This window comes from Tasmannia lanceolata, unplaced genomic scaffold, assembly GCF_043159265.1.
Source record: "Tasmannia lanceolata isolate RefF3 unplaced genomic scaffold, GAP_Taslan_0.1 ptg000003l, whole genome shotgun sequence".
NCBI lineage: Eukaryota > Viridiplantae > Streptophyta > Magnoliopsida > Canellales > Winteraceae > Tasmannia > Tasmannia lanceolata.
The window spans coordinates 14,054,358-14,198,191 of NW_027518680.1; the positions used below are offsets into that span (position 1 = coordinate 14,054,358).

The 143,834-nt window shown below is 38.6% G+C and overlaps 9 protein-coding genes across 15 annotated transcripts in view; 7 read left to right on the forward strand and 2 right to left on the reverse strand.

Moving 5' to 3' along the window:
* Positions 1 to 8,685: 8,685 nt before the first annotated feature.
* On the forward strand, positions 8,686 to 13,508 carry LOC143852003 (bifunctional pinoresinol-lariciresinol reductase 2-like). Of its 3 annotated transcripts, none has more exons than XM_077361528.1 (6): positions 8,686 to 8,967; positions 9,397 to 9,619; positions 12,014 to 12,151; positions 12,359 to 12,599; positions 12,938 to 13,141; positions 13,222 to 13,508. In XM_077361528.1, the coding sequence occupies exons 2-6, from the start codon at positions 9,434 to 9,436 to the stop codon at positions 13,383 to 13,385; spliced, it is 933 nt and encodes a 310-aa protein (XP_077217643.1). In that variant the 5' UTR covers positions 8,686 to 8,967; positions 9,397 to 9,433; the 3' UTR covers positions 13,386 to 13,508. The 3 variants fall into 3 exon arrangements, with proteins under 3 accessions (XP_077217643.1, XP_077217638.1, XP_077217634.1); XM_077361523.1 differs by having other exon boundaries at positions 8,686 to 8,957; XM_077361519.1 differs by having other exon boundaries at positions 8,687 to 8,957; positions 9,205 to 9,619.
* A 2,889-nt stretch (positions 13,509 to 16,397) lies between these two features.
* On the reverse strand, positions 16,398 to 27,832 carry LOC143852026 (uncharacterized). The gene is made up of 3 exons (XM_077361536.1): positions 27,468 to 27,832; positions 25,344 to 27,373; positions 16,398 to 16,740 (listed from the first exon to the last, which is right to left on the reverse strand). Exons 1-3 carry the CDS (start codon positions 27,541 to 27,543, stop codon positions 16,651 to 16,653), a joined length of 2,196 nt encoding a protein of 731 aa, XP_077217651.1. The 5' UTR covers positions 27,544 to 27,832; the 3' UTR covers positions 16,398 to 16,650.
* A 3,320-nt stretch (positions 27,833 to 31,152) lies between these two features.
* On the forward strand, positions 31,153 to 38,783 carry LOC143852032 (Pectin lyase-like superfamily protein). Its single transcript, XM_077361546.1, has 5 exons — positions 31,153 to 31,594; positions 32,387 to 32,576; positions 33,132 to 33,338; positions 35,126 to 35,361; positions 37,545 to 38,783. The coding sequence occupies exons 1-5, from the start codon at positions 31,239 to 31,241 to the stop codon at positions 37,690 to 37,692; spliced, it is 1,137 nt and encodes a 378-aa protein (XP_077217661.1). The 5' UTR covers positions 31,153 to 31,238; the 3' UTR covers positions 37,693 to 38,783.
* Positions 38,784 to 46,963: 8,180 nt separating this feature from the next.
* On the reverse strand, positions 46,964 to 49,878 carry LOC143861419 (protein IQ-domain 26-like). Of its 2 annotated transcripts, XM_077372349.1 has the most exons (4): positions 49,721 to 49,878; positions 48,988 to 49,453; positions 48,101 to 48,307; positions 46,964 to 47,786 (listed from the first exon to the last, which is right to left on the reverse strand). In XM_077372349.1, exons 2-4 carry the CDS (start codon positions 49,369 to 49,371, stop codon positions 47,175 to 47,177), a joined length of 1,203 nt encoding a protein of 400 aa, XP_077228464.1. In that variant the 5' UTR covers positions 49,372 to 49,453; positions 49,721 to 49,878; the 3' UTR covers positions 46,964 to 47,174. The 2 variants fall into 2 exon arrangements, with proteins under 2 accessions (XP_077228464.1, XP_077228462.1); XM_077372347.1 differs by lacking the exon at positions 49,721 to 49,878 and having other exon boundaries at positions 48,988 to 49,700.
* A 7,344-nt stretch (positions 49,879 to 57,222) lies between these two features.
* Positions 57,223 to 88,439, forward strand: LOC143852044 (nuclear poly(A) polymerase 4-like). 4 transcript variants are annotated; one of them, XR_013236646.1, is made up of 13 exons: positions 57,224 to 57,894; positions 57,997 to 58,074; positions 76,161 to 76,268; positions 81,519 to 81,581; positions 81,682 to 81,843; positions 84,060 to 84,173; positions 84,263 to 84,325; positions 84,400 to 84,729; positions 84,811 to 84,975; positions 85,280 to 86,128; positions 87,383 to 87,462; positions 87,760 to 87,878; positions 88,044 to 88,439. XR_013236646.1 is itself a non-coding variant. In XM_077361559.1 (12 exons), exons 1-12 carry the CDS (start codon positions 57,769 to 57,771, stop codon positions 87,782 to 87,784), a joined length of 2,163 nt encoding a protein of 720 aa, XP_077217674.1. In that variant the 5' UTR covers positions 57,224 to 57,768; the 3' UTR covers positions 87,785 to 88,439. The 4 variants fall into 4 exon arrangements, 2 of the variants coding, with proteins under 2 accessions (XP_077217667.1, XP_077217674.1); XR_013236639.1 differs by having other exon boundaries at positions 57,223 to 57,894; positions 87,383 to 87,878; XM_077361559.1 differs by having other exon boundaries at positions 87,760 to 88,439.
* Positions 88,440 to 96,590: 8,151 nt separating this feature from the next.
* On the forward strand, positions 96,591 to 97,070 carry LOC143865794 (F-box/kelch-repeat protein At3g61590-like). Its single transcript, XM_077375900.1, has one exon. The coding sequence runs from the start codon at positions 96,591 to 96,593 to the stop codon at positions 97,068 to 97,070; it is 480 nt and encodes a 159-aa protein (XP_077232015.1).
* A 15,585-nt stretch (positions 97,071 to 112,655) lies between these two features.
* On the forward strand, positions 112,656 to 113,888 carry LOC143865803 (F-box/kelch-repeat protein At5g15710-like). The gene has a single exon (XM_077375910.1). It carries the CDS (start codon positions 112,656 to 112,658, stop codon positions 113,886 to 113,888), a length of 1,233 nt encoding a protein of 410 aa, XP_077232025.1.
* Positions 113,889 to 129,961: 16,073 nt separating this feature from the next.
* Positions 129,962 to 131,221, forward strand: LOC143865810 (protein UNUSUAL FLORAL ORGANS-like). Its single transcript, XM_077375915.1, has one exon. It carries the CDS (start codon positions 129,962 to 129,964, stop codon positions 131,219 to 131,221), a length of 1,260 nt encoding a protein of 419 aa, XP_077232030.1.
* Positions 131,222 to 138,243: 7,022 nt separating this feature from the next.
* The window catches only part of LOC143852105 (hexokinase-1-like), a 21,524-nt gene continuing 15,933 nt past the window's right edge, over positions 138,244 to 143,834 (forward strand). The window contains exons 1-5 of the mRNA XM_077361563.1: positions 138,244 to 139,045; positions 140,648 to 140,798; positions 140,877 to 141,059; positions 143,443 to 143,517; positions 143,749 to 143,834. The exon at positions 143,749 to 143,834 is cut by the window's right edge and continues 70 nt beyond it. Coding sequence (XP_077217678.1) covers positions 138,774 to 139,045; positions 140,648 to 140,798; positions 140,877 to 141,059; positions 143,443 to 143,517; positions 143,749 to 143,834 — 767 coding nt within the window. The 5' untranslated portion in view covers positions 138,244 to 138,773. The remainder of the gene's footprint in view (positions 139,046 to 140,647; positions 140,799 to 140,876; positions 141,060 to 143,442; positions 143,518 to 143,748) is intronic.

Genomic DNA, 143,834 nt, shown 5'->3' on the forward strand with positions numbered 1-143,834 from the left:
ACTTCAGGTGCCGGAATTCCGCCCCCTCAAAACCAGAAACCGCTTCGTCTTACTCTCCCTGGTTTTCTATAGCTTCGTCAAATCAGGCAGGAAATTCCTCTGCTGCTGGAAAAGACTTTGTCCCGCCACTTGGAAAAGACATATCCCCTTCATTAAATGCCTCTGTCACTGATCTTGCTTTTGCTAGATTGAGTGAGAAGGCCTCTTCAGCATGCTCAAAGGATAATTAAGGAGCATTAAAAGCTCTCTATTTTACTCGTTTTTAGATGGCAGCCCCTATTTTCCCACGTTTCATTAAATGCCCACCACTTTTGTCAACATCAAGAAAAGATTGAAGCTTTAGAGGGGTGTCTATATCAAAAACAACTTTCTATTATTAGCATAGCCAAATAGTAAGAATAGTTGCTTTGATATCGACACTCCTCAAAAGCCTCTCTTTTCTTACCCCTACTTATTAAAGAGATGAGTGCCCATATCAAAACAAAAGGAAAATGAAAATGGAAAAATGACAACTTTCTATTATGAACATCAAGAGTCTCTCTCTCTCTCTCTCTCTCTCTCTCTCTCTCTCTCTCTCTCTCTCTCTCTCTCTCTCTCTCTCTCTCTCTCTCCTGTTACCAGAATTGTGAATAAAGGGACGTCTTTCCCTTTCATCAAGCTTGAGGGGATTCTCTAGCTTCCTTTGAGACAAAGGAACCTTCAGACAATTATTTGAGGTAGTTATTCCTTAGATTTCAATCTTTACAAGAGAAGATCACAAAAACACTTAATTAGTTCCTCCTCGTTTTATATTCTCCCTTATCTAGGCAAGTTTAAAGGTAACTAGTATTAAGGTCAGTTTATATATATATATATATATATATATATATATATATATATAGAGAGAGAGAGAGAGAGAGAACATTTCCTACACACTTGTGTAGGTAAGTTACCTACACACTAGCTTAAAATACAGTGGGGGCCCACATTATTTGGGTGATCCAAACAATTCATTTGAATGATCCTCACATAGATAGGGTGTCCACAAAAAATCAGATCCATAGGATCATCCTAACCATTCAAACTATGGAGGCAAAAAATGGACTAATTTGTGAAGGTTTATACACGTCCATTTCACCTCCACAAATCGTAGGGTTGGGATGATCCTATGGATCTGATTTTTTGTGGACACCCTATCTATGTGAGGACCATTCAAATGAATTGTTTGGATCACCCAAACAATGTGGGCCCCACTGTATTTTAAGCTAGTGTGTAGGTAACTTACCTACACAAGTGTGTAGGAAATGTTCTCTCATATATATATATATATATATATATATATATATATATATACTAGTAAAAAAAACCCGTGCGATGCATGGGCCTACAAAGAAATGTACGGACCACATCATAGGTTGATCCAAACCGTCCATGTGATGGAACACAACATAAATAGGTTGTGCCCCAAAAATCATTTGCATAGGCTGATCCCAGCCCTCCAATCTATAGAGGTTTCCATAATATGTTGTTCCTCTTAAATCGGATAGTTAAGATCACCATATGGATTTTTATTAAAAAGGCATAAAGGAGGAGGGTAAGATTGAAATTATGTGGCTTTAATGGGTGCCTTTGTTAAAAAGTATAAATAAGGGGGTAGGATTGAAAATATGTGGGTTGAATGGGTGCCTTTGTTAAATAAAGTAAAAAAAAGTGACGTATAATTCTCATAGAATTTTCCAATAATTAAAAAAATCCTTTCCTTTTCTCTTCTGCTATATAGTATACTAGTAAGACCCGACGTGCGATGCACGATAAGGCAAAAAAAAGGAATATGATACAAAAAAAAATAGTTAAAAATATGTAGAACAACAAGCAAAAAAGTATGCATAACCACTTACCAAGTAATGGAAAAAAATGCAAAAGAAACAGTTTTCTAGGCCGATAAAGAACTGTACGGACCACAGTATAGGTTGATCCAAACCGTCGGTGTGATGGAACACAACATCAATCGGTTGTGCCCGTGAAATCATTTACATAGGCTGATCCTAGCCCTCCAATCGATGCACAGGCCAACAAAGAACTGTACGGACCACATTATAGGTTGATCCAAACCGTCCATGTGATGGAACACAACATCAATCGGTTGTGCCAGTAAAATCATTTCCATAGGCTGATCCTAGCCCTCCAATCGATAGAGGTTTCCATAATTGTTGTTCCTCTTCAGGAGCCTGGAATCCGTCAATATTTTGCAATGTTTCCATAATTGTTGTTCCATAATTGTTGTTCATCTTCATATGTCTATACCTCTTCTTGGTAGTTTGTTCCGTAATTGTCATATACAGGCACCCTGTGTCGGTACTTTTGTATTAAATGACAAAGAAATTGACGAATTTACCCTCAAATAATTTCTCACAGATATAGATGTTAGATAGCAGCAAAGGGGTTAATGGTAAAAGAGTAATGGTGACATGTAAAGGTGATCAGGATTTGAGGGCAGAGGGGGTATTTGAAACTTAGAGGCGTGGGAATGTGAGGGCATATGAGGCATTTCTGTATTTTGGCTGAGGTGTAAATTTGACAAAAATTTGAGAAAATTCAAAAAACCCTCGGCTTTTCCTCCCAGCTTATTATATATATATATATATATATATATATATATATATATATATATAGAGGAAAATGATTATGAGCTTGAAGCTCATATAGCTTATATGAGCTTGAGGGCCCAAACACATGTGGGCCCACATTGTTAGGATGATCCAAACCATTCATTTGAAAGGCCCTTACATAGATAGGGTGTGTACAAAAAATCGGCTCCATAGGATCATCCTAACCCATCCAAAAGTGGAGGGAAAAATGGACAGACACTGTTTGCCACAAATCTGTTCATTTTTCCCTCCACTTTTGGAGGGGTTAGGATGATCCAATGGAGCCGATTTTTGGTACACACCCTATCTATGATGGGGCCTTGCAAATGAATGGTTTGGATCACCACAAACAATGTGGGACCCATGTCTTTGGGTCCTCAAGCTCATATAAGCTATATGAGCTTCAAGCTCACAATCATTTTCCTTATATATATATATATATATATATATATATATATATATAGAGAGAGAGAGAGAGAAAGAGAACATTTCCTACACACTTGTGTAAGTAAGTTACCTACACACTAGCTTAAAATACAGTGGGGCCCACATTGTTTGGGTGATCCAAACAATTCATTTGAATGGTCCTCACATAGATAGGGTGTCCACAAAAAATCAGATCCATAGGATCATCCCAACATTACGATTTGTGGAGGTAAAATGGACGTGTATAAACCTTCACAAATTAGTCTATTTTTTGCCTCCATAGTTTGAATGGTTAGGATGATCCTATGGATCTGATTTTTTGTGGACACCCTATCTATGTGATGATCATTCAAATGAATGGTTTGGATCACCCAAACAATGTGGGCCTCCACTGTATTTTAAGCTAGTGTGTAGGGAAGTGATTGTGAGCGGCCCCTCATATAAGCTTATATGAGTTGTCCGCTAAAAACATGGTGGGCCCACATTTTTGGGGTGATCCGAGCCGGTCATTTGATAGGCCCTGACGTAGATAAGGGGTGCCCAAAAAATCAGCTCCATAGAATCATCTCAACCCTTCGTACTGTTGAGGTGAAAGAGGGGGGAAATGGACGGGTAAGTGGGCAAATTTATACCCGCCCATTTTCCCCTCTTTCACCTCCACAGTTTGAAGGGTTGGGATGATCCTATGTAGCTGATTTTTTGGGCACCCTCTATCTAAGTCAGGGCCTATGAAATGACCGGTTTGGATCACCCCAAAAATGTGGACCCACCATGTTTTTAGCGATCACCTCATATAAGCTTATATGAGGGACCGCTCACAATCACTTTCCACACACACACACACACACACACACACATATATATATATATATATATATATATATATATATATATATATATATATATATATATACATATATATATATATATATATGTATATATGTATATATATATATGTATATATGTATATATACATATATACATATATATATATATATGTATATATGTATATATACATATATACATATATATATATACATATATACATATATATATATATATATATACATACATATATATATAGAGGAAAGTGAAGCTACACCACCGGTGTAGCTAACTTAGCTACACCACCGGTGTAGCTAACTTAGCTACACCACCCGCTTAAAATACAATGTGCCCACATTGTTTTGGTGATCCAAACCATTCATTTGATTGGCCCTCACATAGATAGGGTGTCCACCAAAAATCAGCTCCATAGAATCATCCTAACCCTTCAAACTATGGAGGCAAAAATGGACAAATTTGTGAAGGTTTTTACACGTTCATTTTTGCCTCCACAAATCGTAGGGTTGGGATGATGCTATGGAGCTGATTTTTGGTGGACACCCTATCTATGTGAGGGCCAATCAAATGAATTCTTTGGATCACCAAAACAATGTGGGCCAATTGTATTTTAAGCGGGCGGTGTAGCTAAGTTAGCTACACCGGTGGTGTAGCTTCACTTTCCTCATATATATACATACATATATATATATACATACATATATATATGAGAAAACGGTTCCTACACATATGTGTAGAGAGTTCTCTACACACTAGCTTAAAATACAGTGGGGGCCCACATTGTTTGGGTGATCCAACCCATCCATTTTAAAGGCCCTCACATAGATAGGGTGTCTATAAAAAATCAGATCCATAGGATAATCCCAACCCTACGATTTGTGGAGGTAAAATGGATGTCTTTAAACCTTTACAAATTAGTCCATTTTTAGCCTCCACAGTTCGAATGGTTAGGATGATCTTATGGATCTGATTTTTTGTGGACATCCTATCTATGTGAGAGCCTTAAAAATGAATGGTTTGGATCACCCAAATAATGTGGGCCCCACTGTATTTTAAGCTTGTGTGTAGATAACTTATCTAAACATGTGTAGGAACCGTTTTCTCATATATACACATATGAGAGAACGGTTCCTACACACATGTGCAGATAAGTTACCTACACACTAGCTTAAAATACAATGGGGGCCACATTATTTGGGTGATCCAAACCATTCATTTTTAAGGTCCTCACATAGATAGGGTGTCCACAAAAAATCAGATCCATAGGATCATCCTAACCATTGGAACTGTGGAGGCAAAAATTGGACTAATTTGTGAAGGTTTAAAGACATCCATTTTACCTCCATAAATCGTAGGGTTAGGATGATCCTATGGATCTGATTTTTTGTAGACACCCTATCTATGTGAGGGCCTTTAAAATGGATGGCTTGGATCATCCAAACAATGTGGGCCCCCACTGTATTTTAAGCTAGTGTGTAGAGAACTCTCTACACATATGTGTAGGAACCGTTCTCTCTCTCTCTCTCTCTCTCTCTCTCTCTATATATATATATATATATATATATATATATATATGAGAAAAGTGACACTATGCGGCCGTGTAAATAAGCTATCTACTCCTCCCTCTTTTATTAAGGCAGAGAGGTAATTGACCGTCGGATGGAGGTGTTTTCAGCCGTTTGATCAAAACAAACGTCACATTGAAAAACAACATTTCAGAAACCCTCGACTTTTCTGGAAAAAAGAGGCGAGACAAGCTCTCTCACGAAGATAAGCTCACCCAGCTTCTTTTTCTTCCTCTCGCTAGCGTACCAGGTACCATTACTTCCCCTCTTTCATTTTTTTTTCTTGTTTTTTTTGTGACTATCCCAATTTGGATCAAATTTCCGGCTCTTCATCTCAAGTATTGGACTCCCATAGGATTGGGAAAGCTTGCCAGCATAGTGGGCAAGCCTCTATACATGGACACTCCAACAGCTGAGTCCTCAAGGCTCAATTTTGCAAGAATCTGTGTTGAAGTCTCCGCAGATAAGCCTCTTCCTGATGTAGTTCATATCATCCAGACCCCCACTGGGGAAGAAACTCTAGTTGTAGAATACAACTGGAAGCCTAAACCATGCAACTTCTGCAAAGACTAGTCATTCTACTGAAAGATGTCATTTAAACAGGCCCTCCCAATTGACAGCCACTCAGAAATCAAAGCAAATGTGGGTGCATAAGGTTGATACCGATGTTCCGGATGCAGTTGCAGATTTGAACTTGAACCAAGGAAAAACTTCTCATCTAAATTCTACCCCAGCAATTCAATCTTGCAAGATGCCCAATTTTGTTAGCAGAGATTCTGCAAAAGGAAAAGCCATGGATTCTCCTCACATTAATGTCCATTCCAACAGGTTCTCTGCTCTTACCAGTTTGGATCCAAACTCTTCAACTCCTAATGATAAGCCCCTTCCTCTCCCCCCTCCAGACCCTCCTCATCATCAGGATCCTGATCCGGGGAATTGGCAGCTGGTCCACAAAAAGAAGACTAAGGTCCCCTCTCTGCTGCTCCTTGCCTCTCCCTCATGTAGGCTTCCTTTCTCTGCAAGGAGAGATTAGGGTTTTCTTCTTCTGGTGGCTGGTTCCTATTTTTTTGGGATGTTTTTTAGTTTTTGTTTTGTTTTTTGTTGTTAGCTCTTTGGTTGCTTGTGTGGAGGTGCTGCCCTCTCTTTGTTTTTGAGTTTGGTTGGCCTCTCTTTGGCCCTAGCCTTTGTTGGTTTCCCCCCTCTGCATATAGAGGGCTTGCTTCTTTCAATCTTCATGTTTTTCTTTCTTTTTTATCTAATACATCTGTTAGGGGTCCTGCCTAACCCCAGCTTACCTATCAAAAAAAAAAAAAAAAACATACTGTGTAACCCCATTCAGTTCTAGGATGATGATTTCTTATTTGAGTCCATGCACTTTTAGATGTAAATTCTCCACTGGCTATGGGCATCCATATGGGGTAATTCTCCACCTTATCATTAAATAAGCCATCAGGAAGAATTCTTCTTTCCTCACCTAACGTAGGCTTATTTATGATTGGGTTCCAGTTATCCCCTGAGTAAATTTGGTAGAGGGTTTTGACGCTAGCCATAGAAGAATCAGAGCATGATCTAGAGATCAGAGAGCAAAGAGTCCCATTTAGGTTCCAGGGTTGGTTCCATACATCCACTTCTTGCACTAAACCCACATTATAGCATATAAATTTGCTTGCACAATCTCTCATCTTCATGATACTTCTCACACCCCATGAAGGCCTCGATGGAGGTTTCACTGTCCACAGGTTTCTATCCTTTATATACCTTTTATGGAACCACTGATTCCATAGGGGGTGTTGGGTTAGTCATGCGCAACTTCGGTGCACTACGTAGGACTTGGAGAATATCCCCTTAGTCGGAGAAGACTTTTCCCCTCCACTTTCAAGTGTAGCGCTAGTCGGGAGGGAGGGATTTTCACGTAAAAAGTCTCCTAAATTCCAGTCGCTTTACAAAAAAGGCGAGATGCAAATTCCGTCGAAAAGGGTGGAACTTGAGAAAGCTAGTGCCTCTGCTAGTGTGACATGTGAGTGTAACTAAAGAGGGCCTCACGTTAAAAAGGGATTTGCTAGGGTCCATTTCAAATTAGGCATGACACTCGTTATCAGAGTGTTCCTAGGATTCCTACAGTAAGGCATGGCTTCATTGTAATGCAATGAGAGCCACTCACTACAGCACAGTGGATCTTAGGGGTGTTCATTATTCGGTGGTAACCGAACAAACCGACCGAACTGAATTATTTTTCGGTTTCGGTTATTTATTATTTCGGTTTCAATTTCGAGATGATATGTTCTTCGGTTATCGGTTCCGGTTTCGGTTCAGAGCAAAGTATTTTTCGGTCTAACCGATTAACAGAATTGTAATTATTTTTGTGTTCTTCAAAAATCGCTTTTCAGTCTTATTTTCCTTCTTACTCCCCTTCTAAATACCAAATACCAAACCCCCTTTTCAAAAAAATCGCTTTTCAGTTTTCGTATTCTTTTGTATAACCCCTCATTTTGTTGCTTTTGACAGGCTGTTTTAATTTCTGAACTAACAAAGACACAAGTAAGGGTGTCAATTTTGGCTCGTGCTCGGAAGCTCGCTCAAAAAAAGCTCGGCTTGAGCTCGGCTCGAATCCTTAACGAGCCGAGCCTGATTTAGGCCAAGCTCGGCTCGACTCGGCCTATTCAGGCTCGTAAAGAATTTAATATATTTAAATATATATATATATATTATATATTAATATATACACTAAAAGGGTTGTCCATGGAGTGAAAGGGGGAGGCAAAATATGTCACTTCATTTTTGGAACCCCATTTGTTACTTGGACCACCCCAATAGTGTAAAAAAAGTAGTCAAATTACACTAGATAGGGCTGTCCAGGGAAGATGAGGGGTGTGAACTTAATATAACCCGAGCTCGGTAAGGCTCGCGAGCCGAGCCGAGCTTTTGAGCTTAATGAGAAAAGCCGAGCCTGGCCGAGCCTGGCCAAGCTCGGCTCGGCTCGTTTACACCCCTAGACACAAGTCACACAAGGACAGCCCCCATGATTAGAAATTTATAATAATAAAATACTAAAAGACAACCCACGATTAGAAGTTTATAACAAAATACTAAAAGACAACCCATGATTAGAAGTTTATAATAAAATACTAAAAGACAACCCACGATTAGAAGTTTATAATAAAATACTAAAAAATAACCCTGACAAAGACACAAGTCACACAAAGGCTATTTTAACTTTCTCTCTCTCTCTCTCTCTCTCTCTCTCTCAGCCAACTGCAAACCTAGGGTTTCTTTCTTCATTTCTTGATTCTCACTTGACGGTGACGCCATCCAGCGAGTCACTGACGCGGCGATGAGTCTACTACTCTCTCGAGTCTCTCACTGACTCACTCTCTCTCTCTCACAGACACACGGCACAGGCCGATGCAGCCAATGAGTCTTATTCTCTCGAGTTAAATTTTTTGGGGGGCTTTGCAAGTTCCAACTCCGGCTCTCCAACTCCAGCCAAAACTCATAGGTGATTTATGGTTTGTGATTTTAGCCTTTTAGTTTTAGGGTTTGTATGCCTTTTTGGGTTTTGGATGTGGATTGATATTTAGGGTTTTGGTTTTGATGAGTGGTGTGCACTGATTCAGTTACAACCAAACTAACCGATTAACCGAACTAAAAATTCGGTTTCGGTTTGGTTCGGTTATAAACAATTTCGGTTCGGTTTCTATTACCAGATTTAGCTAACCGAATTTAATTCGGTTAATAATTTTCAGGTAATTCGGTTCGGTTATAACCGAATGAACACCCCTAATTGAGTGGATCTCACCTTTTATCATAGTTGGAATGAGAATAGGGGTGTTGTGACTAATTTGAAGGATGCCTCTTTAACTGTTTTGTGTATAAATAGCCATAACATGATGTTCTTTCTCCATGGAATGAGATAATAATAGGAGTTTTTTGGTTAGTGAATGATTAAGAGGATTTCCTGAAAAAAAGTGAGAGATGGATGGGAAGAAGGATAGGGTTTTGATCATAGGAGCAACTGGCTACTTAGGAAAAAGAATGGTGAAAGCAAGCATTGCCCTTGGCCACCCGACGTTCATCCTTTACAGGCCGGAGATCGTTTCCGATGTCGGAAAAGTACAAATGCTCATTGGATTCAAGATGCAGGGGGCTATTCTTCTTCAAGTAAGTAAATTATTTCTACTTCTTCATGAAATATATTTTGATCTTCTTACACTGTCTCCTCTATTTTATTTATGTTAATGATACCCATATGTAAGAAAAATGTTACACCTATACCTTCATTACTTGCCATCAAAATTTCTTTATTAGATCTCACTAGCCACTTTTTAAAAGTGTATTTTTCATGTGGGGTAATAAAAAAATTGGAAACTTATTTTCATGGAAAATGAGGACATGTTCTTCAAAGCTTCTCATCGACTGGGCCAAACATGTAGAAGAGAATTGGTTGGAGCGACTCCGCTTGGTTCTGATAATTCATTGCAAATTATCGCAAAATGCTGCTGGGGATTCAGATTTTTACAGAAATGGGCTGAAGAGGTCGAATGAGTGTGAATTTATCCTCACTGCTATGATTTTGATCCTATTTCTACTAAACATGTTTCCCTTTATTTTCTCATCTTAAAATGTACCAAAATACTGAACTGGGAGTTGTTGACTTGTTGGTGAGCTATTTCCTAACAACCACTTTACTAGGCCTTAAATGTACCATGTGGAGGTGGTGAGGTCTGTTGATGTGATTGTCGACAACATATCTGGCCCATTGCTGTTGATTATGATCAGCTTGATCGGATCCTCTTGACACATTGTCCATGCAGCCATGCAGGCAATGGGTCCCATAACATGACATGCCAACAACTACTAGATATCAAGTATATGGGTCCCATCACCTACAACCTGAATTTTTCAAGCTAAAATCTGGATTTTGCATCTTAGGATTGTAAAATCCAAGTTTAGCTTATAAAATCAAGGTTTTAGCTTATAAAATCTAAGTTTTAGCTTGCAAAATCCAGGATTATAAAATTCGTGTATCTAAACGGTTACTTAATTTCAAAAAACGGCTGTCAAAGTCAAAACCAAACAGGGCCTAGATTTTCAAAGTAGAGATAAGGTATTTGGGCCCTAGAAATCTTTGTCAAGAATGCTGAAAGACGTGCTCGGCCGACACAAGCCAAATTCAAAACTCTCCTTCACCAACCTTTTATAAAGGTGCACGCCTGAGCAGCTCACAAAAATATTGTGGGACTCAAAGTGCTCTAAAAGTTAGGGCCGTAGTATGATACTAACCATTTGATTTGTAGAGTTTTTCTATATGATCATTTTTTTTATGGCTAGGAACATAACAGAGAAGATAGGAGAAAATAGAAGAAAATGATCTATGTAGACGAACCCAACTAGTGTTAGGATTAGACTTAGTCAATTTGAACCGGGTAGATTTTTTCACCTTCTCCATGAAAATTTTCTAAAGGATTCATTAGCGACCCCAACTAGTTTGGGACAAAGGATTATTGAGTTGAGTTGGGTTGAGTTGAGTTGATCATTCTTTAAGAAAAAATAAAATAAAAAATTGGGCCACAAATCTGAGAGGCTACGAGCATCTTATGGCCTAAAATTAAAGAAACCAGAAATAAATGGCTTAGATCGTCTATTCATGTGGGCCCACTGTACATGTTTGGTTTTGTGACATACACTTGGCTTATTTGGGTTTTGAGTATTATCCAAGCAAAACCCATTTCCTAAATTTCTTATCCAAGCACCCTAACCCCTCTTAATCATAATGGGTTTGGTCTCACCTTTGAATGATCCAAACCGTCTATTTAATAGGTCTTGCTTTAGATCTCCTATGTCCAAAATATCGGACAAACAATCAAATCCTCACTAAAAACATGTAACTTCTGTTATGCTTGTGGGATCAGCATGATTTTCGGCCGGGTCACAGGAGATGCAAAGCAAAGGATATCAAATGCACGGTTGGAATTAATCAAATGTGAAATTCTTGGATAAGCTATTCCAAGGATTGGCTATCCTTCTTGGACCATTCCTCTCTAACCCAAACCCGGCCTATACCAAACTGGAAATTGTGTTGTTCGCCTTGGAGATAGAAAGCCTTGGATAAGCACACATAGATAGGTCTATCTTAAAATTTTATCCAAGAACACATTAAAGGTCAATGTGAAAAGAGGATGAAAGTCAAGACTATCCAAGGATAAAATAAACCCAGGCCTGCTATTCCCATTATAGCCGAATATGAATGATCTTTGGGGCAATGAATCCCAAAACAAAACCCATGGATATGTAGCCTGAGAACAATGTTGGTTTCCAAATTTTATCTTGTTTTAAAAGATAATATCCACTAAGTTAAGGGTATTTTGATGAGAAATCTCAACTTTGGTCCAATTCAAGCGACAATTTATGTGCCATACGGAACCCATCACTGATCTGATAAGTGATAAGGTGAATATCCGTTCCATTCAATACTGCCATGCATAATGAGTATAAGGACCTCAAAATAACCTCTTTCTCAACTTTGGCCATATTCTCATTTTTTCCAACTGGCAGGGTTCATTTGATGACCAGGAGAGCCTGGTTTCTGCACTGAAGCAAGTGGATGTGGTCGTCTCAGTAGTTGCAGGGAACAATACTCTCCTCGAACAACTCAAGCTTGTTGAAGCCATGAAACAAGTCACAACCATCAAGGTTTGTTTTTATCATAGCATAAGCCCATCCCACAAGAGATTGATTAAACCAAAAACACAAAAAAAGAAACAAATTAGGATTATCGATTAAACCAAATGAAATAATAAAGTAGTAAAAAAAATTTTACCCAAATTATGGTTTTATTAAGAAATAGAATCTACTTAGGAGAGAACTTTTCACACTAATGATCGCCGCGGTAACATATAGCGTTTCCTTCCATCGGAATTTGGGATGGACGCGGATCGAATGGGGCATGCCATCCCCCCTGGAGATATGGTGTTCATTAATAAGCGGATCATTCGGCGTGCCATCGAGAAGGCAAACATTCCCTACACATATGTGTCCGCCAATTGTTGCGCTGGGATCTTTCTCTCCGGACTCGCACAACTGGAGAACTTCATGCCACGTACCGACCATGTCAAAATCTACGGCAATGGCGATAAAAAATGTAAGTTATGCACTGTGAAATAACCAGTTACTCCAAAAGCTAAAGCTTTTAGAGTTGATTTTATTTAATCATTTATACATTAAACACCCCCCCTCACGTGTGGCCCCTTTTTTGGGTTGGCTACACGTGGCTTTTTAATATCAAGGAGTTGTTCGGTTTTGAACTCAGGACCTGCCGTGAGACAATAGCTCTGATACCATGTGAAATAACCAATTACTCCAAAAGCTGAACCTGTTAGAGTTGGTTTTATTTAATAATTTAAACTTCAACAGTAACTCACGACACTTGCCTTAATTGCCAATTATCTCTAATTAATCACTTTTTTGCTAATGTTGTAGGTGTATGGGTCGACGAGGATGACATGGCAATGTACACAATGATGACCGTCGATGATCCTCGAACCTTGAACAAGATCCTTTATCTCCGTCCACCTAGCAACATATTAACCCAGATGGAGGTGGTGCAAATATGGGAGAAACTCATTGGAAAGGAGTTGAAGAAGATTTTTCTTACACAGGAAGAATGGCTTGCTAGCATGGATGGTAATTAAGAATTCTTGCTTGGATCCTTCAACTGAACTTAAGGAGATGAGGGAAGTTTAAATTTGCTTGTTTGGATGCAGATTTGACACCCTATATCCAAGTGGCACTCACTCATTTGTACCAGATCTTCTACAATGGTGACCTGGAATTCGAAGCCGAGGGTCCACACGGCGTAGATAGCAATGATCTTTATCCTGATTTCAAGTATGTGACAGCCGAAGAATTTCTTAAGCGTTACTTATAACCCCAACTATTGTAATCACAATCATAAGATTAAGGGAATAACCCCTCTATCTGATCTTAAATCAGTTAAAATACAGTAGATTTGAATGGTGGTTATAGTAATAATTTGGTGGTTTTTTGTGTTCGCACGGTAAGGCCCAAACAGTCACCAGCTTGTTGAAGTTATGGACATGTTTTCATTACTAATGCTTTATCTTGTGATAGTTAAAACAATGAAAAATTTAGCAGTAAAATAATAAATTGCACATTCATATGATACCCTAAAAATTGTGTAACAGTTTGTGATTCATTTGTGGGATGGAGTAGTCCAAAGCTGTTAAGACAATCTTTAGATGCAAGAAATCTTGATAAATTCACATAGCTATAATAACTAAGGAAAAATATTAGGTTAGAAAGAAAATGGAAACTCCATCAATGTTAAGAAATTCTTGTACTTTCTTAAATAAAAGTGAGTTTTGAGTTTTCATCTTACATTGAAGTTTTAGAATCACCTTATTTAAATAGATAGAAATACTAGTCAATGAAGAAGAACTAAATCTATTGTGAAAAATCAAGTGTGGGAGTTAGTAGATAAACCTAAAGATTGAAAGGGTGTGACTATAAGTGAATATTTAAAAGAAAACTCAATTCAAATAGATCAATAGGGAAATACAAAACAAGATTAGTAGAAAAATGATTTAGATAAAAAGAAGGCATTGATTATGTTAAAACGGGTATCCTTCTCTAGCCAAGTTCACATTCATGAGGATGATTATGTTAATAGTTGCATACCTTGATTTGGAGTTTTACCTAATTAATACTAAAATGACATTCCTAAATGAAAATTAAACATAGTAAAAAGAGCTATAAAATTGAGGGATAAGAAGATAAAGTCTATAAAATAAAGAATATAAAGAGCTATATGATCTAACCTATAGTTTGAAATTTAGTTTTATATGCTTCACACAGGGGTGATAAAATTTAGGGGCAGACCAAAAACAACTTGGGTAGAAACAATGAGGAAAGACTTGATGGTTAGGAACACAACAGAGAACTTGATCTTAGATAGGAGAGAATTGAAGAAAATGATCCATTAGACGAACACAAGTAGTGTTAGGATTAGACTTAGTCAATTTGAGCCGGATAGATCATTTCACCTTCTTCATGTAAATTTTCTAAAGGATTAATTAGCTGACCACAGCTAGTTTGGGACAAAGGCTTAGTTGAGTTGAATTGGGTATGTTTCTCCAGCCAAGTTCACATTTCATGGAATATTAGTTTATCAAGTGATGGGAGAGGGACAAGTAAGGTGGGAAAGGAAGAGAATTGGGAGGGCATGACTGAGAGAAGGGTGAGAAGTGGCTGAAAATTGTGAATAGAGCTTTTGAATAGAGCTTTTGTTCTCAAGCTACACTTGGTAAGCTAATATTCCATGAAAAAAAATTGAATGAGAAGAGCAGGTGTTGATTCTAGAAAACAGGGAAAAAAAAACTTTTCTTTTTTCCCCAACCCCATTGTATCTTTTCCTCACCGCCTTCTGAAGTCCCTCTTACCAGACCTATCTAATCCTCTGCCACCTTGAGTAAACAAATTTTCCTTGTCCTACACTTTTTACCCAAAAAAAAAAAAAGATAACTTGATCCAACCTAATTCAATTTTTACTTAGCCTGACTTCAATTCATGATAATATCCCTCTAAATTAGCTATAATCATATCGTTTCCGTCTAAATCGTGGAAAGAAAAAAAATCAAGAAAAAAATTTCCATTAGAAATATCTTTCTTGCAATCCAAACAAGGCCTAAAAAGGTATAGACAATTATTCCTAAGCACAGAGGCTTTGTTATCAAAGCTTGAAAATCATAGCAAGTAATCCTTACTGTAAGCTTTGGACATCGTGCTTCAATGGGATTGCCATAGTTTATACTTTAGAGTCCGTTTGGACACATGACATTTGCACCAAATAGTGCATGGAAATGGAAAATGTTTTTCAACTTACATCCCATCTTACAAAGTTCCAAGAGGGCTGCTAGCAAAATGGGATTTCATGTGGGAAATAAAGATGAAATCCCATGTTGAGACACATGCGCAAGAAGAAATGGAAGTAAGCTTGAATCCTCACCAAATGAAAAGAAACATTGTATGGTTAATGGCTTCCAAAGAGGCCTTAATGTCTCATCTGCAAATAAGATTAAATTAAAATAATCTTATTAGTAAATGAAGGACCAGTTTTGGTGACATCCAAAGAGGCAGCCCTCCTTAACGTATGAAAATTAAACTTCAACTGTAGACCATACAGTTTACATATTGGATTGCATCAAAATTTCAAGTGATCCTAGATCTCCCCATCAAGTTCATGTGATATGGAGAAACTAAGTATGGTTATTGAACTACCCGATTATGAATAGAAATTTGGAAGAAGATTGTATCTTATATATGTCCCGATTAAACATCTAAGTTGATCTTATTAATGTAAATTCTGGGCTATTTGATGGTCAGGAACTGCAGGCAAGAGGGACAATTGTAGTAGGCTAATTAGACAGTCTTAAAAATATACACTGAAACCATAATTAGACAGCTTTTGGGTGGGCTACTGATTGGGTGGTTAGAAACATCCAAGTGGTTTAGTGAAATGGCTCTGGAGTTATGGGACCCATCCAAGTCACTGTTACAGAGGATGACTTTATTACTGTTTCATTATTTTCACAATGGAGGTCTCCTCCCCCCTCATGGGCTTTTGTTAGCTCATTGATTGAGCATATATGTTTGGGAAAAAGTTGTGCTTATTTCTATGGCTCTAAAAACATCAAGTTTCTTTTAATATAGCAATAACAAACAACAATAATAGCAATGCTTATGAGAACAACAATGATAATGGACAATGGCAATCAAATCAGTGAAAGATGGTGAGAAAGATTAAAGAATAACATGAGAATGTCTTGCGGCTGATGTGAGAAAGGTTAGGATTATATGTAAAAAATATAATCAAAATAGCATGCATGCATTGTTTTTCATGGAGATAAAAGGAATAAAAGGATAAAAGGCAAAAAAAAATCTCCTTTTTCCATAAGAACAATTCATACAGATCTTTTCACACAAGAAGAATTCATATTGATGAATCAGCTGCTCAATTCTACTGTTAGGCAATGCCATGGAAAAACATCAAAACCTGGGGTTAATATGAAACAACAGGAGGCTGTTTCCAATTGTTCTAGGCACAAAAAAGATTAATTGGAATGATTTTTTTATGTAACCTAGGGTGAACATCAAAACATATGACCCAATAAAATTCATGGAGACATGACCCGACTGCGGATTCGGCTTGAGCGTCTTACAGGAGTTGTGACAACCTTGGTCACCTCCATCCCATCCCCATCCTCCTGTTTCATATGAACACACATAAAAAAAGTTCAGAAAGTATGTATACATTATTAATTAACTTGAATAAGGGAAAGGAAAGCTTAATTTCCCAGTGATCTAGGTGTTAAAAGTTTCAACAGTTGGGGCATATGTTCGGCTACACTAAGTTTTTTTTACAAACAACTCTTCACCTTTGGTGACTTGTTCTGCCCACGAGCTCAATTTTCTTGAGGGTTTTCCTCCAAATGGGCAAACCAATCATTGAAAAGTAAAAAGTTAAGGAATATCCTTAGAGATACCCAAAAAGAATGAATCACATAAAACAAAAGGAAGCCTCATTCGTCAATTCTTTCACTAACGGACACATGCTTGAACACAACTCATTGTTTGTAAATATGTATGTACGAGTATGCACTATAGTTGAAAACATATTATTGTAGTGTTAGAAGTGAAGATTTAGACAAGCAAAAGCAAAGACGAGAAACAAATGAAACAATGAACAAACGAAGCATTTAAGACCCGTTTGTTTGTCATCTTCAATTAAAAGTACATTGATCTATGCACACAAATTTAGTTTGATCTGGATCTAAGTGTTGGCCAGATAAGCTTCTTATACTAAGAGACCTGGGGTAGCTATGAACCCCATAGACCATCCCCCAGGGAGAAGTAGCTATGAACCTATAGGACCATCCCCATAGGTTGTTTGTCATCTTCAATTAAAAGTACATTGATGTATGCACACAAATTTAGGTTGGCCAGATAAGCTTCTTATACTAAGAGGGGTAGCTATGAGCCCTATATGCCATCCCCATGGTGTGGGGGTGAAGGGAGGAGTAGCTATGAGCCCTATATACCATCCCCATGGTGTGGGGGTGAAGGGAGGAGTAGCTATGAGCCCTATATACCATCCCCATGGTGTGGGGGTGAAGGGAGGAGTAGCTATGAGCCCTATATACCATCCCCATGGTGTGGGGGTGAAGGGAGGAGTAGCTATGAACCCTGTATACCATTCTCCATAGGGTGTGGGGGTGAAGGGAGGAGTAGCGATGAACCCTGTATACCGTCCCCACAGGGTGTGGGGGTGAAGGGAGGAGTAGCTATGAACCCTGTATACCGTCCCCACAGGGTGAAGGGAGGAGTAGCGATGAACCCTGTATACCGTCCCCACAGGGTGTGGGGGTGAAGGGAGGAGTAGCTATGAACCCTGTATACCGTCCCCACAGGGTGTGGGGGTGAAGGGAGGAGTAGCTATGAACCCTATATACCGTCCCCACAGGGTGTGGGGGTGAAGGGAGGAGTAGCTATGAACCCTGTATACCGTCCCCATAGGGTGTGGGGGTGAAGGGAGGAGTAGCTATGAACATTGTATACCATCCCCATAGGGTGGAGGGTGAAGGGAAGGCCCCAGTTGGTAGGAAAAAAACCCGCATCCCATAGGGTGGTGAAGGTAGAGTGTTGGCTAGGTAAGCATCATGTAGTGAGAGGAATAGCTATGAACCCTATAGATCATTCCCCATGGGGGTTATGAAGTAGATATGAACCTTATAGACCATCCCCATGGGGGTTATGAAGTAGATATGAACCTTATAGACCATCCCCATGGGGGTTATGAAGTAGCTATGAACCTTATAGACCATCCCCATGGGGGTAGTGAAGTAGCTATGAACCTTATAGACCATCCCCATGGGGTGGGGGCGAGGGGTGGAGTGAAGGGAGTAACTATATGTACCAATTCCCCATGGGATTGTGAAGGGAGTGCCCCCCAATTGGTTGAAAGAAGAAACCCACATCCTGGGTTATGCTGCATTTGGAAGAAGAAATAGAAAAGGAATAAATATAGTGATAGATTTAGGGCGATGGTGGGGCCATGATGTCTTGATCCCCCCCCCCCCATAAAAAAAAAACACACACACACATTTCCCTCTTTAAAGGAGTACATCTCCTTTAAAGGGTTCAATTTGTACCATTCATAGCAAAGTGGATCAAGGCATTGTGAACTCACCATTTGTACAAAGGATACATGGACATATAATACCAATGCTGTTAACGTAAAAAGAAAAACGACTTCAGGGAAAAAGTTAAGTAATTTTTTTTTTTGGAACGTGCATAAATTTCAGATTGATGATACATAATGGAAGTATGATTTCTATCACGAACCAACCGACAATAATAGATGTAAAATGTGCATGTATTAATGCACTTATCTACTTTTTTATTCATGTATTAATGCACTTATCTACTTTTTTATTCATGTATGCTGACATTCGTGCAATTGTTCATGTGCATATGTATATTGAGATCATGGGAAAATCCTAATTAACCAACCATACACATATTTTCTAGTAAGGTATGAACCATTCATATATCATCATTGCCTCGGTTGTCCCATTTATAGGTGCCCTTAGACAACCTGACTTGAACATCGGGTACACTTGAAGTAGTCTACACACCATCAATTGAACACTTCATCCAACTCCAACGTGCTTTACGACACATTAATCATCTACCGAGTTATTTGAAGCAGCCACTTCTTCCATTACCATGTTTGAGGATGCTTGTTTGTGGGTTTGAAATGATCAGTGAATATAATTTCCCTTGAAGAATCAGATGTTTTCCCTTGTGTATTTCTTCATCCCCATCATCCATATTGGCAACTTTGTCCAAACCTATGTTACCGGTTCATTAGTGGCAAGCTCTAGTCCTCACCCTTCACCACTTGCAGTCTAATTGTGTGAGCTCTACTCCTCCAATGGATGTTCCAAAAACCTTGCCCGACTCCTCGAATGGATGTTCCAAAAACCTTGCCCGCGACTCCATGTTTTGTTGATTTTTTGCTCAATAGCAACCAATATTAGTGGTCTCACAATCCAAGCCTACTCCGACGAAAAATTGATTTAAGACTTCATTGGAACTTTCAGTCTAGGTCTTCGAGGTCAGAACCATCCATATCGTCATTCCTATTGTTGCCTCTTATAATTGTTTTCTTTAACAAGTTTACTTGAAGAACATCTAGTACATTTGAAGAAGGTCTACAACCTAATATGGCTGAACCAAGATAGGTTGTCTCTGCACATTTCCTCATCCACTTTTAGTATTATTGGTTGTCTCTGGTCTACAAAATTAATCGAAGATCATATCGCTCAATTTATCGAATCTTGGTAATTTTAGTTGTGCAAAAGGCTTCAACCAAGAATCAAATGAAGACTTCACTGGAACTTTTAGTCTTATTGTTAAAAGCCATAACCATCGAAGATCATATGGCTCAATTTAACACTTCAATGGTCATTTTCGTTGTGCAAAAGGCTTCGACCAAGAATCAAATTAAGACTTCACTGGAATTTTCAGTCCTGTTGTCAAAGGGCAGAACCCTCCATATCATCATTGCCATTGTTGCCTCTTCTAATTGGTTTTTTTGACAAGTTTACTTGAACAACATCTAGTACACTTGAAGAGGAAGTCTACAAACCTAATATGGCTCAATTAAATGAATATCCTAATGCTCAATCAAGATCATATGGCTTAAGAAAATGGTATCCTCGGTGCATTTCTTCATCCACATCTAGTACTATTGGTTGACTCCGGTCTACAAAATTAGATGAAGATCATATGGCTCAATTTAACACTTCAATGGTCATATTAGTTGTGCAAAAGGCTTCGACCAATAATCGATTTAAGATTTCCCCTAAATTTTTAGTCTTATTGTTAAAGGCTAGAGCCATCAAAGATCGTATGGCTCAATTTAACACTTCAAATGGTCATTTTAGTTGTGCAAAAGGCTTCGACGAAGAATCGATTTGAAACTTCACTGTAACTTTCAGTCTTGTTGTTAAAGGGCAGAACCATCCATATAGTCATATTGCCATTGTTGCCTCTTCTAATTGGTTTCTTTGACAAGTTTACTTGAAGAACATCTAGTACACTTGAAGAAGAAGTCTACAACCTAATATGGCTCAATTAATGAAGATCCATGGCTCGACCAAGATCATATGGCTTAATAAGATGTTATCCCCTGTGCATTTCTTCATCCACTTCTAATATTATTGGTTGTCTCTGGTCTACAAGATTAAATGAAGATCATATGGCTCAATTTAACACTTTAATGGTCATTTTAATTGTTCAAAAGTCTTCGACCAAGAATCGATTTAAGATTTCACTGTAACTTTCAGTCTTGTTGTTAAAGGCCAGAACCATCCATATTAACATTACCATTGTTTCCTCTTCTAATTGGTTTCATCGACAAGTATGCTTGAGGAATATCTAATATATTTGAAGAAGTCTGAAACCTAATAGTCACAAATATCTCCATTTTTTTCAGAAATATCACAAAAAACGACATTTAAAAAAAAAATGGAGAAATGATATCACAAATAGCTCCCCATATCAAATGATATTATGATTGTTTTTCTTAATGTTGCAAACATGTTGCAGTTTTTTCAAAGCTTTCTATTTTCCTAGGCCAGAACCATCTATAGATTTAGAACCAAGGTTGCCAGAGCGGGAATCGAAATGATAATCGGAAGTGGGAATCGAAGGCGGGACTCCCGGGATGGGTCGGAAGCGGGAATCGTGAAGTCGTCGGGGAGTCATTGGAAGTAGCCGAGGAGTTGGGAATCGCCAGGGAATCTCGGGGGAATCGTCGGGGAATCACGTCTCACATAATATTAAACCGCGGTTCCCAAAAGTGGGAATCACGTTTCCCATAGAGTGGGAATCGCGTTTCCCATGATTCTTGAATCGGGATTCCTAATTTTGGAGAATCGAGAAGATTCTCGATACGGAATCGCGAACTGGGGAATCGAGATTCCCAATCCACATAACAATTCCTGCTTCCTTGTTTATAACCATTTCCTCTGAAAACACGATTTTCTCTTGGTTATCGACAATGATGAACACATGGAAGGAAAACAGATTTTGACTTTAAAGAAAGGATGTATACCATGATGCTTGATGGAATCAAGAGTGCAAAAAAGAAAGGAAAAAATGAGGGAAAGAGATGGAAGAGAAGAGAAATATTTGTGGGTGAAAGCGCAACGAAGGAAGTGAGCTCCTTCGCTATAGATTAATACAACATTACAAATTATAAAAATGCCCATTAGTTAGGGTAGACAATGAAATAAAGGAAAAGCCTAACTAAATATACATGAAGACAATACAATACATTACAACATGTTGAAACTTTTAGTATGGCCACACTATTAAGGCTAGAACCATCCATATCATAATTGTTGTTGTTGCCTCTCCCAATTGGTTGCTTCGGCAACTTGAATTGAAGAACTAGCACATTTAAAGAATTCTATATACATCAACAACCTGGTTTCATGGACTTGTCTTTTCCATTGCATGCACGTCGCCTTGCACCCTATGCCTGATTTGAATGATATAGTGCCTTGAAAAAGAAGTTTAAGTTCATTACTCGATCTAACTATGCTGTTGTTATTCGCTTCAACATAAATATGCTTCACTTTCAGCCATGTACGTCATCTCATGCTCGATTTATGATGGTAATTCCACTTCACAATATAGTATTGTATTATTATCATGTGTTGATCCACATGATTGCCACTTTTGCAAGCTCTAATCTGAGTCTTCATCCTCCATCAATTGCAATCTATTTGCTAGCTCTCGAGAGCTCCATTTCTCCAATTTCATTGCGACTATCATCTACTGATGTTGTTTCTCAATATCAATCATCACTGAGGGTTTCACAATCCAGGCATTCTTCTGTCCATCCAATTATAGCTCGTTCAATTTATTATACTCGACATGTAAAAACATTTTTCTCCACATCTCATCCAATTCCATAACACTTTACGACAATTCACTACCACATCCAAGGATGCTCATTGCTGTTGCAATTATCAATGAATATGTTTGCCCTCTTGAAGAAAAATAGAAGTTGTCCCTTGTGCTTTCTTCTTTCTATTTCTAGTATTACTGGTTGTCGTTGGATCTACAAAATTAAATGAAGACCATATATGGCCCAATTGAATGCATCAATCCTCATTTACATGGAAAAGAATTCAACCATTATTCAATTTATGACTTCGATGAAAATTTCGGTATGGTGGCTAAGGTAATAACCATTCATACCGTACTTGTTGTCGTTGCATCTCCCAATTGGTTGCTTCGGCAATGTGACTTCAAGAAATAGCACACTTGAAGAAGTTTATATGCGTTAACAACCAGGTTTCGTGGACTTGTCTTTTCCATCTCATATGTGTTCGCATTCATAAGTCCAATTATGGATTCAAAGCAAGCACCTCGTGCTTTATATTAATGATTTAGTGACTTGAAAAAGAAGTTGAGGTGCATTACTCGATCGAACAATACTGTTGATTTTCTCTTTTCCATCTCATATGTATCTCAATATGCTTCCATCGTAAGGCCATTTATGGCTTCAAACCAAGGATGCTCATTGCTGTTGCAATTATCAATGAATATGTTTGCCCTCTTGAAGAAAAATAGAAGTTGTCCCTTGTGCTTTCTTCTTTCTATTTCTAGTATTACTGGTTGTCGTTGGATCTACAAAATTAAATGAAGACCATATATGGCCCAATTGAATGCATCAATCCTCATTTACATGGAAAAGAATTCAACCATTATTCAATTTATGACTTCGATGAAAATTTCGGTATGGTGGCTAAGGTAATAACCATTCATACCGTACTTGTTGTCGTTGCATCTCCCAATTGGTTGCTTCGGCAATGTGACTTCAAGAAATAGCACACTTGAAGAAGTTTATATGCGTTAACAACCAGGTTTCGTGGACTTGTCTTTTCCATCTCATATGTGTTCGCATTCATAAGTCCAATTATGGATTCAAAGCAAGCACCTCGTGCTTTATATTAATGATTTAGTGACTTGAAAAAGAAGTTGAGGTGCATTACTCGATCGAACAATACTGTTGAATTTCTCTTTTCCATCTCATATGTATCTCAATATGCTTCCATCGTAAGGCCATTTATGGCTTCAAACCAAGCACCTCCCTGCTTGATTTCAATGATGTAGTGCCTTGAAAAAATAACTCTAGGTGCATTACTCGATCGAACTATAATGTTGATCTTCTCTCTCACATAAATATGCTTCCTCCGAGCCATGTACATCATCTCGTTCTTATGGTTCTAAATGATTAATTTATGATGGTAATCCATTTCATGAATTATACAGATCTTATTATTGTTTGAGCATTATATTTCTCATTCTTACACACCCTAATATTTATGTGGTGAATCAGTTTCAGTTTATGCATGTCCTAATGACCTTCATGTTATATTGTCAAGCATATTCCACAGTATCTTAAGGGCTCTCTGGGTTTTAGCTTCTTATTTTCGCAAGGCTCCTATTTTGCTTACCAACAGAGACCAGCTGGACCAGATGCTCACCCAACAATGGTCTTTTCATTTTGGGGCTTGGCTCTTATTTGATGGAGTTTCAAAAGAAGCAATCAGCAATTTCTTTTTCTAGTGCAAATGTTACACATCATGTCACATGGATCATACTAATGTCACATGGATCCAAAATATTACATGTTATTTGTGCTTGTCATTGGGCTCCAAATGTGATTTTCTAGTGCCACTTTTATGGAAGCCAACCCAATGATGCAACACATGGCAAACAGCGAGACACGCATTGAGATTGACTATCACTTTGTGTCAGTGAAGGTTCTTCGCATTGATATCTAGGTTCGATCATTTCCATTGCTAATCAATTGTCAATGTTTTCACCAAGTGACAATTCCCAACTTGTTTTCAGTTTCTTCAGGTTCAAACTAATTGCTCATGTCAAGATTAATTTTTTTGTAGTGAGAGCAGAAGGAAACTATTTGTTGGTTATTTTGGTATGCTGTAAGGGTGTTATCAACTGTTACAATCTTCTAAATACTAGTCTTCGACCCATACAGGAACATATCTTTATAGAGAAATCACAAAACTTATCGTGATACAACTCTGTGACATATGAAATGTGTCTATGCGTGAAATATAAGTGTGACTCTACAAGTGTGTGCTCATTTGTGTGTTATGTAAGTGTATCCGTTTTATTCATGTGTCTATACTTGTGTTCCTATATCCATATGTATATGAGAGTGTGTATTTACATGTTTATTCATCGGAAATATGCATGCATTGTACATGTGTGTATGCAAGCAAGTATATGAATGTAAACACCTGCTTATACATGCATGTTATATGCGTGTATAATCTATGTATGTAACCCACTGTACATACATGTATAATAATTATATGGAAGTACAACATACATGTAAGTGTATGCATGCAAGTATATGAATGTAAACACCTTGTTATATGCGTGTATAATCTATATATGTAACCCACTGTACATACATGTATAATAATTATATGCAAGTACAACGTACATGTAAGTGTATGCATGTAAATACCCACAGTACATATATGTATGTCATCATATGTAAGTACACAAAATGTTTCTGTATGTGTCTGTCAAACTGATATGATTAAAATCAGAACACCAAGTTTAGGACCGACTACTGAACAAAATCAAAGAATAAATGCATTTAGTCATTCTTCTGCAGTTGTTTCTAACTAGTATGCTCATCTTCTATATTAAACAGAATCAAAGAAGAAAAGTAGAAACATGCTCTCACCTCTTTCCTGGTATGCTTCTTCTGCGTGGTAAAGCTTCCATATGAAGGAGACTCTGCTGTAGAAAACTCCAAAACAGATGGATCAGCGTGATTACTAAAGGAAAGACTCTTCCCCCTCGATCTCTTTGTCTCATGAGATTGAGAAAAGCTGATCTCTTCAGCTTCTACTTTCTTAGATTTCAGTGAAGAGCTGATCTCTTCAGCTTCTACTTTCTTAGATTTCAGTGAAGAGCTCTTCTCAGTGATACTGATTTCCCCCACATCTAATTCTCCAAGCAATTCTACTGTCGGACGACGAGCTCGATATAACTCCCCGTAGTTGCTATCAGAATGTACCAAAGAAGTATTTAAATTTGAATTTCCCTTCTTCGGGATGTCTTCTTTCATAGAAAACGTTGAATTGCTCTTCTCTACCACCATTGATTCAGAAACTGGTTCTTGGAAAGTTGGCGAGGAATTCACAGGAGCTTCACTACGCTTAAAACCAAGAATAGCCAGAATCATAGATGCTGCAAGTACTAACAGTGTTGCCAATGCAATATCAACTTTTGAAATTAACTTTTCTTTTATGGACTCCAAGAAAGAAACTCTCTCCTTTGCTTCATTTACCTCTTCTTCAGAAGTACTGGCAACATCAGACTTTTTATGGTCAAATTGGGAGGGAGGAACTTGTGAAAACTCAGAGAATACTGAAGTTTCACTCTTCTGATCGGTAATTTCCTTTGTTTTCACCGTTTCATTTTCGACCACATCTTTTCCAACCTCTTCATTAATAGCTTTCCCAGTTGGTTCCATTAAATCATGCTCTTTTGCTTGTTCCTGTTCTGAGAAATTACTACATGAAACAACTTCTGTACTCTCTCCATCTGCCACAAACTCTCCCCATTCCCTGATTGAATTCCCAACCAACATATCATTATCTGTTCCAATAACTATCTCTTCTTCGACTTCTGACGACACAAATGGAACAGTGTCATGTGAATGTTTCTCTTCTGATTCTCCCCTTTCAGTGAGATCATCTAAAAACAGCAAATTTCTTTCTGTTTCTTCTCCATTAGAAGGATAAGTGGAGGGCACTTTTTCTCCCAAAGGAACAAGCTGAGGAGGATAAGTGGAAGAAATATTTCCCACAAAAGTCGAGCGCGATTCTGAAAATCCTCTAATCCTTTCTGAGATCCTCCCCATACTCATTTTCGTGGTTCGATATAGAGGAGCTGGTAAAGGAGGCGAAATAGCAGATGGGTTCGTAGATGGCGCGAATACCAAAACAAAATACAGTACACCTAAAAGAAACAGGAATTTTAATAACAGATTAGAATACCAATTCCTTTCTTCCTCCTCATCTTCCTCTTCTACATCATCCTCCTCCCCCTCCTCACTTAATTCACTCTCTTGGTTATTCGAAGGTTCCGAATCCAACCCATCAATGCATAGACTAGACCCACCTTCTTGTTTTTCAGATTCCTCTTGTGAAGAAGATGTATAGGCCTCAGATGACATTGCATCTTCCATAGATTTTTGAGGCTCTGGAGAAGAGCTCTTGTCAAGCCCTAACCCTAACCCGTCTTCGCTCTTTCTACGTAGAATCACTTCAAGGCGCCTATTTGGATTAAAGCGAAGATATTGCGGCCTTGGAGATAGATAGTTCGTCAGAGGATCGTAAGGGAGAGACGAAGAATTAGGGCTAACAACACTTTGATTGCCCGATTCGGATCGCTTTGAAGATAAGGGTGTGATCTGAAAAGATCCAATGAAAGAATCAGATATTGAATCTTCCATTCCAATCTTTGGGTTTTTTTCGATCTGGGTTTCGGAGAAAGGCGATCCAGAAGCTTCGTTCCTCTCGACCAAGATCTTCTTCTTAGGACAGGGGGCGGCCTTGGAAGTTGCGGAAATCGTGGAGGCCATGAAGTTCTTGGAACCCTTTTTAGGGTTTTGAAATTTAGGCCCATTTTGTTTGGGAAATTGTTGGTCATTCTCCTTAATCCCATGTGAGTGAACCTCTTTGGAAGAGATTCTTTGATAAGAATCTGCAAAAGTAAGAGGCAAACATTTAAAAAAGGTATAAACATTCAAACAACCCAAGAATCAAATAAAGAGAAAGAAACTCTAGAATAAATTTACCAGAAAAGGATGGTTTTGGAATTGCAGAAGGCTTGACAGACATGTTTGATGATGAATTCTTCTTGGCATTCTCCATTTGATTTTCTTCTATCTAGCGGGAAATTTGGGAAATTTCTACAGGCTTTCTTGTTCTTCTTTTTTTGTGCTTTCTCTATTCTATTTTTTTGAAAAGAGGGGAAATGAAAATGTGAGATGGATTGGAGAGAGGGAGATTAACGTTGGGTTTGATAACTCCTAAATTTGAATCTTTTTTACCGTTACTGATTGTCAGTTTCTTTAACGGCTTGGATATCGGTTTCTAAGAGATACGATTTGATAGATGTTTTGGCAATTCCCCAACGGCTAGATTTTGGTTTGGGGATAGTGGAGTTGGGATAACTAGGTTCTAGGATACTGCTTTATCCCTTGTTTGACTCTGTAGTTTAAACTTTAAATAACAATGGGGCTGTTTACCATGGGAATAGCAATCCGGGGTTTATTTTTTTTTGAAAAGGGCAACATAATATATATATATATATATATATATATATATATATATATATATATATATATATATGTAAAAACAGAACCGAGGTGGTCCTGAAGGAACAAAGATAATACAAAGATAGCAGTGCAATAATTCAAGGAGGTAGATAGTCAAAGCACTCAAACGCGGCCCGAAAGACTCCTTTCTTGGCAAGGGTGTCTGCTTCCGCATTGGCTGATCTCCTGACATGGCGAAAAACTATTGAGGAGCCCTTAGCTCTGTCCTCAATTTCCTCTAAGAGAGGCAAAAATCGCCAAGGGGGAGAAGCGTTACCCGAAAGCCAGCGAATAACATTTAAGGAATCCCCTTCGACGATAATGTAATCCAGGGTTTATTTTATCCTAATATGAACATGTTATCCTCTGTTCTTATATGAGATATTATCACAAATAATTTCCTAAAAAGCTGTGTGCACGAGATTTATCCAAATAGGATAGCCAGCTTACCTACAATAAAAAAAAAAGAAAAAAAAGAAGGGTAATCTCAATATAAATTTAGGGGAATGATATCCTCCCCCCCGCGCGACGGATAAACCCCCCCCCCCCCCCCTTTTTAACGTTAATCGTTAAATTTTAAAGGCAAAGAAAAACGTTAAAGGGGTGAATTCATCCTCAAGCAGTGAACCATTCTCACAGAAACCGTTAAAGGGGGGGATTTTATCCGTTTAGGGGGGAGGGGGGATATAATTTTCCAAATAGGAAAGGCAATCACTAGAACAGCTTGTCCAAAGATTTTAACCTTTTGCTGAATGAGATTTAAATGTTGTGTGCAGGCGAAGACCTGTATTTTTTTGGAAAGTAGCGTGGGGCCCACTTCATAGATGATCAGATGTCTCAGCTCGGCAATCGGGCCGAGAATTAACTACAAAAGTTCCATCATCCTATGATCGTTAGAAGATCAAAGCGATTACAAAATCAACTGTCCAGGATAAATCCATCAACATAAAGAACATCATAAAAAAAGAAGTTTTATATTTGTTTCGTTTTCAATAAGAAACCTCTTGGATGTTTTCCTTGGAGAGTTAGTCGTGAGTTTCCTTCGTAAAAGGAAGTTTTCATGTTTAAGGAAGGGAAATGACCTCCCCCCCCTTAACAGTTTTTGTGAGAATGGTTCACTGCTTGAGGATAAATTCACCCCCTTTAACATTTTTCTTTGCCTTTAAAACTTAACGGATAACGTTAAAAGGGGGATTTTATCTCTCAGAGGCGTGGGCATGCAAAGGTTAAGAGGGGGGGGATAAAAATAGAGGTGTCTCGAACATGTAGTAGGCTTGAAAAGTAGTAGTCTTAGTCGATTTTAAAGATTATGAAAGGAGTTTCTTGAGATTGTTATGGAAGTTGGACTTAGCTACAGTTTTACTGGGAGTATTAACTGGCTTAGGCGTCCAAAAGAAGGTTGCTCTCGGTTCCTTTCGACGTAAAATGTGTTTTATTACTTCGAAAGGAACGGAGCCTTAGTGATTTACCTATTTTGTAGGGCCCGAGATCAAGTGCGTCCGTGTATTTCTTTGCATTCTTTTGAACGCAAAGAAGAAACTTTCTCTATATAAGCAATGAAAATAAAGGCAGCTTTGAATGATTACTAGTTGTTGTTTTTTTTCTCTATTTGTTTCTACTGATGGTATCATCTTCCTGAAGATAGTGCGTGCCTGTTTGGTTGCCAAAATGCTGGAAGAATGATGGGGTAGCTGTGGGATTTGAAGCCCCAGATACCGTTTGGTTGCATTTTTATTTTAAGACCTCTTTTTTACCACTCAGCTTGTCGGCTGCTGGTCGGCTGACGTGGCAACCTAACTATAGTCGATTGCAAATCCTCCAAATCAAAAGATTTTGCAAAGAAGATTTCTGGAATATTAACTTGAAGTGACACATTTCTCCCTACTCTTCCACATGTCTCCTTTTCAAGCAAGCTCCCTCACAATTATTAACTTGAAGTGACACATTTCTTCTTCTCAAATACATGCAACCAAACCCAAAACGACTTTTTATTTTCAAGCAAGCTCCCTCACAATTCCAACGATAACCAAACGACACTTTTACACCTACCACTCATCTCCCTCTTGACCTTTATTCCTTGCTTCTCCCGTTTGACTTCCCATTCCACTACTCTCCCACGCACAATTGGGAACCAAACAGGGGCACCCTAAGACCTTTGAACGAATTCCTATTTGCTTCCTTCACCACCCCACTTTGTTGAATACAAGGATCTGGATAGTTGGAACCCAAGATACCCCGAGAAACCTTTCACAAAAGCATGATTTCCCTATTTTGGCCGACCCTTTTCCCTTCCTTCCATTGGCCTAAATCACCCCTCACTCCTATATCTTAGCCACTCCTTAACTACCTTAAAACCCCAACCGACTTACCCCTTTTACACCACATCTACGCCATTTTTTTACTTTTTTTTGAAATAGCAATATATTAATAGAAAAGAGAACCGAGAAGGGTCTCAAGAGAATACAAGAAAACAAGATGGAAATACGACAACATACACAAAAAACCCCCCTAAGGAGGGAGAAAATCAAACCATTCCAATACATCCTATCAACCAGACCTCTTCCATATTCTTTCCCCCTCTACCATATTCTTTCCTACTTTCTGATCCTAACCAACCACTACCCTAAGACCTCGTTCGCCATCTCATCCCTTGACTTCAATGCTTCCTCTATCCACCCGTGTGTCAGTGGGCCCCACTGTACTTTATGAAAAAATATCGGACTTCACGCGCACACGGCATATAAGGGGATGTTTTGGGATGGGTGGGACATTTGCAAAGGTTCTGGACTTTTAGTGGTTTTTGGTATTTGTATATGTCTAAGATAGTCTAAGTGGGTTGAGGGGTTTAAGGGATTACTGAATTGGAAGGGCGGTTGGGGATGTGGAATATATTCTTACCTCCACACACCCACACACACACAGAGAAGAGAGAGAGAGAGTGTGTGTGTGTGAGTGTTCACGGGCACCCACTAGACCAAACAAGAAACAAACACAAAAAGACATACAATTATACTGTCAAGAGTAAAAAGGCTTCCTATTAAATCAAAAGCCAACAAAAGGTCGGCCGTCTGTGGTGTAGATTGCTAACCTGTGAAACCGCACTTTGTCTTTCATGTCAGAATAAGAACCCGTGAACACTCTCTCTCTCTCTCTCACACACACACACACCAAATTCTCTTCCCACCCAAAAGAAGAAAAGTACTTATAAAATTTCACATACTCTTTCTCTACTTCTCATTCTCTTTCTCCATGTCGATTTTTCCACAAGCTTCTTTTATTATATTCCTTCTCTTCTTACAATCTAGCCGGACTCTCTGTCACACTAAAGGAATTCGACCCAACAAACCCCCAGAAAATCGTTTCCCTGAAAATGTAACAAACACCCAACTTGTAGAAGAACAATTCATGAGATGGGTCAGATTTGTTGGGAGCCTCAAACACTCCCTCTTTTTTACAGCAATAAATAAGCTCTTCGCTTCTTACACTTTGATTGTCAATAAGAACCCAGCTCATGGAGATTTTACATCCATTCAAGATGCCATTGATTCTCTTCCTTTCATCAACCTTGTGAGAGTTGTGATTAAAGTCAATGAAGGAGTTTATACGTAAGTATAAGATTTTCCTACTTCATTTTTTGGTTTGGTCTTATTTCATGGTATGAAAATTGGGTTTGGTTCTAACTTTCTAAGCACTGAATTTTCGTAGTTTGAATTTTATTGTTTTGGAATCGTTGTGATGTGAATTGGGTCCCATTCTAAACAGAAAAGTTCCACTTAGAAAGTGGTTTTCGTTTTTTACAATCTGTGCTTTGGGAATTGGGTCGAATTGCAGAATGTCCTAGGGAAAAAGTTAAGATTTTTTAGTGGCTACTAATGATGTTGGAACTACCATGGTTTGATAATTGCACTAACTCACCTCGTCTTTTATTTTTTAAATGGCTTTCTAGAGCTTTTAGGGAATTGTAATAACATTTGATAGCTCATTAAACAGTAAAAGACAAGATGAGCTAGTGCAATTAGCAAAACATGTCAGTGCCAATATCAGTAGCCTTTTTTGTTTATCACTGTTATTGGAAGGGAAGTGATATTTACCCCCTTTAGATCACTAGGGACACCCCAACGCCAGTGAACAGGGGCAATCAAACCCACTGATTTTTCTGACATCAAGGACATTAGCCCCCCTTTCATCATTGATACACTGACCGTGGGGCGTAAATATCACTTCCCTATTGGAATTGGGTTTTACTAAATATACTGAAATTGTCTGTCTTTTGATTTATTTTTTCTTTGTTTTTTCCTGTCAGCCATGGAAAGGATTAATTAATTAGCTTCAATCTTATTTTCTAATCAGTAAAATTTGTAATTGGGTTTGTTTCTAAAATTTGAAAAATAATTCAGGGAGAAGGTGAATATCCCTACTCTAAAGGCTTTCATAACCATAGAAGGAGCAGGAGCAGATAAAACATTGGTTCAATGGGGAGACACAGCTCAAACAATCGGACCAAAAGGGCAGCCTATTGGAACCTTCAACTCTGCAACTTTTGCTGTGAATTCCCCTTATTTCATAGCCAAGAACATCACTTTCAAGGTAAAGGGGAAAAAATCCTACTGTTTGTATGATATTTTGAACAGTATTAGTATTTTTTAAGATAAACTCCATCTTATTGAGTTATACCCATTATATCTTTTCTCTTAGAAAAGAAAGAAGCTATATTTTCTCCTAGGAGAAAAAGGAAAAAAAAATCTAGCTTTGCCATTTTAATTTCAAATCTAAACACCATTTCCTCTGTTCATCTGAATTCCATCAACCAATGCCAATCAAATTGATGGTATTTTGGATGCTATCAAATTAACATTTCTGGTGATATATTTGTGTTCTTTGACCCAATCCTCACTTAGGATTCAAACCCAATATATCACTTTTTTCTTTTCTTTTTGAAACCCATATGCCAATTTCTAGCTAATATTTCTGAAGTTAGTTTTGTATTGCAGTCAATTTTGTCAATCAGAGCTACTATCTTTTCAATTTTTAAATTGGCATTCACCTATCCAAAAAGTTTTTTAGTTTTTCTTTCTGGTTTTTATCAGAGAAATGATTATAAGAATCCTCTTCTTCCTTTTCCTTTTTCTTTAAAAAAAACAGAACACTACCCCTGTTCCAGCCCCAGGAGCTGCAGGAAAGCAAGGAGTTGCATTTAGAATATCAGGAGATACAGCTGCCTTTCTTGGCTGTAAATTCTTGGGTGCACAGGATACACTCTATGATCATTTGGGTAGGCATTATTACAAAGATTGCTATATTGAAGGCTCTGTAGATTTCATCTTTGGAAATGGGCTCTCCTTGTATGAGGTCAGACTCTCTCCTCGTTTAATTTTATAATGGTTTTCTTACAAGCAAGTAGAACAAATGGGTTCAGGTCTTGGTAGACATGAATTGTAGAAAAAAAAATCGAGAAATACCTTCTCAACAAGGATCAAACACAATATGCAACAAAACAGGTACTGATATTGGCACTGACATGTTTTGGTCCTATTGTTTATGTGGTTCAACAGTGGACGCCACTAGGGCTGGCAACGGGGCGGGGCGGGGGCCGGATGTTGGGGTCCCCTACCCCTTCCCCTTTGCGGGGAATTTCCCCCCTCCCCTTCCCCTCCCCTTTGCGGGGATGGTGGGGAATCCCCTTCCCCTCCCCGCGGGGAATATCTAATCCCCTTCCCCTCCCCGCATCCTTCGGGGACAAAATCCCCGCCCCGCCCCGCCCCACTCCAACATCACCCCCTCTTTAGTCATTGATACACTGATGATGGGTGTCCCTAATCAACTTGATGCAATTTCAATATATAAAAATGTTATAAACTAACATACTTGTAGACGAAGGAGATATATTTCTTACTCTTCAAAAGATAGCAAAATCCCTTGAAGTACTGACTTGACTCTTGAGTGCCCTCGCAGCAGTCGCACCAACAGGCGTTATAAACCCAAATAGATGCCTGAGCAATGTTCAGAGGCTTGGGAATCACCAAAATGCAAAAAGTGAACTATGTCCCTAACCTGAGCAATGTTTCTTTCGTGGGGAGGAATTAAGGAAACCCTAAGTACCTAACCAAAATAAAAATTCAATTTATTATTTTATTAATTTATTTTCACCACCGATGTTGGCACTACGATTTTTTGATAATGGCATACACTCAGCTTGTCTTTATTATTTCAACATCTGTCAAAAGGTTATTATAGTTCCCAAAATGCTCTCAGAAGCTAATTAAAAGGAAAAGACAAGCTAAGTTTATGTTTGGGGAAATCTTGTAGCCGATCTACAGAGTTTCTAGTAGTTTTCCTAAAAAAAAAACACTTAAAAATATGCAAAAAAATGGCATTGATTAACGGGGCGAGGCGGGGCGGGGAGGGGACAACTACATCCCCTTCCCCTTCCCCTCCCCGCACCGGGGAATTTTTAAATTCCCCTTCCCCATCCCCTATCAAATCGGGGAATCCCCGCCCCAAGCGGGGCGGGGCGGATCCCCTCTTTTTCGGGGAATTGCCAGCCCTAGACGCCACAGGAGAAGAGCTTTCACTATTTTGGTTTAGGACTACAAACTTCTCTTCTTATTGGCCAAGAAAACCAAGAAAATACAAAGAAAATCTCGTGGCCCTAATATGTAACTTATATGTCAATGCGAGTACATCAAGAAAATTACCGAAATATTCTTTAGGGGAAAACCGAAAATTAAAAACTTTCGAGGCGCTGCCCCGTTCATCCAGCTCGATCTGCATGTGTGTTGCGCACATTGGTCCGTCGCATTAGTCCATCAGGGTCCTGTATAATGCCAGCATAAATTTATACATTTTCAACAATACATCTTTGTGTTACTTGATTTATTTTTTACCGGTCTGCATATAACACAAACTGACATTAGTGGCATCTCAATGGGAATACCAGTGAGAAAAAGGTCAAGAAGGAATGAGAACTATTTTCTTTTTGGGCAGTTGGGCAAATAGAAACATATTCTTCTAAGAGAATAGCTGAACATTAACTAATTTTGGAATGTTGTTTATGAACAAGATAATAGTCCTTAATTATTTTAAGGGATGAGATGATTAAAACAGGTGATGGAATTGGTTTCTTGTCATTTTGGCAGGGGTGTCAAGTCCATGCAATAGCTCAAAACTATGGAGCTCTGACAGCCCAGAACAGAATGAACCTTTTAGATGACACAGGGTTCTCATTTGTGAACTGTAAGGTGACTGGGTCAGGGGCTCTCTACCTGGGGAGAGCTTGGGGCACCTTTTCCAGGGTTATCTTTGCCTACACATACATGGACAATATCATCATCCCCACTGGCTGGTACAATTGGGGTGACCCCAACAGGGAAATGTAAGCTTCTTTATTTTTCCTCTATGCTTTTTCTTCTTTTTGTTTTCTTTTTCTTCTTTTTGTTTTCGTTAGAGTATGTGGGATCCAACAGTTGGATTGGGTTAAGATCTCACCATTGGATCATCTTGGAGGTAGATTCAGTAAGTTGGTTAGATGAGGCAACTACACAGATTATTCAATTTGGTTAACCTAGATAGATTAGGCAACTAGATTTGATTAGAATAATATCTTTCCATAGTTATCAGATTTCATTTTATGTTTATCATGTAAGTGCTCTATATAAGTACACATCAATTATCTTGTAAAAGCATCCAAGAATAAGTAGAAAATCAGAATTTGACACTCTTTCTTTTTTGGTTTTTCCACTGTAAGACTCACCACATACAAACCATAGTTTCAAAACACCTCCATATAAACCATAGTCTCAAAAAACCTCAACTCCCTTCTACCTTGGCCGTGTTCTTGTCTGAGTTTGCATTTTACCTTGCAAAGTACTTAGACTGTGACATACCCAATTGACTAGGATGAGCTTTGGGCGCCTTTTGGTCTGCTCCACTTTTTGAAACATTGATATAAATCCTACTGATTTGATGGTGATTACACTCAATTTTACTTCACAATCCAGTGTATAAATTGAATCATTCCTTTCACGTTTGAATGGAAATGGTATTACCCTAAACTAGTCAACCATAACTTTACCTTAACCTTGAATTAGAACTAATGGTAAAATGAATTGATATCTGCTCTCTTTCTTTCTTTTTAATGATGATGACCCTCTTCACTTTATTAAACACTTTCCTTATTAGCCTACGTATTATGTAAAGAATGAGTGAAGAATGACACTAGCACTACTCATTTTATATAAATACTCTTGAAACAGCACTCACCGTCCCACTGCATTTTTCTCTTCTGCCTTTCAATCCTGACGAGTGTGAATGCACTTCCTATTTCTTTTCCTTATTTTTCTATTGGCTTATACAGAAGGAAGTGGAAAAGATTAGTTCATGTTCCTTCTTCGAAGTAGATTGAGGCAGTACAGTTGGGCCCACACACTAATCTAATTGGCCCCACACATGACCTAATCATTATTCACAATTTGTCTTAAGATTGAATCTAGACCACTGCCTCAATTTGTCTTAACCATCCCCAGTTATTGGGCACTAATTGAACAGTTGGGATTGTCTGACCATATCGATTTTGTCTAGCTATTACATTTCTATAATGGCTTCGACCAAATGAATGGTCCTGGTCACTTTAGCATCATGTGGGTAGGTCCAATCAATACATGTCGTGAGAAGTGATATGTATAGATAGGAACTTTTATACGGTGTCACGGGCGCATAATCAGGGTACTGCCCTGCTATAGTTGGATCAAACATTAATTGGGGTGACAATGGGCCCACTTCGGATCAGATCCACCTATGTCTTGGTCACAATCCATTAAGATTCCTCATCGGTCGGATCATTTTCATAGTTCTTTCAGATCTTACTTTTTGAGTCTGGATCACTGTATATTTAGAATCCTTAAGGCTATGTTCACTTGCGTTCCCGGGAAAGCAAATTCCTGGAAAACAGCCTATTTTTTCCTTGACAAGACAAAATTCTGGTATTCACTTGCTTTCCTGAGAAAGTAACAAGCCTAGGTGAAAAATGTCAAATAATGACATGGAAATTGCCAAAAATGATGTGGACATGTCTCTTTTCTCACAAGTGTGGGAAACCAAATCCTACTATTTTGGTCGGATTTGCTTTCCCGGGAAAACTAGTGAAAAAAGGTGGGCAAGCAGTTTCTCGGCAAACCTTTTCCTGCGCACGTGAACAGGCGCGGGAAACCTTTTCCTACACAGTTTCTTTGGATTTCTTTTCCTAATGCCACGTCAGATTCCCGGAAAACCTTTTCTTTTCCTTTCCCGAGAAAACAAGTGAACAGAGCCTAAGAGTGTCCTAGATCCTATTTACATTGTACACAATTAGGACTTAGGGCTAGAAATGAAAAGAGGGTAAAGGGAAGAAAGTAGAGTGGGAGAGAGTGTTGTTGAAACTAAAAAGTAGGTTAAATGAAATGTTTTTGGTTCCTTTCGGACCGTCTGGGTCCAGTGACATCTCTAAACATCCCTATACCATATAATTTCACAAATAGATAAATTTCAAAATAGTGATAATTTTTTCATGGTTTATTGCAGGACTGTGTTCTATGGACAGTACAAGTGCACGGGACCGGGAGCAAGCTTCGCGGGGAGAGTGTCATGGTCAAGAGAACTTACAGATGAGGAGGCAAAGCCCTTCATTTCCCTTAGTTTCATTGACGGACCAGAGTGGATCAAGTTATAATCTTCCTTTCTTGCTTCTCACCTTTTTCACCTTCCTACTAATAATAATATTTATCATATGAGAATCGCATTTTTTGTGTCAATAAAAGTTAGTTATAGGTGTTGATGCTCAAATATGTTCGAGCGAACGAACGGCTACGATGATACTGATGCCGCCTGTTATCTGATACGGATGGCGAGAAGGAAATGCTCTGCACCCACAAACAATAGGTTAGGGACCATCCGGAGTTGAAATTCTGAGGAAACCCTCCGACGCTCAAGTTAGTAAAGAGATCAACAAAATGAGAGCTTAGCACAGGAAAAGGTCTGTTACCTGATTTGGAGAGGAGGGTTCCTATTTATAGATAGAGGTTTCATATTCTGAGATTTGGTATAGTAGCGACGTGTCATGGTACTAGTCGCCGAGAGTTGATTGTGACGTTTTGCGGTGTGTTGCCCCTGCATGTGTTTAAGTTCTCTTAATGAATCTATAGACCGGAATGGTTGGGGTGTGCAGGATGACTCCTGAAAGATTCACCGACCTGAGTGTGGAAGTGGGACGAAGTTAATTGGACGTCCTGGTGGTGAGGCACGCTCTCTGGCGTGTCAGATACAAGGGTTAGAGGCAATTGGAATGTTCTTGCCTTTTTGAGCGGTTGGTTGATGTGGATTGCTTCTTGGGGAGCGGCTTGCGCTAGTGAGGTGGGTGATAATTGTCACGTGGTACGGTTCTCGAAGGAGGTGGAAGTAAGGAGATCGATTGGTGTTCTTCAACACTGATTGGTTCCTTCTTTTTTTTAAAGACAGTATATCTATTAAGATGTAATACAAAGATTTGTAGGGGGGCCAGATGTACTCCCCTAACCATGAAGCTTATGATGTACAAATGTCTTGTATTCTTGCATAATCCTGCACCCGACGGACTAATGTTTGTCACGCACACGCGGGTCGAGTTGCACAGTCAACTCGCTCGGGTGCAAGGGCAGTGCATCCTACTGGGGCCTCCGGGGTAGCTCCCCAGGAGGAGGATTTAATTTTCGAGTTCGTGCTGAAGGGTATTTCGATAATTTTGTGATGTAGTGACATTGATATATAGGCCACATATTAGAGTTATGGGTTGTGAAAGTTTCTTTCTGATTTCTTGGCCAAGAAAGAGAGATTTTTAACCTTAAAAAACAGTGAAACTTACTATGGCACAATGATAGCCCATATGTGCTTTAAATCCCACATGGCAAAAAATACACCGACAATGTAGTTCTAAGGACTCATAATGTGTAATCTTTGTCCTTAAACATGGATGGCGAAAAACTGCATATGAGCAACGGTTCACATTATCTGATTTTAGGATTGCATATTGTCGGTGTGATCTTTGGGCTATATGAGATCCAAACCAACGCCTAGCAAATGGACAGTTCGAATTGAATCAATCAGAGGTGGACACACTATGCCATCGCATACACGTCATTTTATTACAATGAGGTAGCACCCTATTGAAGCATTCCTCTTATGAATATATAGAATTACCCTATGTCATGAAAAATGGTTGTTATGGCGCATTGCTATGTTTGGATGCATGTCGAGTAATTAGAAATGAGGGAGGGGACAAGATTTGGAAACCCCGGAACTCCAAAGGAGGGCTGTTAGTGACATCCTGCCTGTCTTCCTCTTGTCTTGTTTACCACACAAATATTTGACTTCATGTCTCATTTGTTTAGTGCTTCTTATCTTTTATATATGTATTTAGTGTTATATGTTGGAAATTTGTTGAGGGTACTGTTGATGATAGAAAACAGAAACTTGTTGCTTCAAGGCGTGATATCACTTTCCTTAAGACAAGATTCGCCCCCACTAGTAGTGTGCCAAGGGGATCCGCGAATTGCCTCCAAGATACAATGAAGCCTAGTAGGGAAGCCCTACTAATGTTTGATGACGCGTAGCACTAGCGGAATCAAACCCGAAATGCCCTTCCGAAATTTCAAGCCTTAGAGAAATCTCTAGATTCTGTTTCTGCAGAAAAACAGTATCTAGAACAGTAAACAAAAGAAAAACAGTATGTAGAAATACTTGGGGATTTTTGTAGGAGTGTAGAAGAGAGTGTAAAATCAGTCAGAATTGCCAATTCGATTTCTATCTGAAATAAGAAGTTTGCACATTTTTTATAGACCATCTAGTGTCTTTTCAGTGTGAAAAACACCTCTACAGGGCACCTTTCCAGAATGTTTGAAATCTGACCGTTAGATCGCACCCATTGATATTGAATGGTCCTGATCGATTCTAGAGGTGACTGTTGGTTTGAGTAAATCCTCTCTCCAACCCAGTCATCGTTAGATCAACCATCTATGATGTGGATCGCACCCCCTTGGCACATGACCGTTGGGGGAAGGGACACAACCCATTTGATCACACCCTTTGACCGTTGGAGTCATAGGCCCGTTGGGCCGACCGTTAGGCCCGAACCGAAGCCCAACCCAACTGAACCATTCGGCTTGATGGGCCTGCGAACCATTTGACCGGTCCACCTTCATCTTGATCCAACGGTGCAGATCAAATCTGGAAAAATTAAAGGCTCCAATCGCTCCTCGCGACGTTGCGTACGTGCGAAGTGCAAAGTGTGCCTAAAAAGCGCCAATAAAGCGCCACTATGCGCCCTATAGCCCATTGCCCACGCCGCGCGCGCGCGTGTGCGAACAGTGCGTTGCACCGTCCCGCGGGTCCAACCATGGGTTCAACCCAATGTGCAATCAACAAGAGTTAGAAAAGGTAGTGCTTTATAAGCCCTTCTCTTTCTTTTCTCTCATCCGATGTGGAACTATCTTTTTCAACTACACTTCTACATCCTTTTGTAAAAGCAAATATTTCCAAGAAAACATTTTCTTTTTCCCAAACGCTTTTGATAAAACATTTTCCAAAACACTAAAACATGTAATATACATGATTTTGAAAATGCAAAATCACTAACAATCCCCCACCATTTTCAAAATCAAAGAAAATTTTCTCATCAGGCTTGGAAATCTTATGCATAGATGAAGGTATCTCTCGATTTGAACCTTCACTTAGTGAGGACATATCAAAGTTAACCAGAATTGCATAGTAGACGTATCTTTGAACTAGCTATTCTATTTGGTTAACCGGATACGTCTCACACACAAGATTTCACCTCTTTGGGCAATTTCTAAAACCGACACATGTTTTGGCCTTGTGTCTATATCTTGGTTTCGTGAGCGCTCTAGAGACTAGCCAGGTCTCATAGGAAGCGGCACCACTTCCACACTCACATAGGTAGGCTTATCAAGAGTGCCCCTGTAACTAAAACACTCCAACACTATGTTATAAGCCTATTAAGAGTTTAAATACTCAGCCTTCTCCTTTTAAACATTACAGGTACCAAGCACTTTACCTTGGGATGGCAAATAATACAGATTATAGTGCTTGCAATCACTCCATATGATGTACTTGGACTCATTGAACTCAAGACTTATGTTTATTCAAGTGTTGAGTCGATGTTCCATCATTGGTGACTATTGGTTAATGGCTTTAACCCCATCCCTAATGATGTTTTACACACCAGATCTCTTGCAAGAGCTTTAGTGAATGGATCGGCCAAGTTTTGGCTCGATCTCACAAAATCAATAGTTACTACTCCATTAGTAAGTAACTCTCTTATAGCACTATGTCTAAGTCCTATATGTCTGGACTTACCATTATAAACATGATTATATGCCCTTGATAGTGTGGCCTGACTATCACAATGGACATAAATCGATGGCATTGGTTTAGACCATAACGGAATTTCCAATAACAAATTCCGAAGCCATTCCGCCTCTTTACAGCATGCTGCCAGAGCTATAAACTCTGCTTCCATAGTTGAAGTTGTTATGCATGTCTGTTTCTTAGAGGCCCAGGAGACTGCTCCCCCACCAAGGGTGAAAATCCACCCATTGGTTGATAAATGGTCTATACGCTCAGTTATCCAACTAGCATCAGAGTATCCTTCTATTACAGTTGGATACCCACTATAACATAAACCATAGTCTATAGTTTTCTTTAAATATTTTAAAACTCTATAGACTGCATTCCAATGAGAAAAACTAGGATTACTGGTAAACCTACTAAGTTTACCTACAGCATATGCTATGTCTGACCTAGTACAAGTCATAGCATACATAAGACTACCAATTACACTAGCATACCCTAGTTGAGAGATGGTCCTACCAGTATTAAGATACAACTTTATATTTGGGTCAAAAGGTGTTGAAATGGGTGAACATTCAAAATGGTTAAACTTTTTAAGAACTTTCTCAATATAATGTGATTGTGTTAGAATAAGACCATTGTCCTGTCTTATGATTCTAATACCCAAAATCACATCAGCTTCACCCATATCTTTCATATCAAAGTTTTGAGAAAGATATGATTTAGTACTTTGAATGCTTGCAATATCAGTACCAAAAATTAACATGTCATCAACATATAAACAAATAACAACACCTTTGCTGCCCTTAAATTTACTGTATATACATTTATCTGATTCATGTATCTTATAATCATTTGACACTAAGACTTTATCAAATCTTTCATGCCATTGTTTAGGGGCTTGCTTAAGCCCATACAAAGATTTGATAAGCTTACATACTTTATGCTCTTGGCCTGGCAGAATAAATCCCTCAGGTTGTTCCATATACACTTCTTCATCAAGTTCACCATTTAAGAATGCGGTTTTAACATCCATCTGGTGAATGTGAAGTTTGTATATGGAAGCAAGGGCAATCAACACTCTAATGGTAGAAATCCTAGCAACAGGTGCATATGTGTCAAAGTAATCAATACCGGGTTTTTGAGTAAACCCTTTGGCAACTAACCTTGCCTTAAACTTTTCTATGGTCCCATCTACTTTGATCTTCTTCTTGAAGATCCATTTACATCCTATCGGTTTAGACCCAGGTGGTAGATCAACCAAAATCCAAGTTTTATTACCCATGATAGAATCCATTTCGTCATTAATTGCTTCTTTCCAAAAAGCAACATCTTGTGACTTTATGGCTTCTCCATAGGTTTGAGGGTCACTTTCTATGCTTAAGTTTAACAAGACAAAACCTTGGAGTTTTTCCCTTGTCCCTTCTACCAGGTAGGTTACAAAGTCAGGGCCAAAACTCATATCCCTTCTATCTCTTGAACTTCTTCTTATTTTACTAGGTTGTACACTAGGTTCACCAACTTCTGTTTGTGATTCTAAAGGATGATCTACAGAAGTTGTAGGTTCAATTTCTTTAGGAATTGCAGTGAACCTATTTTCATAGAAAAATGCATTTCTAGATTCAATTATGGTATTGACATCTATGAAATCATTAGGTTCTATAACTAAGAACCTATAGGCCTTACTGTGACTAGCATATCCCAAAAAGATACACTCAATACCCCTTTCACCTAATTTTCTTAACTTAGGTTTAGGGACTTTAACTATAGATCTACAACCCCAAACTTTAAGGTAACTTAAGTTTGGTTTCCTTTTCTTCCACAATTCATAAGGGGTTATATCAGATTTCTTACTTGGTACCCTATTCAAAATGTGACAAGCTGTAAGTAAGGCTTCACCCCAAAAACTTTTATTTAAACCAGAATTAACAAGCATAGCATTAATCATTTCAGTAAGTGTCCTATTCTTCCTTTCTGCTACACCATTTTGTTGTGGTGTATAAGGGGCAGAAGATTCATGGACTATGCCTACTGATTCACAGAAATGAGAAAAGTGATATTCACCACCTCTATCTGATCTGAGACATTTAATGCTTGTTATACATTGGTTTTCTACTTCAGTTTTATAAATCTTAAATTTTTCTAAAACCTCATCTTTATGACTAAGTAGATAAACATAACAGTACCTAGAATAATCATCAATAAATGTAACAAAGTACTTTTTACCTCCCTTTGTGGGAACACTATGTATGTCACATACATCACTATGAATTAAATCTAACAAGTTAGAAGTTCTATCTACTTTAGGAAATGACTTAGTGATTATCTTGGTTTGCATGCATGTTTTACATCTATCTACTAAGTCATTTTCATATTTAGGAATTAAGGTTAACTTAACCATATCATTCATTTTCCTAGTATTTACATGTCCTAAACGATTATGCCATAAAGATAAAGAAGAATCCAAAACATAAGCAAAGACATTCACTTTATTGATATTAAGTTTGAACATCCCTTCATACATATATCCCTTCCCAACAAAAGTACCCCCCTTAGAAAGAATGAACTTGTCAGATTCAAATACAAGTTTGAAGCCATTCTTGTTGAGAATGCTTCCAGACACTAAGTTCTTTCTAACTTCTGGTACATGGTAGACACCGGTTAGAGTGAGTCGCTTGCCGGATGTGAACTCAAGTTCCACCTTGCCCTTCCCTTTGACTTCTGCTGTCGACGAATTTCCCATGTATAACACGCTTCCATCTTCAACTGTTTCATAAGTTGAAAACAGGTTCCTGTCTTTACAGACATGCATCGTCGCACCAGAGTCAATCCACCAATCATTGCCATCTTCAAGCATATTTGCCTCTGAAATCATGGCGACAAACTTTTCTTTGTCTGTTGGTGCACCCGACTTCTTATCCTTAAGAAGTCGGCACTCACTCTTGTAATGGCCTGGTTTGCCACAGTTGAAACAAGCACCCTTTCTTTTCTTATTCTTATTAGTCTTCTTTTCAGGGTGTTTGTTTCTCTTCCAATTGCCTTTTCTTTGTTGGTTCGAATTCTTGACATTTTCCACCAAATGGATCTTAGAGGATACAGTTTCATTTTCTTTCTTGTCTCTGATTCTTGACTCTTCCTCAATCCTGAGGCATTGAGCCAAGTCTTCAATAGACATTTCCTCTTTCTTGTGTTTTAGACTTTTTCTAAAGTCTTTCCAATTTGGTGGAAGTTTGTCAATAATTGACGGGACAATGAAGGAATCATCAAGAAGGATGCCTTGCAAATGAATTTGATTAATTACATGTTGTATTTCATGTAATTGATCAATAACAGACTTATCATCTACCATTTTAAAATTTAAAAATTGACTCACAGTGAATTTCTTGCTACTGGCATCTTCCGCCAAGTATTTGGCTTCAAGTGCATTCCAGATTTCACTTGCTGATCCCATGCCTTGATATATGTCAAATAGTGTATCTGACATAGCATTTAGGATGTGCCCTTTGCAAATGTAGTCATCCTGTTCCCACTTCATCCTTGCACGAGCCTCCGCCAAAGTTTCATTTTCATTTGCTGACGGCTTTAGAGTAGTGAGAACATGGACCACTTTGAGTGATGTCAAAATGAAGTGCAACTTCTTCTGCCAGCGCTTGAAATTTCCTTTGTCGAAACGTTCGAGTTTGACAAAGTCTTGGGTCATTTGACGAACTGAATAAAGTGCCATTGAATCAACAGTAGAAAAATCTTGTCTTAAGATTGTTGGAAAATTTGTTGAGGGTACTGTTGATGATAGAAAACAGAAACTTGTTGCTTCAAGGCGTGATATCACTTTCATTAAGACAAGATTCGCCCCCACTAGTAGTGTGCAAAGGGGATCCGCGAATTGCCTCCAAGATACAATGAAGCCTAGTAGGGAAGCCCTACTAATGTTTGATGACGCGTAGCACTAGCGGAATCAAACCCGAAATGCCCTTCCGAAATTTCAAGCCTTAGAGAAATCTCTAGATTTTGTTTCTACAGAAAAACAGTATCTAGAACAGTAAACAAAAGAAAAACAGTATGTAGAAATACTTGGGGATTTTTGTAGGAGTGTAGAAGAGAGTGTAAAATCAGTCAGAATTGCCAATTCGATTTCTATCTGAAATAAGAAGTTTGCAAATTTTTATAGACCATCTGGTGTCTTTTCAGTGTGAAAAACACCTCTACAGGGCGAAGTGCAAAGTGCGCCTAAAAAAGCGCCAATAAAGCGCCACTATGCGCCCTATAGCCCATTGCCCACGCCGCGCGTGCGCGTGTGCGAACGGTGCGTTGCACCGTCCCGCGGGTCCAACCATGGGTTCAACCCAATGTGCAATCAACAAGAGTTAGAAAAGGTAGTGCTTTATAAGCCCTTCTCTTTCTTTTCTCTCATCCGATGTGGAACTAATTTTTTCAACTACACTTCTACATCCTTTTGTAAAAGCAAATATTTCTAAGAAAACATTTTCTTTTTCCCAAACGCTTTTGATAAAACATTTTCCAAAACACTAAAACATGTAATATACATGATTTTGAAAATGCAAAATCACTAACATTATATAGGGATGGCTTAAAGCCCTAGACTCCCTCACCAAACAGAGGATTCTTTCTTTCTTTCTTCTTCAAGATTTTGGGGTCACTAAAGCTTACGTTCTGTTTGGTTGCCGGGTTTTTTTTGTTCCTGGGAGTTTTGTGGGATAGTAAGTTAAATTTGGTTTTTTTTGTTCCATCCCATGTTTGGTTGCCTTTTAGCACTAGGTTTATTTTAATCCCACTCTTGTAATGATTACTTGTGGGGTGAATTTTTTAATCTCATTTTTGTAATGATTGCCATTTCATCACATCCTAAGATAACCCCAGGAACAAAAATAAACTCAGGAACCAAAAATAAGCTTGAGAAGAATTTTTTTCTACCCAACAGTTCAAGCAACTAAACAAAGGTTTTTTTTTTTCCCACCATAATCCGGTGAACCAAACATGGGATTTTTATTTTACCAGGATACTTCCAGGACTTTTTTTTTTCCCACCTATCTCCCAGGGTATTTTTTTCTCCCCCATAACACCCAGGAACTAAAAAACCCTGGCAACCATACAGAGCCATTTCTCGACCCTTCTTTTACTCATAGCTGAGTTTTTCTTATTGGGATTTGCTAGAGACCATCTCAGAAGGCATTTCGCGGACAGTCTGCTGCATGAGAGAGCAGCCACATAGGCTCACTTTTCAACAGATTTTGTCTTCATTCATGTGGTGGCTACTCTCTCATGCAACAGACCATCCGTGAAATGCCTTCTGGGATGGTCCCTAGCAAATTCATTTCTTATTCATTTAAATGATATGAGGTGGCCCTTCTTTCCTAGAAAAGAGGGGATGCAAAATTGCTTTTGTGAAATTGCCTAGACAATCTCATAAGATATCAATTGCAGCCCCACTTCTATATAGTTATTTTTTTTTGGGGTGTGTTTCCAACGACAAATGGGCCATTTTCCCTTTTCAATCTCCTTGCTTGCTTCATTGCTAGCCTTTGGACAGATTTGGGTCTCTCTTACCTTCCACTTTTGAGTGCCTTCTTCGAAACAACAAATTATAAAAAAATGCTTTAGAATTTCAAAAAGATGGCATGGTTGCTTTCACAAATAGAACACAAGCTTTTAATTCTTGCTTGTTTCCATGCAATCTGTCTAAAGCTGTTAAAATTGAAAAGTAGAGATCTTGACTACTCTTAGCATCTGGCAATGCAAATTACGTAATGCCTTCTTGCTGACATGCCTACTATTTAGCACTATCTTTTCAGCTTATCTATCAAGCCTACCCATTACAGCATTCTTAAAACTAAAGGCTTCTTGAACATGCGAACAAGACCGTTGCATCCGAACACCACTGAGGCTCACTCTAGACTCCATCAAATCATTCAAAGAAAGCCTCTTCTTCAACCCTGGCTCAAGCCTTTGCCTCGGAGCACTCTGAGACCTTAACTTTGCCTTAAACGACTGTGTATTCGCCATGTAATTAGGAAAATTCAAGTACTTCCGAGAGAAGGTATCCGCATTGAGACTCTTTGAAGGTGTCACTGGCATTCCTATAGTCGACCCATTGGAGTTCACGAAACGAGGGGTGCTATGGGCAGTGGAGAACCTGTATTCATTTCCCCAATCGATGTCTTGGAAATTCTGGCAATCGGGTATACAGAGACGAGCGGGAACATGAGATATTCTTGCAATTGGGTCTTCCCCACAATCTGACATGGATGCATTGGTTCTGTGAAATCTTGATTTGGGTTTGTAAGTGTCTATTTCAACTATCTTAGGGCTATCATCCAAGACATTGATCGTAGTTTCGATGGAGGCCGATAGCCTCCTGCTGTGGATTGATGCCATGTGTTTGCTTCTAGTGTCATCAAATCTTTCCTGAAAAAGAAGGAAAAGAGCTCCAATCAACAAAACTTATTCAAAGAAGGAAAAATCTTAAATCTGTAAAGCAGTTCAACAAACTTAGGCCAAGTTTGTTTTGGATTTTGAGAACTGATAGTGAGTCAAAAACTGATTAGGTGAAATCTTGATCTGTAAATCAGTTCATTTACTCAACAACCTTAGGACCTGTTTGTTTTGGATTTTGATAACCGATTGTTAGTCGAAAACTGATTACTGGGTACAAAATCCAAAATAAACAGAGCCCTAATGATGTGTTCATTTACACTCGAGATTGTAGAATTGAATCTTACAATGGATTCACGGGGTCGAACGTCTGCTTGAAGCCTGTGATCTTTGTTGAGAAGATAATGAGCCTTTTGTGTTAGGATAGTAGTCTGAGCTCTAATAAGAGCTTGCATGCTATGAAGAGTTGAGGCAGCTTGCTTTCGCACTAGATAACCTCGAACACGAGCCTGCAACTTCACTAGCCCTTTCAGAGCTCGGAGAGCTTTCTTCGCCTGCATTTACTCATGCAAGATTCAGTCACAGAGTAAACAAAGGAAATCCAGTAAATTTTCTGTTTAAAAGAGCTACAAAGCATAAATTAGGACATGCCACTCTGTTAGAACTACACTAAAATTGAAAGATTGAAACAGAAGTACTACTTGTTACTGAACTCTGGGATTGAGCAAATGAAGAAGAGAAGCATGATATGAAAAACAGAAAAATAAATATCCAATTTCTAAATCCATTTAAGCATCAGATTCAACAAGTGAAAAACAAATTGAGGGAAAATTCAAACAAAAAGTATCTAAAAAACCCATAGCTAGAAGTTCTTTGAAAGCATATTCAGCTAATCACAGTTCAATAATACCAATCTGCACAACCATTTGTAAGCCAGATTCAGTAAAATGCAGAAGAAAAAAAAGCTAAACAACAAAAAATAAAATTCCACAAGCAGGTTATAACAAGATTTGGCACAAAACAGAACCCAACATCACAGACATTGCCAAAACACACCCTTTAACCTAAATTTCCCAAATTGCTCTCCAATCCCCACAAACATCAGAAAAAAAAAATCATCTAGCCAAAATATACCCTTTATTCCTTTAACCAAAATTTCCCAAATTGCCTCTCCAATCTATCCAAACATCAACAGTATATAGCTAAAAAAAATAGAAAAAATAAAATTTCTTACCAAATAACCCCGAAAAACCGTCTGGATCTTGACCGCGGCCCACCGCTCGAGCCCACCGCCGAACAATGTACCTCTTCCATGGCTCGTAAGCCTCACAAAGGTCACGGCGGCCTGAGCCGCTGCCACAGCAGCATCGGCAGCTGCCGCTGTGGCCGCTGCCACCGCAATTGCGTGCTTGTTCTGCTCGTTTTCACTTTCTCTGTAATAAGACCTCAATAATGCAGCCTCGCCCTGACCACTCACCGGATTCTGACCCACGCCCCCACCGGTATCCCTCCCTGACTTGGCAAAACTGCACCTTTTCTTCTCCTTCCGGTCACCGGAAATCGAATTATCCTTCTTCCAACCCAATAAGCTCCTCAACCACCTCCCCGCCCTGCCCATTTTCCGGCAGCCTGAAAATGATAATTCCGGCTGGGAATGACTAGAAATGAAACAGAGAAGAAAAACCAAGCTGCGCTGCACCCTACAGAGAAAGAAGAGGAAAATGTGGGAAATGAAGACCCTAGATGAAAACTAAAGAGAAGAAGATTTCTTCCATTTGCAAAACGGGAGAAAGATAAGGAACGGTTTTTTTTAAAAAAAAAGAGAACTGTATTATAAGACAGAACAGATGCTACAGAAGAGAATAAAATGGCCCATTAAAAATTGAAAATCAGAGAGAAAGACCCAAAACATAGAGCTGTTAAAAAATGGTAGAGGAATTGAAACGGAGAGAAAGAGAATAACTCACCTTCTCGATTTCAAACAAAGAATGGATTTTTCTTCATCCAATGATGAAATTACACGAATATCTTTGAAAAAAAATGGAAAACCAATAAATTAACTATTTTTTTTCTTATGGGGTTTTCAGATATCTCCTTATAGCTAGAAAGTCCCTCTCAAGTAAAGGATCTTTCCAATGAAAAGGGCCTGAACTGAGAATCTCCCTTTATCTAGTAAAACTGTAAAAAAGAAAGACAGAGCTTTCTCTCTCTCTTTTGCTGTGAGAGAAAAACTGAAAAAGAAACGTTTCGAGTTTCGAGTCCTCTAATATGCCAAAAGTTCTTACCTACTCAGAGAAAGAAAGGAAAGAATACCTTTCCTCACGAAACTGTCGAGCCTTGTGAGGTATTTCTGTAATTTCGTACCGATTTTCCAGCATATTGTTGACTAAAGAAATTTAATGATTGAGAAAATGACGTTGCCTTTTCAGTTTCATAATCGTGGTGGGGCCCACAGTACGTTAAGGGATGGGCTTTGTATCGTCATTACAATGTAATGTACAGGGATTGGATTTTATCTATTTCACTATTAATCCCTCTAGCATTAAACAAAATGCATTCCTCGGTCTATAAAATTACAGAAATGCCACGCAATGGTGGCATTAGGTTTGTTTGAATTTGCCAGCCTAAGGGCGGGATCTTGGTGCCCTTTTGAAAAGAAAAGTTTTGAATAAAGATAAAAGGGTTTTGCTAGCGTCACTGCACAAGGCATTTTGCGGATGGTCTGTTGCATCTGACAGTACGCCTAGCAAATCCCAAGATAAAATTTTGAAGAGATAAGAGTTACTACTCCCCCATAGTAGATGACTAAACTACTCGTGCCGAAAAAAATCAGCCCGGTAAGATCATGCCAACCCTTCGATTTGTAGAGGTAAAAATGTACATATAACCTTTACAAATCGGTTTTTACCTCCACAAATAACAGACAAAAGTGAGATTCTCATGAGAGGAGATTAGAAATACCACTCAAACTGATAAAAGCACCCACTCAAAGTTATCTCATTGCTCGAGTCCATCCTAGCCATCCAATCAAAACAAGTTAAATACTTAAATCTACGATTGAAACAGAAGCAGGAGATTCTCGTTTAGTAGCAACAGCATACATAATGTGAGAGGTTCGAAGGGTATTCTGGACATTTCAAAAAAGCTAAACGGGAATTTAATATTTTTTCCCCGTAACTGATCGCATTTAGTAGAAAGGCACGAAAAGATAGAGAGATTTAAAATAACAACGAAATAGACTAAAATAGCCTTCACATTTTCATAAACATTAGAACGTCCCCATTTCTCCCCCCTGGCCACCCCCTTTGTAAAAAGAGTATTCATAAATAGAGGAGTTCTAAACTGAAGGGCAGCCTTGCAGAAATAGGGTGAAAGGGTGGCGCCCTTTCACCTCATTTCTACAAGGGCGCCCTTCAGTACAGAATACCTCTAATAAATATCCTAAGATGGGGTGGCCGAAGGAAGAAAAGTGGGGCGAATATATCGCTTCCTTATTTGAAGGGCTTGATCTGTGGGCCACCACAAGTAATGAGTACGTGTAACCTGAGGTGTGGAGTGAAATTGTACAGGCTAAATTAGACAGAGGTCAGAAAGCAGCAAAATGGGGCCACCCCCAAAAAATGTAGCAAACTGTTGTTGGTAGGCCAACAACTGCACCTACTGTAATTTTGTTGGGTTGTGGGTCCCAGACATTCAGCAATAGGAATGGACAGCATTTTTCTTAGACCTGGCAAACGGGCGGGCCGGGCCGGATTTGACCCGGCCCGTACGGGTCCGGGTCAAACGGGCCGGGTCAAAGTGACCCGGAAAATTCTACGGGTCATTGACATTGGACCCGCACCCGGCCCGTACGGGCCGGGTCGACCCGCGGGTCACCCGGATTTTTGACGTATTTTTTAAGAGTTTTTTTTTTATTTAGGGATTTGCTAGCCACCTTCTCCTGGGCTATTTTTCGGCTTGTAGCCCCTCCTTTGCTGCAAAGATTGGGTGAAGTACGGTCTGGGGCAAAGGTTGCTAGCAACAAAGAGAATTAAGAGAAGTAATCATTACGGATTTTTGAAATATTCTCAGAATTTCTAAGTTTGAAATGAAAAATTACCGTAAAAAGGTCAAAAGTAAAAAAATTACATATAAAATATGACAATTACCGAGAAAACTACAAAAAAAAGTAAAAAAACCGTCTTTTGCACTTTTTTACGGGCACCCGCAGGTCCACCCGACCCGGCCCACTTTTGACGGGCCGGGTGGACCCGCGGGTCAATTTCTAACGGGTCACCAACAGGTGACCCGGACCCGTAAATTTACGTGCGGGCCGGGTGGACCCGCGGGTCCGGGTCACTTTTTGCCAGGTCTAATTTTTCTTCTTGAGGAAATCCCACGAATCACGAAAAAATCCCTTTGGAATGAGCATGTATGATCTGAACCATTGAATGCTTCAGAAGCCCTAAAGCCTCATATGTTAATACAACTAGGGCAAATTGGGGTGCAAATTGGGCCGGGCTCAACCCGAACCTAACATAAATATCGAGTTAGATGTGTTGGGTTCTTGGGTTAGGATTGACCCTCTTGACATGAGGGTCAGTTGGGTCGGGTTAGGGTTGAGGTAATACCATCTCGGGATGGGTTAGGGTTACCCGCCCGAGCGAGCTGCACCCACGTAGACATTGTGGGCCCAACATTCAATTGATTTGAACCATTAACTTGCTAGGTCACGCTTTTGATCGTGTGGCCCAAATTACATCTTCCCTAGCGAAATTCCATCATATCTTCAGGGTCATTTTGTTGAGTTCCTCAGGTTGGAATCCCTAGGAAATGATGTGGCCAAAAAGAAAGGAAATGAAAAAAAAAAACCAGAGATTGCTTTCTTAATTATTAAAAAAGAAAGAGAAGTGATATTTAGGCCCCTTGATCACCGGGGACACCCAGTGTACGGGGCAATCAAACCCACTGGATTTTTATGACATCAAGTACATTAACCCACCTTTAGTCATTGATACATTGGTGTTGGGTGTCCCTAGTAATCAAAAGGGGCGTAAATATCACTTTCCGAAAGAAACGGTTGTTGGTAGCTCGGAGAGGAAGAAAGGAGTTCAACGCCATAGAAGCATAAAGGGGTTCAATTGGAGAAAAAAAATGCAGATTGATGGAAAAGAGGGGAGAGAGGGGTTCCTCTCCTGTCATCGCAGCTTGTACACCATGAAAAGTGTGGAGTGACTGACGGAGAATAAATTCTTGGAGAGAGAGAGATTGTAGGGGGAAGTTATTGTAGTTATGTATTTTCAATTCGAACACAAGTAGTTATAGGCAGATCATTTTTTATAGGGCTGCAACTCGGGTCGGGCGGGTCGGGTTTTGGAGAACCCAACCCTACCCGAGAAATATCCCGGGTTGGGTCGGGTCGGGTTTTTTTTCGGAAAACCCACGATTCCCAAACCCGGCCCTACCCATGATAAATCTCGGGTCGGTTCGGGTCGGGTCAGGTTTTTTCACGTTGACGCAATTTTTAAGGAAAATTCTTGTTTGACAAGGCAACTCAACTCATAGAAGCAGAAATTACACTCACATTACACTTGAATCATACAATGATGTAATTACACTCACATTACACTTGAATCAAACAATGATGTAATCAAACAATGTTGTAATTACAATCAAACAATGCTGAATCAAACACTTGAATCAACTCAACCCATAGAAGCAGAAATTACACTCACATACAGTAACAGTGGGTGCGTGGGTTTTCACTTTTAACTTTTAACTAACAATAGAAAAAAATGTACATAACTTACGTAACTCGGGTCGGGTCGGGTCGGGTCGGGCCCCTTCAAACCCGGTTCGACCCGAGATTCATGTGGGCTTTTGAATGATCAACCCGGCTCGACCCGAAACCCATGAAACCTGAGCCCAACCCAGGCTATTTTCGGGTCGGGTCGATGCGGGTTGGGTAAAACCCGGCTCGAGTTGCAGCCCTAATTTTTTATGTAAACTACTTGTAAACCTCTCTATAAATATAAGGGAAAAATACAATTTGACCCCTGTGGTTTCTGACACATTCAACTTAACCCCTAATGTTTAAAAAGTTACAAGTAGATCCCCTCCTCTGGTTTCAATTTGTATAAGGTAGGCCTCCTCAGTTGACGTTCGTCCATAGATTGAAGGGTTAGGATGATCCGATGGAGCTGATTTTTTGGGCACACCCTATCTATGTCAGGGCCCATCAAATGAACGCTTTGGATCATCCAAACAATGTGGGCCCACACCCGAATCCAAACACTACAAAAAACACAGTGGGCCCACATTGTTTGGATGATCCAAAGCGTTCATTTGATGGCCCCTAACATAGATAGGGTGTGCCTAAAAAATCAGCTCCATCGAATCATCCTAACCCTTCAATCTGTGGATGAACCGTCAACTGAGGGGCTCTAACTTACACAAATTGAAACCACAGGGGTCTACTTGTAACTTTTTAAACATTAGGGGTTTAGTTGAATGTGTCAGAAACCACAGGGGGTCTAAGTGTATTTTTCCCTAAATATAATGCAATGCAACCCTAAATGCATAGAGTTTTCTCCCCAGTTAATTACATGGTTTGATGCTTGAAAACCGTTTCCAAGTCCTACATCAACACCTTCAGAGTAGGGAAACCCAGCGTTTTCTCTTCTCTGGTTGTCGGTTTTGAGGTAACCAGCCACATATCAGAGCTGCTTTTAGCCCTGGCCCGGTGGGTGCAAGGTGTAGCTCATCGAGGCTTGGGTGCGTGGAGATGAAATCGCAAGGTTTATGGGACTTGCATCGCCAACGACTACATAGGGGCGACGCCCCGGCGTCGTCTGTCTTGGACGAACTTTCTATCTATCTATCTATATTATATACTATGCAGCTAACTTTCCAAGTGTCATTCGACTTATTTTCAAGAAATTATTTTCGGAAAAGTTTTTCTCCTTAAAATTCAATGCTTCCAGTTGGGTGAGAAAATCTCGCACAATGCAATGCTTAGCCTGTTTTCTAAAGTTCTCCCACGACTAGGACTGTCAATCGGGATGGGCAAGCTCGAAGCCCGCCCGTTCGGCTAGATAAAAGCCCGCCCATAATTAAAATGAGAACAAGCTAAACCAAGCTTGGTCAAAAGTTGAAGCCCGAACTCTAATTGGGCTGAGCTTGATCAAGGGTCGTCCAGCCCGTTATAGGCCCGGGCCCGATAATATATTTACTATATAATTTTTCAAGATTTTTTATGCCCTTAAAAATCAATAGATATTAATTAAATAGTTACTTAAACATTAACATCCTAGAGGCTATAGTTCGACATTAAATAGGGTTTTTTCATTTCTTTATTTTGCCCTCTCTTTAGCCCACTCAATATGAATGGTTTGGATCATCATATCCTATAGGCTATAGTTCAACTTTAGATTTATTAAATGAATACAAAATCTGGCAAAAAATCAATCGGTGTGGCTTTTCTCACATGCCAAAGCCAACAAGTTTAATGGTTTTTTTGTGCTTGGCTTAGTCTTTTCTCGTGCAACACATAAGAGGTGATAGGCAAGTCCGAACTCGGCCCGAAGCCCGTTGTGGAGTTTGGGCAAGCAGATTTTCTAATTTAGTCAGGCCCGAAGCCGGTCGTATAGACATGGGCTGAGCTTGAGCACCTCAGGCCCGCCCAAGCTCGGCCCGATTGACAGTCCTACCGACGACGTTGAAATGGGAATAAACATGGCAGATACGAGGATAAAATCTCGCCCTACGATACGTTCCCCACATCAACGAAGTTCCTTAAATAGAAATTGCCGCCTTAATTAGGATTTCATTGGTTTTAAATTTCAAAATTGAATCCCACGAAAACGAAATTCCCAAAATAGCATTTGCCGATTTCACATTCCTGAAAAAACTAACCTCTCCCTTAAAAAATTGTAACGCCCTCCCATTATGCCGTCTCTCTCTCTCTCTCTCTGCTGCCCATTGCAAAAGGGTTTTTAATATTCTTCTCACCATCCCATGGGCAGCTCTCTCTCTCTCTCTAACCTACATGCATGATTTCTATAACTGTGGCATCACTCCAGTTGTAGAAGATGATAGCAAAGGTGAGTTCTAACGTGTATGGTCAATTTTCTTTAGTATTTTAATGTTAAAAAAAATTTCTGCCTTCCCATGTCGTATTTTATGGCCAAATAAATCCATTCAGCTTTGTTCCATCATTCCATCAGAAATAGAGTGTTCGATGACTGAAATTTCTGAGATTTTCTCTGAAATATCAACCAGAAATCCAATCAGCATTTTAGATATTTTAAGGTTTGATGTGGCTGCAGGTCATGGGGAAAGGAAATGACCCATGGGAAGAAGCTGGAAATGAGCCCTAAAAAAGTCAAAACGGAGGGGATTTGCTAGGCAATTCTGCGGAAAGCCATGGTGACCCACTTTCCAGTAGGGGTGTAACTCGGGCCGGGACCCGAGACCCATTTTTCCAACCCGAACCCGAACACCAACCGACCCGATTTCCATCCCAACGAGGTTCGACCCGATTAAGGAACCCATTTTCAAACCCGAACCCGACCCAACCCAACCCAACCTGAGTTTTTAAGTTTAAATAAAATAAAAAAACTAAAAAAAAATGTCGGGCTTCACTCGGGTTGGGACTTCAACCCAACCCAACCCGAACTCGACCAGAACTCAACTCAAGATGGGAAAAGTCAAACCAAAACCGAACCTGGCCCGAGCTTAACCCGACCTGACTTTTTTTTCGGGTTTAACCCTGCCCGAGTTGAAACCCTACTTTCAAAGAGAGCCAGGCACCTTAAATGAATTAAATTATGGGATAATTACATTTACAACCCCTCTAGTTTCTGACACATCCACTTCCACCCATATAGTTTAAAACGTGACAAATATACCTCTGTAGTTTCAATTTGTTTAAGGTTTGCCCCCTCAGCTGAAGGTTCGTCCATAGATTGAAGGGTTAGGATGATCCGATGGAGCTGATTTTTTGGGCACACCCTATCTATGTCAGGACCCATCAAATGAACGCTTTGGATCATCCAAATAATGCATGCCATTCCTTAGGTGTGCAAAAAAAAATTCACAGTAGAAAAAAATCCATGAAAAATATTTCATGAAAATTTTTTCAATAACAATTTTCATGAAAAGACACAAAAGAAGATACACTTTTGTGTAGAATCTATAGATAGATACTAGATAGGTAGATAGAGAGTTTTTAATATTTTACAACATGGAACTGAGTCCTAATTTGCTTTCTCTTTCTACATACTTCCTCCCATCCAATAGATGAAGAATTTTCTCTAAATAGACCTAAAATCTCCCACACTTTCTCTAAATACCAATCAAACCATCAACCGAAATGACGAAAACACCCTAGCCAATCCGTTTGTCGGGCAGATAATTCAGTTGTATGTAAAGGAAATTTCAGTCATTTCACATTCAGTGTTTTCTTTTCACATCTATAGAACTCGAAACCGCGTCAAAATTCAGAAACCGCTTTTTGACGTTGGTTTTAGGGTTTCTAAATTCTCTCTCAGATTTACGTACTTTCCACCTCAATTCCTTTTCTTGATTTCCCCAATTTTATGGTTTCTTCATCTTTTTTCGAATTCTAGGGTTTTAAAAACCGTTTTTCATCTTTCCGAATTCTAGGGTTTCTAAAAACCGTTTTTCATCTTTCCGAATTCCAGGGTTTCTAAGAACCGTTTTCTGCTGTATCTGTGTTTTCTTTCTAGGGTTTTGATCTTTTCGGTAGGTTTTGAGCGTTTTGATCTTAGTATTGGCGTGATTCTTGATGGTTTTAGGGTTTCTAGCTTCGATTTTTCCGTCTTTTCTGTTCTTGCCCCATCGATCTGATTCTGAGACCATCTTTTATGTGAAATTGTTTGCTCGTGCCTCGGATTCTTTCTCTTTCTTTAGTCTCTGAGTACTAGGTCATTTTCTTGTTTGATTTTTTTCTCCCTTTGTTTTTTCCTCTTTTCCTTTTTAAACTTTTAGGGTTAGGGTTTCTTTGATTCTTGGCATGGGGAGTTCTGATAGTTTGAGCAGTTCGCCTTCGGAAACTGCGACGCAGTTTGGGGTGACAAAACCGATCTCCATTGCCGGGCCGAACGAGGCGGATCTTCAGAGAAGCTTGGAATTAGAAAGGGTATTTTCTATGCTCTATGTTTGTTCTTTTTTGTTTTATCTTCTTGTGTATTTCAATTTGTTGCAGGTTTATCTAATAGTTTTTAATTTTATCGTATGGAAGTTCTTGGTTGATTCGGGACTTTATGAAAGCAAGGAAGAAGCTATCAAGAGAGAAGAGGTTCTTGGCCAGATTGACCAGGTAATTATGCCTTTTTGTGTAGTATTTGCCTTCTTTCTTATTCTTCTTTTCCTTAGTATGATTGACTTAATAATGTCAAATTATCCTTCAAGCTGTATGACTTAGTAATGCCTTCAAGCTGAAACCAGATTATTGTTTCCACTATGCTAACCTTGAAGTTGTTTATTGAGGGAAGATGTGAAACAGATAAATATAAAAACCCATTAGAAGATAGGGAGTACACAACCTTAGGTCCTGCTTGGCATATGTTGCAAAAGACAATTTGAGTCCACCTGGGGCATCTTTGTTGCATCTGCCGATAGGGGATGTAAAATTCCCCTCTGGAGTAGACTTCTCCAGTGCATTGTACAGCCTAGCCTTAGATTTCTAGCCGTACTGCCACTTCAGAGTCTAGTCTATTATCTGATTGCTTTTCCTCTTTTATTTGTGAACCAATTTCCATTCTTCAATTGCATCAGATAATTCGAACAGTTATCTTTAATAAGGGTGGCTGCTGCCACACACTGCAATATCTTCCAGCCCATGATAGTTGAATGATGATAGTGGCCTTCAATTCTAGTCTTTTGGAGTCGCAGATCGTGCATTGGGAACGAGCCTTTCCTTGATTTGTTTTGAATGGCAGCTATATTCATAAAAAGGACCGAGATGGTCAGATACAAAAAAAGAAGATACAGAAACAACACCCCGATAATAGCAAAACGGAGTAAATCAAGACGGCAAAAAATAAAAAAGCTCCAAATCCTCCTTCGTGAACCCTTGTCTAGCAATCCTATCTGCAACCACATTAGCAGATTGATGCACATGCTTAAAGATAATAAATGATCATCCCACCCAATCTTTAATTTCATCAAATAATCTAGCAAATCTCTGAGGATAAGGATGAATGCCTTTGAGCCATCGAATCACATTCATCAACTTTAAACCTTGATGCACTGCACTTAACCCCGCTTCATTCGCATTCTACACCCACTCCTGCAGGACCAGGATTTCCCAAACTAGATCCATCAAAATTCAATTTCAAAAATCCTGGATCTGGAGGATCCCACACTTGTACCTCCTTTAATTGCATCTCCATATTATGACACTTCTCCCGCCACCCAAACCATAGGTCGTAGGCAGATACAAATCGAAAGCCAAGAAGGATTTTTACCCAAGTGATAACCAAAGCAATCACTTTGCTGTAGAGGAAATGAGATCTCTTGGAAAAGCCTCTGAATACTCTAGCATTACGTTCTTTCCATAATACCCATAAGGTAGCTAAGAAACAAGCATCCCATAAGATCTTCCCCTTTTCTTCCAAGAAACCAAGGACCAACTAACAAAAAGATCCTCAAGAGTGGCCAGTAACACCCAAGCAATGCCAAATATATATAGAATTTTGCTCCAAACCTCCCTTGCAACCCTAATAATCTCAGACAAGTTGCTTCAGCTGTGTAGCTGCTGCAATTTTCGAGAGAAGTGGCAGTGTGCCATGGTTTAGAGTATCAGATTTGCAGTGTTTATCGGATACTCTCAATGTGTTACATATTATCGCCTGGGAATAACATTGTACTGGATGATTTGGTATCGTTATTTTCTTTTGGTATGAAAACCAAATTTGTTGGGCAATGAGTGTACTTTGTTGTTCAATCCTATAGCTGAAAAAAATTATTCAAAAAACAAAAAAAAATCCTATAGGTTAAAAACCAATACATACCAGTATTAGTCAGCTTATTAATCCATGCAATACTTGCAACAAATTTGCCTGACTCTTCTGGGATTGATCATCTTGCATGGTTTAAGGTAAACAGGCGTTCTATCTCTTCCTCCTGTTCGTTCAAATTAGAAAATTTGTGAGAAAAAGTTCTCCAGAGTCCAGAGTCCAGAGTCCAATGACAATTGAGAAGGGGAAGGAAGATCTTCCAGATTCAAGTCTCTGAGATAGTCATTGTTTGGAATTTTTCCTCAATTTGCCAGAGGGCTTGAACTATCGAGATAGGCTCAAAAATCAGCAATTGAACTAGCCAGGGAAAAGAATATGCTCCTATCGCTCACTTAAGGCGCAAGGATCAACCCCAAGGCATACTCTTACTTTCCGCCATCCCACGGAGTTGCGAGTACAATCACTGTACCGCGAAAGGGCATGCATGCAGTTAGACCAGATAGGACCTCATGAAGTTAACTTGAAAATTTTTGGGAATATCTCAGATACGACTCACTGAACCAGCAACAGAAGCAGCTGCCTACTTTTGAAAAGACAGACACTCATATGTTAGCACAGGTCTCATCTTCGGCTCTGACCCTCGTTCGCGTACACATCTCCAGCTGGTATCTGCAGCCTCTTTGATTCAAGACCGCATTCGACCAAAGCACAGGTCTCATCTTCGGCTCTGACCCTCGTTCGCGTACACATCTCCGGCCGGTATCTAGCAGCCTCTTTGATTCAAGACTGCATTCGTCCAATGGATCGCGGTGGAGAAAGAAATGTTGGGACATATATACATATTCTATTATTTTCATAGCTCGGAGGGAAGTGGGAGGGAGCCCTATTCGTAAGGGTGCTAGCGGCGGGGTTCGATAAAGTTAAGGCGCGTTAGCTCGTCCTCTTTTTAGGCTAAAATGAACCAACGAGTTCAGTAGTTAAGCGTAACGAGTCTAAGGGTGTGGTCATTCTTTGGGTTAGGGCCGCGGCAGTGAACTTCTGAAAGCTTGAACTCAAGCGTTCCAATAGTAAGAGGAAAATCGTTGTTTTAACCTATGCTTTTTTGGACGAAAGGGACCAGATTGCTATCCTTACTATACATGGCAACCTTGAGATCATTCCTTGCTATCCAAGCCCACTTTCTTTGAATCAGCTTCCTTCCACCTAGACTGAAGCATTGGGATGGAATAGCTTAATAGACTTTCATTCCGAATCTCTAATTAAAGGAACTATTAAGTTATTCTGTTTCTTTGCTGGTAAATACGGAGTTGGACACTCATTCACATTGGGTTAGAAATTAGAATGGAGGAGATGGTCAGTTTAACGGGTCCTGGGAAAAGGAAGAGGAGAGTGTAGGATAGATGGATGTGGCCTAGACAAGAGGAGTCTTTATGTGGTGCGTTAGCGAGCTTAAGTACTTAGTTCTCGAGCATAGAACTGTTGGCTTGTTTGTTTAAGCAAGGGCCAGGTCCTGGTCGTAGATCAGGCAGTAGGGGGCTAACTCTCGTGCTCAGATGTGTGGAAGGGAGAGTGAGAAAGCGGAGCCGTTGGTTCGGTAGAAAGAGGATCTCTTGTTGGCCAAAAAGAAAGAGGAATTTTTGTTGCGTGAATAAATGATACAAAGCACTTCCCCACTCAGACACGAAATCAATAACAGACCTGGTTACTGGAGGCAAAGGTTAGCCGTTTTGAAGAGTGGGCACTCTTTTGCTTTAGAAAGCTTCCCTGATAGGGTGTTTTCGTTGAATGCGGATGTGGGAGATTCGCTCTTCTAAAATCCAAACGGAAGGCATGGGTGAGGAGCAATCACATCAGTGAAGTCAGAGAAAAAGAAGAGTAGCAGTCAGATGAAATAAAAGATAAAATCAAAAGCTGAGATACTTCTGATCAGACTATGGATAGCATTATGGGTCATTTCTCTTACATCCTAGTTCTAGTTTGTTGCAATGACTAAGATTAGGTGCACAACAAGCCAACTTAAGAATATGTTAGAAACCATCGCCCCATTAAAATTCTTAGTTTTGATTCACAAAGATGATCCCAAATTGCTGCTCAACAGAAAAGATGGCCATGATTCTTTGATGCAGGTGATTGTTGGTATAGCTGCTAGGTGCTCTTGATAGTGAACTCCGTTGGACAACCATTTGAACATAGCATCTGATCTTTGACACTGATATTCCTGATTTTTGGTGTGCAAGGATGCACCCAGATTGGTCTCCAACAGAAAAGAGGGCCATGTTCTATGATGCGAGCATTTTGTAGAGACCACTAGTGATCTTGATAGTGAACCATCGGAGCTGAGCATATGTCTATTGCATATGACCATTACCATAGAACCTTGGGAGATATATTTTTGAATATAGTTTCTTTCCGATGGAAGGTCAGTAATTGTACCAAATTTCTGTTGATGCTATCTCGATGGTTTATCCTAAATAAAGTTGGCCTCCCCGTAAGTTGAAATGGAAGTAGTATTTGGTCAAGCTCAAGGACTAGTCCACTATTTGTTATTGGCTGCACACACTGAACGCCTTCTGTCTATTCTGGATCCAGCCGCCCTCCAATACTCACCCCTTTCCCCAAAGTGAATTAGTGCTTAATAAATATATCATGTTGCTTCCCCTCCCTTTTCTGGACCATAGACATCCACTGGTCAGAGAAGAGGAATTCAGCGTTATCCTCCAATGACCCTGCTGAAGAAGCTTCCTACATTGATGGACCCTTTACGATCATATCTTTGGCAGAAAAGTCCAAAGAGCCTCCCTTTTAAGATACCTCTCTTTTTCGTTTTATTTAATAGGTCCTTGCCATATGTTAAAGTGTTAAACACACTGATCTAAATCAGTTTGCTAGCCATAAGTGGACTGATAACTGGCCGACTAAATCCTTGAGTTTCCGAGAGAACTCAGAAATTTACAACTTCCTATTCATACAAATACGAAATCAACTCAAACTCCTATAATGTCCTATGAAATGCGTAATCATAGTTAGATTCCTTCTTCTCTGTCCCAACTGTTCGGAAAAAAATGGAAAAAATTCCATAAATTCCTGTGTGAAAGAACAGTAGGGTCTAGTGGATTTTGTTGCAGCCTGATATCTGCTGATGTTATTAGATTCTTTCAAATTGGCTGACTTTTGGCTCCAAAACTTGAGCCTTTTCATTTTACTTTCATTTTATGCATGTCCAAACAATCCTTGGGACCTTTAGCATTATAATATTGTGTAGGATTCATAAAGTCCAAGTTGATCTTAAACATGTGTAGATTTCTTAAATGTGAGGCTTAATTAGGGTTTTCACTTGCTTTTTAAAAATTGCTTTAGATCTAGTATCAAATATGTATTGAAATCTTACCTATGACAACCACGAGGTTGTGGGTTCAAGTCAATTCGACTGTTAGATCTTGAGATGATGTGAATCAATGACAGCCACGAGAAAGAGAGAAGGAACAGATAATCAAGATTCAAGCGCAAGAACAAGAAATATCAAGATCAAGAAGATCAAGGTCAAGACCAATATCAAGATCAAGAAAGAAGGGTAATGAGAGTAGAAAAGAGCGGTTTATGAACCCAAACAAGAAGGGTGAAGAAGGAAATGGGGAAAAGAGAAAATGTGCTAGAAAGAAAGAGATATGAGAAGAGAGGAGATGGAGAAAATGATGTAAGAACTGGAATCTTGCCTATGACAACCACGAGGTTGTGGGTTCTAGTCAATTCGACTGTTAGATCTCGAGATGATGTGAATCCATGACAACCAAGAGAAAGAAGGGATAGGTAATCAAGAGCAAGAACAAGAAAGATCAAGATCGAGAAGATCAAGGTCAAGAAAGAAGGGTAGAAAAGAGTGGTTTATGTACCCAAACAAGAAGGGTGAAGAAGGAAAGGGGGAAAAGAAGGGTGAAGAGAAATTGTGCTGAAAGAAAGAGATATGAGAAGGAGATAGAGAAAATGATGTAAGAACTAATAAGTGAGAGAGATAAAGGCACATGGCATATAGTTCCAGCCGAGAGGGGATTAGGGGTGCAACTTTGGTCGGTCGGGTTGAGCTTTTGCAAAAAATGAATTGGAATCAATCCGAACGCAAGTAAAAGCTCAACCTGTATTCCTGAAAATATACCTGAGTTGCACTCTTAGAAGGGATGAGAGAGAGGAGAGGAGAAGATAAAAGAAAGAAAGAGAGATGGTTAGAAAGATAAGAGTTTAGGGGGTAGAAACCAACATGATATGAAGCTTTGGCCATCTTGGATGTCCCCTAGTGGAATTAAGTATTTTCAACCCACAAAAAGCTTTGGGCAATTTTATTGTCGGTTTGAACTTTGAAGTAACGTGATCACAAGGTTCACCATTTGACGTATTCGTTGTTACGTGTCAGCTTAGACAAAAAGAAAATTGGGTCCTCTACTTTCATAGGTCTGTAGACTTCTGTTTGTGCATCCTTGAGAAGTAATAAATATTCGGTAGGGCTCTAAACGCTTTGATTGTTGACTTTGTTACCGTGATCTGAATCTCTTGTTAACTACGTCAAACCATTCTCCTCTTCTAGGCGATGAAGGACAGTTTTTTTGAATGACTAGGCGTTGAATAACATCTGTTGCCCTCTTGATCTTCATGTACTGTTCACAAGGCATTGTCTGACGGAACCAATTCTCAAGGATGATGGCCGCCTTATGAATTCTTAAGTAGTGTGAGTGAGCCATGTATCGTTGAAATTGTCGTTGGATAACGAGTGCAGCTCTTGGTATGTCTTTACTCCTCATAATGTATTGATTATGATCCATATTATCGGATTCTTGTCATAATCCTACTATTCTGATAATACATTCTACGATAGCTCTGATACGAAATTGATGTGAATCCATGACAACCAAGAGAAAGAGAGAAAAAATAGATGATAAATTATATGATGAAAGGGCGTACAAACTCGTATTTGTGGTACGAGTGAAGTACTGCCCTTGATATTTGATTACAACAATCTTAAAAAGTGTGCTGAGCCTCTTGGATTAAATATCAAGGGTGGGATGATGGGTAAGAGTTTGTATGCCCATTCGTCATATAATTTCTCAGAATAGATAATCAAGAACAAGAACAAGAATGCGAAAGATTATAACCAAGAAAGATCAAGATTAAGGAAGACCAAGATTAAGAAAGAGATCAAGAAGATCAAGAAAGATCAAGAAAAAGGGGTGATAGAAATAGAAAAGGAGAGCAATTTATGAATTCAATTGGGAAGGGTGAAGAAGAAAATGGGAAAAGAAGGAAAAAGATAAGTTAGACTAGAAAGAAAGATATATGAGAAGAAAGAGAGGAGATGGAAGAAATGATGTAAAAAGTGAGAAGGATAAGGAGATCTCGGCTTATAATCCAAACCGAGAGAGGGGATGAGGGGGAGAGCAGAGGAGAGAAGTAGAGGATAAAAGAGAGATAGAAACATAAAGAGTTTGGGTGTAGAAACTGTCTTAATATGAAGTATCACGCTTAAGAAAAGGTATCACATCCACACAAAAGAGAAAAAACTTCAAATATCTATTCATCCTATCATCTCATAGTTGACGGGGCAGAAGCGTGCGGAAAAGGAGGCGAAGATCACCGCCTTCAACCCGTTGAAGAACATTGTCTCCCTTGGTAAAAGCCCTTGAATCCACAAGGAAATAAGATAAAAATTGAGCAAGGAATTTTATTGAATGAGAAAACTTGATTTCTACATACACCATAGATCCATAGTTACAGACTTTGAAACTATATCTCCTAGTCAAACTCTATCTCTAATCTAATTAGGGTTAGGATAAGCTCTATATGTAATCCAACTAAGACCGTGACTCCTAATATAATCATAACTCTTAATCCTAATACAAATGAACTAATAAGCAATAATAATTAATCTAAAGAAAAAAACAAATAGTGTCCTACATCAGATCCCCCTCACTTTAATGAAACTTGTCCTGAAATTTAGTCTTATTGCTCTTTTTTTTTTTTTTTTTGAATAGTAAAATTTCATTAAAAGGGACCGAGATGGTCCACCCAAATTTAAGCACATAAGAGTAAAGCAACAGAAGAGGAAGTAAAATGAGAATACAAAGAAAAAAAGACAGCAATCAAGGGGGCAAGAAGTCAACCATCTCTAGGCCCATTCTTTCAACCCTATCACGCGCTAGGTTATTGGCTTAACATGGTTAAAGACAATGGCAGATCCTTCAATCCGATCTTGAATGTCATAAAAAAAGGTGCGTGAATCTCCAAGGGGGCACAATCGCCCCTTTAAGCCAGCGAATCGTATTCAGAGTCACCTTCAACAATCGTAGAGTTCAATAAAGATCGATCTAGAGTTTTTATTCCTTGATAGACCGCTCTAACTTCTGCTTCACTTGCATCCGAGAGACCTAAAGGTCCCGAGAAAGCCCATATGACTCTACCACAAGACTCCCTCAAAAGTCCTCCAACACTTGCCGGGCCTGGGTTGCCTAAGCTTGGGCCATCAAAGTTTAATTTAACCAAAGCCTTCCGGAGGTTCCTTCCACATTTGGTTCATTTTTGAATGGTTTTCCCCACTGAGGCACACCTCCTTCCATCCCTCCCAAAGGTTGAATGCCAAAACAAATTGAAACAAGGGAAGGGTCCAAGCTCAAGCTATGACAGAAGTGATAATTTTGATGTAAAGAAAATATGGAGATTTAGCTTTCCCCTAAAAAATTCTTGAATTTCTCTCTTTCCATAGGATTTAAGTGGAAGCTAATAAGCAAAGGTTTCACAGAACTTTCCCTTTCTTTTTCCATGGAGCACCCTCCCAGCTTTGCACCAATTCAGAAAATTCAGAGGGGAAAACCCAAGAAATACCAAACCTGGATAAAATGCTACCCCAAACCACTCTGGCTACCTTTCAATGCATAAAAATGTGGTCTATGAATTCTCCATTCTGAACGCACAAAGGACAATGGTCTATCAAACACATACCCCTTTTGCGTAAGAAATCAATCGTCTGGATCTGGCCTCTACATACTGCGCAACTGAAAAAGGCATAATCGAGGAGGAGCTTGAATCTTCCACACTTTTGCTTCAATGGAGGAGATAGGTGAAGCACTAGTTGGGAGTAGAAGGATTTGACAGAGAAAACCCCAGTAGTATCCTAGATCCATACCCTCTTGTCAACCTTAGAGCGCTTAATATAACATGATTCTAACATCTCGAACAGCCTTTCCAAATAATCCAATTCCCTGCAAAAAAATTTCTTCTAAGCCTCGATTTCCAAAATACACTGTTGCGATTTTTTTCGAAGCATTCTCTAACCAAAATTTCCTTAGGCTCTGCCACTATAATCAAATCAAGAAATAAAACCTTCAACAGAGATACAGAGCACCAAGCCTCATGCCAAAAACTGATACAGTCACCCGAATATGCTCTGAAATGTGTACCCTCCTTAAAGCGATGAGTAACTTTCAGGATATCTCTCCAAACCTTGACCCCTTTCTTTCTACAAAGGTCTTCAGATTCCAATTGCCGATCTTTGCCCCATAGATGCTGCCAATGAATTTGGTCCAGAAATGAGGTTCCTCTCCGAACCTTCAAAACCATTTGCCCAACAAAGCCGAGTTCATCTCTCTAATTCTTCTTATTCCTTGACCTCCACCTTTAATAGGTCTACATACTTTCTTCCACCTGATTAAAGGTATGCCTTTTTTCTCATCTACGCCACCCCAAGAAACCTTCGTCAAATCTGTTCAATGCGGTTCACAATACATTTGAAGAGGGAAAGCTAATTTCCTTTTCCAAGGATCCAGTCTTTTCTCGATTTGCTCTATAAGAGGGTTCCATAAAGATTTTTTCCGCCTACCAACACCAAGGGCAGGCCCAAGTAAGATGAAGGTAGATGGTCTAATTGGTAGCCCAAAATATCAGCTAAACCCACAGCTACATGATGCTCAACATTCAAGGCAAAAAGTCTAGACTTGTGATAGTTAGTTCTTTAACCAGTAAGCAACTCATATCATCTAAGAATCGATTTCAGGTTAAGAATGTGGCAAACTTTGGGGGAGCAAAATAATAGCGTATCATCAGTAAATTGTAAATGCGATACCATGATTCCACTCTAACCAATCGCTGGACCTTCTATTAACCCAACATTAATGCCTTTGTCCATAAGACGGCTCAAAGTGTCTGATTCCACTCTAACCAATCGCTGGACCTTCTATTAACCCAACATTAATGCCTTTGTCCATAAGACGGCTCAAAGTGTCTGCTACAATCACGAATAAGAAGGGAGAAAGGGGGTCACCTTGGCGACACCCCTAGAGGTTCTAAAAAAACCTTTTGGGGACCCATCGATGAGGTCAGAAAACCATGCTGAGGAAATACAATCCACCAACGATTGCCGAAGCCCATTCTTCGTAGGAGGTAATCCAGGCAGTCCCATTCCACCCTATCGTAGGCTTTTCCATGTCAAGCTTGCACATGATTCCTTATCTCCCATTCTTCAAAGCAAAATCTACTGTTTTGTTGGCTATAAGAGAACAATCCAAAATCTGCCTTTGACTCACAAAAGCACACTGGCTTTCAGAAATGATAGGGGCAAGGATTCTTTTAAGGCGTTCGGCTAATATCTTTGCAAGAATCTTATACAAACAGCCATCCAGACTAATGGGTCTAAAGTCCGAGACTCTGGAGGCTCCTTTAACTTTAGGAACTAAAGCAATGAAAGTTGCTCCAGCACTTCTATCCAACATCATTCCTTTATGTCACGCTTGGGTCACCAGTATGGGAAACAAGAATCAACGTCTGATTCTTTTTTCTTTAATTCATACGTTTGGCTCCTAAATTGGTAACGGAAAGGAGATACTGGGCGAAAAATATCCCAGAATTTTGGGGGGCATTCGTTACCCGCCCAGATAGGTGGTATTCTGATTCCTTTGGGGCGTCTCTCTCTCTCTCTCTCTGCAGTAGTTTCTTCTTTAGAAATCCTTGAGATGAAGGACCCTATCAGTGAAAGTACCCTACTAGAACCCTTTCTTCTTCAGAAATCCATGCTTGAAGTAGGAATTGATAAGGATGTATTACAATAGAGAAAGCTCTTACCATAGTTTGTAAACTGATTATGGGATTAGGGTATCGATGCCCTAAATCCCTGCCTCTCGATCTCTCTCAAATGCCCTAGGATCCCTAGTTTTCATGCATCTAGATTTGTTTTCAAACCTCTCAGATTAAAGAAGAGACAAAGATGTCTCTTCTGGGTGATTTCTTCTGAAATGGAAACAACTTCTGTTTCTATAGATCTGGCGGAAATGCTCGCCATGTGAAGATGGTTTTTTGCGTGACTCTTTCTCGTCTCCGAGCAGCTTATCCGTTAATGGCAACTTGCAACCATGTTCTCCAAAACACGTCTGTCGCCTCCCAATCTCCTACCCTAGATTTCTTTGGTTTGATCTTCGAAGGAGGAAGGAGAGAAGACGATGGACAACCCAACCCGGCTCACTCTCTCCACGATTCCCATTCGTTATGCATACCCAAACATTAAAAACAGAGTGGAGATTCCCTTTGAAGAGAGAATGGGTATTGGAGTGGAAAGTGAGGATAATTCCGATTCTTGATTCCCACAATCCAAACACGCCCTTATAGAATTCATGAAAGAATTGCAAAACGTCCGTCTTGACAGAATCCCAGCAACACTGAAAGAAGGCGAGGCAAAATCATTTGGACCCGGAGCCTTATCCCTCGCTAGTGAGAACACCGCCTTCACGGTTTCCTCTTCCACAAATGGCCTTTCCAATGGCTCCTTATCAAGATCATTCAGAGTGGAGAATTCTACTTCAGAAGATTCAGGGCAGATCATCATATCCGAGGAATACAAAGATCTAAAAAAGCCCACAATCTTTCAGTAATGGATTGTTTTCAAAAAAGATGTAGTCCCGTTAATTTCGAAAGATTCTATCCGATTCCCCCTCCTTGCACTCGAATGCCATGAAAGTACGCTGTTTTTTTATCTCCCTCTTTGAGCCACTTTACTCTTGATTTTTGGCGCCACGATATCTCCTTCTGTAGAAGTAATTGCTTATGCTCTTCTTTAATCCTTCCCATTTCTTTTCTATCCTCTTCCAATGCTACGCCCCCATCCTCTGCCAAAGAAATATCTGCAATTTTAGACTCCAACCATTTTTTCCTCTCTACCAATATTTTCTGTCTCTCTTTTCCATTCTTTTAATTTCTTTATCAAAGATTTGGATGAAACATAAGATGGATTGAAAGATAAAAAATCATAAGCAGCAGAGCTCCAAACGAAACGAGGATGATTTATGGCAAACCCAGAAGATTAGGAGAAATAAGAGACTAGAGAGAGTGTGGAGTTGAAACGGAAAGAAATGTGTCTGGGTGATTGGAAGTTGCTCCTCCGCGAAGAAATTTGATGTCAGGGTGGAGAGTACAAATTGGGGTGGCCGCAACCGATGTATCTTGTTTCGACTTTGAATTGAAGCCCTTTTCAATAGATTTCGGCTGGGAGATTACTCCGGCATGAGTGGGAAGGCGGTGGGACTTGATTCTGCTAGGAATCAAGCCTTTGATCCGAGGAAACCGAGGCAGAACTTATCGTTCACTACGCTCCGTATGAAGGGCAGAGTCATTGAGGTGGGGCAAATCTCTGTTTAACTCGTGCTCACAAATAAAAAACTCTACCAAGGCCTCAAACTTCCGCTGAAGTTCTCGTAAAGATCGTTCTATTTTGAGGCGTAATTTCTCATTCTACATATAATTGGGTTGTCAATTCTCTGATTTGACATTCAAATTTGTCATTTTTGGTCCGAAGACCTCCCGTGGGCGGATATGGACGCTCACATGAGGTCCGTTGAGTGATTCAGGATCTGCAAGCGTGCTAAATGATGTTGGCAACATACTTGGTGAACAAGTAATTAACTTGAGCGATCTTTTGACAAAGTCAACTCTGAAACTTGATGGTAGAATTGGCGTACCTCTTATATTCTTGTCTGGCCTAGTACATGTGGCCACGTCTTTTGGATGGTGAGACAGGCGATACTTGGCCTTTTGGGCTTTCTCACCTCTTAATCTAGCTTAGATCTTCAAGGACTCTCGAGAAGTAACTGGTTCGAATTCTTTGATAAAAGGGATCACACATGTCTTCCCATTAATTGAACGATGGTTTTCGCAATCTGTATCGCTCCCGTTCCATATTTATTAACATAGATTTGGGATGAAGGCCTACAGTCGCTCTGGCATACTGAATCATCACTGTGTCACACAAATCATATTTCTCTTGACAATCCTTAATTGCATCAATCCATTCTAAGCTTGAAGCCTCGCAATTACCATATCCGAAAAATGTTGGGATGAACCGTAGATCCATGAGAGCTAAAGGGGAAAAATGTAAGGAAAAGGGAGGGAAAGGGCAGTTGGAAATTTGGAAGAGGTTGTTGGATTTGATGAAAGGGGACAAAAATGGTGAAATTAATGGAAATCGTAATTAAAGGGAAAGTCAAAGGAAGGGTGGTTAATTGGTTAAGGTTTTGGGGAGTTAAAGGAAGATAAAAAAATGTTTGAGTTAATAAATACCAATAACTAGTTCTTGATACGAAGTTTGGAAGGTTTGAAGAATGGTTAGTCAGGAAATAACAAGGAGAGGAGGTCAAAGGTTAAAGATTTAATAGTTGGAATGATGGGGGGTCAGTTATAGTCAAGTAGGTGGTGAAAGGGTCGAAAAAGAAATAGAATTTTTGGTCGTATTCATGAGTCCGTTAGGGTGGTCGACTAACAAGGTTTAAGAGGTCTGGGCTGAAATTTGAGTGATGTTTTTTTAGTATTTAAGATAGTTAAAACGGAGGGCTGAAGTCAAGGTGAAGGTGGTGGTTTTTTTTTTTCTCAAGTTGTTTTGGCTGAGAAAGAAACTAGGAAGACGGGTTGTTTAGAGGAGGGTTGTGGCTGCAACTGTTTGGATGCTGATCGGTTGAAGGAGGGGCAATTGAGAAAGGGGGACAAGGGAGATTAATCAGGGAGAATGTTTGGTTAGGTGGACTGAGAGCGAAGGGCTGTGGGAAAGATGGAGGGTGGCTTTTGGAGTTGGAAGAAGAAGCAAGAAGTCTACTTCTAAGCGTGGGGCCGCATGTTTGGAATGGATTGATGCAGTTGAGGATTGCCAAGAGAAATACGGTCTGAGCCTGATAGAGATGAATCTGTGTGCCAGATCGATTGTAGGCCTTCATGCCAAATTCATGATGATAAGGATGGAACATGAGCGATACAGATTGCTACAACCACTGTTCAGTTTTTGTGAAGAAATATATGATTCCTTTATCAAAGAATCACACCTGTTACTTATCAAAACTCCTTGAAGATCTAAGCTAGATTGAGATGTGAGAGAGCCCAAAAGGCTGTGCTAAGAGAAAAGTCGCGTGTGTTACCATCCAAAAGACATGACCCATATACCAAGCCGGAAAAAAAATATGAGGCAAGTTCTATCATCAAGATTCAAAGTTGATTTCGTCAAAAGATCGCCCGAGTTAATTACTTGTGAATTAAGTATGTCGCGAATGTAATTCAGAATATCTGGAGAGCCTGAATCACTCGATGGAGTTCGTGTGAGCATACAGATCTACACATTGAGGATCTTCAAGTCACCAAGGACGAACTCGAATGTTAGGTAAGAGAATTGACAAACCGGTTGTACGAAGTACAAGAATTGCACCGGGGCATGAAGCGATCTTTACGTGAACTTCGGTTTAAGTTCGAGGCCTTGGTAGAGTTCGTTATTTGTGAGCTCGAGTTGGACAAAGATTTGCCCCCATTAGTGACTGCTCTTCATACCGAGCCTAGTGATTGATACGTTTTCCCTCAGCTACCCCGAATTAAAGATTTTATCGAAGGCATGATTTACAATTGCATCAAGTCCTACCGCGCATGCCCACTCATGCCATAGTAATCTCTTGGTGAAAATACCTAATCCGTTGAAAAAGACTTCAAATCGAAGTTGGAACGAGGCACCCATCGATTGTGACCACCCCGTTTTGTACTCCCCATGCTAGCATCAACTTCCTTCATGGAGGAGCAATCAGACTAAACTTGAGGACGATTTTAATCAAGTTGGGGGGGGGGGGGGGGGGGGGGAGGGGGTGATGTAGGACACAGTTTTTAGTTTATTAGTTTATTTGTATAAGGATTAAGAGTTATGGTTATATTGAGAATCCCAGTCTTAGTTGGATCACAGAGAGAGTTTATCCTAGCTAGATTAGAGCTAGAATTTGAGTAGAAGTATTTCAATGTTTATTAATATGGATGTACGGTGTATGTAGAAATCAGGCTATCTTTTCATTGAATAAAATTTGAATTAGGGTTCTGTCTTATTTCCTTGTGGATTCAAGGGTTTTATCAACGGAGACAATGTTATTCTTCAACCGGTTGAAGACAATGATCTTCACCTTCCTTTCCATGCGCTTCCGCTGAGTCACTTGAGACGACGGAAGCGTGCGGAAAGGCATGAGGGGTGAATGGGTTTGGAAAGGACACGAAAACTCACCCGTAAGAGAGCTCTGTTTTGGAGTTTGGTAGCTGCAGACTCCAACTACGCGTGGTTGGTTCGGTTGAATGTTGAATATGGAGGTTGATAGAGGTGAAAGTTGAAGTAGGAAGACTGCCTCGAAGGATGACGACGAAGTACTTGGGTAAAGCTTTGGGAAATTGAACTTCTAGTAAGAACCGATGCTTGAAGCAAGCGGGTTCGATCCGAGTAGAGACGTCACTCTTATACCACTTGACTTGGCGGGAAGTGTGCGGAAAAGGAGGCGAAGATCACCGTCTTCAACCCGTTGAAGAAGAACACCGTTTCCCTTGGTAAAAGCCCTTGGTTCCACAAGAAAATAAGATAAAAAACTGAGGAAGAAATTTTATTCAATGAGAAAACTTGATTTCTGCATACATCCATATTTATAGACTTTGAAACTTAATCTCCTATTCTTAACTCTATCTCTAATCCAAATAGGATTAGGATAAGCTCTATTTGTAATCCAACCAAGTCCGGGACTCCTAATATAATCATAACTCTTAATTCCGATACAAATAAAATAATAAACGACAACAGCAACATTAATAATAATAAATCTAAAGAAAATAACAAATAGTAGCTATAAAAAAATTAACAAATAGTTATTCTACCGAAAACTTTTTTTTCTCAAATAAAATAAAATAATAAATAGTGTATCATATAAATAGTATAAAAAAGTGCCTTGGGACTATCACACACACACACACACACACACTAGCATTCATGGCCCATGCTATGCACGGGTGTAAAATAATTGAAATAGTTGGCCTCACCCCATCAAAACATGAGTGCAAAATGGTGGGCCCCACTCTATTTATGTGCTTGGGTGGAGATCGTGGGAGCTAACCTGTAAAATACATGAGGTAAAATTGGGACCCCCACCCCATCAATAGATTTTGTGCTCTGATGGTTGCAACACACCAGACTTATAGTCTTTGATAGGATCAATGGCTTCAATCATTCACTACCTGAGCTTTTGATAGGCTTTATATATGGGATCGCTCTATATATACGCCGGACTCTATCCTTTGAGTTTATTTAATTGATTTTTTTGTTTTCTCCCAACTGCCTATTTCTTCCGGATGAATAAAAAATGCCTCCCTCTTCCAGACTTTTGCTTCCGAATTTTTTTTTACAAAAACCCGAGGTTAGTCGTGTTGATTTCCTAGGGGCCAAAATACCCCTTAATCGTATATTTACTCAGCGTAAAGAAAAGAGAGGAGATCTGCTTACGTGATTGAGAGAGTTGTGTTCTTTGAAGCTATCGCTGACTGACTTTTCCTGGAGGTGTTACCGTCTTTCTTGTCAGAAATCCCTTCCCTTGAGGGCAAGCCCTCTCGATCTCATTCTTGTTCTCTTCTCCGCTGGGATCTCTCTCGATCCTCTTTCCACTGATCCTTGACATTGTGCTGTTTGGAGAGGAGACGGCAGCTTCCTCATTGTCTGGAAAAGATCTCTTTTTCACCAAACTTCTCTCTACAACCTGAAGAAATGAAGCAAACATGATGAAAAGGGTACCGGAGTAGAATCTGGATACAACAGTTATGCATTTGTGATAAAATGAAAGAAAACACAGAAAAGATCACTGCACGAAGCATACATTATGAAATGGCATGAAACCCAAATGCAAAAAATGGAGTATTTTGAGAAATCTTGCTGTAGAAAGTGAATAAAAAAGGAGGAAGCTTGCATTGGAGAGATTTCTCAGAGCCATGGAGAGAGGGAAATGGACTGATTTTGTTGGTCAAAAGTCACTTGTTTAAGTTTCTGATGAATAGTTGGGTATTATTAGCTTGGGTTTTGCTTATGTTCGCACTTTATATCCTCGAGAAAAAGAATATTGTAGAGGGTTTCTCATTTGATGGTTACTCAAATTAACGGGTTTTCTGGCCTGATGGTTACCGATATTAACGCAAGAAAGGGGCAGACTTTTTGTGGCAAAAGTTGTCCAAATTAGTGGCGGAAATTTTGAATTTTAATGAATTAGTTTAAGAAAAACTAAAAGTTATAGGACCCGCAGCAGGGAGGAATACGCAAAGATACGTATTATGTATTTTCAAAGATGCGTGAGTTTGGGAGAGGTTTGACTGAAATATGCCAGCCAGAGAGAGATAAGATAGGGAGAGAGAATGCGGGAGAGATTTTCGAGTGGGGTTGCTCAAAACCAGAATACGGTGGGAAGGTTACACGTGAACAGGGAGATTTTAGGGATTTGTCGAGATAGGAAGATAGGGTTTTGCCCAAAAAGCAAATGCCCAAGGGCTGTGAGGGATATGAGAATGAGAGAGAATGGCGTGGATGGAGGATAGAAATGAGATAGGGTTAGAGATGAGATTAGGGTTAGAGAGAGAGATACGAGAGAGATTGCGCGGAGAGAGATACTAGAGATGAGAGATTGCGAGAAAGAGATGGGAAACGTGGATGGACTCTTCTTTCTCCTTCTTTCATTCGGATCTTTGCTCTGATACCATGTTACATGTTAGAAATGGATCTAGCGTAAGAAGAGAGGAAGAAGAAGAGGAGTAGAGAAAATGGGAGAGTCTTCACTTGGGAGCTCCTCATGTAATTAATGTATATATAGGGCCATCTAGGGCAACGTAAGTACAAAGACTACAATACCACTCAGCATACATATAATGACTAAACTACCCTAATACACTACTCAACAATGCTATTTGGACCAACCTATGTATTCATGATGCACTTTCCATCTTTTTTGAATGGCTCATCCTATATGTTCTATCATTATTCTTTGGGGGCTTTTAATTATACTTTACACTTATTTTAACCTAATCTGTCTGCTATATGGTTTTTTTTGTGCTGTATGTGTTCTTTTTTATTTTTTTTGCTAATTTGTTTGGAACATTTCTTTGTTGACATCAGATTGTAAAAGCTTGGGTGAAGCAGCTAACTCGTCAGAGAGGGTACATTGATCAAATGGTTGAGGATGCCAATGCCGTAATATTTACTTTTGGATCTTATCGATTGGGGGTAATATTATTATTATTATTATTTTTTTTTGAAAATTGATTGGGGGTAAGATATGAGTTTGAGCTAGTTTCTCGTTTGGTCATATAGTGATACTTTTTGGTCCCACATTCTTGGAAATGTATTTTTTTTCTTTGAAAATGATATATTCTTGGAAATTTATACTATATTAATTATGTGAATGGTTTTGGGCACATCTGCGTAAGGCATCCCTTATTCCTTCTAATAGTCTAGCTGGAGGTGGGCTTTATTGAAATAAATTAGTATTGTTATTTTCACATTATGGTTCGCTTGTTGTTACAGTTTTTGGTAAAATGATGACTTGATTTACAAAGATTAACAGTAGTAGAGGTCTTATAATTCATATCGTTTGTGGTGATTAGTGGGGAAGTAAACCAAGTTCTTTTTTCCCCCTTTTGTTGTCCATCCACTTAGAGATGCTACTGATATTGTGAACCTTCTTGCCGAGGAGGGAGTCTATAGAGTTGTTTTAGTGACGAGTAAATCTCCACATCTTTTGTAATTTTACTGAATGAGGAAAATGTTCATGCATAATTTAAACCTCATAGTCCAAACTCCAAAGAATAAATAGGAAATAAAATTGCATACATTGCTTTCTACTTGGAACATGCCACTTTCTCACTCCTATGCTTGTTATTATAATGATTTTTTAATGGTCGAAAATTCCATTAAATAAAAAGGATCGAGATGGTCAAGTTCAAGCAAAAGAAAAGGAAAAGACGAGAAAGATGCACTGCAAAACTCAATAAAACCTAGTAGAGAAACTAAATAATCAAGGCTGTAGGAAATGAAACAATTCTAAAGCCCCCAAACGAATCCCATCCCTAGCAAGCTTATCCGCCTTCCCATTAGCAGATCTTCTGATTTGACAAAAGGAGATACTCGAATTGCCCACTATGTCTTTAATCTCATCAAATAACTATGCAAATCTCCAAGGGAAGACATGGGAGCCGCTCAACCAAAGAATCACATAAGGGGAATGCCCCTCAACCACTACTTTTTTTTTCTTTTCGAAAGATGACAATTTTCATTAATATTTAAAGAGCATTCAGGACCAGTGGTCCCATCCTGCTGTTACAAACATTAATAGCACCGGACATATCCGATGTTTTTGAAAAGGGAGAAAGCGTTCCAGAATTTAGGACAACACTACCCTTCCTTCATGGAATGGGCTCATTACAAATGTGATACTATTTGAAAGTCCTCCCGGTCAGCTCCTGCTTTGGCTAGAGTGTCAGCCATCTCATTTGTCGATCGCCTGCGATGTTCAAGGTTCGGGTTGAGTACCCGCATTAGATCCAATATTTCCGCTACAATCTCTTACAATCTCCAAGGACCCTTTGAAGATTCTGAGGCCCAGGCCACTACATTTGAAGAGTCGCTTCCACTATAAGAGGACGTTGATCATGTTCAGACGCTCACCTTAAACCAAAAAGAAATGCTTTGACCTCAGCCTCGCTAGCGTCATATATTCCACAGGGTCCCGAATACGTCATAACAATTGATCCAGAGGAATTTCTAATTACTCCTTCGAACCCTGCCCTTCCAGGATTGCCCAAATAACTGCCATCAAAATTCAATTTCAACCACCCTGTTGGCGGACTCATCCATTTGGGTTTAGGCTTGGAGCGGATAGTTCTGTCCCATATTACTGATCACTAGTTCCTTATGAGAGGTCGCCCATCCCATAAGGAGTTTGTTTCTTCACCCTTGTCCGAGAAATCATTTCAATCTTGATATCCAAAGCAATACAAGCCGCAGTTCTACTTTTCTCCTGAAAGATGCGTCTGTTACGTTCTTTCCAGATGTTCCATACTATGGTGTATGGAGTCGTTACCCAGAGGTATCTACCCACTTCTCCAACAAGCCCTGCACGCACAAGAAGCTACTACTTTATCTAAGTCTTCACCCACAAGAAGCTTGATGCCTTGGTGGCCGCACGCACCTCCTCCTCACCAGAGTCGGCCACTCCAATGGGGGGCAAAGGCCCGCCTCACTGAACCCCTATTACCCTTTAATTGCCGGACATGGATTTTCAAAACTAGAACCATCCAAGTTTGTAACTATTTTATTAGAGAAAAGGAGACAAATAAAACATGGAAATTCATTTGGGGGAAAGATTGTGGTGCAGAGTTTATGGACACGTTATTACAAAATACACACGCGAATCAATCAAGGTTAGTACAATATCTCCACAAGAGATGGATGTTTTACTACTAGTAATACGAACACAAAAAAGTTTAAAAGGTCAAAGGGCAAATTACAATGAGAAGCTACAGCACAAAAGTGCAATGCATTCAAACTTGGGACATTGTAGTAGAATTATCTGGTTCCGTACGAAATGAATATTTTGTCTTCCTGGTATTGGCAGCCTTCTTAATGTTATTTAGTGTTAAGGTCAATAGGTCAATGTTTCGAAACTCGTTGGTTGAGTCATTGACTTGCCTGAGTTAAATCAGTTTTGGTCCTACCAAGTCAATCAAAAACTTGTTTGACTAGCTCCCTCCTATGAAATACTTGTTTGGTCAATTATTGATTCTCTTGAGTGGACTCAGTTTTGCCTTCTGGATGAATTCTTGACTGAGAACGAGTTGGAATCCCCCTATAAATGCTCATTGGGTCCTGTCACTGTTATCATTGCAATTGAAATCCCTGCTACTATCTTTCTTGCAATTGAACGTACTTGTCTGTCTGATTGTCATCTATTTTAGGTTATCAACCACAAATTCTCTCTCTCTCTCTCTCTCAATTCCTTTTTTAATCAATAATGAGCCCATGACATGGATGGATGTTCTATTGTTTTAGTTCATCTGTCACGTTGTGAATAAGCTCGTAAATGCATTTTGCATCTCTTTTTCGTGCCCGCTGTATCAAATGGATTTCAGAATGTGTTCTTCTTAGGCATTAAGCATTTTTCCTTTACTGTCTATCCAGCTGTTGGACATAAGAGTACTCCCGCGGTACTTGCAAGCCTTGCCTTCTATCTTTGCCTTTCCACAGGCTATAATCTTTGGCAATCTCATCATTTGAATGTGTCTGAAATCTTATGTGATGCACTGTGGGGATGGAATTTCACCTTTTTCTTTGGTAATTCTATTTATCTTTTAAATTTTTTTTTTGCAACATAGTAGGCAATGCTACCATCAATTTTTGCTGTTTATCTTTCAAGTGTTGATGTCTTATCTAGGTCATTTGATGATGTAGAAGCCTGAACTATGCTTTTACGCCTCAATGTAGATGGCCAATCACAATATCTAGCAACGATTAAAATCCATGTCTTGTGTCATATGACTCTTATCCTGTAGCTGAATATGCATATGGATCAACCCGTAAACCCGATGCGTGTGGTTTGCGGATGATTGCGCGCATCCATAGGGATCAGTCCCGCCCTAAAATGGGGTGGGGATACCGTATGTCATAAAAAAAAAAAGAAAAAAAGTCACCTGTACAAACTCATTTGCATTTCTCAAACTATACTGGCTTTTCACACCTCTCATTAAAAAAACTGGTAAATGTATGATCAAATGATACAATAATACTTTGTCCTCTAGTCCATGGGCGTGTTGCCTATGCAGCCAAACCTATCAGTTTCCAGGCTTTATGTTTAAAGATGTATCCGTGCCTTTATGTGTGCTCTTCTTCTTCTTCTTCCTCTTCTTCTTGAATCTCCGTTCTTACTTTTATTTTTATTTAAAGGTTGTTCCCTAGGTAACTCACATAGGATTGCCTAGGCATTATAGTTGCTCTGCTTAAACCTATGATATGCAACCTAAGAAGGCCATGTTGCTGATGGACTCCTCCTATTTGTCCCATTTAGTTTGCTTCCCTGTTTTCCAAACAAAGTTCTAATGTAACCAAAGTTTTGGTACTTGAGGACATACTCCAATGTTGTTCAGCAACTATTCACTTTCATGTTTGAAATTCTCAATTGGCCATCTCTTCCTCAATAAGTTATTTCCTCATTTTATTTTGTCCATTTCTGTTGAAATGTTTTGCATTTTGTCCTCATTTTCTTTGGGAAACTAAAACATACCTTAGTCCCCTATGTTTTTGGTTGATGAACAGTGATTCTCCAAAAATGAGGTTTTTTATTTAAATATTTATAAAGTTAATGCAAAATCATAGATCCAGGGTTTTTAAGTCGGGTAATGTCCGTACAATGGGCTGGAGTAGTATTGGGCAGAATCCAGAGCAATTAAGAAGTTCCATGTCTGGGTTCTCTGCTTGAGTTTTGTGTAAAAAAAATAAAAATGGTTGAACGAGATCAGGTTGTTAAAGCTCAAATTAAGTTGAGAAAACCTTTAGAAATTTTAGGGCATGTTCGGCAACACTTCTCATTCTCGCCTAAAGAATCGGGCGGAAACGGAGTGATGAGAAATCTTAGAAACGGTTATTTATCGCTTAGAGGAATTCTATTTTTTAGTCGAAAAAGTAGCAGAAAATTTTGAAACGGACCTTAGCGGGTCATGCTTGCAGCCGAACATGATTTTTGAGATTTTTTTGGCTTTCGTCATTCTCCACCCCTAAAAAAGGGGGAAATCCCGTAAAAGAATAGTTGCCGAACACACCCTTAGTTTTTTAGTTGATTTCTCTGGCTCTACAAGGCCAACCCAGATAACAGGAGTGAGCCTCAGCCAGTTTGAGGCTATACTTTATTGAGTTTTTAAACCTCCAACGGCATCTTATGCCATCAGTCAGCTATGATAGTATTTGACAATTGACATCACAGTTTTTACTTTTAGCATACGGATTCAGTTTTCTTGACATCATACCCCATCTAGTTTTATACTAAGTGCAACGTGCTGCGTTACACCTGTCAGTCTTCTCGAGTTGGTCAAAGTTGTCAACATGTTTCGGAAATTGATAGATTTATTAGTCTTGCATTAAATCAGTCATGGCTTGCTTGTGCTAGTCAAATGCCCGTTGGTGCTTGGCTGGGTCTTCTATTGTAACGGGAGCATGTTTACTTTTTATCGGTTTTTTTTTTTCTAAATTCCATTGAGGGGTTTAGTTTTTTGTACACCCGTCCTTTTTCATTTTGTTCTCTTTTGGTTCTGAATTTGTTATTGTGATGTCACTTCTTTTGGTGTGGTCTGCAACGTTATTTACTTCTACTGGTATGCTTATATTTTCATTGAAGTATCATTTGCTTCCGTTAGCATGTTCATTTTTTCATAGAAATGGACTTACTATTTGATAAAACTTGAAGCTGCTTTCCTTGTACTTTGGCAGGTGCATGGTCCTGGTGCTGACATTGACACACTTTGTGTTGGGCCGTCCTATATAAATCGAGAGGTAAATTGTCTTGACTAATTCATTTTCATTGATGTCTGAAGCCGTGTTATTTGATGTGGTTGTAAGGCATACTTCTGAATGTTCAGATTGTTTCCTGCAGGAAGATTTTTTCATTATTTTGCATCGCATGCTGGCTGATATGGAAGAAGTTACCGAACTACAACCAGTTCCAGATGCTCATGTCCCAGTAATGAAATTCAAGTTCCATGGAATATCAATTGATCTACTTTATGCTAGCATCTCCCTCTTGGTTGTTCCGGAAGTAAGTTGGCCAAAGAAAATGTTTCTTTGCTGGTTTTGTTTTCTTGTTTTTAGCTTTTTTCTACGTTCAATTTTTCTTTGCTTTGCTATCAAATGTTTGTACGCATTTTATTCTGACCTGCCAATGGATCATCTCAAACTAGGTATATCTGCTATTGCCTTTGTTTTTTTTTTTTTTTTTTTTAAGAAGTTGGGACTTCTAATCCCAACTATTTTTTTCACTCGCTTCCTTCGGTGGATTAGGATATAATGTCACTTTTTTATTTAAACTGGAACCAAATGGTTGCGAAGCTAGTGACTACTGGGATCATTGCATACACAAAGGATTTTAGTCTTTCTGAATAAGCATTTCATTTCATTTTGGTAATTAACTTGTTGCTGATATCATTTTTCTGTTTTACTTTGCTTCCACAATTCTGTTCATTTACGATTATCATTCCATAGTAGCTTACCAGAGTATATTATTAGCCCTGCTTAGTGAGTGATAAATATACTTTTCGTTAATGCCTTTCCTCTTATTGTAACTTGTAATTGCCTGTTATAGCACGGGTTTGGTTTTAGAAATGAAATTGAGGACGCTGAGTTGGTGAAGTCAGTAGGCATGTATAGAAGAAGGAAGATGCATTCTAAATGCTTTGGATAGCTCAATATGGTTTATGGCTTCAATTCTGTGACCATTTCAGTTTGTTGTGTGAATGTAAATCCAGATCAAAGCATGAAAGCAATCAAGATAATAAGCATAAACACAGATCACAACAAGATTTATATGGTTTGGTAGTATGCCTACTACGTCCATGGAGAAATAGATGAGAAGATTTCGGTAATATATTGGTTTAGGGTTACACGCTTTTCTCTCCCTAATCACTCGCAGAATCTGGAATTGTTTTTAAATTCATGTGGGTGGGCCAGGGGTGTGAGAGACCAAGTTCTCTTAACTATTCTCTTGTTCTCCCGGTACTGCCTAGAATTTTCAACTATTGTGAACTGGCTGGTGGTGCTGTTAGTTGGACTTTATTTCCTTGTCATTTGGTCATGCATAGCATATTAGCAGTATTTAGTAGGCATTTGGTAGTATGCTTACTACGTCCATGGAGAAGGAGATGAGAAGATTTCGGTAATCTATTGGTTTAGGGTCAATGTTTTGAAAATCGAATCGTAAATCGTAATCAGGGTCGAATCGTATTGGATTGTAAATCGTAAGATTCATTCAAAAATATAAAAAATCTGTATAATAAAAAATTATAAATTAATTAAAGAATAAAAATGGCCAATTATTATTTTTTCCTCCAAATTCATTAATTCAAACAAAAACTACCATGATGAGCATTCAATATCGTAATATGAATTGTTTGGTGACAAACTTGACACATGCTAATCATCTCATTCTCATCCAAACCCATGCATCTTGGTTAATAATCTTTAAAAAAAGACACAAGATCATATCAATTCTCAGAGTCTCAAACATCAAATGACAAATATCAATCATAAAAGACGGGAATTAATGTTGTCCTTATTATGGGAGTCTCCCACCTCGACTCCCACCTCGATGTGAGTAATGCCCTCAACAAATGCTTTGTGCTCTACTGGTTCGATTCGTTCGAAGTCCTACTTCTCCTCTGTCTTCTTCCTTCTAATGAGAGGTATTTCAAAGGCTTCTTGTAATGTAGAATGGAAATGAGGTCTTTTGAAAGAAAGTCATATTTTCTTTTATACAAAAGTTAATTTGGATAAATCGCATAAATCGTATGAGTCGTACGATTTACTATCGAATCGTAAGATTCATACAAATTAAGATTCAATCATGGGATTCAAATCGTTTTGCCTAAGAATCATAAATCGAACCGTAAATCGTAAGATTTTCAAAACAATGTTTAGGGTTAAAAGCTTTTCTCTCCCTAATCACTCACAGAATCTGGAATTGTTTTTAAATTCATGTGGGTGGGCAGGGGTGTAAGGGACCAAGTTCTCTTAACTATTCTCTTGTTCTCCCGGTACTGCCTAGAATTACCAACTATTGTGAAGTGGCTGGTCGTGCTGTTAGTCGAACTTTATTTGATATTAATACTTATCCTTGTCATTTGGTCATGCATAGTATATTAGCAGTATTTAGTAGGTTTATTCCATTCTATATTTGTTTACTTTGAGCACATCCTGAGGCTTAGTCAATTCTATATTGGTTGGTTATTATTGTGCCATTGCTGGAATAACCTGTCTCAGGACTTGGACATCTCCCATGGGTCTGTATTATATGATGTCGATGAACAAACTGTTCGCAGTCTTAATGGCTGTAGGGTTGCGGATCAAATTCTTCGACTTGTTCCAAATGTAGAGGTGAACATTATAAATGATTTTTTGTGGATTATGTTTTAGTTCGTGGATATTTTCTGTTTCATGTCTGGACTTTTTTCTGTAATTTGTAGCATTTCCACACGACACTCAGGTGCTTAAAATTTTGGGCTAAAAGGCGCGGCGTTTATTCAAATGTAAGTTATTTTTATGAGGCTCATTTCACTTGACCATTTGAACTGCGATCTTAGATTGACTTTCATTTTTCCAGGTGACTGGATTTCTCGGTGGTGTGAATTGGGCTCTCTTAGTTGCTCGTATATGCCAACTTTATCCTAATGCGGTCCCCAGTATGCTAGTTTCTCGATTCTTCAGAGTTTATACCCAGTGGCGCTGGCCAAATCCTGTTATGCTATGTTCAATAGAGGAGGATGAACTTGGTTTTCCCATATGGGACCCTCGTAAGCATCCGCGGGACCGAACCCATCATATGCCAATCATCACACCGGCATATCCGTGCATGAATTCTAGCTACAATGTCTCAACAAGTACGCTTCGTGTTATGATGGAGCAATTTCAGAATGGTAACAAGATATGCGAGGTAAGAATATAATGAGCTTGCTGCATTCAAGAAATTCTATGGTTACTTAGGTCTTTTTCTCTCGTGTTTCTTGGCATCCAGGAAATTGAGCTGAATAAGGCACAGTGGAGCGCACTATTTGAGCCATACCATTTCTTTGAGACATATAAGAATTATCTGCAGGTTGACATTGTAGCAGCCGATGCTGATGATTTGCTTACTTGGAAGGGTTGGGTGGAATCCAGGTTGAGGCAGCTGACTTTGAAGGTAACTTTTCTATGTTTTTTTTTTTTTTTGAAATGAGACTTTTCTATGCCTAGGTTTTCTTCAGACTATGATATTGCTAAAGAATTCCATACCTGCTGGAACCTATGCTTTTTCTTCTTCTTTGGATTGAATGGATCGATGCTTTTGTATCTAGGCTTAGGTATTTTTTTGGTATAATCTAGACTTGGGTACACTCGAAAATTAAGCTTAAACCATCTGTCACAGTTGTTCCATTGAAGTAGAAGCAAAAATTTAATGTACTTTCTCTTCTCATAAGTAGCCTTCATTTTTCTGAACTTCACAGATAGAGCGAGACACATTTGGGATGTTGCAGTGCCATCCATATCCCAGTGAGTATGTAGACAGTTCGAAACAGTGTTCGCATTGTGCTTTCTTCATGGGTTTGCAGAGGAAGGAAGGGGTTAGAATCCAAGAAGGCCAACAATTTGATATTCGTGGAACAGTGGATGAGTTCAGGCATTCAGTGAGCATGTACATGTGTTGGAAACCTGGCATGGAGATATATGTTTCACACGTTCGTAGGAAGCAGATTCCTTCCTATGTGTTCCCAGTTGGGTACAAGCGTCCTCGGCCTTCGAGGTTCTCAACCCAGCAGCCTGAAAAGGCTTGTGGAGAGGATAATTTGAAGAAAGATAAACCAGAGAAACGAACTTCCATTAGCCCAAATAGGGAGAAGTCACCTTTTCTCCCAGCGGGCAACAAAGAGAATGAGGCTGATGTATCAGTGGAGCAACGGTTCAAGAGAAAGAAAGATGCCGATGAGGACACTTTGAAACCAGATAGATCTGAGAAACGGGCCTCCATCAGTCCAAATAAGCAGATATCTCTTTCTCCGTCTGAAGCTAGTAGTAGCAGCAGGTCAGACATGTGTCAGGAGAGTAAAATGGAGAACTTGGCGATGGGTAACTCTGTGACTTCTGAGGCTGGATCGCTAGAAAGACGACCTGAGTTGAAGCCAGAGATGGGATCATTTGGTGCTGAGAATTCTGAATCTGGACTTGGAATTGGTATCGGCACATTGGATTTTGCATGTGAGAGTGATGTTCGTGAGGGCAATGCAGATGTGGTTTTTGAGAATGGGAGCTTAAACGGAAGCGAGGGATTTCAACCTGCCTTTCCAGAAGAATTAGAGGTCTTGCATCTGCTCATTGTTTTTCTTTTACTACATCTTTGGACACCTAGAAACACTTCTCATATAATCTCTTATATGCATTTTTCTTAAGTTAGATATGATTATTCGCAAAGATGGCTATAGTAGTTTAAAAAATGATATAGATGGCTTCCAAAGAGGGCCCTAATAGGCTAAGATCCATTTGCAAATAGAGGTGCTGCACTGAAGGGCACCCCCATTGGATGATCTCTCAAAATTGCATTTATTATTCATTTATTTTATATTTTTTGTGCCACTATAAACGCACTTTGGTGAGATTGTGCAATTGAGATTTGAGGCGCACTTGTTGCTGGTTTTTGCAAGGGCACCCTTCAGTTTATCATTCCTCTTGCAAATTAGATTAAATTAAAATAATCTTAATTGCAAATAAGAAATAATTCTGGGGGGCATCCGAAGAGGCTGGAAGCCTCCAAAATTAGTTCTTATTTCCAAATACGAATATTTTAGTTAAATCTTTTTTTATGGTAAATGGGGCATTAAGGATTTTGAGGGGCATCCAAAGAAGGCTGGATGCCTCCAAAATTAATTCTTATTTCCAAATACGAATATTTAGTTAAATCTTTTTTTTTTTTGGTAAACGGGGCAATAAGGATCGCTTTGAAAGCCATTAAATGATATCATTTCTCATCATATTATGTCCCTTATTTGCAAATAAACCATATTTAACTTTAAAACCATTTCCATTTAAGATTATATGGAAATAATTTTAGAGGTATCTAATTTGTTTCTTATTTGCGAGTAAGATTATTTTAACTTTTTATTCTTATTTGTAAATGGGACATTAAGGCCTCTTTGAAACCATTCAAATAAATAAATAAATAAATAAACAAGGCCCCTTAGCCATTAGCTATATCATTTATAAAACTATTATAATAATTATTTGCTAATACTCATATCTAAATTAAAAACCAATATGCGTATAAGGGCTTCTTTGGATACCTCTATTTTATTTTATTTTCTTACAACCTCGTTTGCGTATACTGTTAGTTGCATATAATGGTTGTGAATAGACTGCTATTTGCAAATTATGGTTGGAAGTCTAGCCTTGCCCCACTTCCAAGTAAGATTGACTTAAAAATAACCTTTTATACAAATAAGGGCCAATTTTGTTGGCATTCAAAGAGATCTCTACTCAAAGTTATAGTAAGTTCAAAAACCATAATTTGCGTATGGGCCTTCATATTTTGTCATTTTACCTGCTTTTGACTTGTGAAGCCTACTGTTGCCATTGGAATGGTCTTGAAAGCTCATGGTGGTGGAGTCAACTCTGAAACTGTTCAGAAACCGGTGATAAGGCATGTATTTCCAAACCCTAAATTTAACTCTAGAAATCAATCATTATACTGTATTTTATCCTTTGAGCACCGCTTCATTAACCCACAGGTGCAAATTTCTTGGCTACGCCCATTCCTGCCAGTGGGATGGGTGGTACCTTGAACACACAAAGGGGGTTGGTGTGCCCCATTTAATGTCAAGGTGGCTCTCCCACCAATATAGAGTGTGGTGGACAACCTCCCCTGGAAGATCAAACTTTTTCCCATTATCTTTATACTGTCATATTTGGTGTTTTTTGTGCCCTTGATTTATCGCAGGTTGAGTCTTACAACAACAGCGTGAGAGGGATTCAGCTGTTTTGGGCCAAAGAAAAAATTGGAGGACTTGCACAGAGAAGAGTGAAGGAAAGCCACCTGCCCCAGCCCTTTTGGAGGGGGTAAGTTTCGGTTAACTGCTGGCTTTCGATTTCTAGACTCTGTGTGTGTGTGTGTGTGTGTGTGTGTGTGTGTGTGTGTGTGTGTGTTGAACGTGTCTGAGTGTGTTACCATGTCGAGGGGGACCGGGTTGTGATAGTGACATCAATCCGGAGAAGCACCACCAGGTTACCATGTCGAGGGGGATCGGGTTGTGATAGTGACATCAATCCGGAGAAGCACCACCAGGTTTCTGGATTTTTGTACCGTACTAGTTGTGTATTATGCTGCGCTGCAAAAGCTTGTGGTAATCTGAGGGCCTTGGCAAAGAGCGGAGGAGAGATGTCTGGTGCCCCCTTGAATTTTGCAGCAACTTCACTTACCTCTGTTGTTAATCCGTTCTTTGGGGTGGACCATGTTGTCTGTAAAACATATATGGGTAGTTGGGAGCTAAGATTTTAGGGTTTATAGTTTGGGTGGGGAGTGACTGTCTGACTGATCTATTTATTTTTATTTCTCCTTGCTCTCTCTTGAACCATAACCATTGTATACTTGGTTTATTGTAATGCATACAAGATTCTTTACTCTCCCACTTCTCCTATGGATTTATTCATGGAGTGTTATTTCTTGCTGGTTGTGGCTGTTAATCACCTTCAGCATCTCACTGTCTGATTATTGGATGAACTTTGAACTCTGCCTATCGGAAAGAGAGTGAAAACTTTGGAGGTTTTGATTCACTTTAAACTAAACTTAGACAGTAATTCTTCGTGTAACCCAGTTCTTGTTGAAACATAAGCACTGACAAGCGCTGACCATCTTTAATGGGAGCAGCATGATCAAAGATTGGGCTTCACATGCGTACTAAACCTAATGTTACAGACAACAATTCATGCCTTTGTCAAAATTATTTTCTTGTTTGCATGCAGCATTTGTGGTACTTGAAGAAATCTTGTAAAATTTGTAGCAATATTTTAGTTTCTCTTAAAATTTGATGTAAATCTTGTAAATAGGTTGCCTCTCTTGTGAAAACGAAATCTCGGTGGAATCATGTAAATTTCCAATTTATTGTGGATTTTGTTTCGGTTCTGGCCAGACCGACATTTCAGTCGAAAAGCATGTTTCGGCCCACGTATTTCGGCTTGCTTTTCCAAAATTTTGGCCATGTGACCTTTAAAAAAAAAAAAATTTTTTTGGCCATGTTTCTGTTTTAGTGTGGATTTTGTTTCGGTTCTGGCCGAAACCAACACTTCTTCCGCGTAGGTCACCTTTACCACACTTCTCCTCACTGTTACATTTGAATTACTGCACATGTAAGAAATAAGGAAAGATTATTTTCATGGAATATTAGCTTATCATGTGTTGAGAGAGGGATAGGGGGAGCTGGAGAGGGGATTAAGAGGGGGTTAGGGAGAGGGTGTTGAAAGTTTCTTTGTAGAAGAGTTGATCAAATAACTCGGGGGATCCAATTCTCATCTCAACTCAACTCAACTAAGCCTTTGTCCTAAACTAGTTGGGGTCGGCTAATGAATCCTTTAGAAAATTTTCATGAAGAAGGTGAAAGAATTTACTCAGCTCAAAGTGACTAAAGTCTAATCCTGATACTAGTTGGGTTCGTCTACATGGATCATTTTCTTCCATTCTCTTCTATCGAAGGTTATGTTCTTTGTTATCTTCCTAGCTATTAAGTCTTTCGGTCTACCCTTACCTCCTTTTACTATAATTCTTATCTCAGTGTATTTATATATCGTCATGTTACATTTAATAAATCAAATAAAAAAAAATCAAATTGTCTTGTGGGGTGGGGAGATAAAACTCTATTTTGAGTACTGTTTTTCTTTTCGTATTTTCATCCACTTTACCTCTCCACTCATGCCCACTCGATTCTCTCCTCCCACCCTTTTGCCCCTCTCCCCTCACTTGATAAACTAATATTCCATGGAAAAGACTTTCAAGGCTACTAAATATGGCCTAAATGTCCTGTAAGAAATTGGCATGCACTATGCCTGACTATTATCCCTGCAAGAAATACGTAGTATCATAATTAAATTTCTGTTAGGTATAGATAGAAAATGGATTTCCGTTTTGTTAGCAGTCCTCAGAATGTTAAGTATTTAATAGCTATAAATCGATTGTGAGTCCAATACTGGTTATTGGACTCAACAAGGCCCCTCACGCTCGGAGTGCGTTTCTTGCGGATGGTGCTCTCTCTCGGTATCATGCTCAGATGTTCTTTTATCATTCTCACAGATGATGCAAATTTGTTGCTGTTGAAATCTGGACTAATTCCAGGAAGATGACCTGCACTAAGTTGGCTCTGAAGGAACAACCTGTGAACACATGGAATGAGGACTGGAGTTGGACTCTGGAGGACTCTTCGATGCTCAAGTCATATGTGGAGACGCGGCAACAACAGTACAAGTTGAAGTGAGCTCAAAGATAAATTAGAGAATGTACTATTATGAATGTATTACGTACCTCGAAGACAGAGTCTTTCCGGTGCCTTTTCTGGATTACGCTTGTTTCCTAGAATATCTCTTTCCAAGTTTATCTTGAGCCCCACAACCCCCTCCCCCCAACGTGCGGATTTTTATTCATTTTTTAATCCATTCTAGAAATGCTATATTTTTTGTGCACCCTGGAACATGGATTTTTTCATTATTAACCCCATGTTCTGATTGCAAGAAAAACAGTTCTGTTGGAAAAAAAAATCGCAGAATTTTTTCTCTTTTTACAATTTAGAGGGAAATGACATGATTAGAGAGATCGAGGGAGATCGAAGATAGAGAATTTTTCTCTCGGGCAATGATTGCAAACAACTCAGCTATGCGGGTAGTTTTGGATTTTAGTTCAAAGCATTCACTAATCTTGGAAAAGTAGAGGAAAAAAAAAAAAACCCTATTGGCCCTCCTGACACCACTAGAGCCTAGATAGCGTCCTCGGATTTGTTGCATGATAGTACACCTTAACATATAGCTCCCTCTATAAGAGACAGACGTTGTCGTTCATAGAGTGAGAAAAACACCGGCTTGATTACCTAAATAAATGATGGTTTGATTAGTGGATATAAAGGTTCGAGTGGAAAAACGCTGGTGGTATATTTAAAAACATTGCCGTTTCTGATTGGGACGATCAATCATCTTAATCAACGATGGTTCGATCAGTGGATATAACAGTTGGAGTGGGAAAAACACTGGTGGTTTATTTAATAATGTTGCCGTGTCTAATTTACCAACTGACTATCTATCTTAATAAACTCGGATCAAGTGGAAGAGACGATACCAACATACTTAATAATGCTACCGTTCTTAGTTCTAGGGTTTCCGTTGGTTGGCAACGATGGGTCGAGAAAAATTATCGGTATAATTAATAATATAGCCGTTCTTAATGGTAGGATTTCCATTGAAGGTCCATGACATGAATGAAGTCGATATGTATTAAATGCTAGCCGAAAGAGACAGTAAGAAATAATAAAATATTCAAAATGGGATTGCAAAGAAAATGTTTGAGGTTGGACTCTGATGGTGTCAGGAAGGGCAAAAGGCATTATGTACTTTTCTCTTGCTAGAATCCGTTGCCAAAATTCACTTTATTCCTGTAGCACATTTATTACAGTTGGTGGGATTTTATTGGCGACCGTTTCTGACAGTGTTTGCTTTTCCGCCGTGAAAAGAAAAAAATAAAATAAAATAGGCGGCAACCTTTGCGCTAAAGTTGGAATAATAAATAGCTTAGTTCTACTTTACCGCAACAGTATTCTAGTTCATTCGCCAAAAAAATGGCATCAACCGTTGGCGAAAAGGCAATTGGACCCTTGTCATCCAAAGTACATTTATTAAAATTTTAGATTCCAATGATATTATAAGTGCACTTTTCATAACACGGATCAAATGGGGGCGCCCTTGTAGCTGTTTTTTTGCATAGTTTCCTTTCATCATCATCATTAGGGAAGTGATATTTACGCCCCTTTTGATCACCAGGGACACCCAGCGTCAGTGTATCAATGACAAAAAAGGGGGCTAATGTACGTGATGTCAGAAAAATCCAGTGCCTTTGATTGCAAAGTATACTGGCAATGGGTGTCCCTGGTGATCAAAAGGGGCGTAAATATCATTTCCCTATTATTATTGTTGTTGTTGTTGTTGCTGCTGCTGCTATAGTTGTTATTGTTGTAGATTATAAACAATCAATAGATCCGTTCATTAATATTTTTTATAGTGACATGCAACCAATGGGGGCAGCCTTTCATCTGAGTTTTGCAAGGGCACCATTGCCTTTAGCATTCCTCAAATAATAATAATAATAAATAATAATAATAGGGAATTGCTAGCGTCCATCGCAAAAGGCACCAGCCACCTTGTAAATGGAGAGAAAAGCCGTTGTCTCCATTCACGAGGTGGCTGGTCTGACATGCGACAGACCACCCGCAAAATGCCTTCTGCGATGGACCCTAGCAAATCCCATAATAATAAGGGAAATGATATCAGCAAAAGGCAGTGAAGGCACAACCATATTTTGATATTTTTGCTAATCTTACTCTTCTTTTAGTGTTAAAGAGCTGTCAAGAGGTTATTATATTTCCTAAAATGCTCTCACGAGCCGATTAAAGAAGAAAAGACAGCTAGGTTTGTTCAAATATCCAAATAAAGTTGTGCATATAACATTTCCTTTTTGAACGTCTTAAATTTTTAAGGTCCCGCTCTACTCTCACATCATTAAAATTTAGTCATGCGATGCGTGTGCTACTTTTACATGTATAAATTAGCGTTGGACACTATGAATTGGGAAAATCTTGGGAATTCAGACACCTTCATTTCTTCAAATCCAGGTAAGGTTCATCTCTTTCCAAAAAGCTCTAGTTGAAAAATCATGAAACCCATTTTGATTTCAGTTCCTACTTTTTCCTCCTGCTATGCTCCTTCCAATTGGAAAATCGGAATATTTCGTTATCTGAAAGAAGCAACAAATGAAAAGGAAGATAATTTAGATGAGAGAATGAAGTCGAAAATCAGAAGATTTCTTTATCAGAAAGCAGAATCAAATTAGGAGGAGGAGATGGATGAGAGAATCTGGAGTAAAATTCCAGAGGATATGATGATCAGGGTCCTTTCATCTTTACCAATAACAATCATTTTGAGATTAACCGTTTTATCTAAATCATTCAAATCCATCAATTTCTCTTCATACTTTCACAAACTTAATTAAGAACTCTCACCAAATACCCATAGGCTATGGTTAGTGATTTATAGTAGAAAACAGGCTGGTTCTTGTTTAGCTTATGATCTGTCACGCCCCAAACCCCACACTGGGCTTAGGACGTGGCATCGCCGTACACCTGCAAGATAAATCCCACAAGCATACAAGGCTACAAAGCAATAACAGAAATAAACCTAACATCCCATAAATAAAATATCAAATTCTCAAATATTGTGGACCCAACATAGCCCAATCAAATCTCAACCCTCACCTAAATCAAAATAAAATAATAAAATCTTTACATCTTATGCAAAGTACTCACTCCCTAATGAATCAGAAATAAATGAACTAAATTTCCGAGCCGAATCCGGTTCAAAAGCTAAGCGTCCCGTTCCTCGGTCTCCACACGAGGGTCAAGACTTGAAAATGTTATATAATCCACAGTCAGCTGAAAAGCTCAGTACATAATAAGCACTACTCTAAGTGTAGGTCTAAGTATGCCTAGGCTAAATTAAGGGTCAAACAGAAAGGTCAGAGCTGGATATTGAAATCTCAAACAGAAAGAGTGGGTGTAATGATAATCAAAGAGCATATCAAAACAGAATACTAAACGGTGGTGCAGTCGAAACTAAATAGTATCAAATAGTAATCAAAGCTAGTATCAAAATAGAAGTCAGAGCCAGAATCAAAACAAAAACCAAAGCAAAAAAGGGTGTCCAGAATATCAGAACAATAGTCAATGCCAAAGGGTGTTCGGAATTCAAAGTTCAGAATGCAAACTTCACTTCGAGATCATCGGCTTAGTCCAAAAAGCAAGTTATTTTCACCTCGACTGCCCACGGGTCCAAAAAGCGTGTTATTGATTACACCGACCGCCCACGGTGTCAGAATTAGTTCCTCAAAGTTTAGATACAAGTCGACAGGGCCATCGTTTTATCCCACTGACGGGCCAGAAGTTCCAGTGTACTACCCCCACGGTGGGTCAAGAGTTGCCAATTGTATTACCCCCATATGGCAGGGTCCAAAAATAACCCAAGCCTCCACCAAAGTATCGAAAAACAGAAGGTGAATACAAAGTCCATAACAGATAGTTCCAAAGGTCCAGATAACGGCTCCCAAGTCCAGAGTCCAAAACAGATATTTTCCAAAGGTTCAGGTGTCATATCAAAGGTTTGTAACAAACTAGAATAACTAAAGCTATGGCGGTAACAAAAGCCATATGAGTCCAAACAGATGGTATCGAAGAGTTCATAAGGATGATCGTCAAACCTCAGCAAAAGGGTCTCATAAGGGTTTCAAAAGTTCACTTTATAGGTAAACTTAACAATATCATGGCAAAAGCAAAAATCAAAGTAATCCATATCGGTACAAAGCCAAAGAGTCCATATCGAAACAATATCATAACGAAACTGAAATCAAATGGTATATAGGATAATAAGAATAGCATGCTAGACCCAAGTGATAACTAAAATCTTATAGGTACAAATCGGAGGTACACAAACAATAACATAAGTAATCAAAGAGAATGGGTTAACGGTTCACCCAGAGTAATACATTATTACATACCTTGATTGATGAAAACTTTTCCTTTTCATAATCACCTACAATTAGGAGTATGAATATTCTCCATGAGTTTCATCATTAATTTCAATCCTATCAGGCATATATATCATCCTTCTGACACAAGACATCTTTTGGTGCCCCTTTGGAAAAGAATCGGTAAACCGTCCAAGGGTTCTTTTAGTATTTTAGAATTTTCATCATTATAGACTCTCCAAAACTTTTGAAACTATTTTTAACAGAAAGAACGCATTTCTGGCATGTCCGTAGAGTACAAGAGCTTCAAAAACGGACAAGAAACAAAGAAGTTATGATTTTTCGAAGTTTCACAGAATTTCAGCATTCGGACGTCCGACTGATGTACCTTAGGAAGTCCAAAAGCTTTCCGAAGAGCCTTCCAAAGATATAAGCCGGAGAAGCAATTCTGCTGGTATCCCTTCGGAAATCCTAAACTATGCTTCGGAAGTCGTAAGGTCGCAGACTGAGTTTTTCAGCAGAATTCCAGATTTGTCCCAAAAACTTCAAAAAGCCATAACTTTCGCGTTTTAGCTCCGATTCGCGTGTGGTTAGATCCGTTGGACTCGTATCGATGAGAGGAATCTATCTAATCTAATTTCACGCTCTAAAAATTTCAGATTTATTTATCATGATTAATCTAAGCTTTATAGGGATTAATCTAAACCCTAATTATTCTAGTTCCATATTCGAAATTCTATTTTCTTATGGATCTATGAATCCATCCATAGATCAACACACACGCCAATCTTAAAAGATTAATTATATTCTTTTCTTTAGTTCTCTTAACTATGAAAATAATTAAGACTCGAAGTTCTTATCCGGATTCGTAGACGAAGGCTCTGCGATAGATTCTCCCACGCCGTTCTCACGAACTTCTCTCTCTTCGGGGGTTGCATAAACGATTAGGGTTGAGTTATGTTCTGCAGAACCCTAAATGATGTATTTATAGTTTTTAATTCAGAGTTCTAACCCTAATGGGTTTCCAAAAGACAAAAACGCCCTCCCCTTTCAAAGGGGCACGAAGTTATAAGTAGGGGTATTTTGGGCATTGAAATTTTGGGTGTTTACATGATCCCTCCTTAAACAAATGGATTGATCTTTGCTTTCGCTTTCTCCCATTTTTCGTTCGTCCGATTACTGCTGGCGATGGACTCATCTGTTTGTTTTATAGAGCCCGATCTATTCTCAGTCTCTGCGTCTGCAACCCAATCTCCAAGTCTCACAACATTATAACCATTCCTGTCCATCCTGTTCGGCCTTTCTATATCATCTCAGGATTGTTTGTTGTTAGAATTAATGGATTCTTTAGATTGGTTTCGGTGGTATTCAGGCTAGTCTCAAATGGGTCCGAAAGCTTCCTTCTATCTGCCAAAGTTTACGAATTCTCAGAGTCAAATTTGGACTAAATGATGTATTTATAGTTTTTAATTCAGAGTTCTAACCCTAATGGGTTTCCAAAAGACAAAAATGCCCTCCCCTTTCAAAGGGGCACGAAGTTATAAGTAGGGGTATTTTGGGCATTGAAATTTCGGGTGTTTACATGATCCCTCCTTAAACAAATGGATTGATCTTTGCTTTCGCTTTCTCCCATTTTTCGTTCGTCCGATTACTGCTGGCGATGGACTCATCTGTTTGTTTTATAGAGCCCGATCTATTTAGTCTCTGCGTCTGCAACCCAATCTCCAAGTCTCACAACATTATATCCATTCCTGTCCATCCTGTTCGGCTTTTCTATATCATCTCAGAATTGTTTGTTGTTAGAATTAATGGATTCTTTAGATTGGTTTCGGTGGTATTCAGGCTAGTCTCAAATGGGTCCGAAAGCTTCCTTCTATCCGCCAAAGTTTATGATTCTCAGACTCAAATTTGGACTTTATCAAATAAAAGCTTTCCTGTGAGAGGCCTCTTACTCCATCAAAAACAATCAGCAACGGAGTTATGTACTTCATTTTACACACTTTCCAATGTCGATCGCAGCGTTTAATATTAAGACCATGGAATGGGTAATGTTAGAGGCTCCCGTACCCCCTTCGCTTACTTTTATCAGGCTTATGGATCACAAAGGCAGGTTGATGATGATCGGTGGACTTGGAATGGAAGGACTTATCAACGAGATTGGGATCTGGCAGCTCGACAATTCGACTAAAAATTGGAAGAGAATAGGATGGATTCCAAAAGAAGTCTGTGATTTATTCCTCATGTCTGCCACCAGGAGTTTGTCATGCACTGGTCATGGTGACCTTATTTATTTCACCATCACGGGGTCCCCTTTTGTTATAATGTATGATTTATCTAGGAAGCATCTCAAGGTCTTAGACCCATCGCCTAGACTTCTAATCCTGATTATCATGAATCTCAGGGGTTTTGCTTTGAACCTCGACTATTACATTAGTTTATTTTTCATGTCCATCTTATCTAGAGTAGCCATCGATTTTCTCATGTGACATGCATCGCTCATTTAAGGATAAATTCGATTATTTATTTCTGCTTTCAAGTATTTATTTATCCTCTTCTGAGCTATTGTCACCATTTAACATTTTATTAAAATGATGTCTTGGTTATTACGCGATTCTCCTAGTAATGATGTTACTATTCATATTTAGTGATTTAATTGATTTGTATAATTGTCAAAGATAAATGCGAAGTAATTTTACAGCTAGAGTAATCAAGTCCTAGTGTTTCTAAACTAGCATCGCTCCTCTCATAACCATTGTGACACAAATGCTTGTGGTGCCTTCAGTGTTTCTTCGTTTTCGATGAGAAGGTCATTAATTGCATTCATTTACTCTCTTTTTTTATTTTTTCTTTGGTTGTTCTGTTGAGGAACAAGGCTTCTCTACAGGAGAAATTTCATATTGCAGACATTATATTAGAGCCAGGATTAGAGCCAAGTAGATTCTTTTAACCTTCTTCGTGAAATTTTTCTAAAGCATTACGGACATATTAGAAGAGATTATTATGATTATTGTGTCCTCTCGGCATGGGCTACATAAAGAAATTTCTTGGTTAGTGGGCTATAGGGAGGGATTCTTAGTTCATGGGTATCTGGGAATGATATTATATTTACTGAGCACATGTAACTTGTGTTTGTGCATGCGTGCGCGCGTGTGTGTGTGTGTGTGTGTGAGAGAGAGAGAGAGAGAGAGAGAGAGAGAGAGAGAGAGAGAGAGAGAGAGAGAGAGAGAGAGAGAGAGAGTTTCTACCTCTCATAATTGCCAATAGGTTGGAGGGAGAAGATGATATTCAAGAGAAGAAAATTGTTCTCTTGATGCCAAACACATAAAGAAAGTAACCCAAGTTGTTATACTACTCAAGACCCTTCAAATTTCACTAAAATGGCTTACATATGAAGACGATCATGGCCCAAAATATAGCCTACATTTCAAATCCGTGATTAACAAGACTTAATTACTTTTAGCTTCCCTATGCTACCAATAGCAAATAACATATGAAAAATAATGACTTGTATAATTCCAAAACATAAAACAAAGTCCCTAGAACAATAACTCCTAAAAACTAGATTTCCAATGTAGTCAGGGCTATCTTGCAAGCTCCCAATGAAGTAACAATTTCCATGACAATGGAAAACCAAGAGTCAAGTAGTCACGGGTCGAGTGGTCAAGCTTACATTTCCAACATTTAACGTAAGCAAACAAGCTTGCTTATTAGCATGAAGATCGAATTTGTTTCTAAATTATCTTTAGTAATTTAATTGATTTGTATAATTGTCAAAGATCGAGGCAAAATAACTTATACAGCTAGAGTAATCACGCTATACTGTTTCTAAACTAGTCTTACTCTTCACATAGCCATTGTGACACAGATTCTTGCGATGCCTTCCCTATTTCTTCTTTTCGATGTCAAGGTCATTAATTGCAGTAATCCATTCTCTCTTTTTATGCTATCTTCGGTTGTTCTTAAAAAAAAAGTGACAAAAAAGAAAAAAATAGAGAAACATGATTTTTCCATAGGAGAAATGTTAGAATGCAGACATTAGATTAGATTTGGAGAAAGACATTAGATAAGCTCAACAACGGAGGAATGCACCAGAAAAAAATGATAACATATGATTTCAGTTCAGTGTAAGAAAGTGGAAAAGAATTGTGAAATTGAGGCATATAGATTGGTAAAGGAAAATCATTCAATAGGCGGTGCAATGAAGCTCAAAATTGTTGACGTCCAATGGGCACGCGATCGATAACAGCGATGATGATCCGAAAAACAAAAACAAAAGATAATTGTGGTGCTCAAAAGCTAACCCACGTTGGAGGTAAACTCTAAGAAAGAAGTGTAAAAAACGCCTTTTCTCCACAAGAGAAGAAAACTTTTCATTCAATATTTTGATTGTCAAAAACCAAGCTCTCTATTCCATTCCCATCTCATATAAAGGAGGTGTTTTTCAATTGTGCCCATATCCATGAATAGATTTCTTCCTTCCAATTACATTCAAAATGATGAAAAAGCAAACATCAACTAATTACTAATTAGAAAATTAAAATAGAAACTTCACTAGCATATTGAGCAACAAATCAAATGACAATAAAACCATGAAAATAGCAATGCAGCTCACGTCCATAATTTTGGTTGTTTTCTTCTTTGAAATGGCTTAATAGTATCGTAGCAGTAAGCTTAGAAGAAACTTCCTTCGACGTGCAATGTTGAGGACATCGTGCCCAAATAGAGAAGAATCCAATCTCCACTTGCCTCTTATGAGTTGAGAGCAAATAGCAAGTTGCTATTCCAACCACCAAGAATAAGAAATAACCCAAACTTGTAGCAATGTAACGATGAAAATGGAAATGACCATAATGGAAGTAAAAATTGAGATTTAGAAGAAATTAGTAAAATTGGAAATTTTGCTATTTGACCGTCCCATCGTATCTAATGCTCTTGCATCAGACTCCCCTTCTTGGAGAGAACTCGACCAGTAGTTCAATTCGGTATTGTTGATGGTTTGGGAAGTAAGGATCTGGGTGGTCACAATGGGAGTTCAATTCCAGCAAATCAGATACTTCCACCGTGCTATTATTCTAACACTTTTGGATGGACGGTTGAACTTACTCTAGCTAGAAAATGTGCTCTCAATATGCTCATCCAACCGGGATAGCGGAGGCAAAAAGAAGCCTTCACTACTCTCAAAATTATCGTATCGTCAAGGGCTCAAACTTACACTTAAGGTCTTGCAATGCTAGCTCCATTCCGAGGCCCAACTCTCGTTCTTTATTTAATTGGCGTGTCAAATTTTCTACTTGACATTCTAATTTGCCATCGGTGATCTTTAGATCTTCCATTGGTGGATTTTGATCCTCACGAGAACAATGCAGAGTGATTCGACTCCTCCAGGCTTGTTGAATGACATATGAAGCCCATTTGATTCTCAAGTAATTGTCACGGGTAATTTTCCGACTAACCCAACTTGAATAATAGTGGCAGAAGTAACGTGACTTTGGTGTTCCTTCTTAGCCCGATACATTCGCTATGTCTTTTGAATTGTAAGGCATGCGGCTTTCCTTCTAGCAACGTCCTTGGCCTTTTGAGCTTTTTGCTTATGCAGTTTTCTAGCTTGAAAATCTAAGACCAGTTGATAAGTTATCAGTGCAAACATTTTCAAGAAATGACTACGTACCTCCTCCCAATTATTGAATGGTGGTTTTCTCAATTTGCGTCGCTCTTGTTCCATGAGTATCCATAAAGATTTGGAGTGATTGGCTACAGTCTCCTTGGCACACCGAATCAAATCTTTCTGGCTCAATTCGTATGGCGCCTCGATAGCCTCGATCCAAGTAGTGCACTCGCACTCACCATCGTCATAGAAGATAAGAATTTCACCCAATTGCAATTGCTCCATAGATTAGAGAATCATCGCCTTCTTGGATCTGCAGTAGATAGAACTCGAGCCTAGCTTTGATACCAATTGACGCTGGATGGGCGCGCGATCGATAACGGCTATGACGATCCTATGTTCATGCCATTCATTCCTGAAATGCCTCCACAATTAGATTGCAAACTTGAACCCACCTAAGTTTTCGTACCATTTTTATTCTCAAATATTCACTATTTTCAGAATTTAAACCATTTATTCCTAAGATGCTCACATTTATTAGATCACAAATTTGATCATTTAAACATTTATTTTCCAAAGATTGTCCTTCTAGACTATGCCAAAACTGTGATATTTCATTAAGAGTTTTTATATGATGAGTGGGCGTAGAAACACGTAATAGCGGTACTGCCCTTGATATTTTATCTAACAGCAGTTCACTTTTTAAGAAGCTGTTGTTGGACAGATTTGTGGAGGTTTATACCATTGCTATTTATATTATACCGCGTCGATATTTATTAACCATCACTAGTTCTACTTTACTACGATGGTATTCTAGTTCCGTCTCAAAAAAAATGGCGGCACGCCAGTAGGAAAGACGACATAATTAATATCAAAAAATTAACGGCAACAGTATCCTTTGCTACGAAATTTAAGAAAACCATTAAATGTATTTTTGAGTATCTATCGCGATGGTCCCTATAAAAACTGATTTAGCGACGGATTATTTTAAACCGTAGCTAAATTTTAATAAAGTGCAATGGTAATTATGATCATCTCCCTTATTCTTTTATAGCGACGGAAAGTTATCCTTCAGAAATCCTATTCTTCTTTTAATGTTCTTTCAAAAAACTATTGCAAGGGCATCCCCACTGGATCTGTGTCTCCCATAGTGCATTTATTAAATTTATATATTCCAATACTATTATAAATGCACTCTCCATAATGTGGATCTAATGGGGGCGCCCTTGCGGCTATTTTTTCGCAAGGTCACCCTTCAGTTTAGCATGCGTCACAGTATGATTATTATTAGGGAAATGATATCAGCACAACCATATTTTAAGACTTTCACAAATATCTTGTCTTTTAATATTTAAAGAGCTGTCAAAAGGTTATTATATTTCCTAAAAAGCTCTCAAGAGTCAATTAAAGAAGAGAACACAACTGGGTTTGTGCGTATATCAAAATATGGTTGTGCTGATAACATTTCTCTTATGGTTGTTGCTGCTGCTTGCTACTGTTGTTGATTTTATTATTAGGGGATTTCAGATTTGCTAGCGTCCATCGGAAAAGGCATTCACAGATTGTTTGTTGCATGTCAGACCGGCAACACGGGCTCACTTTTCAGCAGCTTTTGTCTTCATTCACGAGGGTTGGTCTGACATGCAATAGACCATCTGCGAAATGCCTTTTATGATGGACGCTAGCAAATCCGTATTATTAGAGACTTTCTAGCCAATTCGCGGAAAGCCATTTCACGTTTTACGTGGCTGGCTTTTGCATGTGAAAACAGCCACACAGGTTGCCTTTTGGCAGAATTTGTCTTATTCATTTGTAATGCGGGTGCTTAAGAGAGAAGAAGAAGAAAATTACAACTCAAGAACACAACAAGAAAAGAAGAAGAAAATGGGAGCAAAGCTCAACCCAATTGATATTCCATCAATTACATAAGTTAATCAACATCCAAAATTCCCTCTAAAGATGGTTTCTAACTCTTTAAATAAAAGAAAACCAAAGCAAATTCGTTCAAGATCCTCCACTAGCTAGCTTAGGGACTAACATAACATTAATTGCATTGGAACTCACTAACTTTGACTGTTTTGGGAACCCACAGACACATTTCACAAAAACTGCCATAACTTTCTGTCCTCTTGTCCAATTTTCAAGCACAAATACTTGTTGGAAAGATCTTAAAGAGACCTACAACTTTTTAGTTTACCACTTTTCATAATTCTTTCATTTAGAAGCTCAAAAATCAGGTTCAAAACGGGCCAGCAACATTAATGAGGGACTGCACCTTGGAACTCCACCAAAACCACCTAGGCATGACATGGCTGCCATGTTGGCACTGCATCATTATCTCCGGGTGAGAAAGAACTCGCCCACGAGTTCTCATCAAGCTCTCCATGATAAGTTGTCAAGTCTTTAACATTGAAGTTGGGTGAGTATTGATATTTGGAGGGAGCTCAACCTTGAATGCATTATCCCCAATTTTCTTAAGCACTTGAAAAGGGGCATCCACACAATCTTGAAATTTGCTAAACTTCTTTAGTTCAAGAAAACTCGCCCTCGAACCTTGAAGTATCGAAGAATAATCATCAATTGAAACTTTCCAAGATCAAATTTCGTTTCATAATCTTCATGAAGAAGTGATAATTTGTCTAGATTTTGAACATGTTTGAATATATAAATACCAACTGTGAGCTTCAATGTAGGATCGAATAAAAATGGATCGAGGTAATTGGATGAAAAAATCGATGTAATATTTTTCCATTCACCCATCACTTCAATATCCATCGATTCACCTAACATGCAATCGGATCCAATTTCTTTGGTGATGAATTCATTGAATTGTGGTTGAAGTTCCTCGTACTCCTCGTTAATTTCAACAACAAGTAGAGCATTGAATTTACCATTATCATTGGTCTCTTGATCAAATTCGTTCTTGGAAATAAAAAAGTTACTCTCATACCCTTTCTTGAACCATGCAATCCGATACGGCTTTGAATGTTGTTCGGTTTTGAGCTTGTGCTTGTTCACCATTTTATGAGATACGATATTCTCACAACTCCCACCATCGATCACAATGGAGCAAACCTTGTCATGAGATTCGCATCGAGTCGTGAAAATATCGAAATGAAGCCAATAATTATCGGATTCAACCTTTGGTGTAGCAAGTGCTCTTTGGATCACCAAACTTTCTCCTTCTTCGGGTTCGATTTCTTCATTTTGTATGCCATCTTTCTCATCATATATGGGTTGATTTGAATAGTCAGTAAGATCCTCATCATATATGGGCTGATTTGAATCATCAACAAAATTATCATCATTTTCTTCATCACCGAAGGCAACTACTTGCCTCTTTGGACAATCTTTGAAACGATGGCTAACTTGACCACACTTGAAACAAGCATTTGAATTGTTGGGACGGTTGGGCTGATCTACAACTTGATGTGTAAGGGCTGATTTTGTAGATTTTTTGTTGAAATATTCAGACCTTGACTTTGTACCTCCACCATGTGAAGATTCACCTTCGAAAGAAAGATAGAGACTACGAACATCCACATACTTTTTAGCACCACGACGAGAAAGCTTAGCCTCCACCTTCAAGGCTAGTTGATAAGCATCATTGACGCTCAATGATCGGTGCATTTTCACCTTATCACAAATGGAAAACTTCAAACCATCAACATACCTTGCCACAAGTTGATCTTCACCTTCTTGAATATCATTACGAGCCATGAGTTTGTAGAATTCTTCGGTGTAGTCCAACACACTCTTGGATTCTTGGCTTAGGTTGTTGAATTGAGAAAAGATAATTTGGAAAAAATCCAACGGAAGAAATTTCTCCTTAAGCCTTGACTTCATTTTCTCCCAAGAAGAGATCTTACGCTTTCCTTTGCGGATTCTCATCTCTTAAACCTTATCCCACCATGTTGAAGAGTAGCCACGAAGCCTTGTAGCCACAAGCTTCACACGTTGGCTTTCGGGTGTCTCCTTGTAATCAAAGAACTTCTCAATAGCACTAAGCCATTCAAGAAACTCTTCGGGTTGTAAACGACCATGGAATTCTGGCGAGTCAATCTTGACGGTGTTGAAATCACGATAGAACCTTCCCAACCTAGCATCTTCACGAGAATTGGCGAAGGGATTCACATCGGATTCATCACTAGAACCTCCGCGGCTTGATCTACCACTCTCACTACGAGCCTCTTGGCGTTCAAGTCGCATGGTAAGTTGCTCAACTTGTCTTCGAAGTGCTTGAAGTTCATCATCTCTTTCATCTCTCAAATCTTCCATCATTTGGTTACCACGCCTTCCTCTACCTCTTCGTACCGCCATGAGAATCAAATCGAAGCTAGCCCAAGAGAGTAACTTTAGCTTTGATACCAGATAATGCGGGTGCTTAAGAGAGAAGAAGAAGAAAATTACAACTCATGAACACAACAAGAAAAGAAGAAGAAAATGGGAGCAAAGCTCAACCCAATTGATATTCCATCAATTACATAAGTTAATCAACATCCAAAATCCCCTCTAAAGATGGTTTCTAACTCTTTAAATAAAAGAAAACCAAAGCAAATTCGTTCAAGATCCTCCACTAGCTAGCTTAGGGACTAACATAACATTAATTGCATTGGAACTCACTAACTTTGACTGTTTTGGGAACCCACAGACATATTTCAGAAAAACTGCCATAACTTTCTGTCCTCTTGTCCAATTTTCAAGCACGAATACTTGTTGGAAAGATCTCAAAGAGACCTACAACGTTGTAGTTTACCACTTTTCATAATTCTTCCATTTAGAAGCTCAAAAATCAGGTTCAAAACGGGCCAGCAACATTAATGAGGGACTGTACCTTGGAACTCCACCAAAACCACCTAGGCATGACATGGCTGCCATGTTGGCACTGCATCATTTTGCTTCATCTAGGTGGGTGTTCTCACATACAAAAGCCAGCCGCGAAATGGCTTTCTGCGAAATTGGCTAGCAAATTCCTTATAATAATAATAATAATAATAATAATTATTATTATTATTATTATTATTATCTGTGGGGGGATATCATAACCCTTAACATTCACATTCAACTTTATGTGTTAATCTTTGACAACTGTATGAATAATAAAAGACAAGATGAGTTATTGTAATTATTAAAGAGTAGCCTATATTAAACAGCTTAAATTTTCCAAAAGGAAAATTTTATGGCACAACCATATTTAGATATTTGCATAAACCGAGCTGTCTTTTTTTCTTTAATTAGCTCCAGAGATCTTTCTGGAAATGTAATATCCTTTTTGACTGCTCTTTAAATGCTAAAAGACAAGATGGTTTGTGAAAATATCAAAATATGGTTGTGCTGATATCATTTCCCTTTCCAAAAGTGTTAGTTCTGTATGTAGTCATACAATCACGTATTTTTAGGATGAGCAAGATTCGCCCAATGCGCATGCCATTTTCTTATATACATTACCGCTGGACACTGTGTGGTGAGCTACGAATTGGGGAAAGCTTGCGGATTCAGACACCTTCATTTCTTCAAAAGCTCTGTTTGCAAAAGCTCTTATGGAACCCATTTTGATTTCAGTTCCTACTTTTTCCTGCGATGCTCCTTCCGATTGGAAAATCGGAACATTTCGTGCAACAAATGAAACCGAAAATTCAGAGAGAATGAACTGGAAAATAGGAACATTGCTTTATCAAAAAGAAGAAGAGGAAGAGAATTCAGAGATAGATGAGAGGATCTGGAGTAGAATCCCACTAGAAATGATGATCAAGGTCCTTTCATCTTTACCCATAACAGCCATTTTCAGATCAACCCTTCTATCCAAATCATTCAAATCCATCATTTCCTCTACATACTTTCTCAAACTTAATTCAGAACTCTCCCTTGATACCCATCTGCCTTGGTTTGTGATTTTGAATAGAAACCTTGCTGATTCTTTCTTAGCTTATGATCCATGTTTAAACAAATGGATTGATCTTTCCTTCCGTTTTCTCCCGTTATTCGTCCGATTACCGCGAGCAATGGACTCATCTGTTCGATGTATGGAACTGGATCTAATTTCAGACTCTGCGTCTGTAACCCAATCTCCAAGTCTCATAACATTATAACCATGCCTTCCATTCTTTGTAAGCCTTCATACTTCCTCCCAGGATTGTTTGTTGATAGAATTAATGGCTTTTTTAGGTCAGAACTCTCCCGTCTATTTGCCGAAGTTTATGATTCTCGGACTCAACTTTGGTCTTCAGTTAAAAGCTTCCCTATGAGAAGCACTCTTTCTCCATGGAGAACAATCAGCAACGGAGTTCTGTACTGCATTTTAAACAGCTTTCCATTCTCGATTGTAGCTTTTGATGTTAAGACCATGGAATGGGTAATGTTAGAGGCTCCGGTGCCCCATCATCTTACTTTAATTAGGCTTATGGATCATAAAGGCAGTTTGGTGATGATCGGTGGACTTGGAACAGACGACTTACCAATGAGATTGGGATCTGGCAACTCGATAATTCACGTAGAATTTGGAAGAGGATAGGATGGATTCCAAAAGAAGTTTGCGATTTATTTCTCATGCCAACCATGGGACAGTTTTCATGCACCGGTCATGGTGACTTTATCTATTTCACTATTCGTAGGTATGCTTTTGTTGTAATGTATGATATATCTAGGAAGCATCACAAGGTCATAGACCTGTCACCTAGACTTTTACATCCTCAATATCATGCATCTCGTGCGTTTTGGTTCGAACCTCGACTGTAGCATTCGGTGTTTTTTTTTTTTCATCCATCTCATTTAGAGTAGTCATCGATTTTCTCATGTAACATGCATCACCAGTTAAGAATAAATTTGATTATTTATTTCAGCTTTTATCAGTCAATTTATTTAATTACCTGCCCTGTAAATCCACTTGAAACAAGATATTTTGTTAATGACAATTTTTCCAGTTTATGACATGTGACACTCTTAGTAATGATGTTACTGATTATCTTTAGTAATTTAATTGATTCGTATAATTGTCAAAGATTGAGGCAAAGTAGCTTTTACAGCTAGAATTTGTGTCACAATTCTAGGCACAAATTCTTGCGATTCCTTAGGTGTTTCTTCTATTTCGATGGCAAAAGGTCATTAATTGCAGTCATTCATTCTCTCTTTTTATGCTAACTTTGGTTGTTCTGTAAAGAAACATGATTTTTAAATAGGAGAAATGTTAGAATGCAGACATTAGATTAGATTTGGAAAAAGACATTAGATAAGCTCAATAGCGGAGGAATTGTTGTCATGGAATAATGTTATCTTTAACAAGCACATCTAACAGTGTGTGTGTGTGTGTGAAAGAGAAAGATTTTCTAGCTCTCGTAATTGTACAAGAAAATGCAAGCAAACAAGCTTGCTCACTGGTATGAAGATTGAGTTTGTTTACAAACTACTTGGAGGCAAATGCACATAACCATGAAGTGTTGAAATTTGAGTTGTGACTTTCGACCTTGTCAGTGTTTATATTCACTAAACTGTAGCTAACCTGAAAAAATTACTCAACCCTCTAGAACCCTATAGTTAATCTTTTCTGTATAGACATATTAAGACCCTCGAGGTCAGACTCAAGAGGTGCAACAATGAGAGATCAGGCTTTGATCTGTGCCCTCCAACTTACACACAGACAAAAAAAGAAAATGCGAAAATCAAGCTTTCAAGTCCAGCTAAATCTCTCTCTCTCTCTCTCTCTGTTTCTTTTTTTTTTTTTGCGGAGAGGTAAGTGTGATCAGTAGAGATTACAGTCTCCAGCTTAATCTTTTGTTTGGTTATGCTATTAAAATTTGAAGGGAGTTCCTATGGAACCCCATTTTCTAACTTACACCTGAAAAATAGGGGCAAGTGGTAACCCCGGCCGGTCTAGAATTGGAGTTGCTCGCACCGTTGTTTTCATGGCTGAGCAGGAACCAGCGTTCCACGGGATTCTTTCTCCTCTTTCCTATCCACGAACAAAACATCCCCAAAAACTCTCAGTATCCCTTTGCCTACCTCTTGTCCATACTTTGACTCCTATTTTATGTTGTTATCTACAAATTTATGTAATAATTAGGAATGCATTAAGAACATAGAATGCTTATCTCTGTATATTGTTTCAAAAAGTAGTTAGGAATATATCTCTATCCATTTTCCTAATATCTATGAAATAGTTACAGTTTCCATACATGAGGACCAAATCAACTTATTAAAAACTTTCCCTGTGTGACCATTCTCATTCCAATGCAAGGCTTAGGGAAACTAATCTCTTAGGTGGATTACTCAAAAAGTATCCATGGGTCAATCAAATTTTTCTATGTGAAATACTTTTAGCCTTCTAAGGTTCTTTCCAAACCGTTCCCTCTATATTCTTGACAATAGGATATTTCAATTGTCATTTACATTTTAATGTCCATACATGAAGAAACATACATCATTCTTTCTCATAATCCTCCGACCAATAGCATCAAAGGACATAGTTTTGATTGTTAATAAGCCTTAGGTAGTTAGAAACTTAGAATGCTTTATAAGATTCAAAAGTTATAATTTAAGAGGTAATGAGCTATATAATATTAAAGAAACCCATGAAATTGAGAAACATAAAGCTCAAAAGCATTACTCCAGAACTGGAGTGAGTGTTATGATCGAACTTTACTATTGTTTACTACATAATTAGAAATATCATTTTCTAAGCTTGCCGCCGCACCCTTCATTTAATTTGAAAAACAAAGATAAGAGATTGTCGGTCTAGACTATGCCAAAACTTTGCCATCTCATTAATATCAAAACTTATTCAGAAAAACTTAAGCCAAATCTAAGAAATCTATTCTATGCAAGTACATATAATAAAGTTAAACATATAAGAAAATTAAACTTGTTATCTTTACACCCAAAATCCTTCGGATTGCTTTTTTTTTTTTTTTTGAAATAGCAATTTGTATTAAATGAAAAGGGAGCACCCAAGAAGGGGCAACCCAGAGAACAAAAACAAGAAAGAAGAAAAATAAAGAAGAAGAAAAGAGACAACAAAAAATACAAAATTATACTACGGGGGAAGATGATCGAACCAGAAAATACTCTCCCCCCCCCCCCAACTCCCTGCTTGGCTAACACATCCGCCTTTTCGTTTGCAGACCTCCAAACGTGTTTAAAGACAATAGCTGAACCCACAACAAAATCCTCAATTTCATCAAATAACGCCAAAAATCTCTAAGGAAGAGCTACTCCACCATTCAACCTCCTTCAGATTGCTTTACACCCATAATATTTGCCATTTCAAAAGGTAATTACATTACACTGTTTATTCTAACTACAAATTTGCTACTATGTTCATGCCATTCATTCCTGACATGCCTCCAAAATTAGATTGCAAACTTGAACCCAAAGTTTTCATACCATTTTTATTCTCAAATATTTACTAGTTTCAGAATTTAAACCATTTATTCGTAAGATGCTCACATTTATTAGATCACAAATTTGAGCATTTAAACCATTTATTTTCCAAAGATTGTCCTTCTAGACTATGCCAAAACTGTGATATTTCATTAAGAGTTTTTATATGAAGAGTGGGCGTAAAAACACGTAATAGCGGTACTGCCCTTGATATTTTATCTAACAGCAGTTAACTTTTTATGAAGCTGTTGTTGGACAGATTGTGGAGGTTTATACCATCGGTATTTATATTATAACGCGTCGGTATTTGTTAACCATCACTAGTTCTTGTTTACTGCGATGGTATTCTAGTTCCGTCTCAAAAAAAAATAAAAAATGGAGCCACGCCAGCAGGAAAGACGACATAATTAATAGCAAAAAATTAACAGCGACAGAAAGAATATCCTCCGCTACAAAATTTTAGAAAAGCGTTAAATGTATTTTTGAGTATCTATCGCGATGGTTGACCCATAACCGTCCCCATAAAAACTGATTTAGCGGCGGATTATTTTAAACCGTAGCTAAATTTTAATAAAGTGCAACGGTAATTATAATCATCGCCCTTATTCTTTTATAACGACGGAAAGATCTCCATTGCGAAATCCTATTTTTCTTGTAATGTTCTTTCAAAAATCTATTGCAAGGGCATCCCCACTGGATCCGTGTCTCCCAAAGTGCATTTATTAAATTTACATATTCCAATACTATTATAAATGCACTCTCCATAATGCGGATCTGATGGGGGCGCCCTTGTGGCTACTGTTTCGCAAGGTCAGGTTAGCATTCCTCGTAGTATTATTATTATTAGGGAAATGATATCAGCACAACCATATTTTGATATTTTCAAAAATATCGTCTTTTAGTATTTAAAGAGCTGTCAAAAGTAGGGGTGCAACTTGGGTTGGGCTCAACCCGAACCCAATGGGTTCAACCCAATTTTGGCTTGGGTTGGGTTTGCATTTTCTCGCGTTGGGTTGGGAAAAGCCAACTTGAATTCATTTCGGGTTGGGTTAGGGTTGAGGCCTTGGCAACCCGACCCGAATCCGGCCACTGTTCTCTAGTTTTCCCATGTTTTTCTAGGATTATCCTCTTTCTTTTTTTCTATTTGGCACGAGATGAACCCGACTCAACCAGAACCCAACCCGACTCAACCCAACCCAATTTGGAGGCGGGTTGGGTTAGGGTTGACCATTCTCAACCTGAGGCTCGGGTTGGGTTGGGTTAGGGTTGACAGAATGCTATATCGGGTTGGGTTAGGGTTAGCCTCAACCCGACCTGAGTTGCACCCCGAGTCAAAAGGTTATTATATTCCCTAAAAAGCTCTCTGGAGCCAATTAAAGAAGAGAAGGCAGCTGGCCGGGTTTGTGACTATATCAAAATATGGTTGAATTGTGCTTATAACATTTCTGTTATTGTTGTTGTTGCTTCATACTACTGCTGTTGATATTATTATTAGGGGATTTGCTAGCGTCCATCGCAAAAGCCATTTCGCAGAAGGTCTGTTGTATGTCAGACCAACAACACGGGCTCACTTTTCAGCAGCTTTTTTCTTCGTTAACGAGGGCTGGTCTGACATGCAACAGACCATCAACGAAATGCCTTTTGCGATGGACACTAGAAAATCCCTATTATTAGAGACTTTCTAGTCGGAAAGCCATTTCACGTCTTTCGTGACTGGCTTTTGCATGTGAAAACAGCGACATGTTGACTTTTGGCAGATTTTGTTTTATTCATTTACTTCATCTGAGGTGGGTGTCTCACATGCAAAAGCCAGCTGCAAAGTGGATTCCTGCGAAATTGGCTAGCAAATCCCTTATTATTATTAGGGAATTGCTAGGGTCCATCGCAAAAGGCATTTCGTGGCTGGTCTGTCGCACATCAGACCAGCCACCTTATGAATGGAGACAAAAGCTGTTGTGTTCATTCACAAGGTGGCTGGTCTGACGTGCGACAAACCAGCCGCGAAATGCCTTTTGCGATGGACCCTAGCAAATCTGTTATTATTATTATTATTATTATTATTATTAGAGGAAATGACATCCCCCCCTGAATGGATAAAATCCCCCACTTTAACGGTTTTTGTGAGAATGGTACATTACTTGAGGATAAATTTACCCCCTTTAATGTTTTTCTTTGCCTTTAAAACTTAACAAATAGCGTTGAGGGGGGGGATCATTTCCCTTATTATTGTCGTCGTCATCGTTATTTTTGTAGATTATAGATAGATCTATATACTATAGATAATGTATATTGTTTATAGATACAAAATATCTTATCATTTAAATTTCTCTACAGCGATTAAAAATCTTATGGATTTAATTTCTTTATACTTACTAAGGGGCGATGATTTATTTGCACCCCCTTTAGGATAATTCGCACCCCTTCTAATGTGAATTGACGTCAAAAAGCATTAAAGTCTGCCCACAATTCATGACAGTGGTGCGTATTATCCTATAGTGGGTGCAAATTTATCATCACCCTTATTAAGGCTACTAATATTATCCCATGTGGCCATGTTTTAATCAGCTTGGCTTTTCTATTTTAATTGGCTTCTAAGAGCTATTTGGGAAATGTTTTAATCTTTGACAGCAGTATGAATAATAAAAGACATGATGAGTTAGTGCAATTATCAAAGCATGGTAGTGTCAATATCACTAGCATATATTAAACAGCTTAAATTTTCCAAAAGGGAAATGTTATTAGTACAACCATATTTAGACATTTGCACAACCCAGGTGTCTTTTCTTCTTTAATTAGCTCCAGAAAGCTTTCTGCAATATGTAATAACCATTTTGACAGCTCTTTAAGTACTAAAAGACAAGATGGTTTGTGAAAATATCAAAATATGGTTGTGCTGATATCATTTCCCCTTCCAAAAGGTTTACTTCTCATATCATAAAATCTCGTACTTTTCGGATGGGCAAGATTCTCGCATGGCGCGTGCCATTTTTCCCGCTGGACACTCTGGTGAGCTACGAATTGGGGAAATCTTGCGAATTCAGACACCTCCATTTCTTCAAAACTGTCTAAGCTTCCTCTCTTTGCAAAAGCTCTCATGGAACCCATTTTGATTTCAGTTCCTACTTTTTCCTGTGATGCTCCTTCCGATTGGAAAATCGGAACATTTCGTGCAACAAATGAAACTGAAAATTCAGAGAGAATGAATTGGAAAATAGGAACATTGATTTATCAAAAAGAAGAAGAGAAAGAGAATTCAGAGATAGATGAGAGAATCTGGAGTCGAATTCCAGAGGAAATGATCATCACGGTCCTTTCATCTTTACCCTTAGCAGCCATTTTTAGAGCAACCCTTCTATCCAAATCATTCAAATCCACCATTTTTTCTACATACTTTCTCAAACTTCATTCAGAACTCTCCCCTGATACCCATCAGCCTTGGTTTGTGATTTTGAGTAGAAACCTTGCTGATTCTTTCTTAGCTTATGATCCATGTTTAAACAAATGGATTGATCTTTCCTTTCGTTTTCTCCCATTTCCCGTTCGTCCAATTACCGCGAGCGATGGACTCATCTGTTTGACGTATGGGACCGAATCTAATTTCAGACTCTGTGTCTGTAACCCAATCTCCAGGTCTCATAACATTATACCCAAGCCTCTCATTCGTTGTAAGCCTTTATACATCCTCCCAGGATTGTTTGTTGACAGAATTAATGGGTTCTTTCGATTGGTGTTCGTTCTTTTCACGCGAATCTCAAAAAGGTCCGAACTTCTCCGCCTATTCGCTGAAGTTTATGATTCTCGGACTCAACTTTGGTATTCAGTTAAAAGCTTCCCTGTGAGTAGCCCTCTTTCTCCATCTGAAACAATCAGCAATGGAGTTATGTACTTCATTTTAGACCGCTTTCCGGTGTCGATGGTAGCGTTTAATATTAAAACCATGAAATGGGTAATGTTAAAGGCTCCTTTTCCCCATTCTCTTACTATAGTCAAGCTTATGGAACACAAAGGCAGGTTGGTGATGATCGGTGGACTCGGAACGGAAGGACTTATCGACGAGATAGGGATCTGGCAGCTCGACAATTCGAGTCAAAATTGGAAGAGGATAGGAAGGATTCCAAAAGAAGTCTGTGATTTATTCCTCATATCTGAATGTTTGGCATGCACAGGTCATGGTGACCTTATCTATTTCACCATTAAGGGGTACCCTTTTGTTGTAATGTATGATATATCTAGGAAGTATCTCAAGGTCTTAGATCCGTCACCTAGACTTTTAGATCCTCAATCTCATGAATCTCTTGGGTTTTTCTTTGAACCTCGACTACATTAGATTGTTTTTCATGTGTACCATGCATTGATCAATTAAAAATAAATTTGATGATTTGTTTTTGCTTTCAATGTTTTATTTTTCCTCTTCCGTGCTATTGTGTCTCGCTTAATCTTCTCATTAATATAGTATCTTGTTTCAAGTTGATTTCCCGGAAGATGATCTGCGATGAGTTGGCTCTGGATTAACAGCCTGCGAACACGAGAAAGAGGATTGGAGTTGGACTCCAAGAGACTCTCCAATGCTTAAGTCAGACGCGGAGACGAAGCAATAACAATACAATCTGAAGTGAGCTCAAAGAACATTAGAGAATGTACGATTATGAATGTATTACGTACCTCGAAGTTTGTCCCTTCTTTTATAAACTTAGAGTACAGATCCGTTAAGGAATCTCGTCTCTCTGGGCCTTTTTCCGGATTAGGCTCGTTTCCTCGAATATCTCTTTCCAAGTTTATCTTGAGGCGGCTTTTGGAAGGGTTTAGGTTGTGAAGTTACCCTTTTGCACCTACCTCCTTTAGGTCTTAAAGTAGCACGTGTCAACTCCTCCATGGTTGGCGAATTTTACGGCCAACAATATTCATTAAAAAATATGATTACACATGCAAAAAAATAGTTTGAATCAAGTTTTGTTTCTCCTTGCTCTCTAGAACCATAACCATTGTATACTTGGTGACTTGTAATGCATATATACAAGATTGTTGACTCCCCCTCTTTCTTCTCTGATGGATTTATTCATGGAGTGTTTTCATCACCTTCTGCATCCCACTGTCAGATTATTGGATGAACTTTGAACTATAGAAAGGTGCCGAGGGAAACTTTGGAGGTTGTGACTCACTCTAAACTAAACTTCGACAGTAATTCATAATGTAATTCAGTTCATGTTGAAACATAAAAGCACTAATAACCGTTCACCTTCTTTAATGGGAGCAGCATGATCAAACCTCATGTCACAGCGAACAATTCATGGCTCTTGGCTCTTTTACAATTGTTCTTTTGTATGCATACAGCGTTCATCGTTGCACTTAAAGAAACGTCTTGTGTAGATTTTGATCTGCCTGCACGTGTCTTGCCTTACTGATATCATTCTTCAATTGGAACACCATCTTCCATTGGTTCATGGTCCTAAAAGCTTCTTTGGCAATACAAAGTTAAAAAGAATTAATGATAAATGTGTTAAAGGTACTTGCCTTGGGCCACGTTCAGTTGATACACTTGACCCGGAAAAGAGCGTGAGGAGAGCATGAGAAGATTGTTTTACTAAAGATTGGTGGAGTTTTTTATTCCATGCTAACAAATATTTCATATATAAGATTATGGCTTATGATCCGAACATCATGAGGTAAGGGTCTCGAAAAACATAGGGTCCATTTGGATGCAAGTAATATAGAATTAGTTGAAAGAAAAATGCATTCCAAGTTCTTTACTTTCTCTCTTCTCTTGATTTGAGAGGAAAGTCATACAGTGCAAAATGGCTTGCATTTGGAAAATTTGTGGACTGCCACTTGAATAATAAACGGTAACCAAATGATGCTAGGAAATGGGAAATATATACTTTTACTTTTATTTTCCCCACTTTTTGGTGCATCCAAACGGAAAAGAGTCATTAAAGATCAAGGGACTAGTGGTCTTCACAATGAGAACCATCAATTTTCACTCCTTGGCCGCCCACTGATGGTGCAACCACTCTTGACTCCCGAGGCTGCATAAAACCTTATGAATATAGAGCTTCTCGAACATATAAAACCTTAAAAATATGAGTGAAGAGATGGTGTGAAGTGTCTGGAAAATATGGGAAAAAAAAACTCTATCTTGAGTGTTGTTATGATTAAATTTTTGTGAGGTATATATAGAGCCCGTACTTAAAAATGTAAGGAAAACACTTTCAAAAGGGAAGTCCATGCTGAAAATAAAGACGAAAGTGAAAATGGCCATTGATTTGCTCATTCATTTTCAGCACATTTTTGGCATTTCTGGGGATTCATGCTCTCTTCTTTGTTTTTTTTTGTTTTTTTTTGCTTTTTGCGCACTAGTCGCTATAGAGGCTTATGTGGTTTTTTCGAAAATTGATATCCATTTTGTTAGCAGTCCTCAAAATGTAAAGTATTTAATAGCTATAAAGATATTTACACAATAAGGCCATGTTTGTACGTTTTAGATTGTAGGAACTCATGGTGAGTCCAATACCGATTATTGGACTCAATAAGGCCCCTCACAATCGGAGTGCGTTTCTTGGCAGATGGTGTTGCGGTTGCTCTTTCTCGGTGTCATGCTTGCATCTTTTTTTATCGTTCCCATGGACGGCGTCAACTTGTTGCCGCTGAAATCTAGACTTATTCCCGGAAGATGATCCGCTCTAAGTTGGCTCTAGAGGAATGACCTGCGAAGACAACACAGAATGGCGGGAAAAATGGCGGGAAAGATAACATAATTAATAATTGGAGGCAACCTTTGGCGCTAAAGTCCAAATAAGAATAGGCTTTACCGTGACGGTATTCTAGTTCTGTTGTCAAAAAATAAATGGCGGTAACTATTGGCGGGAAAGATGACATAATTAATAGATAAAAATTAACAATGGTGGAAAGAAAATCAGTCGCTACAAAATTTTAGAAAAACATTAAATGTACTTTGAGTATCTATCGCGACGGTTGATTATAACCGTCACGATGGTTGCTTAAAAAAGTGCGAAGACGATTATAACCGTCACCATTATGCTTCTATAGACATAATATCCATCGTGAGATCCTAACTCTCTTGTAGTATCCTTTGAAAAAACCATTGGATCGATGTCACACAAAGTGCATTTATTAAATTTACAGATTCCAATGCTATTAGAAATGCACTTTCCATTATGCGGATCTAATGGGGGCGCTCATGCAGCTGTTTTTTTTCAAGCTCTCCCTTCGGATTAGCATTCCTCGTAGTATTTTTTTATTTTTTTTTGAGAGGTAAAATATTTCTTTAAAAGAACTGAGATGGTCAAAAAATACAAAGGGAAAGAATACAAAGAGAAAGAGCACAAGGCAATACATACAAAAAGAAGGCACAAGGGAGTCTTAGCAGAGGCATGTTGGATAAAGCTACTGTGGAAAGAGATTCTTTGATTGTGTCGGTGGCTTAAGGGAGGGGTGGCTCCTCCTTGGAGATTCCTGGCCGTTTTTTATGAAATAGAGGCTTTAATCATGGGATCATCTATTGTGTTTAATCATGTCAGAAGGTCAGCTAATGAGAAGGCGGATTTGGTCACTCGGAGGGGGATTTCTGCCGAATTGCTAGAGTGGTTTGATTATATGCCGCCTTGAGGATTATAGTGCATATCTGTATTTTCTCTCTCTCTCTTTCTCTTGTTTTTATATTTTGTATTCTTGTGGTGGCTCATCTCGGGCTCCTCTTTTTATCTTATACAATCCTGCCATTTCAAAAAAAACAAAAACCAAAAAGAAGGCACAAAAAAAAAAAGATCAAAAAGGTAGAAAATCATATTGTTTCAAAGACTCCAAATGAACCCCTCTCCTAGCTAGCTTATCCGCCACTCAATGGCCGATCTCATAATATGATGGAAGGAGATACTCGCATTACCCACAATGTCCTTCTTCTCGTTAAAGAAATCCCCAAATCTCCAAAGGAAAGATACGAGTGCCGGATAACCATCGAATCATATTTAAGGAATCACCTTCCACCACCACTCAATTGAAGTCTTCCCCCACTAATGATTTAACACCTTGATGGACTGCCCGTACTTCAACTTCAATAGAATGGACAACTCCAATAGGACCTGCAAAAGCCAATCTCACCACACCTTCCTCATCCCTAAGAACTCCCCCAATACCTGCCTGGCCCAGATTTCCTAGACCAGAGCCATCAAAATTAAACTTAAGGATTCCCCTCTCTGGAGGCTCCCAAGCTTGAATTATGGGGACTTTGCTCTTGGAATAGAAACACACTTCCCTCCATCCATTCCACAACTCAAATGCGGAAAAAACAATTAAATCTCGGAAGAGATTTAGCAGAAAAGACCGAGAGCGCTGTCACCTTTGAAGATAAATAGGAGGCACTTTTCGCATGACCCTTAAAAATTTTTGCACTCCTTTCTTTCCATAATACCCAAATTATCACTAGGAATGAGACACACCATAAATTCTTACCTTTCTTCCGCCAAGGAAAAAATTACCAACAGTCCACGCTTGAAAGAGATCCTTGGGAAAAACCCAAGAAATTCCAAATCTCTCCAATAGAGTGCACCACATATATACCTCCCTAGCCATCTTACAATGAATAAAAAGATGATTCACCGATTCCCCATCTTAAATACAAAAGGCATAATGTTCTATAATCCACATCTTTCTTTCCCTTACTATCGTCTGAATATGCTCTTGAATGGCGACCCACCCAAAAACACCAACTTGGGGGGGAACAAGGATGGACCAAATTCTAGCAATAGTAAGAGATGCAGTACAAGGCATGCGATAATGGTAGAATACTTGGCAGAGAACTCCCCAGAAGAATCCCAGACTCATACTCTAACATCGAAGCCATCCCGCTTGATATAACAACTCTCTGACAACCCAAACAACCTGGATACCGAAGGCAGCTACCTGTCAAAAAATTATGTCCGGACAAAAGAACCTAAAGAACTCTGTCCTCACTGCGCATGAAGAAATCTTTAACTAGAGCCTCCTTTGAGGAGGATACCACAAATAGATCTGGAAATAACTCCTTCAAAGGGTATTGAGCACGCCACTTATTGATCCACAACCTCACACGATCTCCAGAATGCACACTAAATCTAATTCCAGCACGAAATAAATGAAGATAGCTCAAAATGTCTTTCCACATTGTACGACCCTGATGTGAATACTTGTCCTTTGATTTGCAGTGCCCCATGCCAATCCGTATCATTATTATTGTTATCATCATTATTGTTATCATTATATTATTATTATTATTATTATTAGGGAAAAATACAGTTACAACCCCTAAACTTTTTGAAATTTTCAACTCTAACCCTGACTTTTAAAAGGCACCAATTGCAGCCCCTGAGGTTTCAATTTGTTTAAGGTAGACACCCTCTTTTGAAACACTATCAATGCAAATGAGGACTCCATACCCCACTCCAAACCCTATACCCGAATCCAAACACTACCAAAAACACAGTGGGCCCAAAAATTTTGGATGATCCAAAGCGTTCATTTGATGGGCCCTGACATGACATAGATACGGTGTGCCCAAAAAATCAGCTCCATAGGATCTTCCTAACCCTTTGATCTGTTGACGAACTGTCAACTGATTGGGTCTACCTTATACAAATTGAAACCTCAGGGGTGTAGTTGGTGACTTTTGAAAGTCAGGGTAATAGTTGAAAATGTCAGAAAGTTGAGGGGGTGTATCTGTATTTTTCCCTTATTATTATTATTATTATTATTATTATTATTTGAGGAATGTTAAACTCAGGAACGCCCTTGCAAAAATCAGATGAAAGGCTATTCCCATTGGTTGCGCATCACTAAAGTGTATTTTAATGTCTTTGACCTTTACATTTTTTGTTGTTATTATAAATGCACTTTGGTGATGTGCAACCAATGGGGACGCCCTTTCATATTATTTATGCAAGGACGCCCTTGAGTTTAGCATTATTATTATTATTATTGTTATTATTATTATTAATGTCGTTGTTATTGTTGTAGATTATAGATATAGATCCTCGTATTATAGATAAATGTATATTTTTACTGCTACTAAATATCTTATACTTTTAAATTTCTCTGCAGCTATTAAATACCTTATGGATTTAAATTTCTTTATACTTATTAAGGGAAATGTTATCAGTACAACCATGCACAAACCCAACTGTCTTTTCTTCTTTAATTGGCTCATGAGAGCTTTTTAGGAAATGTAATAACATTTTGACAGCTCTTCAAATACTATAAGACAAGGTGGGTAAGTGAAAATATCAAAATAGGGTTGTGCTGATATCAGTTTCTTAAAATTTTATGGACGGTCCCAAGTGTTACAGCATTAAATTTCAGTCATAAAAGCACGGATTTCTCGGATGAAAAAGATTCGTGCATGGCCGCGTGCTATTTTACTGTATAAATTACTGTTGGACACTATGAATTGGGAAAATCTTGCGAATTCAGACACCTCTATTTCTTTTCTTTTTTTGAAATGGTGAATCATATTAGAATGGAAAGGGAAGCTCGAGGTGGGGCAACCCAATAGAACAGATTACAAGATAAGAAAGCAGAAACAGAAGATACACAACATCAATAGAACAAGACATGGCTGATCAAGGAGGGAGATAATCAAACCATTGTAAAGACTCACTATTCACACCCCTCTTGACTAACAGATCAGCCTTCTCATTGGCTGCCCTCCTCACATGCTTCAAGACATCCGATGACTCTGATATAATCTCGTGGATCTCAACTATGAACGGCAAGAATCTCCAAGGAGGCGCCACTCTCCCCTTAAGCCACAGGATAATGTTTAAGGAATCCCCTTCAATAATAACCTTGTCAAAACAATCACCACTTATTTTCTTGATACCGTAGAATACCGCCTTAACTTCCGCCTTAACTTCCACCTCTGAAGCATCGCGTACACCAATCGAACCAAAGAAGGCCCACTGAACAACGCCCTCAGCATTACGGCATAACCCTCCCACCCCAGCCGGCCTGGGATTACCAAAAGAAGCACCATCAAAATTAAGTTTGAACATACCAAGAGGAGGCGGTTCCCATCTTTGGACGATGCTAGGCAATCTTTCACTACTAAAACACACTTCCCTCCAACCTTCCCAAAGGTCAAAAGCCGAAACAAATTGAAATGATGGAAGACATCTAGTCCATGAAATCACCAAGGCGATAATGCGCATGTATAGAAAATATGGAGACTTCGCCTTACCCTCAAAGATCCTAGAATTTCTTTCCTTCCAAACAGCCCACCAAGTAGCAAGCAAACAAACTTCCCACAAGATTTTTCCTTTTTTTCTCCAAGGCACGGTGCCCCACTGATGTAACAACATCCGAATAGACCTCAGAAAAACCCAACTGATTCCAAACCTCAAAAAGATACATCTCCAGATCAATCGGGTGAAAGAACCATGCATGAATAAATGGTCCACAGATTCCCCTTCCTTAAGGCAAAGAGAGCAATGATCGACAAGCCACATGCCACGGTTTCTCAGGAAATTAATTGTCTGAATCCGGTCACGACAAACATCCCATCCAAAGATACTCACCCGTGGCGGACAATGATATTTCCAAACCTTGGTTGAATAGGATGGAGTAGTACTGGGTATCAGACTCATGTAGAAAGATTTGACAGAAAAACTCCCGGATGGTTCCACGGTCCATATTCTTCTATCTATCCCTTCCACCTTAATGAAGCACCCCTCAAGAAGACGACACATATTGGAATATGACTCTAGTTCCCAATTAAAGAAATTCCTTCCAAAGGAAGGGCACCACAGTAACTTCCCACTACTACGATCAAAACATTCACTCACAAAGGCTTCTTTCTTGTCATCCACCCTAAAAATATTGGGGAATAAAAGATTTAATGGCACCAACATCACTCCAAAATTTGATCCTACTGCCCTCATACACCCTAAACCGAATTTTCGAATTAAAGGGGACCGACATTTTCCAAATATCTCTCCACACAGTCACCCCTTTATTCCTATATAGGTCAAAAGACTCCCAACCCCCATCTTGGCATCCATACTTGCTACAAATGACCCTAACCCACAAATGGAGATGCTCTTCTCCAAATCTCCACAACCACTTTCCCAAGAGCTCTAGTTGAAAAAATAATGAAACCCATTTTGATTTCAGTTCCTACTTTTTCATGTGATGCTCCTTCCAATTAGAAAATTGGAATATTTCGTTATAAGGAAGAAGCAACAAATGAAAAGGAAGAGAATTCAGATGAGAGAATGAAGTGGAAAATCGGAACATTTCTTTATCAGAAAGAAGAATCAAGTGAGAGTTTAGAGATGGATGAGAGAATCTGGAGTAGAATTCCAGAGAATATGATGATCAGGGTCTTTTCATTTTTACACATAAAACTCATTTTGAGATCAACCCTTTTGTCCAAATCATTTAAATCTATCATTTCCTCTTCATATTTCTCAAACTTAATTCAGAACTCTCCCCACATACCCATCAGCCATGGTTAGTGATTTTTAATAGACAACTTGCTGACTCTTGCTTAGCTTATGATCCCTGCTCAAACAAATGGATTGATCTTTCTTTTCGCTTTCTCCCATTTCGTGTTTGTCCAATTACTGTGGGCTATGGACTCATCTGTTTCCTTTATAGAATCCAATCTAGTTACACTCTCTGCGTCTGCAAACCAATCTCGAAGTCTCATAACATTATATCCATACCTCTCTCGCTTTTTCGGCCTTCACATGCCCTCGTAGGATTGTTTGTTGATAGAATTAATGGGTCTTTTAGATTGGCTTACGTGATTTTCAGGCAAATCTCAAATGAGTCCTTCCTTCTATCTGCCGAAGTTTATGATTCTCAGACTCAATTTTGGACTTCAGCTAAAAGCTTCCCAGTGAGTGGCCCTCTTTCTTCATCGAAAACAGTCAGCAACGGCGTTATGTACTGTGTTTTAATCCGCTCTCCAATTTCAATCATAGCATTTGATATTAAGACCATGGAATGGCAATATTAGATGCTCCAGTGCCCCATCATCTTGCTTTAATTAAGCTTATGGATCACAAAGGCAGGTTGGTGTTTATCGATTGACTTGGAACGGAAGGAATTATGGAAGAGATTGGGATCTGGCAGCTCGACAATTCGAGTAGAAATTGGAAAAGGATAGGATGGATTCCAAAAGAAATCTGTGATGTATTTCTCATGCCGACTACCAAATGGATTGCATGCACTGGTCATGGTGACCTTATCTATTTATCTGTTAAGAGGTACCCTTTTGTTGCAATGTATGATATATCCAGGAAGCATCTCAAGATCTTAGACCCGTCTCCTAGACTTTTAGATCCTCATTACCATAGATCTCGCGTATTTTGCCTTGAACCTCGACTATAACATTAGTTTCTTTTTATGTCCATCTCATTTTGAGTAGTCATCGACTTTCTCTTGTAGCATGAATTGCTCAATTAAGAATAAATTCAATTATTTATTTCTGCTTTCAATGGTTTATTTTTTCTCATCTGAGCTCTTGTGTCTATATTAAACTTTTCATTTACATAATATCTTGTTTCAAGTTGATTTGGAGGGCAGGGAATTAAATACATTGTTTCCAGTTTATGATGTGTGATACTCTTAGTAATGATGTTATTGATCATCTTTAGTAATTTAATTGATTTGTATATTTGTTAAAGGTTGAGGCAAAGTAACTTTTACATCTAGCGTAATCAAGTCACACAGTTTCTAAACTAGTCTCACTCTCCTCATAACCATTGTGACACAAATTCCTGCGATGCCTTAGGTGTTTCTTCTTTTCGGTGAGAAGTTCATTAATTGCATTCGTTCCCTCTCTTTTTTATGCTGTCTTTGGTTGTTCTGTAGAGGAATATGATTTCTCCAGAGGAGAGATCTCAGATTCCAGACATTATAGTAGATTTGGAGAAAGATACTAGATAATCTCAGCAGCGGAGGGATTCTTGGTTAATGGTTGTCTGGGAATGATGTTATGTTTCCTGAGAACATGTAACTATGTGTGTATGCGTGCATGTGTGTATTTGTGTACGAGATAGAAAGAGATTTTTCTACCTCTCATAATTGTCAGCGTGAATGCAAACAAGCTTGCTTACCGGTATGAAGATTGAATTTGTTTCTAAATTACATGGGTGCAATTGCAGCTAACCATGGTGTTGAAATTTGAGTTGTGTCTTTCGACCTTGTCATTGTTTACATTCACAAATCTGTAGCCAACCTGAAAAAAAAAAGAGAGGACCAAATCAAGTTATTAAAAAATTTCTCTATGTGATCATTCTCAGTTCAATGCAATGTTCTTCAAAGGCAACTAATCTCTAAGGTGCATTACTCAAATAGTACACAGGGGCAATCAATTTTTTTCTGTGTGAAATACTTCTAGCCTTCAAGTTTTTTTCCAAAGTGTTCCCTCTATATTCATGATACGGGTGCAACTTGGGTTGGTTTGAGTTGAGCTTTTGCTAAAAAAGGAATTGGAATCTACCCGAACCCGACCCGATTTCTTGAAAAAAGCTCAACCAGAATTCACAAAAATCAACCTGAGTTTCATCTTTGTTTCTCGAGAAAGGGATATTTCAATTGTCATTTACATTTTAATGTCTGTACATGAAAAAGGATACACCATCCTTTCCCATTATCATTGACAATGTGATTTATTCCTCATGTCTACTACTACAGTTTGCATGCACCGATCTCGGTGGCCTTATCTATTTCGCCATTAAGAGGTTCCCTTTTGTTGTAATATATGATGTACCTAGGAAGCATCTCAAGGTTTTAGACCCATGACCTAAACTTTTAGAACCTCATTATCATGCATCTCATGGGTTTTGCTTTGACGACTGTAACAGTAATTTCTTTTTCCTGTCGATCTCATCAAGAGTAGTTTAAATATTCATTTAGCCTGTCCGTTTCATCTATACTAGTTGAAATATTCACTTTAAATCTTGTAAATCGGTTGTACCACTTGTGAAAACAAAATTTCAGAGAAATCATTCCCCTTTCTCCTCGTATTGTATTCAGTTTAACATTCCCCTTCTTTCCATTAGACAGAGATAACAGATAGAGAGAAATGTTGGGAAAAGAGAAAGATTAATCATATATTAATGTAATCATTTGAGAAAAAAATGACATGTTTAAAACAATGAATTATAGACACAGACACACATGGGAGTTGCAAGGAAATTTTGTGGAAAGCCATTTCATGGTTCGTTTTGCAGGGGACAACAACCACCTCAGATGAATTAAATGAATAATACAAAATCTGATAAAAAAAAGTGAGTGTGTGGCTGTTGTCTCCTGCAAATTGAGCCGCAAAATGGCTTTCCAGGAAATCGCCTAAAAAATCCCTATACACACATAAATACATGTGTAGAAAATTTACAGTTGTAATAACAATGTAACTACTTGTGGAAATAGCAGCTATGCAATGTAATAGATTTTGGATGCAAATATAACAAGAATAGATTTCAGTGTTTTATGAATTTGCAGCCAGAATAAACAATGCAATTTAGTTAACAAAACTGGGAGCAAATTTGCAGCCAGAATAAACAATGCAATTTAGTTACCTATGGGCACAATAGCTAAGCAATCTAAAGGATTTTGGGTCTAAATATAACACACTTAATTTTATCATATGTACTTGTTAGAATAGATTTCTTAGAGTAAGCTAGAATTTTTCTGATTAAGTTTCAAAGTTTCGGCAGTTTAGAAGGACAATCTCTTATCTTTATTTTTCAAATAAGATGAAGCGTGTGACAGTAAGCTTGGAAAATGAGATTTCTAATTGTATATAATACAGATTGGTTAATTTCAATCATAGTACTCACTCTAGTTACGGACTAATGCATTTGACTTTTATGCTAAGTCTACAAAAGGGGGACAAACTTTAAGGTACATAATACATTCATAATCGTACATTCTCTAATTCTCTCTGAGCTCACGTCAGCTTGTACTATTATTGCCGCGTCTCTGGTTCTGCGTGTCTGACTTAAGCATTGGAGAGTCCTTCGGAATCCCTCTCCAGTCCTCATTCTCATGTTCGTAGGCTGTTCCTGCAGAGCTAACTCAACGTAGATCATCTTCCGGGAACTAGTCTAGATTTTAGTGGCAACAAATTGGCGTCGTCCGTGGCAACGAGAAAAGAAAATCTGAGCATGACACTCCGAGTGTTAAGTCCAGCAATTAGTATTGGACTTGCAATCAATTCCTACAACACAACACGAAGAGTGCGTTATTTTGGAGATTTGCTAGGAAAACGGGATCCCGTTTTGTGAATAAAAACAAGCTCAACCATTAGAGCCATGCCCATTAAAAGACAAAGTAAGGGGCTCAAATCCCCATAAAAGCAATAAATACACCTTGAAAAAGGTCAAATCAACGGTGATGTCGCCCCATTTTTATTTTCCAAACGGAATCCCGTTTTCAAAGTGTTTTCCTTGTGCGAATATCTTTATACTATTAAATACTTTATGTTTTGAGGACTGCTAACAAAACAGAAATCCATTTTCTAAAAAAACAAAGGGAGCCTCCATCGCAACATGTGCGCAAAATGACCAGGAAGAGAGCATGATTTCCCACAAATGCCAAAAAAATGCTGAAAAATGAGCAAACCAATAGCCATTTTCACTTTCACCTTTATTTCCACCAAGGACTTCTGTTTTGGAAGTGTTTGCCTCTCGGAGTCAAGAGTGGCTGTACCATATCTGTGGGCCAGCCCAGGAGTGAAAATTGACCCCTCATTGTGGAGACCACTAGTGATGCAGAACGTGTGGCGTTGATCAAATCTTTTATTTTTTATTTCTTATTTTCGTCATTTTATTTGTTGTATTTTTTTGGGATGTCAAATCTCGTTCTTTTAGCATGATTTTGGTGTTTTTAGAAAGGTTTTTAGATTACCTATCTAAAGAGCCCAAGATTACGCTATTTGGACTTGATTTGACCAAGTTATGGTCATTTTTAGATTATGGTAAGGGTAAATTACGAAATTGCTATTTTATGGTTATTACTAATATTTCTAAGTTTTGTTTTTGTTGCCTTAGGTGGAATTAATTGCTTAGGTCTTAAGTTAGTATTTATTGTTGCTATTCTTAGATTTTGACTCTCTATATTATGTAATGTCATGAGGAAAGAAAGACAGATTTGAATAAAGTTTATTTTTGAGATATCTTTTGTGAAGAGCATTGGCTCGTTCACGTGGGTGAAGGAGCTTCGCTCCTGTCATCTGTTATATTGGAGCTTTTCTCCAAACCGTGGCATGGGTTTTCAAACCCCTACGAGCTTATTTTAGTTGCTTCTTGTGTTGATCTTCATCTTGTGTTGCTACCTCTCACACTCTTTGAATCAACTAGTCCCTTGATCTTTAATGACATGAACCAAAAAGCTGGGAAGATAATAGTATGTAAGTACATATTTTCCATTTCCTAGCATCATGCAGTCCTTGTTGCTGCAAAATTTCCAAATGCAATCAATTTTGCACCGTGACTTTTCTCTCAAATCAAGAAGTAAAGAATTGGGAATCCATTTTCTTTTTCTTTCTACTTCTATATTACGTGCATCCAAATGGACCCTTAGTATTCTTCTACCAAGAAAATCTAACCTGATGATTTTCATAAGCCTTGATCTTATTGATGAAATATTTGTTAGCACGGAATCGAACCAAGTGAGTCATCTCACAATGGTCCGCCAATCATTAGTGAAATCCTTTCCGCGTTACCCAACTGCATTATCTTATATTTTAGTGCCATCATAAATACAATTAGGTGACGAACATAAGCACATTTATCATTTCTTTAATTTTGTAATTTTTAGTGCCATGTGTGAATACAATTCGAAGATGGTGTTCCAATTGAAGATTGATTGCACCACATTTTTGTCACTCTTATGTCTGACTGGGTTGATTTATCTTTGATCTTTTCAAGTTCACAGCCATATTCTGAAATTTGGTCTTGATCTTGACGGTTTTAAGTTCAATTCTCTAATAAAATGTATTCCGGTGTGGCGCCTTTGGGTTCTCTCACCCTGTATTTGATAAAAGTCCGATGCTTGTTACCTTGTATTTGATAAAAGTGCAAATAAAAACGTCAACTTATGAAGCAGTAATCAAAACAAATAAATCTACCTTCTGTCTTACAACAAGTAATATGTGCAGTAATTCCCGATATAACAGTGAGGGGAAGAAGTGTGGTAAAGGTGTCCTAAGCAGAAGAAATGTGGATTTCAGCTGGAACCGAAACAAAATCCACATTGAATGGGTTTCGGCAAGAAGCAAAACAAAATCCACATTGAATTGGAAACATGTCGTTTTCGGCCAAAATTTCGGCGAGGCAAGACCGAAATATGTGGACTGAAACATGGATTAAAATTTGGGCCAAAACATGTCATTTTGACCGAAATATGCCCATCTCGGCCAGAACCGAAACAAAATCCACATTGAATCGGTACAGGATTTTGCTGAAATTTCATTTTCACAATGGGTAAAACCGATTTACAAGATTTAATGTGGATGTTTAAACTACTCTAGATGAGATGGACAGGAAAAACAAACTACTGTTATAGATGATGAAAGCAAAACCCACGAGATGCATGATAATGAGGTTCTAAAAGTCTAGGTCATGGGTCTAAGACCTTGAGATGCTTCCAAAATAAATCATATATTACAACAAAAGGTAACCTCTTGATGGTGAAATAGATGAGGCCACCGTGATCGGTGCATGCAAACTCTCAAGTAGTAGACATGAATAAATCACATTGTCAAGGATCATGAGAAAGGATGGTGTATTCTTTTTCATGTATAGACATTAAAATGTAAATGGCAATTGAAAATCCCTCTGTCAAGAATCAAAGATGAAACTCAGGTTGATTTTTACGAATGTGGGTTGAGCTTTTCCCAAAAATCGGGTCGGGTTCGAGTAGATTCTAGTTCCTTTTTTTGTAGCAAAAGCTCAACCCAACCCGACCCAAGTTGAACCCGTATCATGAATATAGAGGGAACAGTTTGGACAGAAACTTGAAGTCTTGAAGTATTTCACGCAGAAAAAATTGATTGCCCCTGATACTTTTTGAGTAATGCACCTTAGAGATTAGTTCCTTTGAAGAACATTGCATTGAAATCACAATGATCACATAGGGAAAGTTTTTAATAACTTCATTTGGTTTATGGAAACAATAACTCTATGATAGATATTAGGGGGGGGGGGGGGGGGGGGGGTTGTTTGCGCCGGGGCGGGGGGTTGTTTGGACGTGGGCGTGGGGTGTGTGTTAGCTACAAAATATCTAATACTTTAAAATTTCTCTACAGCTATGGGGAAAGATATCAGCACAACCATATTTTGATATTTTTTGCTAGTTTTAAAGAGCTGTGAAAACGTTATTACATTCCCCAAAATGCTCTAACGAGGCAATTAAGGAAGAAAAGACAGCTGGGTTTGTGCAAATATCAAAATAAGGTTGTGCTGATAACATTTCCCTTTAAGAAGAAACACTCTTTCTCTTCTCCATTCCCCTCTCGCTCTCTCCCTTTCTCTCTCTCTAGCCCAAGAGGCAGTCGGCACACCTCTTGCCGTGACCCCTGCCCACCCACAACTGTTCATGGATTTCAAGGGTTTTAAAACTTAGGTTTTGCAAAAGGAAATTGATACATCTCCCCCCCCCCCCCCCCCCCCCCCCCCCCCAACTTTCCCAACAAACCGCAAGGGCGTCCCATAGGATCCACTTCACCCAAAGTGCATTTATTAAATTTACACATTCCATCCGCTATTGGCACCACCGTGTTTTTATAACTACACAAACACTGCTTGTCTTTTCTATTTTAGCCGGCTTCTTAGAGATATTTGGGAAATATAATCATCTTTGACAGATGTTTAAATAATAAAAGATGAGATGAGTTAGTGCAACTGTTAAAACATGGTAGTGCCAATATCTATTTAGGAAATGTAATAATCTTTGACAACTTTTTAAATAACAAAAGACAATACGACTTAGTGCAATAATCAAAATATTGAAGTGCTAATATCAGTAAGGGAAATGTTATCAGCACAACCATATTTTGATATTTAGACAAACCCAGCTGTCTTCTTTAATTGGCTTATAAGAGCTTTTTGTGAAATGTAATAACCTTTTGACACCTCTTTAAACACTAAAAGACTAGATAGTTTGTGAAAATATCAAAATATGGCCGCGCTGATATCATCTAACTAACTTAAATTTGGGTCGGGCTCGAGTCCACATGGCGCGTACCATTTTCTTGAACACATTACCGTTGGGCACTATGGTGAGCGGCGAATTTGGGAAATCTTGGGAATTCAGATACCTTCATTTCTTCAAATCCGGGCAAGGTTCATCTCTTTCCAAAACCTCTTGTTCAGTTCAAGAAAAATAATTGAAAAAAAAAATATGAAACCCATTTTGATTTCAGTTCCTAGTTTTTCACGCCAAACTCCTTCTAATTTGAAAATCGGAAGATTTCGTTATCAGAAAGAAGCAGCAAATGAAAAGGAAGAGAATTCAGATGAGAGAGTGAAGTGGAAAATCGGAAGATTTCTTTATCAGAAAGAAGAATCAAATGAGGTGGAGGAGATGGATGAGAGAATCTGGAATAGAATTCCAGAGGATATGATGATAAGGGTCCTCTCATCTTTACCCATAACAGTCATTTTAAGATCAACCCTTTTGTCCAAATCATTCAAATCCATCATTTCCTCTTCATACTTTCTCAAACTTAATTCAGAACTCTCCCCAAATACCCATCAGCCATGGTTATTGTTTATAAATAGAAATCTTGCTGATTCTTTCTTAGCTTATGATCCCTGCTTAAACAAATGGATTGATCTTTCTTTTCGCTTTCTCCAGTTTCTTGTTCGTCCGATTACTGCAGGCGATGGACTCATCTGTTTGCTTTATGGAACCCAGTCTAGTTTCGGTCTCTGCATCTGTAACCCAATCTCCAAGTCTTTTAACATTATACCCTTACCTGTCATTCCTTTTTGCCAATTTTACACCTTCTCAGGATTGTTTGTTGATAGAATTACTGGGATCTTTAGACTGGTTCTCTTTGTTATCAGACCAATCTCAGTTGGGCCTGAACAATTCCTTCTATTCACTGAAGTTTATGATTCTCAGACTCAACTTTGGACTTTAGTTAAAAGATTCCCTGTGAGTCGCCCTCTTAATCCATCGAAAACAATCAGCAATGGAGTTATGTACTGCATTTTAAAGCGCTTTCCGGTGTCGATCGCAGCGTTTAATATTCAGACCATGGAATGGGTAATGTTAGAGGCTCCTGTGCCCCATTCTGTGACTTTAGTTAGGCTTATGGATCACAATGGCATGTTGGTGATGATTGGTGGATTCAGAACAGAATTACTTATCGACGAGATTGGGATCTGGGAGCTCGACAATTCGAGTAAAAATTGGAAGAGGATAGGATGGATTCCAAAAGAAGTCTGTGATTTATTCCTCATGTCTGCTACCAGAAGTTTGTCATGCATCGGTCATGGTGACCTTATCTATTTCACCACTATGGGGTGCCCTTTTCTTATAATGTATGATATATCTAGGAAGCATCTCAAGGTCATAGACCCATCACCTAGACTTTCAGATCCTCAGTATCATGGATCTCAGGGGTTTTGCTTTGAACCTCGACTGTCACATTAGTTTGTTTTTCATGTCCATGACATCTAGAGTAGTCATCAACTTTCTCGTGTGGCATTCATCGCTCAATTAAGAATAAATTTGATTATTTATTGTTGCTTTCAATTGTTTATTTTCCTCTTGGTTTAACATAATATCTTGTTTCAAGTTGATTTGGATGGCAGGGAATTAAATAGTATGACTGATAAGAAGTTTTTTTCCAGTTTATGACATGTAGTACTCTTAGTAATGAATGTTACCGATCATATTCAGTAATTTAATTGATTCATATAATTGTTAAAGATCAAGGCAAAGTAACTTTTACTGCTAGAATAATCAAGTAATATTGTTTCTAAACTAGCCCCGCTCTTCTCGTAACCATTGTGTCACAAATTCTTCTGTTGGCTGTGGTGTTTCATCTTTTTCAATGAGAAGGTCATTAATTGCAATATTCACTCTCCTTTTTTAAGCTATCTTTGGTTGTTCTGTAGAGGAACATGATTTCTCCAATAGGAATTTTTTTTAGATTGCAGACATTATATTAGATTTGGAGAAAGGCATTAGATAAGCTCAGTAGCGGAGGAATCCACCGGAAAAAAAATTATGAGATATGATTTCAGTTCGATGTAAGAAAGTGGAAAAGAATTAATGATCTGCTGTGAAATTGAAATCTCTAGATTGGTGAAGGAAAATCATTCAATAGTTAGTGCAATGAAGCTAAGCATTATAGGCATATCAAAAGGGATTATTATGGTTGTGGCCCCTTAACATGGGCTACAAAAAGAAATTTCCTGGTTAATAAGCTTGTCACGCCCTGCCCCTCTGTGTAGATATTGCCCGATTCTGGGTTTTTCCACCCTCCCCGAGTTTGTTTTCCAGCATCACTAACCGTGCCCGATCCACTCCACGGGGCCCGCCCCTTGGAGATGCTGAAAACACTTCCACACAGGGAGAGGGAGTCCACACATATATAGCCCAGAATATTTCCCTCCTCTTCCGATGTGGGATCTCACAAGGCTATAGGGAGGGATTCTTGGTTCGTGGTTGTCTGTGAATGATATTATGTTTACCAACCAATGTAACTATATGTGTGTGCGTCTCTCTCTCTCTCTCTCTCTCTCTCTCTCTCTCTCTATGTGTGTGTGTGTGTGTGTGTGTGTGAGAGAGAGAGAGAGAGAGAGAGAGAGAGAGAGAGAGAGAGAGAGAGAGAGATTTTCTACCTCTCATAATTGCCAGTGTAAATGCAAGCAAACAAGCTTCCTTACTGGTATGAATATCAACTTAGTTTCTAAATTGCATGGGTGCAAATTCACCTAACCATTGAGTGTTAAAATTTGAGTTGGGCCTTTCGTCTTGTCATTGTTTACATTCACAAAGTTGTAGCTAACTTGAAAATAAAAAAAGACTGAACCATATAGTTAATCTTTTCTGGATAGACACATTAAGAATATGGAAGTCAGACTTAATAACTGCAACAATGTGAGGTCAGGGTTTGATTCTAGATCTGTGCCCTCCAACTTACACACAAACACAAGAAGGTAATAAGAAAATCAAGCATTCAAATCTAGCTAAATTTCCAACCCAAGCAGTTTTTTTTTTTTTCTTTTTGCAGAGACGAAAGTGGGAGTAGTGGAGATTCCAGTATCCTACTTAAATCTTTTGTTCGGTTGTGCTATTAAAATTTGAAGGGAGCTCCTATGGAACCTCATTTTCTAACTTATTCCTGAAAAATAGTTGCTAGCGGTAAACCCATTCTGGAAATGGAGTTGCACACACCGCTGTTTACATGGTTGAGCGGGAACCCGCATTCCACTGGATCCTTTTTCCTCTTTTCTATCAACAAAGCAAACATCCACAAAGACTCTAACATAGTATCCCTATGCCTACCTCTTTTACATACTTTAATTCATATCCCATGTTGTTAGCTAAGATTGATGTAAAAATTATAAATGCATTAAGCAAATGGAAAGTTTATGTCTGATATATTGTTGCCAAAATTAGTTAAGAAAATATCTCTATCCATTTCCCTAATATCTATGAAACAGTTAAAGTTTCCATACATGAGGACCAAATCAAGTTATTAAGAAGTTTTCCAATGTGATCATTCTAATTGCAATGGAAGCTTCTTCAAGGAAACGGATCTCTCAGCTGGATTACTGACAAAAAAAACTGGATTACTCAAAAAGAATCCATGGTTTTTTTCTCTGTGAAATGCTTTTAGCCTTCTAAAGTTCTTTCCAAACTATTCCTTCTATATTCTTGACAACGGGATATTTCATTTGTAATTTACAATTTAATGCCTATACATGAAGAAGTATACACCACTCTTTCTCATAATCCTCACACCAATAGGATCAAAGGCAATACCTTTGTTTATTGATCAGCATGAGGTAGTTTAATGCTTTATAAGATTCAAAATTTATAATTTAGGAGGTAATGAACTATGTAATGTTCAGGAAACCCAGAATATTGAGAAGCAGAGAGGTCAAAAGCATTAGCCCAAAACTGGACTGAGTATTATAATTGAAATAAACCAATCTTTATTATATATAATTAGAAATCTCATTTTCCAAGTTTGCTGCAACACCCTTCATTTAATTTGAAAACCAAAGATAAGAGATTGTCCTTCTATACAATGCCAAAACTTTGATATTTCATTAATATGAAAACTTAATCAGAAAACCTCAAGCTAATTCTAAGAAATCTATTCTATGCAAGTACATATAATAAAATTAAGCTTAAAATATTTAGACCCAAAATCCTTTAGATTGCTTAGCTGCTATGCCCATAATTGATTACATTACACTGTTTATTCTAACTGCAAATTTGCTACCCTTTTTTTATTGGTTTTGCTACCCTGGTCAAGCCACTCATTCTTATTCTCAAAATTCACTGGTTTTAGAATTTAAACCATTTATTCTTGAGATGCTCACACCTATTAGATCACAAATTTGATCATTTAAACCATTTATTTTCCAAAGATTGTCCTAAAGTAAACCAAAAATGTGATATTTCATTAATATCAAAACTTAATCAATAAAATAGATTCAAGCTAATTCTAAGAAATCTGTTCTTGATGTATTTAGACCCAAAAATCCGTCACATTGCATACCTGCTATGTCCATAAGTAATTACATTGTTTATTCCAATTGTAAATTTTCTACACGGGTTTATGTGTGTGTAGGGATTTGATAGGTGATTTCATGGAAAGCCATTTCGTGGCTCAATTTTGCAGGAGACAACAGCGACACAGGCTCACTTTTTAGCAGTTCTTGTCTTTTTCATTTAGGCCACGTTTGGATACCCACAAGATTTAGACTTAGATTTCTCACATTTGCAGTTGACTTTGGGAACTGTATCAGATCCTTAGATTTCTAAATCAGCTACAACAATGGAAAAAAAAATCCAATTTTCAAATCTGTTGTGCAAGACATTATCTGGAAATCAATTTTTGTAGCAATTACTTTCACCCTCTCTGCTCCTCAACCTTGGATCAGCAGCAGCAGCTAGACGTCTCTCTCTCTCTCTCTCTCTCTCTCTCTCTCTCTCTCTCTCTCTCTCTCTCTCTCTCTCTCTCTCTCTCCTCCCTCTCTCTCTCGTACAACATCAGTATGAGGATGATTGATGTCTTTTGTATCCAAAACTCAAAACTCAAATCCAAATCCAAATACATGAGGTATCCAAACGTGACCTTAATTCATCTTAGGTGGTTGTTGTCCCCTGCAAAAGTGAGTCGCAAAATGGCTTTCCTCAAAATTTACCGGCAAATCTCGTCTGTGTGTCTGTGTAACGTATAAGGAACTGAGATTATGCCATTTTTATTCTACACCCCTATTCTAAATATATTAAAAGTTAAGGATCAGGTTTGGTGCTCCCAATTCATAGTTTTAAACATGTTTGATTCCATTAATATATGATTAAATTTTCTCTTTTCCCAAAATTTCTCTCTATCTGTAATCTCTCTCTAATGGTAAACAGTGGACTGTAAATTGACGAGGAGAAAGCTATTTGAACTTTCAAATCTTTTTATTTGTTGACGTTAGTTGAAAGCAAGATAATTAGAGTTATGTTTCTCTGACTAAGATCTCTTTCCTTTGTTTACAATTCTGTGTTTTTCTGCTGTTATTATCTTCTCTTCTTTCTTTTTTCTTTTGGCAATTTGAATCTTTCTCCTAATAGGAACCTACCTGATTTGAGCCAGTGCATCACAAGGCCAAGTTGCTGGTTTGTTATGAAGGAGAAACAGTGTAAAAGAGGGTTCATGATCAAGCTGTTGTATGTTGTTCTGACAGCGTTTCTTGGATTTTAAGTAAGAAATCTAGGTTTTAGAAATCTCTCCCCCATCCTGAGATTTCTAAAACCCGGAAATATGGGACGATCTCCTGCCATCTTGCGGTCGGAAAGAAGGGCGAGGAATCAGAAAATGACGGTTGATCTCTTTCTCCTCTCATCTCCCATCTACAATTTTGAGGAGTCAAGATTCTAAAAATGCATGCACCTTTGTAAGGAATGCTAAAATGAAGGGCACCCTTGAAAAAAACCAGCTACAAGGGCCTATTGGATCACCTCACGATAGTGCATTTATGTATATTTTCATGCCATTAAAAATGTACTTCGTTGAGATGGCCCAATGGGGTGCTCTTGTGGTGCAGTAAATTGGAACGTTGGTAAAAAAAACGGAAATGATTTCTGCACTCCAATGTTTTGATAAACATGCGTTCCAACCTTTGTCGTGTAGTATTTAAAGGGCTGTTAGAGGAATATTACGGTTCTCGAAAAGCTCTTAAAGCCATTAAATACTACACGACAAACATGTGGAGTGCATGTTTATCAAAACACTGGAGCGCTGAAATCATTTCCCAAAAAAAATCGTGTCTAATATGTTTAAAAGTTAAATCGCATTTAAATGTTTTTTTTTTTTTCTAAGAAAACAGAGTTTTTTAAGCTGTGAGAGTTTTAAACAGAGTATAAAATGGCGAACCCATAAAACGTGTTTCTTTTTTCAAAAAAAAAAATGCCATTTAAAAATGAGGTTTTGCAAACTATGGTGGATCCTTTCCATTTCAAATCTAGAACACAGCTTTATTAATCTATTTTATATGCCAGATAGCCCTACTAGGTGTTATTATATGGTGCAAAAGTACTAGTGAGGAATACTTGTTCAAGTATTTACAACATTTTCTTCTAGGACTTCTTATGGATGGGCAATTCACCAAAATTCTCTCCTAATATGTTATTATGAAATTTATGGCCTTTAAATGGATAGTTAAAAAAAAGAAGAAGAAGTGCATGATGTAACTTCTTGTACAAAGATATATTTTAAGCCTAGACAGTTGACTGGCAAAGGTAAGTTGATGTCTAAGGGACAATTAAAGAAGTTGATGGACAATCCACACACAATAAACTAAGGTCCTTTCCTAAGGCCCTGTTTGGATTGCAGGATTTTTTCAGAAAAAGTTTGGAAAAGAAAATTTTCTAAAATGTTCCTACTGTGTTTTACATACAAAAAATGATAACCTCAATTTATGAAAACTTCCTCTAAATTATCCATAATCATATCATTTCCTTCTTAATTGTGGAAAAAAAGTGCTCTTAATTTTTTCCCCCTTATAATCCAAGCAGGGTCTAATGTAAAACTTTTGTGAGGCCATCTACAGAGAGGCCACCCGAATGAACAATATGGATCAAATATTCATGTGCCACTTCTAACATTTTAGGGTCAGTGCCTAAAGGTGATATTTCTATACAAGTGACCTTTTTTCTTTTATGGGTTCTATACAAGTGACCTAACATCATACTGTTTCTCTTTTACTAAAGCCTAGCATGTGATAGGTTTCCTGTATTTGTGTCAACCCTACGATCCATATCAAATCGCATATTGGGGCTTTTCTTCTCGAAGACACAAATCTTTGCATAAGTTGTTCCTGGGATTGGCTATTCGTAATGCAAACAGAGAATAGCAATCCAAGGATAAAATAGACCTCGGCTTGCCACACCCACTGAGAACATCTCCATTGGTATTGTTCGGGATAACAAACTCAAAATAAGAAGTTCAAACCTAAATCCTTGTTTGGATTCTAGTAATTCTCTTTGAAAAGATCGGAAAGGAAAAATATTTCTAAAATTTCCTACATTTTTTGGCACGGAAAAGATAAATTGAAGCAACCCTATTCAACTTTTATTCAGAGGGACCTTCAATTTATGTTGGTAAATGATAAATGAGCCCCTTTTCATCACTTGGGACACCCAACAACAGTTTATCAATGACTACAGAGGGGCCAATGTAATTCATGTCAGAAGGATTCAACGGATTTGATTGCCATACACACTGCAGTTGGGTGTCCCGTGTGATGAAAAGAGGCGCATTTATCATTTCCCTTTATGTTGACATCCCTCTAAATTAAGGGCGATGACAGGCGAAAAAATCATCTCTCTAAATTAAATATGATCATATTATTTTCCTCTAAACCATGTAAAGACAATTGTTTCATAAGAATTTTTTTTTCCATAAGAAATATTTTTCCTCCCACTACATATTTGCCAAAGAAATCATCCCATCTTGATTGAGAACATGTTGCAGAAATTTAGTGTGGGCCCTACCAACAGCATGTGCTGATTCTGGCTTTTCCATCGAAAGTTGGGAAATGATATATTCTCTCCCTTTTCTTCCCTGGGGCACCCCCTTGTAGTGTAAAAGAGTATTCATAAATACACTAGTGAGGCTTTCACAGGGAAGAAAAGGGGAGCAAATATATCATTTCAATTTCCAAACTCTCTTTATCACTTTTCTACGTTTTTGCCCTTTTTCATCAGCCAAGCTCATCCAGAGATATCTGATTCATTCTCTAACATGGAAATTTCCAAGATCCACTGTCCCGACCAAACGTGACCCGTTAAGATTAATTAATGACCGTTAATCATGTGGGCCAACGAATTTGAGTCATCTGACTGCCGAGATTACACGCGATGAAAGTAGGGCTATTCTTGTAAATTCGAAAAGAATGCTGTGCATTTTTGTCCCACATTGATCTCTTTCAAATAACAGCGTATTGGCAAACACAGAACATGAAGTACAAAGAGAATCAGGATCCTAAATTTCAGTCCTCTTTCGCTTTTGAATTTTCAGTTCTAATTCGGTAAGAAAAATTCCAGCTGAAGAAAAATGCTACGATCCTTGAGATTAGGGTTTTCGAAAGTGGATTTTTTTCTTCGAAATTTTATGTTCTAGATTCTAAGAGGAGGGAAAAGCTAGATATTGAAAAGATCCGTAGAGAAATTTAGGGTTTTTCTTTGTAATTTTAAGTTCTAGAGGCTATTCTTCAAGAAGAGGAGATGGAAAGCTAGGGTTTGGAAAGATCTGTAGAGAAAATTAGGGTTTTTCTTTGTAATTTTAAGTTCTAGAGTGTATTATTCAAGAAGAAGAGGGGGAAAGCTAGGGTTTGGAAAGATCTGTAGAGAAAATTAGGGTTTTTTCTTTGTAATATTAAGTTCTAGATTCTATTCTTCAAGAATAAGAGGGGGAAAGCTAGGGTTTGGAAAGTTCTGTAGAGAAAATTAGGGGTTTTTTTGGTTGAGAATGGGGAAAGTGGCGGTGGGAGCTGCGGTGGTATGTACGGCGACTGCATGTGCGGTGGCGGTGTTGATCGTGCGCCACCGGATGCAGAGCTCGAGAAAGTGGGCCCGGGCGGTGGGGATACTGAGGGAATTTGAAGAGAAGTGTGGGACGCCGATCGGGAAATTGCGACAGGTGGCGGATGCCATGACTGTGGAGATGAATGCTGGCCTTGCGTCGGAGGGTGGGAGCAAGCTCAAGATGCTCATCAGCTATGTGGACAATCTCCCAACTGGGTATAATGATTTTTATCCTCTTTAGTTTTTTGACTTTTGTTTGTGTGTTATTTGGTTTGATTTTATGTTGTGTGGATATAGTTTTTTTTTTGCTTCCCCTTAGTTATTTGATTTTGATTGTATTATTGATGTGGAATTTATTTGTTCCTTTTCTGAGTATGTGATAGGTGTCCATTTGGTTTAATTTAATGTTATGGAGATAGAGTAATTTTTTTTTTTTTGGAAAAGTAAAAATTGTTGTAGATGAAACTCTGCTTTTGGGATTGTCTCTTTTTTATTGGCGAGTTTAGTTAGAGGCTTCCTTAAGGAATTTTCGTTCCAGCCTTTCATCTTTCTTTTTTCTGTTATTTATCCTCTCCTTTAAACACCCGATTGCTTCGTTCTTTGTTAGTTTTTTTAGTACTCTCTCTTGGAATAGTTTTTCTATAACTATTTAAAGCTGGGTTATTTCCTTTGCGATTTTGGTAGTTACCTTATTGTTATGTTTAGTTGCATGATTTTGTTGGGCATTGTGGAATGTAGAGGGTGAGGCATATCTCTTGCGAAATTGTTTTTCCTTTTGTTGGAGCCATTGGTGCTATTCTTTTGGTAACATTTAAATTTTGTGAATATGGAAAGGTTATTAGTTTGCTTATATCTTATGGTAACATTTAAATCTTTTAGATATGGAAGAGTTATTAGTTTTTTTTTTCCTGACCAGTGAGAGATTTTATTAAAGAGAGAAAAAGACGAAGCACTGACCGAGGAGGTTATTAGTTTGGTGATCTTGTTTGTTGCTTTTTGCTATTCAGTTGATCACAGCAAGGCATGGAAAAATTACATCACATTAGTACTGCGATAGTATATTTTAACAGTTTATTGAATGAAATTTTCTTGATTACTGATTAAAATAAAGAAGAGACACGTGCATATACTTTGTGAAGCAGTGGCTTCAGACTGGCTGTCTTTATGAGCTTGAGTTTGTGTATAGATAGAGATTTCTAGATGATATTTCTCTAAAATCATTAAAGCTTTGTTAATTTCGAGACTAAATTTAGTAGAAATGATTGTGAAGTGCATTAGATTGGTAAGCTAGAATTTCGCATAGAGGTAAAGATTCCTTGAGGAGGGACTTCCACAAATACAAGTGAACTTTAATTATATCAAGACAGTTGTGTAAATTTAGAGATGATATCCACACCTTTTACGCTTCATTGAATAGTCCATTGACCTACGTTAGATTTTGACCCCTGGGGCATAGATCTCATTGGACTGTTTAAGCATGTGATTACTTCAATTTTAGTGCTCTATATTTGTTACGGCATTTTTTTAAGTCATTCAATCATCAGAGGTCCTTGAATTCAGATGTAGATGCAAGCTTATTGTTTATGCTCTTATGAGCTAGGTGTTCCGTAGTTATTCTTTATTCAGAAATTGGTTTTCCTTGACGTCTAATAGGGGAACTATTTTGCTTTGGCATCATAACCAAACTAACAAGGAACACCAAGAGATTATGTAGTTTTTCCCCTTTTTTTCCAGTTTTGTGTGCTGCCCTAAAATTTGTTCCAGAATTGTAGAAGACTTAAAGGAGACGTATTTATCTCTTCTATATTTTCATTTCAGGGATGAGAGAGGAGTATTTTATGCACTGGACCTTGGTGGTACAAACTTCCGTGTGCTGCGTGTACAGTTGGGTGGGAAGGAGGGCCGTGTTGTCAAACAAGAGTTTGCAGAGGTGTCCATTCCCCCCCATTTGATGGTCGGAACTTCAAATGTAAGTGCCAAGAGCCTACTTGTCCACACTACTTGTCAATCTCTCTAAAAAATGCTTAAAAGTGATATATGATTTCAGGCACTATTTGATTTCATCGCTGCTGAACTGGCAAAATTTGTCGCAACAGAGAGTGGAGATTATCATCTTCCTATTGGCCGGCAGAGGGAACTTGGTTTCACATTTTCATTTCCAGTCAGGCAAACATCAATTTCTTCTGGCACTCTCATTAAGTGGACGAAAGGCTTCTCAATTGATGACGCAGTTAATCTAATTACCTTGACACTGTTTCCGTTCTTTCTTTGTGGATTGTGATTAATTTATTGGATATGGATTGTATATCTAGCATGCTTCATGGAAGTGAACTTAATCTGCTATCATCTTGTTTTCTTTTTATCTGACTTTCTCTTGTGGATTAAAATTCTCGGGTGACTAGTATTAGGCACGAAAAAAAATTGCTATATTTGATAAAAATTACAATGTATTTCCGCTTTTGGTTGAAAAATTATAATGTTGCTTCCCATCCATACGCTACAATTTTGAAATAGAACGCTGACATAGGGCTACAGAATATTCATTCACACTTTAGCACCTGCCATATTCTCTACAGTAATGAACATAACTAGTTGGAGATTCCAGTTTAGGATCAGCATGATGGCAAACCAAGGCCAGGAGACCTCTTTGGGAGAAGCGGACATTTACTTGTATCTTATCATTTAGACCCAGCTAATGGAAGTGAATGATGCCCTTGGTGGAAAGCAGGCTGGTCTCTTAGCACTCCTCTCTCTTACTAGATATAGGGCTCATGATTGTATGCACTTTCACCATTTTCCTGCCAGTGGTCACTCTTGTATATCAAGTTAGCACCGTGAGGGGTGGTTTTTATGGATGTCATCGCATGTGAAATTGAGATAGAAAATGGTGTTTTTCTAATTTTTCGTGTACTACATGTGTAGAGATGAGTATGATGTTTACTTTTATCTAGGTTAAAGTAGGACAAAGGGGCTTAGGGACGATTGGTGGATGCATTCCTAGGCTATGTTTGGATGTGCGGGTGTGGCTCGGAGAGTAGTGGAATAAGAAGTCAAAAAGGAAGGAGGCATGCATTTGATTTGTCTAGAATTACCTCGGAGAATAGTGTAAGTAGTGTTTGGTTGCATGGCATATACTCGGAGAGTAGGAGAATAAGTAGGCGGTGTCGTTAGTCTTGAGAGAGAGAGAGAGAGAGAGAGAGAGAGAGAGAGAGAGAGAGAGAGAGAGAGAGAGAGAGAGAGAGAGAGAGAGGCTTTTGGGAGAATTTGGTTTGAATGTCCATGCAATTATTGCATTGGAGACATCCTAGGGAGTCAAAGGGAGTGCCATGCTATTTTGGCAACCAAACATGGAATTGCATTCCACATCCAAGCCAAATTCCGACGGCTGCTGAGCTTTTGTGCAATTAAACACACCCAATTGAAGTAGTCATCTCCAAATGAAGGATGTTGTAGAGATTAAAAACTCTCTCAAAGCTCCCTTTCTAAGCATGTCTCTATGCTTCACATCCATAACTAGCTACTATGTTGCAAACATAGTTGTAAACATCGACGGACATGGGTCAGTTTGGGCAGATAGGTGTCGAGTTTGGTGATGGTCAATGCGAAATCCACGTGAAGTGAAATCGTTCCAAGATGTCTGTCAAAATTTCGGTTGACATTGGTGTCGTTTTGGTCATGTCAACCGAAATATTACCATCATAGTATATGAGTTACTTGACTTGGTTTGAAGCGACCAAAGTCGAGCCGGGAGCTCTTTTTTTTTTTTTTTTTGTGAAGATTTTCTTCGTAAGTCCTTAAATTCTTTTTTACTGTTAAAATCATGCATCATTTTAGTAATAGGTCAAACATTTATTGATGCATTTGCACACTGATTTGGAGTTTGAAAGTTTTGGGGTTTCAAAATTGGGGAGATTTAAAAAATAAATGGAAAATTCATATAATTCATGAATAATTTCCTTTAAATATTTTATATGTCAAATGTTTATTCCCGATCAACTGATTGATGAAGACATATTATTTTCACAATCTTAGTCCTTCAAGATCATGGAGGTTGTTGTCTGTAATCTCAAGTGTATTGCTCTTGTAGTTTGATGACAGTGCAAACATTTTTTTTCTATATCATTAGGGTTGATACTTGATAGTATAAGCATATTGCAGGTCTCCTGCAACTAAAAGCCTAATCAAAACCTTATAAAAAAAAGCCTTATCAAAACCAAATTCCTTTCTCATCACTGTTCCAACAAAACAAATGTCTTGGACCTTTCAATCCTTGTCCAAATGACGGCTAGACATTCAAATAATGATTAAATCATGGATTATCATGTGACTGAAACTGAGTTGTGAAGGCATGTGGCCATGTAGGGAAAACTGTTATTTGCATCTAGGCTATGCTAGATGCAAATACATCTAATTTAAAGTTCATGGTTTGCACATGTATATTGTAATAATTCTAGGCTGATTTATTTGACGTTGTGGAGGTCCATATAAGATTAATATATGTAACTTGATTCCCAATTGAAGAATTTTCTTTGAGGAGCCCAACCAGTTAGAATGTTAGATGGTTCTCTTCCCTTGAATATTTCTGATTACTTTATTGTATTATGCGAAATTAGGTTGGGGAAGATTTGGTAGCTGAATTAACGAAGGCCATTGAAAGACAAGGCCTTGATATGCGTGTTTCAGCACTTGTAAGTTTGCTTTGGATACTTCTTGTCTACATCTCCGCTAGGTACCTAAACATTCTTTATTTTTTTTATTCCACATTAGTTTACTGGGAAGAGCTATTGGTCTGTCTAGGATTTTCTAATTCTTCTTTGAAATGTTTGACTTGCTTAGAAACTTTTGACTCTTGTGCTTCACTTAAGTTTGACACCTGCTATTCGAGTTAATGATTATTTAACTAGTGGCCTTGGATGTAGGTTAATGATACAATTGGAACACTAGCTGGGGGTAGATATGGAAATAAAGATGTTGTTGCTGCTGTGATCCTGGGAACTGGAACAAA

What these genes read in the sequence shown, in the direction of transcription:
- LOC143852003 (XM_077361528.1), top strand. Translation starts at nt 9,434, where the DNA reads ATGGATGGGAAGAAGGATAGGGTTTTGATCATAGGAGCAACTGGCTAC. An exon ending in AGGGGGCTATTCTTCTTCAA is followed by an intron (nt 9,620 to 12,013) that starts GTAAGTAAATTA and finishes TCCAACTGGCAG; the next exon opens with GGTTCATTTGATGACCAGGA. An exon ending in AACAAGTCACAACCATCAAG is followed by an intron (nt 12,152 to 12,358) that starts GTTTGTTTTTAT and finishes GGTAACATATAG; the next exon opens with CGTTTCCTTCCATCGGAATT.
- LOC143852026 (XM_077361536.1), bottom strand. Translation starts at nt 27,543, where the DNA reads ATGGAGAATGCCAAGAAGAATTCATCATCAAACATGTCTGTCAAGCCT. An exon ending in TCCAAAACCATCCTTTTCTG is followed by an intron (nt 27,374 to 27,467) that starts GTAAATTTATTC and finishes TTACTTTTGCAG; the next exon opens with ATTCTTATCAAAGAATCTCT. An exon ending in AGAAGCATACCAGGAAAGAG is followed by an intron (nt 16,741 to 25,343) that starts GTGAGAGCATGT and finishes CATATGAAACAG; the next exon opens with GAGGATGGGGATGGGATGGA.
- LOC143852032 (XM_077361546.1), top strand. Translation starts at nt 31,239, where the DNA reads ATGTCGATTTTTCCACAAGCTTCTTTTATTATATTCCTTCTCTTCTTA. An exon ending in ATGGGCTCTCCTTGTATGAG is followed by an intron (nt 33,339 to 35,125) that starts GTCAGACTCTCT and finishes TCATTTTGGCAG; the next exon opens with GGGTGTCAAGTCCATGCAAT. An exon ending in GGTGACCCCAACAGGGAAAT is followed by an intron (nt 35,362 to 37,544) that starts GTAAGCTTCTTT and finishes GGTTTATTGCAG; the next exon opens with GACTGTGTTCTATGGACAGT.
- LOC143861419 (XM_077372349.1), bottom strand. Translation starts at nt 49,371, where the DNA reads ATGGGCAGGGCGGGGAGGTGGTTGAGGAGCTTATTGGGTTGGAAGAAG. An exon ending in CGGTTTTTCGGGGTTATTTG is followed by an intron (nt 48,308 to 48,987) that starts GTAAGAAATTTT and finishes GAGTAAATGCAG; the next exon opens with GCGAAGAAAGCTCTCCGAGC. An exon ending in TTCGACCCCGTGAATCCATT is followed by an intron (nt 47,787 to 48,100) that starts GTAAGATTCAAT and finishes CTTCTTTTTCAG; the next exon opens with GAAAGATTTGATGACACTAG.
- LOC143852044 (XM_077361552.1), top strand. Translation starts at nt 57,769, where the DNA reads ATGGGGAGTTCTGATAGTTTGAGCAGTTCGCCTTCGGAAACTGCGACG. An exon ending in GAAGCTTGGAATTAGAAAGG is followed by an intron (nt 57,895 to 57,996) that starts GTATTTTCTATG and finishes ATCGTATGGAAG; the next exon opens with TTCTTGGTTGATTCGGGACT. An exon ending in GACTTGTTCCAAATGTAGAG is followed by an intron (nt 84,174 to 84,262) that starts GTGAACATTATA and finishes TGTAATTTGTAG; the next exon opens with CATTTCCACACGACACTCAG.
- LOC143865794 (XM_077375900.1), top strand. Translation starts at nt 96,591, where the DNA reads ATGTCGATCGCAGCGTTTAATATTAAGACCATGGAATGGGTAATGTTA.
- LOC143865803 (XM_077375910.1), top strand. Translation starts at nt 112,656, where the DNA reads ATGGAACCCATTTTGATTTCAGTTCCTACTTTTTCCTGTGATGCTCCT.
- LOC143865810 (XM_077375915.1), top strand. Translation starts at nt 129,962, where the DNA reads ATGAAACCCATTTTGATTTCAGTTCCTAGTTTTTCACGCCAAACTCCT.